The sequence below is a fragment of the Engystomops pustulosus genome, chromosome 3 (genome assembly GCF_040894005.1).
Source record: "Engystomops pustulosus chromosome 3, aEngPut4.maternal, whole genome shotgun sequence".
NCBI classification, from domain to species: domain Eukaryota; kingdom Metazoa; phylum Chordata; class Amphibia; order Anura; family Leptodactylidae; genus Engystomops; species Engystomops pustulosus.
The window spans coordinates 176288455-176432633 of NC_092413.1; positions in this window are offsets into that span (position 1 = coordinate 176288455).

Genomic DNA, 144179 nt, shown 5'->3' on the forward strand with positions numbered 1-144179 from the left:
ACAAGGCTATTTGCTGACTTGACATACTGGGTTGCTCAGTAAAGGAAAACATATGTATAGATTCTGTATGTCCTCCCCTTCACACAGCTAGTGGCAGGCTCAGATCCTGCTATAACAGCTACGGAACCCTTGGTACTGACTATGGCTGTAATAACATTTGACCGGCCACCTGGCCGGCTTTAAGTTTCTGGTTCCCATCCTCTGTTGTCATTTAATTGCATTTAATTGCACTTAAGGGGTTAATATCCCATGCAAAATGCATCAAACACCCTCTGTGTATGGAGTGGGCTCAGCATGTAACATAGAGGCACATCACATGTTGTTAAGGTGTTAACAGGAAATATATAACCAGTGTATTAAAGAGGAGCTAAAACAACTCTCTTAATCCAGATTATATTCAAAATGACATGGAGTTGTTTGAAATGTACAGTCATAGAAAATGTCTAGATTTTAATTGTTGGGTTAACAAAGGATTTAAATACTGTCAAAAGTTGTAATTATACATATTTGTGCTGATTGGAGTACTTGGTAAGCTGCTTTATAAAACGTGTCTGCTGAAAAGGTTAAGTGGATTCAGAATGGAGAATTAAGAAGCATGCAGAGAAGCAAGAGTAGAATCCAATTAACATATCAGACATACTTCAATGAAGTTGAATGTATGTGAAAAAGTAAAAAGAAACTAAATAATATGCATTTTGATGTGCAAATATTTAACCTACAATCTTCTCCTATTTTAGAGCTTTCGGTTTTCTATTTTATTTCTCATAGGGACTGGAAACATCAAACTTCTCCGTAACATAAACTGTACTGGGGACAATGGACTCAGGAATGACAGACAAGTCAATGAACCATAAAACTCCAGCCCCCCCAAACATCTTGCCTGCTTGCTTCAGAGTATGCTAGGCGATATGGGACAACCACAAAGACAGCCCTTCCCTGTGCCAAATTGTGGACATGAAACAAGACAACAAATAACACACATAGAAAGTTTATAGTCTGGGTCACAACAGAGATACCAACAAGGCACAAAATTGCAAGTACAAAGAATAGTCGGGGAACGAGAGACAGAAAATTGTAAACCAGAAGTACAGAAGTAGCAAATTGTAGCATGGAAAACAGAGCAGGAAAAGAAGAATTTAACCGGCAATGGTTATAGCTCAAACAGAATATTTATTTGAAAAGATGCAGAGCTCTGAAAGAGCTGGATCAGTAGCCCATCCACTAAAGCACTGTCCAGACTGCCAACTGAAACGAACAAGCTTGAAATTAAGTGTCTCCTTAACGTGACAGTACAAACTGAGAAAGACGTTGTGCGCCACTATTTTGAGGAGGATGAGTGCTTTCCATGGGGGTCATCATTGGGGAGCGCCGATCCTCCCCAAAATTCTTGTTTGCAGAATCTCTGGCAAGTAAATGGTGCACAAGCACAAGATCAATTTAAATCTCAGGGACCTTTCCAGAGGCATTTAAACAATTAATCTATCTGCAAATCTCACGCATGTGCGTTGCTACAGCTGGCTGAGAGTCAGCCATGTGTGTGCAAGATTTGCAGAGAGAACTGGTGACGTCACCAGCTCTCTGCAAGCTCTATGTGTGAAACCAGAATTTCTACAGAATGCAGGATGTAACAAGACCAGTTACATGCACAGGAGGATGAAATGAGCCATTCAGTAATAGGTGTCTATCAGCAGTCAATCTGATAATACATGTCCTCTAAGGTGCAAACAATTTTTTTTTATTTTTTTGTATTGAATTTCACTATTTTCTGATATGAAAGTCATGTTTTTAACTTTAACCTATAAATGTGAATGCTTTCACAGCCATATTTTAGCCTGGATGCTGTATTTTCCTAATTGTTTTCCTGGGTGTAATGATGGCTCCCACACCGTGCATCGGCACCAAGCAACAACCTGAGCAGAAAGTAAGCTGAAATCAAATTTGTTTTATATTTTATAACTGCTACAGAACTGTGTGATGACTTAAGGCTTAAGCTGCTTCACAAAAAAAGGCATCTAGGAAAAAATTCCCTTCTACACATATGATGCAACTGAATTCAAGGTAGGTGGACCAGCTTTCGAAGTACTCACAGGTACAAGGTTCTGTGTCTGTGTGCTCCTGATTGGTGCCCTCTTCATGTCAACTCCTAATGCAATGAAGCTTTATTTTTTTCTTGTTCCCATGACAACCCAAAAGTTAGAAAATCCAATGGTCACAAGCAGAAAAAAAATTTTGTTTGGTGTTACGTTTACAAAATATACCTGGTCTGATCTGTATGCAAATTCATCTTAACAACAATTTGTCAAGGACTTGTAAGAACCTGACCGGCAAACAGACATGACACAAGCTGTCAGAATAGTTGAAGGGGTTGTCCACGTTTTTTCCTATATACTTTCTGTATCAATTTCTAACAGTTTTCTAGATCTCTGCTTACTGTCATTCTATAGGAAGCTTCACTGTTCACTTCCTGTAGATAAACACTGGTCCATGGTCATGTGATGTCACACAGGTGTATGACTCATTAGAACTACACAGTTTTGATTACACTGTTTGATATAACATGAGTCATGCACCTGTGTGAGATCAAATGACCATGGACCGCCGTTTATCTACAGGAAGTAAAAAATAAAGCTTCCTGATGCATGACATCAAGCAGAGATCTTGGAAACCATAAAAAATTACACAGAAAGTGTATAGGAAAATGTATAACTTTTCATTACACAAACAATATCAATTATTCACTGGAATGTGACTAAAGCGGAAAACCCCTTTGAGTGGTGGCAAACAGACGGTGTGATGTCCCTGAGGACTTCGGCCCTGCCTAAAGCACATAAACCATCCTCATAAATCCAATCCTACATTAAGGAACCTGCTAACAGAACCTGAAAGGTGAAGAAAAAACTGTCCTGGGATGGTGGAGCACATGGGCATCGGGAAGTCAGAGACGGACCAGTGTTTACGCAAGAATATAGAAATACATCAAGGCAAAAAAAAACATGTTTAAGCCAGGGAAAGCGTGGTCACACCAGGAGAGAGAAGACACAGAGGGACAAACAACAGAAAATGTAAAGACAGACATAACCTACTCAAATCCGTCAGATGATGGTGAGGCACAGACTCAAATAGCAAGAGAATGGTCAATTAAATGTGGCAAGGGTCAGATGCACAAAATAGCAAAACAATAGAATTAACAATAGAGAGAGTGGGAGATTTATCATAAGCAGAACAGTTCAATCAGAACCAATCAGAGCTGAGCTTTCTCTTTCCCACAGCTGTTAAAATAAAAACAAATATTAAATTAAAGCTGAGCTCTGATTGGTTTCCATGGGCAACTAGAACGGTTTTACCTGAGAAACTTGATAATAAATCCTCCCCGTAGTGAAAGAGGACTGCATTAACCAGCCTCCTGCAAACAGAACTGGGCAGACTCAATGAAGAGTTTTTCCCTAAGCATCTAACTGGTTCACCCATTCATTACTCAAGTCACAGCTGATACTAGCACACAGATTGAGATGACACCACCCAGCATGCCAGAGGAACACACACCCAGCTCAACCAAAGGAACTGGCTTTGAAAGTAAGCTGTCAATCAATGCTCCTAGGCAAGCAGCCCTGGTGGTGGCTACAAGCACAGAAGCCTGAAGAACACTGCAGGAACAATTCAGCGAGTCCTGACACAACCCTAAATAATCTTTCTCATAATTGTCTGTATGTTATTCATTTGTTGTTCATTTTCCTTCTACTGTGGGGTGGGATCTTCAGAATTTTTGCATTGCTTCATAGGTAGAATTCTTGATTTAATTGGATATAATTTATTTCAAGTGATATTTATTTAATTTAGCGTCTTAGAAATGATAAGTAGAAAATTAGGGATCAATGATAAAGAGGTTTAGCTGAAATAAACAAATATAACTTATTTTTACCCAATTTTATTAACTACATTAATGAATTAGGAAGTGGATGTTAGGTGATAAAGTCTGGACAGGTACTTTACCAAAATAGTGTGTGCAGATGCCAGACAATGGCTCAAATGCAGTTTGCCTCAATCGTGTGCAATTTGAGCCAGATAATTTAATAGGGGTGCAATCGACGCTGCTATGGACACAGTTGCAACTTTTTCTCTTTCATTTTACAACAAGCGACATAATTATGTAATAAAAGTGGCGCTCACACACACAAACACGCCCCTTTAGGTGCACAGATTTCAAAGTATCAAACAAAGAGCTACCAAGATGGCGCAAACACTTAATAAATACATGTGCAAGTTCTGGACCCACTTTTTTAAGTGCTTACATAGACAAAAAAAAATTGGTGCAGACATAATGATATATCTGCGCCAATGATATATCTGCGCCAACTTTTCCATACATGCTGGACATGTTCCAAGAACAAGCGTATTCTAATAATTTATCTTCCTTTATTTATTATACTTCTTGAGCCATAAAAATCTTTAGCCAATGAAGCTTTAATAAGATATTGTGTAATTGCCAGGAACCCTGGTTTTACATGTTATACAAGCGTAATTTTAGATTTCTAATTAAAACTATAAATGAAATTAAGGCAGATTACATTAATGGCCGCACATTGCTTTTGGATTATTGGATTATTCTAATTGTGTTCCAATTTAAAGGATCTATGAGTAAAGCACTTTAAAATATACATAAGGAAGAGGGGTGATTGTATTTGTAATGATTCTATAAGTATGAAGTTGAACTATGCAATAATTTACATGTAGAAAAACTATAAGAACCTGGTTGGAAGGAAATATTTTCTATATGCAAAAATAATGTGGTACTTTCATAAAAAAACAAATTCTACTGAGCATTTTTCTCTTTTATACTAACCGGTTATACTCCCGAGCAAGTGATCTAATTTCTACCAAACATCTATTACTCTGATGCAGACAATGGGACCTGAAACATGGTGGAACATGGATCTTTAAATTCAATTTAACTTCAAAAGACCAGGTGGTGGAGGAGAATGCAATGTCATTTACTTCTTCTTTGTGAGGCACATACCATGTTTCTCATTTAAACTTGGAATGAATACTATGGCATTAGGAAGTGTTCTTTGTAGGGATTACGTTCAATGAAAAAGTCTGCAGTTAAAATCATTTCCACTCTTTTTAATTGTGCTGTTTGTTGTGGCCGAGCTGATGGATTTCTGCTAATTTCTGCAGTTCATCATTCTTGTTCAGCTCCGCTTTGTTTGGTATATTGGCCGTGCATACTTAGTTGAAAAAGCAAAAAATCTTAATAGGTTTTTAGTTATAGTGAATTACTATGGCGATGGATATACATTGTTATCCATAAAGAACTTGCAAACCTGCAGGCTACTTTCATGTAAAAGAAAAATTTTTAGAAGCTAATTGAGCGCATTCAACCTGCCAAAACAGATTTAGATCCAGTGTCCAAGTCCAGGTTCTGGAACAGATTCTGATTAACTAGAAATAAAAAGGAAAGCTTGAACAAGAGGAAAGGTAAGGAAGAACACTTCCAAGAAGTAATTTCTGCCATGCTTATAGACATTCATCTGCCTTGAGGCTTGTTTTGTTTATCGCCTCAGGGGATTGACTACTGGTCCCTGAGGGGGTGGAGTCACCGACACACGTTTTAAAGAATCAATTGAATGTGCTTCTTTAATTGTGTGTGGCATAGATTAATGTGTGTGGTATATTCACTGAAGATATTTATTTGAGTGGGGAGTTTATTAATTGCAGGTGTACATGGTGTTATGTTTTATATCTTCAATGCAGGTATATATTTATATGTGCAGTACATTCACTTTAGATACAGTATATATTTATTTTTGCAGTTTATTAACTTTTTTATTTTGGTTTAATTTGGAATTATATTATAGCAGTTGGCTGATATATTTCTTTTGTATGATTTTTACTGGTGAAGGGGGCGTTATTTCAATTTTCTCTCAAGGTGAGAATAGAAACTTATACATTAAAAGTAGAATAGCTGGAGGGGCGTGGCTTGGCTGCAGACGGAGATGGACGCACATTAGATCCTCTCCCACCAAAGCACCGCAAATCTCCCTCAAATCCAGTCCCAAACCTCTCCCAGATGGGAGCAAAGAGAAAGGGGGCACAAGAACCCCGGCAATACCTGCAAGCTGAGCCTCAGCTCATGGAATCAGCCGGTATCTCACAGACATGGCGGCGGCTGCTGCCCTCCGTCCTGCGGCTGCGGCCATTGATGTCACCCGGCGGCCGGAGCCGCAAGAGTCTCCCGAGCCAGGAGGAAAGATGAGCTCCCTCTCCGCGGCGGATCCGCCGTTGAAGCCCTCCGGTGCTGGAGAATCGGAGTTCGGAGGGGATGAACAGGCTCCGTTCACGCCGGACCACGTGGCCAAGATGTATATGTAATAGTGATGGAACACTTGGCTACTGCCATACGGAAAAATCCCAATATTCATGGGATCTCAATGGGCTCCAGACACTGTAAGGCTGCTTTATTTGCGGACAATCTGCTGTTATATGTTTCCCAGCCTAGGATTTCTTTCCCGTCACTTATCCAAGAATTTATCCTTCGGAGGTGGATCATATTAAGGACAACTTTCCCTTTCAGTGGCAGCAGGCCTCTCTCAGATACTTGGGGGTCACAATCCCGACTGATCTATCGAAGTTATACGCTCTCAATTATACACCCCTTACGGAGCTTACGTTGAAAGATTTGCAAACGTATGATCGTAAGCATCTCTCATGGTTTGGTTGAATCAACGTCTTGAAAATGGACGTGCTCCTTCATTTCTTGTACATATTTCAGGGTGGGCCGATCATGCCCCCCACAAGCTTTTTCCTCACCTTTCAATCTGCTATGCTGCGGTTCGTTTGGGGTTCCAAACGACCTAGGATAGCTTGGAATACCCTAATCAGACCAAAGTCAATGAGGGGGGCCTCCCTGATCTTACATTGTACCGTCAGGTGTCTATACTTTTTAGATTGCTTGACTGGACATACAATTCGGTTTCTAAACAGTGGGTACGCTGGAACAGACGTATGCCTCATCACTTCTCAAACTGTTGCCGTGGGTTCCGTCGGGGACCTTTCCTGCACCTGCACCCCAAGCAGTACTCCTCAGGGACGCCTTAAGCTTATGGAGATCCCTGATTGCTAAGAAGTCCCTATCCCGGGAACTCAGCCCACTCACCCCGATATTTTGCAACCCGGGCTTCCACCGGGAATGGCCAGGTTGTCTTTTCTGGGCTGGGGGGTCCTTGAAGACCCACGGCTATATGATATTCTACAGGGATCCCCTCTACCTCTATATGGAGATTTTAATCAACGCCAGGGTTGCACTGGTAGTTTGTGGTTTGAGTACTCGCAATTGAGATCTTTCATAGTCAGGGCGGGGGACGTAGCAGCATTTGCTGGTTCCCTTATAGCATTTGAAGGGTTATTCCGACTGGATTCTGCCCCACCACATACCATCTCTCAAATTTATTCTATCCTGACGGGTGACTCCAAGACATCAGGACTCCCATTTGTAAGAAGTTGGGAAAGAGAGTTAGGGGCCCCCCTGACGCAGGAAGACTGGGACAAATCCTTCCTCTTCACACATAAGATGTCTTCTGCCTGCTCGGCCTAGGAGAAGGGATATAAGATTGTGTCAAGATGGTACCGGGTGCCAACAGTGTTGCATCTAGCCTTCCCTTCGGTCTTGGATTCTTGCTGGCACTGTGGAACCAACAAGGGAGACATGCTGCACGTTAGGTGGAGTTGTGAGGCTCTTAAGCCCTTTTGGAACCAGGTGTCCAAATTTATCGCAGAATTTCGGCAAACAGGTGGCCGAAGATAGCCCAGATATGGCTCTCCTCTTAGTTCTTCCCGGCCAGATCAAGGCCCAAAAAAGAGATATTTTGAGCTTTTGCTTAATTGCGACCAGGGCGGTAATCCTGCGCCACTGGCGCTCCACCACATGCCCATCTATGGGCCAACGGAATGTCTCACCTCTTCCGCATGGAGGAACTAGCTATTATAACCCCGGAGGCTCATGAAAGGTTTCTGCGTTTGTGGTCCCCATATATGAGCTTTAGAGACTCCCAGGATTTCAAAGCTCTTTTCGAAACCCAGGTCACCTGATGGGCTCCCTAGGCTCTCTTTCAGTGGTACTTATAACCCTATTATAGAGGTTGAAAATATCTGATCATTTACTCACTTATCCCTTTTCCTGACCCGAGGGGTGACACCCTATAGGATCCTCCTCCCTATGTGTTTTTCCCTGAATGTTTCTGTCTAATTTTTTGTGTTTTTGTTTTGTGTTCTTGGTGTTTTGTTTACTGGCACTTAATCCTCAGCAGGCATATGGATTCAAACTATGCCCTAATATATACGTCAGGAGATAACGGGCCTCGAGGGGAAGAGGAAAGGATGTGAGACGTTGTATATCTCTCAGGGTTCTATCTCTGAGTCTTGCCTCCTCATCACCCTGGAGGTCACTATACTCTCACAGGGCTTTGCTGAAAAAGAAATGTATGATATGGATATATATTATTGCAAGTTATGTTGTATGCTTATTCTTATAGGCCTCGTTTGTTTGTGTTTTTTGACTTGTGACTTTCATAGTTCAATAAACTTGATTCAACCTAAAAGTAGAATAGCTATTAATGAAGAGCTCATTAATTTGCATTTAGTATCATCACTTAAATCACTTGTATGCTATCACAGATTATGTATTATTTTGAGGAGAGAGTTCATACCAAAGAAATTAGTTTAGAAGAGCTCTGTCATTTGTATTATTTTGTAACATCATGTAAAAGGACACGAGAAGCATTGGGACCCACTCCATCCAAAATGTCCTAGTTTTGGGCTATTTTGTTTGATTAAGGCCCTTTGCCCACAAATGCTGCACATGTCTGGGTGCAGGAGAGAGGAGGGGCAAGTGGTACTCACCCTTCCACTCTCCATAGAAAGCCCAGCAGCCGCCAGCCGAACATGTCTTATATTTTGCAAGGTGGCCGCCTGCACAGTAACAGTAAAGTGAGACATTCTGTGCTCACAGTGTTGTGGACGGGTGCCTCTATGGGGGTCATGATCTAGCCAGAAATTATGCCGCCTCATCAACGGTCCCTGTGCATAGGCCTAACTGTGATTCCCTTTAAATAAACCACAGCTCATTCATACTGCACACAGACTTTAACACTTTCTGGTTTTATTTGGAAGCAATCTGAAATTAAAAAAGGGATAAAAGTAGCAAACAATGGATAAATTCATTTTTTTCCCTAGTCAGATTTGATTCCTCTACCTTTGATATGATCTCTGTATACATCTTATCTGTGTTTTTTTATTAACCTAAATCCTTTGGGCAATGTAACTCAATGATAAAGTGTGGCTGTTAATCCATACTACAAACACACAGTAACTAAGAAACTAAGGACTGTATATCTTATTACAGAAAAACACCTCCCTCTCTATTTATCAGACTTGATGGCCCCCTCTTCATCAATTATTCACTTTCAATTTACTTGTAGAATACTCTCAGTGAGATGAAAATGAGATGGATTATCAGCTCATTGACAGGTTAGACAACTACGGCCCATAAAACCTATAGAAAAAATAGAGCACTTGCTTTTAGAGTGGTATAGAGATACAGATAAACCGCTGGTGCTTCTAGTAAAGCTTTTTCCCTCATCACAATGCTGCGAATAATGCTGCTGCTTCCTCCAGAGGTACAGTATACTATAGGGAACAGGATCAGAAATAGTCCTCTACCAGTAGTATCTAAAATGATAGGAACACTTTATATGTAAAGATGCCTCATTTTATTGGTAATTTCATTTGACAGCTAATACGACAGTGTCCTTCTTCAAGATTTAAAGGGGTATTCCAGGAATCAGCATAATTCATATATAAATGGGTCCTTAAAATATTAGCTAATATGTAAATAGTTGTTATTTTGCTCCCCTTAGCAGAAAAAGGCTGTGAACATACACTGACATACACTGTAATGATGAATTAAGATCTACTGGTCCTTTAATCAGTCCGTTGATTTTCTCTGTGCAGAGCAGACATAGGACAGAAGATGGCCACTGGTCACATGTCCTGCACCTGCATGGGCAGATCATGTGATCAGCACCGTGTTTGGCTGTAGTAGGTTGGTTGCAGAGCATCCAGTATGTCTGTTGTGGTGAGATTATCAGTGAGGTCATGTGCAGTGATGGCAGTTACACATCATTACTATGGTAACAGAGCAGGGCAGTCTGTTATATCACCACTGGGGGCAGAGTATAAGAGGTAGGAGGAGTTACTGAGAACTAAAGGATCATGGGACTTGTAGTTTATAGTGGCGGCCATCTTGGTGATAACAATACCTACATTAGAGAGGTTATAAAATTTTGTTAATCATAAAATCAAACTATTTAAGCTCCATTTTGTGACTAATCAAGTCGAGTTTTGTTATAACCATTTATTTACAGCATCATGTGATTTTGTATCAGACGTTCATATTCCCAAAATACCCCTTCAACTTAGCATTGTCCTTTTATAGATAAAGTTTAAATAGTTCAACTACAATTAAACATATATAAAGTTTATGTGACTTTCAATGATTATTTAAGCAATTGGTGGCCCAAGTGAATTTGTTGCTGAAACAGTTACTTCTAGAAAGTCATCTACCAAGAGCTTTTCCTTCAGCACATTAGCAAGTAAACATCTGTTAGACTTAATTATTTTCTCTACTTCCGGTGTCATTTTTACATCTGACAAGCTATAGTAATATATTTTGCCGAGAATTCAATATAACGTTGTATAATGAAGTCTGCTTCTAAACGGCTCATTTCCATCTGACTTGTGATAGGTTTAATGATCTGCACCACACATAGCAAGAGAACTGCAATTATAGTCACTCTACCAGTCATTCCGAAGTTGTTTCTAAACAAATCCCAGGGCACTACTTGTTTTTCAACTTAAAATGGTGTTTGTCGGCTTTGGTGCAGCGCAGCTCTAATGAATACTAATTTAATGGCTGTACTGTATATATTGATGAAGAAAGTGGCTAGTTAGCTCGGTCTGAAGATTATGACAATATTCCCAAGTGGTTTAACTATGGCTCTCAAATCAACGTTGGAAAAGAAATATTCCTTCTGTTTATGTATCTGCTGATAGAAATCCAGCAATATAATATTTGTAAATAATACAAATAAATAATATAAGACTTCCTTCTAGTTACCTGATGGCAGGGCTGTACACAAGAGTCTTCTTCATACATACAGCACCTTATTATTGAGATATTATCATCTGTATTATCTCATTATGCATGCAGTCCACATACACAAAAAATCTATTTCAAGATAACCTGTCATCAGGTTTCCACCATTAAACCTAGTTATATGTTCCCACTGTTTCATCATTTTTTATTATGAAACTCTATAACTTATATCTTCATCAAATCAATTTATAAACTAGCTAGAACCTCCAGGGGGCATTTATTATTGACTTTGAAACATCAAACTGGCAGAATTTTTCTCTCCCTTCCTGTGCTTCTTGCGCCTTATTTATGAAGTGTTGGCGCCACTATTTTGGTGGTATTCCGATACTCACCACATGTTCTGTTTTTGGGCACAAAATTTGGGTGGTGCTTGTAAATCTGACACTTTTCTAGCGATTCTATTTTTCATACTTGTTTTGTGTCGCAGGTTTTTGGAGCGCAATTAGAGCAGCTAAAAACTGGTCTATGGAGTTCTATTCCACCTTCATGAATGTGATGTCAGTTCTTAACCTTTTGGTTTGTGCATCTAATCATTAATCCCTTGTGTCACAAACTTACATCCCACTGAAAAATATAGAACGTTTCCACCACCACCCTGTGCTCAAATTGATAAATGCACCTCTCTAAGTTAGCAATGTATCCCATATTCCCTACTCCCTGGTGTTGTCTTATCAGCCGAGTCAAAACTTAGCTGACGTCTCCCTCAGTTCCCTCATTCTCCCCTCCCTCAGGAATGCTGGAGGGGGGAAAGAAAGCTCAGATACATGTTGGCCACAGAATGACTCGCTAAAGAGAAATTACTTAGGAAGAGGGAAAGGGAGCTGAGAAAGACATCGCAGGAGAGAAAACATACCGCTTTTGTGAGCGCAATTAGAGCAGCTAAAAACTGGTCTATGGAGTTCTATTCCACCTTCATGAATGTGATGTCAGTTCTTAACCTTTTGGTTTGTGCATCTAATCATTAATCCCTTGTGTCACAAACTTACATCCCACTGAAAAATATAGAACGTTTCCACCACCACCCTGTGCTCAAATTGATAAATGCACCTCTCTAAGTTAGCAATGTATCCCATATTCCCTACTCCCTGGTGTTGTCTTATCAGCCGAGTCAAAACTTAGCTGACGTCTCCCTCAGTTCCCTCATTCTCCCCTCCCTCAGGAATGCTAGAGGGGGGAAAGCAAGCTCAGATACATGTTGGCCACAGAATGACTCGCTAAAGAGAAATTACTTAGGAAGAGGGAAAGGGAGCTGAGAAAGACATCGCAGGAGAGAAAACATACCGCTTTTGTGAGTCTGCTGTCAAGGTGTTAGCTACCTTTTAAAAGCAATTTATTAAAGATATTAGCTATGGATTTTTTAAAAGGTTCTCTTTGAGGATGGACTCCACTTTGTGGTATGCACCAAAAAGGCTAGCACTCCCTCCCCATGCATATCAGTGAGGCAAGGCTGATCCTGCCTTCTTTGGTTGTTACAGAACAGTGCCCAATAGCTGTAGCTGTAGTGTTTTGAAAGTGCTTTGCCCCAGCCTCAAAGCCTATTATTAGGCTCTCATTATTTGTACTGTTGTATACTCACTAGAATCCTTTCGTCTGTTTTTCTACTTTTAACTTCTTTTCACTTGCTTTCTAATATATACCAAACCTTGACAAATGGGATGATTGCTAGGAGATAATAAATGAGTTAACAGGCAAATTAACTAGTATTCTAAATACTTTAAAAAGATATTGGGGCACATTTACTTAGAAAGTCAGAAACTGCATTAAAAGTGCTATTTCCGTGTATAATGCTGGGTGCAGCGATTCACTAAGACCATGCGCCAGAAATCATGAATCTGACACTTCCCCGCACTTGTCCGACAGAATTCATCATCTTTTTTGTGCTGTATGTTTAACATACGGCATTGCAAATTAAATATGTTGCTTGGTCCGCCCCCTAATTTGTGTTGCATGGAAGCCAGCGTAGCTGCGCCACAATAGGGTCACATGTGGCACAATCTCAGCAGAGACACTTCTTAAATACCTGTGCAAGCCGTTTTAGCTTAGAAGAAAAGTGCGGCAAAAGTGCGGCGCAAAGCCCTTAGTAAATGTGCCCCTTTGGGGCATATTACTGAATCCCAAGCTATTCTTCTATTATTATTTTTATATTCAAAGGGGTATTCAATGTTATTTGCAAATTGATCATTTATTGGCTGAAATAGTCAAATTGCTTTGGCTGAGAAGTCCATGTGTGATATGGAATGTTTGCTACTCAGTAAATAGGGCAGAATTTCAATACCAAGCACAGCAACAGCATAATGTTTGGTAAGGACATTGGCAGGAAGTGAAAAGAAGTCAAATTAAACTAAAATACTATTTAAAAGTAAATACATTAATATTTTTTAGTGATAAATAAATTATTGCTTTGTTCGATTACTCTTTTCCCAGTAATATCTTATGGGAAGTTTGATTTAGGCTATATTGTACAAAAGAGAGGTCAATAAATGAATTGACACTAAATTACTGTATAATATTATATCCCGGCAGTTATCAAGGAAATCCTACGATAGGCTAGTCCTGAGTTTTTATCAAAGACCTGATGTTAATGTCTCAATAGATAAAACTACTCACAGACTCAATGTATGTAATACAGTAAATGAAGCAAGTATAACTGCAGTATTTTCAACTTATTTAATGATATTATGATGGATATGTAAGTTTCCTTGTATCACTGAGAACCATATATGAGTTTTTGTGTCTAATCATTAAATAGACTTTATACAACAAGCCATAATATTAGCTTCATAGCAGAAAATAATTTCTTTTCTACTCATTTTCCTCTTGTGCTCATCTCATTAATCACTTTGTCATATAACCTTAGACCTAGTTGTAGTTTGTAAAGGTAAAGCTACATGAAACAGTAATGAGTCATGACTGGAAGTCATAGTTCACAAGCCATCAACATTAATTATTGAAATTTACTTTTTCTCCCTTTATTTAACCCCCTACTTATGTTTGGCGTATCTGTACGTCACACACTAGCTGAGGGTGTATGGAGAGAGCTCACGGGCTGAGCCCCCTCCATACAAAGTCAGCGTTTTCTGCAGATTTATTTTATGTTCCGTTGGAGTTGTGCCCCTATTTATTTACAGGTGCACGAAGCTCCGCCCCGACAACATCTGTGCGGCCTGTCATACCCACCTTATACAGTACAGAGCAGGTAAGTACAGCTTTATTTTTTAAAAAAGCTCTCCCCAGCTGGCTGATACATTTTGATAATAGTCAGACAACCCCTTTAATAATCACAGGATAATCGTGAGGTGAGTAAAATAATCGGAGCAGCACATTGGGAGGAGTGTGGAGTGACTTTACGATTATCTAAAAAAATTGGAAACATAAATTTTACACTCCGTTGTACTAGCAATAGTTTTATGTTTAAGCCACTATTTCTGAGTGGTGAGAAAACACCATTGTGATTGTTTTTTTAAGGCGAAAAATTAAGAAAATCCTATGATATATGTCCCCCAAAGAATCTGTGTCTTTTTCAACCCTATAATACACTACTATGATACAGACACTACTATGATACAGACACTACTATGACAACAGACACTACTATGATACAGACACTACTATGATACAGACACTACTATGACAACATACACTACTATGATACAGACACTACTATGATACAGACACTACTATGACAACAGACACTACTATGATACAGACACTACTATGACAACATACACTACTATGATACAGACACTACTATGATACAGACACTACTATGACAACAGACACTACTATGATACAGACACTACTATGATACAGACACTACTATGACAACAGACACTACTTTGATTTAGACACTACTATGATACAGACACTTCTATGACAACAGACACTACTATGATACAAACACTACTATGACAACATACACTACTATGATTTAGACACTACTATGATACAGACACTACTATGACAACAGACACTACTTTGATTTAGACACTACTATGATACAGACACTTCTATGACAACAGACACTACTATGATACAAACACTACTATGACAACATACACTACTATGATTTAGACACTACTATGATACAGACACTACTATGACAACAGACACTACTTTGATTTAGACACTACTATGATACAGACACTTCTATGACAACAGACACTACTATGATACAAACACTACTATGACAACATACACTACTATGATTTAGACACTACTATGATACAGACACTACTATGACAACATACACTATTATGATTTAGACACTACTATGATACAGACACTACTATGACAACAGACACTACTATGATACAGACACTACTATGACAACAGACACTACTATGATACAGACACTACTATGACAACAGTAAAACACAACAGTCTAAGTACAGGCGGTCCCCTACTTAAGAACACTCGACTTACATACGACCCATAGTTACAAACAAACCTCTGTATGTTGGTAATTTGTTGTACTTTAGTCCTAGGCTACAATAAACAGCCATAACAGTTATCAAATGTGTCTGTAATGAAGCTTTAGTGTTAATATTGATTCTTATGACAACCTAACATTTTTAAAATCCAATTGTCAAAGAGACCAAAAAAGTTCTGGCTGGGATTACAATGATAAAATATACAGTTCCGACTTACATACAAACTCAACTTAAGAACAAACCTACAGACCCTATCTTGTATGTAACCCGGGGACTGCCTGTAATGAAAATGTATACAATTTTGAAGCTCGGATAACTATAGCAGCTTCAAAGCTTTTTTTGTGTAGAACCATGGAACTGCATATATTTTCATTAAAGAATCGAAAAAAGGGGGACTGGCTCATATAACTCTAGTGCTCTGCAGAGGACAATAATAAAGCACAAAATTTCTATTTAGTTTTAGTAATGTGACTGTACTGCCTTGATACTACCAATTTTTCTCTGTTATTTAAACTTGAAAACAGGTGAAGTTGTACCTCAGTTATGCACATGATAAGGTTAAGGTCAATTATGTTAAGAAGATGGGCTGGACATACGCATAGCAGCCAGATCTAGGTATTCAATATCTGGTGCTTCCACTTTATTTTTCATTATTTTTTATCACAGTTGCGAAGTAGGTATATTCATCAAGTTTAGTTTATGTTGATAAAGTAGCATTCACCCTTGTGTTGAGACAGTACTATAGTTTATGGGTGATAAAAACAGATTGTCAGACCTGTTCTGTGCTTAGATCAGCCAGACCCGCTGTAATATGGCGCCAGCTGACAACACAATAGATATAACATCTGTATCCAGTGATGAATGACAGGCGGCAATCTCCTAAGTGCAGTATTAGGTTAACCCACAAAATGGTTGCAGGTTGTGGACAAGCAACAGATCATCAGTGTAGTGGTCAACAGTGTTGAAGAATGTGTGGAGCGCTCTTTTTCAGTTCAGTATTTTTAATAACCTAAACTGCATAAAATTCATTGTAGAGAGTTTTAGAATATCATTAAAAACAATTTAGAAAGACAAAACACAATATTTATAACAAGTCGCATTTGTACCATTTTATAGTGGTAATTATTGTAGAGGCTAACCATTCATTTTTAAAAATAGTTTTATCAGTGTTTGTTTTAGAATTTTTAAAAGACAATGAAACAGAAAAATATACTCCCTGTATTTGTAGTGTCTGTGATGTCTATCTGTTGTAATGCCTATTTGAATATTTTATGGAATGGACACCTTATTTTCCCTGTCGGGACAATAAATTATTATTATTATTTTTATTATTATTATTATTATTAATGTGAGAGCCATAAGATTAGTAACCACTTAGCATTTTGCAATGCGTAATGCAACCATAATCATTTAGGGACATGTTTTTGGAAGGGTGTGTAATTGAGACTTTTGGAAGGTCTTTTTTGCGCCTTATGTATGTTCATGTATTTTTTCTTGTGTACCATGTTTAGTTTTTTCTGTCCTGGCAGGTGCAACTATTTATTTTTATACTTTTTGTTGCAAATGTCTAAAATGAACCTGAACACAAGCTATGTGCGGGGGTTATGTACAGGAGTGAACACTACTGTAAATTATGGATTTGAGGTGTGCATTTTAAAGCACTCTAGTCACACCCGATGGAGATGACGACATATGAGGGTGCGGTCACACATGGCGTTTAGGATGTGTTTTGCAAAGCATTACAGAAACACATGCGTTTTCTTGTTTCCATGTGTTCGGTTGGTTTGAATGTGATTCTCTTCATTGTTAAAAGCAGCTGTGTGTACATTTTCACGGCTGCTTACACTTCCAACAAGGAAGAAAAACACTTTCTAAGCAGCTAAATGCATTGTAAAATGTAAAACGCATGCGTTTCTGCAATGAGTTTTAAAAAACACAATATAAACGGCACGTATGAACGCAGCTTTACAGGGAACCTGTCATCAGAAAATGACTTAATAATCTGCTACCAGTATGTTGGCAAGCAGTTGAATACCTTCCAGATCATGTTTGTTTCATGGCCCAGGATGGTGGCATCAGGCAGAAAATCAACTTTGATGTGAGATGAAAATTGGTTGTATAAAGTCAAGGAAGCAGAGATTTTAACAGCTGTCAAGCTGTTAAAGCAGTCAAGCTGTTCCTGCCTCAGAAAGCCCCCATTACTGTAATTGATAGTCCTGCACCCAGATCTTCTGAAGTCCGATGCGTAATGTCTATAACAGAGGAGGAGGTTCTGAGCTTGACCTTGACTTCAGTGTTAATCTCTCTGCCTCCTTGACTTTATACAACCAATTTACATTTCACCATCACCATTACATCTCTCGCAATCAGTATATAGATGGCCCCTGCACGTGCCCAATCAGTATATAGATCGCTCCTGCACATCTCCACTCAGTATAAAGCTAGAACTGCAAGTGCCCTCTAAGTATATAAACAGCCCCAGCATGTACCCACTCAGTATATAGATATCCCCAGGATGTGCCCACTCAGTATATAGATAGCCCCAGCACATGTCCCCTCAGTATAAAGATAGCCCCCCAGTTCAAAGTCAGCCCCTCTAGTCCACATTCAGCCCCCCAGTCAACAGTCAGCTCCTTCACAGTTCTCCACCCCAGTTCACATTAGACCCCCCCCTTTATTGAAATGCCTAACACAAATTCCCCCCTTTAATGAAATGTCCACCACAGTCGCCCCCCTTTAATGAAAAGTCCACCCAAGATCCCCCTTTAATGAAATATCCACTCCCAGATGCCCCATTTTAATGAAATGTCCACCCCAGATGCTCCCTTTCATGAAGAGTCCACCCCAGATGCCCCATATTAATGAAAAGTTCACCCCAGATGCCTCCCTTTTCATAACCCTCACCCCCCATCATTAATGTAATGTCCACAGCAGGGCCCTCTTAAAACAAAAAATCGAATTTCATCTTTGGTTTCTTCTCCCCGGCCCACGGCTCCGTCTTCTCCTCTTCTAGCCTGGGCACATCACTGTGACGCTGCAGTGTCTCAACAGTGTGACGTCATAGTGTTTTATACAGTATCGGTTACAGGTACATAGTCCCCTACAGTACTAATCTAGTTCTAGTGTTTTAGGAGGAAAACCCACATTTATTATAAACAGGTTGGTGTCTTACTAGCCACATTTATACTTCTGACCATGAGTGTTCAACCTGAATTCAAGGTTTTCAGCAGCAAAATCCGTAGGTACTGTACGTTATTCACTTACCGTAAATTAGTGTTCCAAGATTCAATTGATGCATGCCTATTATAGAGTCTGTAGTTTTACTTGTCCCATATTATTTAAGATTTCAGAAAGCAGTTGTACTAGTTAGGACAGTAGGATAGAACAGTTAGGATAGAACAACCATCTTCAGGTCTACGCCAAATGGTTTTATATAACACTTGTGATCGGTGCTAGCACCTCTTGTGCGTGTTACTGGTGAGTGTTCGAGTCCGGTATCCGGACCCGTACATATTTTTAAGATTCAGGTTCTGCCAAACTCACCTGAACTCGACTGAACTTGAATTTTAACAGGTCCGATCATGACTAATCTGTAGGGTTTTTGTTCACCTTCTGGTTCATGAACCTGAGTATCTGTTTAGCATTGTGCTGCTACACTTGTGCTACTTCTCAGCAATAAACATCTCAAAACAAAGCAAATAAGACCCATGGAATAGCGTTTACAATTATGATGTATCCTACTGAGCAAAATGTAAGCTACTCCTAACAAGGAAAGTCTATACATTGTAAAGCCAAGTAAAAGAACTGTTAATGTTTAGTTTACATTGGTTGTGTCTGTAAATAGGCTTTACCTAAACACACGCTCACTAATTACAACTGTGTGAATGAATCTGGAAAAAGATAGAACCATTAACTCATGAATTACCATTTTCCAGAGGACAGAATACAAAATCTGTCAATTTTTACCCATATTTTACAGCAGTCAGGATGGGTACTCAGCATCATATTAAGAATGGAAAACACCATCAGATTTATTGACTAAAAGGATAATTAGGTTAGAGCATGATGGCTCATCTGCAATGCAGTATTTTCTAGCATGCTGACTTTTTAAGCATAAAAACCAATGTTAAAGATTATCATTATATAATTACGTAGAGTTGAATGTACTTATAAATCCAACAATTTGTTTCCAACTGCTTCCCTCTAATGGAGTAATTTATGACTCTTTTCAATAAATAATACAAAAAAATTCCCAATTTCTTATTTCAGCTATCATATTTCAAAGTTTAGTTGGTTGTATATGATGAATTTCAGGGCAACATAATTAGCTGCTATTCAATTAAAAGAACATTTTAGTAGCTTAATTTACATGTATTGATGGTTTTGAAGCAGCACTGCAATCTATATGTGCCTTCAGAAGCATCGTACACTTTATACTGGGAAATGTGTGAGGAAGTGGGGCTAATTACATTGAAGGCGTTTGCACACAATAGGTATCAGAATTTTGAGAAAATTGCACTATATAATACAATAATTTAATATGGAGGGGCCAATATGGTGGTCATTGGGTGGAAGTTATCTTTACTGGTGTAGGGAGATAAAATATTGCAATTCTTGGCCGTGCAACAGGCATTGCAACTCTATAAATATAGTCTGGATTCTTTCTCTGCTTCAAAACTCATTCACAATGTATTCTTGTGGGCTTTGATTTTACGGATTTCACTGTACGCCCCAAATGACATGTCTATTTTATTCCTTTGGTTGGTATGATTACGGGGATACAAAATTTGTATAGGTTTTATAATGTTTTCATACATTTACAAAAATTAAAACCTCCGGTACAAAAAAAAATTGTGGGATTTTGCCATCTTCTGGCGCTAATAACTTTTTTATACTTTGGTATACAGAGCATTGGGAGGTGTTGTTTTTTGCAGCTTTTGATGATGTTTACAAAGTTATAATTTTTAGGACTGTACAACCTTTTGATCACTTTTTATAGAATTTTTAATATTTTTTAAAATGGCAGAAAAGTGTAATTTTCGACTTTGGCCACTATTTTCTGTTATGGGGCTAAACGCAGTAAAAACTGTTATTATATTTTGATATATCAGGCATTTTCAGACACATAGATACCTAATGTGTTTATGATTTTTACTTTTATTTATATTTATATCAGTTCTAGGGAAAGGGGGTGATTTGAATTTTTATGTTTTTTTATTAGAATTTTTTTTAAAACTTTTTTTTAATATTTCTTTTTTCATACTCCGTAGGGTAATTTAACACTAGGTTGTCTGATTGATACTACCATATACTGCCATGCTACAGCATGGCAATATATGGGGATTTTCCTCCTCATTCATCACAATGTGGTGATAGCACATTGTAATGAAAGGGTTAACACAAAGCAGCCTCGGGTCTTCTGTCATGGAGATGGATCGCCGTGACTTCATCAGCGAGCACAGAACCTTGGCAAGATGGTGGCGCCTAAACTCCGCCATCTTTTTGAAGCTGCCGGCAGCGACCAGCTTGAAAACACCCACGATTGGTGCTGGTGCAATATGCAGAAAAGACTTACTGGCTATGGACAGGGCTCAACTTAAGAAGAAACCTACATACCATACATACATATTTTGTACTTAATCCCGGGGACTGCCTGTACATGGTCTTCTACAGAGAACATACAGGGGTTAAAGACAGGGGTTAACTCAAAGGAAATCTACCCTTTGTTTTTCTGCATTATGAACCAAACATACCTTGAGAATTTTGTAGCTACACTGATGAAGAAACATGTCTTGTTTAATCTCTGAGCTGAGTGGTTTTGCTTAAAAAATAATTATAAAATTATGATAATGAGGCTCCATCACTCTCATGGCTGCCCTGGCACAGTCCTCACCCTAATAGTTCACTGTTCTTGCCTTGTCCTGCCCAGCAACTCCAGAACACAGGTGAATTTCTGTGTAAAACAATTTAAAACTATAGAAGACTATAGCAGAATTACACTACATGTGCAATCACCTTTACACATACAGATATATTGTACACACTGCCCAATTTATTTACCATATGAGCACATTTTACAATATTACCTATTTTCCAGGTGTCAGAATAAGTCTCTTTTTTCTCTGTAATTGTATGATATTAGCAGAGGAAGGGGAAAGAAAGAGAAATATTAGAGAAGGGGTCATTTTTCTCTGGAGACATGACTCCTCGACAACTAGTTTAAATATTAGTGGCAACATTCAGGGAAAACAGTGAAGTATCCTCCTGAACTTTTGGTAGAGGTCAGGGTGAGAATAAAGTTATGAGAGCAACCCTCTTTATGGGGGGGGGCTCACTGCAAATAAGCCCAACTGTACAGATTATCAGTCTGGGCCTGTAAATTGCATTAACAGTATAATAAAAACAAAATATTATAAGTTCTGCCAAAAAATTGTGCTGCAGTCTTGTCTCGAATTTCAAACCATATAATATATACTGCTTTGAAAAAAGTCAAGTCATAATTCATCTCATGAAGGACTATCATTAAAAGGTATTCCTTAAAGGTATTTACGATCACCAGACTCCATATAATCGATTTCAGATCAGCTGAGGCCTGACATCTGCCACTACCATCCACAACAAGAAACAACAGGGCTGGTTTGAGTATGCAAATTTGTGGTGCATTAAGTGACCCCCACTCTGATCTTATATTAATTACATATACTATGGACAGGTGATCAGTAAATAAGTCCTATACATTGCACTGTACATTGCATTAGATTTATTCATCATGAATTTAACCTTCACTGCTTTGAAAATAATGAAATCATATCTTTAATGATGTTATAGAGCATTATCTATATTTAAAGATTCCTCTCCTGTTCATGAACTTGCTGCCACCCTCCAGCTGTTCTACAATTTCTTCAGAACTTCTTTATGGCTTACTTACTTCAGTGGTGTAATAGACTAGATATTTTATCTGACACATTATATTCAGAATTTTATGGAAATGGTTAAGCTAGCATTTCTAAAATGGAAATATAATATAGAACATTTTCTGTGAGCTTCAATGAAAGAAATGCTCGACATATCAACGATCTGTACATTTTTCTTAATGTTTTAAAATATTTCATGTTCTTTTTTGATTTAGGAAATCTTTTTAGGAAATTTCACACATCTTTAGGCAGAGAAATGCTGACGCATGGAGCAAAATCTCAAACAGGGCTCCCTATTTATCACATATTCTGCTCACCTCATTTAAAGTAGAGGTTTCTCTTAAAGCAGCACCTACTGCATGAAAGTTAAAGACATTAGGCGGAATGAATGTACCCGTTTGGGTTAAGGTTTGATGAGTTCAGATGATCCCCAACATGTTCGGTCCTAGGGATATTGCCAGCATTTGTACTTTGCCGGCATTCAAATGGTGCCAATCACAGGTGTTACCAGCTGGGGTGAGCCAGAACTTCAAACCCAAGAGTACCTGAAATAAAGAAACATGAAAACTTACAATATGTCCAAAAGTAAGTTCTGGCATCAGTTACCTTACGTCTTTTCTTAGTATGTAAAAAGGAAAGTGGTACAGAAAGACTTGTGGTAGATCACCCACATGAAGGTTCTTGATATAGTGTGTAAATCAGTGGAGCTAAGAGAAACTCAATTGATAAGTTGAGGAGATCACTTTTTATATCAGTTGTTGCTCCTTTCCAAATTGATTTATACCAAGTGCAAACGTAAAGATTACACAAGACAAAAAAAATATTCCGGTATAACTCCCTCTTGCTCAGAGGCAAAGGCAATTCTGCTTTATTCAAGGAAGTACACAAAATCATCTAGAAACAAGAATAGGTGTTGCCAGTTTTGTTCTCTATCTCTCCTTAAATGGAAGATCCGAGATGTCCAAGGCTATAGGGTGGTCATATTCCAGTGTCAAACACAGATGCCATCTTTGGGAAAAGTCTTCAGACAGAGATGTCTTCTTTAGAGCAGAGTAATTTCATGGTAGTTGTAGTTATCTGATCACATGATAAAAGGTTAATTAATACATACAAGCAAATCTTGAGATTTCCCACTTCAGCCAATCGAAAGCAAAATTTTAATTTTGAGATTTATCCAAATTGATCATGTAACCTACCTCAATATTTAAAAACAAAAAACAAACAGTGATGAATAGAAAATTAATGAAGATTTTTATAAAACAGACAACCTACTGTACATTCAGCTTGCACACAACATAAAAGTGGCAATATATTACCAGTAGATTTCAATTTGAAATATCAGTTTTTGCAATATAATTAAATTTAACTTTCCATATTAATTTTACATTTCCCCAGGTTCCCTTCTCTCTCGTAAACACCTCTTTTATCATTCAGCACATTATTATCGTAGTACTCTTGCGATTTAATTATGAAGCAGCTAGATAAGATGGAATTTTCATACAGCACAGAAGGAATACAGTGAAAACTTAATTGTAATGTATTCTAGATAGGGTGGAAAATGTATCTTACATTTCAACACTTTTTTATAAATACAATAATGATATTAATAACAATGTAGAATAATGATTTTTCAAGGCTCCAAATCTGCTATTGCCACCTGTAACCCAGAGTGTTTGAGTATGACATCATAAATTTTAGTAAATTCCATAAATTGCATAGTAGTCCAAGAGTTACAGCGACCTTGGGTTTCAATTTTTCTAGCTTAGATGTTCAGTAGGTACTGTAACTTTTTTTGCAATAGCACAGGCTATGTCCACAAAAATTATGGACACATACACATGACCCAGGTGGCATAATCAGAGACACATAAAGATGAAGAGATGGTCTGACACAGTCTTGACTGCAAAGTCTGTTAAAGGTTAGTGTAACCTTACATATTTTTGGTTACCATATGGCTAGCCATAGTAGCAGCAATGAGAATGTTCTTTCCCTCGAAAAAGAAAGGTGGCTAAGAGTCCTTCAGAGTCTGTCAGCAGTCCAGACCACATGGTCTGAGTGAAGAGCGAGATAGAGTGTAGAGCACAACTTTAGTGCTGCCACAGGAACCAATCCCAGGAACTGAGTCAGAAGACTCTTACCCAGAGCTGCAGCTTCCACAGTTTGTACACAGGTCCATCTCCATTATCCCAGCCTGCATATACCATCAGGCTGGTGCAGTATTCTTCCGGACCACTCTCCACGACCACTCTAGTACCAGAATCCAGATCAGCTGTTTTTCTGTTTAGGCCCATTTCCAGATACCTGTTGTTTAAGAACCGTGAGTTGATTTGTACAACGTTGCCTCCCTCTGAACCCTGGATATGGCTGTCTACCACAACGAGCTTCCCCATCCATTACCAAGGGACTCATCCTACAGACACTCAGGGGTTGCTCCAGGGAGAAATAGGTACTTCAGCCTCTCCCTGCATATTTCATTCAATCACCATCTTCTGGAGACCTGCCAGGCTGTTGGACAGTCCTGCGATCCCCATATCAAGCACTGTGACATCAGCGTGCCCTAGGACGCAATTGCCAGCCACTCCGGTATTCTGGGCCCCGGCTGCTTTCAGGCCCCAAAAAAAACTGGGCCCGGGTGGGGGATGTTGCAAATGTGTGCCAAATTCCTGAACCTGGTGCCCTCTGCAAACCACACAGGCAAACTTCATATAGTGCATTTTGCACTGTTTATAGTAAATGTGGGCCTAAATCTATTCTAAACTGCACTATTTGCAAATGATATGATTTGGACAATGATATGTGTATGGACACATGTCATTTTATATAGTATTTATGATATTTGCCTTGTAATCAACAACTATGCAATTATGCCACCATGTCCTATACATGCTGTTCATCTATACAATACTTTTTATTGAGAAAGCTTCAGACATTACTTCTAAAATACAATGTTGTGGCATCTAAATAAATCAAAACTATTCTTAGTCATCTTAGATCTGTGTGGATGAAGCCTATAACACTACACCATAAACCAATATTAAAAATGGTGATATTTCCATAACTACAACAGAAGAAGGAAGAGGATATGAGAAAGACAAATGTCACCTCTAATACCAGAGACGAAAGACTTAATTACCTGACATTTATAGGGTTATTAAACATGTTCGGATGGAAGGTAGAATGAGAAATTTATTATGTAGTTGGGAGACAATGAATAAACCTGCGTTAAGAGGCAATTGACAAAGTCCAGTCATTGATTCCATTGACTTCATGTTACCAAGTGCAACTCAGATGAAACAACAAGCATGTGATATACAATAGGGGTCATTTACTAAGGGCCCGAATCGCGTTTTTCCGTCAGGTTACCCGAATATTACCGGTTTGCGCCGATTTTCCCTGAATTGCCCCGGGGTTTTGGCACACGTGATCGGATTGTGGTGCATCCGTGCCGGCATGCATGCGACGGAAATCGGGGGACGTGGCCATCAGAAAACCCGACGGATTTGGAAAAACCGCTGTATTTTTTTTTCTAAAGTGTCGCTTGACACGCACTTGGATCGTGAACTCCAGTGAACTCAGACGGACTTCAGCGCAGCAGTGACACCTGGTGGACATCGGGCGCACTACCTTAGTGAATTGCTGGAAGACCCGAATCCTCCACAGAGAACGCGCCGCTGGATCGCGACAGGACTGGGTGAGTAAATCTGCCCCAATGTGATTCAAATCTGATACACATTTGTGTTATTACAGATATTCTGATTTTCTGTATACTTCTGTCTATTATAAATCTGATCATTGTGGTCATGAAGTAAGTATTGCCTGATATGCAAAGACTGATCCAAACAAATCCTAAGTCTTATTGATATCATCATACAGCTCAGAAACTTTTGAAGTTCAAGCCATTAAAGGATTATTCTGGTTTTCATTAAGTGATTTATTAGAACTTGAAACAGACTTAACATGGTGTCAGCCATGAAACAGACTAAACGTGGTATCAGCCATGTGACCTTCACACATGTCATGTGATCCCTAGTATTCAATTAACTATCCTTATTAATTTTCTTTACAATATGACATCAAAATCTAAAGATGGACAGCCATGTTATACATCACCTAGGGCAGTGATGGCAAACCTTTTAGCGGCCGAGTGCTCAAACTGAGCCCAAAACCCCCTTATTTATTGTGAAGTGCCAACCAAAAATTAAAGCAGTAACTTATTGCTCCCTGTTCAACAACTTCATATTTGGCTCCTATGGAAAGCAACACAGTAGAAAGATGAAAAATTTTCATCATTTTAACTTCTTTCCAGTATCCTTCTGTACACAGAGAATCGTGGGGCCAGCAGGAGGTCCTCCAAAGATAATTCGGCCCTGTCCACTCATTCGGCCCTGTCCCACTTCCTATAGTCCCAAGTATCAAAATATGACTGAAAGCAGCGTATTTTAAGTTGCTTGGAACTGGAGGAAGATTCTTTGAGTCCTGTCTGGTGTGCTAGGGCGATGGCCCGGGTGCCCACAGAAAGGCCTCTGAGTACCGCCTCTGGCACCCGTACCATAGGTTCGCCACCAGTGACCTAGAGTCAGGAAGCCACGTTACAAATCACCTAAAGATAGACAGCCATGTTATACATCACCTAGAGACAGGAAGCCATGTTACAAATCACCTAAAGATAGACAGCCATGTTATACATCACATAGAGACAGGAAGCCATGTTACAAATCACCTAAAGATAGACAGCCTTGTTATACATCATCTAGAGACCGGAAGCCACATTGCAAATCACCTAAAGATGGACAGCCATGTTATACATCACCTAGTCACAGGAAGCCATGTTACAAATCACCTAAAGATAGACAGCCTCATTTTACATCACCTAGAGACAGGAAGCCATGTTACAAATCACATAAAGATAGACAGCCATGTTATACATCACCTAGAGACAGGAAGCCATGTTACAAATCACCTAAAGATGGACAGCCATGTTATACATCACCTAGACACAGGAAGCCATGTTACAAATCACCTAAAGATGGACAGCCATGTTATCCATCACCATGAGACAGGAAGCCATCTTACAAATCACCTAAAGATAGACAGCCTCATTTTACATCACCTAGACACAGGAAGCCATGTTACAAATCACATAAAGATAGACAGCCATGTTATACATCACCTAGAGACAGGAAGCCATCTTACAAATCAACTAAAGATGGACAGCCATGTTATAAATCCTAAAGAGACAGACAGCCTTCTTACTTATCACAACCATGTTTCATATTACACAGACACAGACAGCCATGTTACATACTACCAAGAAATAGGAAGCCATGTAAATACACACAGTGCAGCATTGTTATCAAAAAGATTTGTTTCCATCATTAGTTGTATTTAGTTGTACCATGGATGTGTCCTGTGTATCAAGCCTTTTGTCAATGCAAAGGCCTGGTATCAGCAGATATGGGTCTGCACTGATATAACAAATGTATGTAAAATGTATGATAGATACATGTAAACTGTTAAGACAAGCAAATTAATTTTGAAAAATTGAACTATTTGTAATTAAATTGGGATGTGCAAGTGTGTATTTCCAGAGGGAGAATAAATGTGTGGTACAGTGACATGCTGTTGGTGAGCCATATAAAGCAAAAGTGGCTAAAAAAATGAAAGTCTTACAAATAATCACAGTCTGTAAAGTGTCTCCTGAAACATAAGGACTTGTGAACATCACCATATTAAGACCCCTGGCAAGTTAAATCCCACAATCTGAGCCGCCATGAGCTCTGCGTTCGACATATCGGATGCTGAGCACTAAATTACAGCGCTCAATGTCCAATATATCAGACGCAGAGCATTAACAGGTTAAGGTTATCTTTATTATAATGAAAGGAGCTGAATTGCATCAGGAAAGAGCAGGTTTATTAAATATTTTGTGATGGCTGTAGAATGAGGTGGTAGAAAGTTTTTTTTTGTTTCCGTTTTTTACTCCCCACCTTCTAAACTCCCTAACTTTGTTATTTTGCAGTGTACAGAGCTGTATGGGGGCTTTTTTTCTGTGTAACATTTTGCAATTTCTATTGACATAATTTAATATCCTATGCCTTGTACTGGAAAGATGGAAAAAATCGAAATGCTGTGAAATTGACAAAAAAACACATTTGTACTATTTTTTTTAGTAGAATCTGTTTCCACAGATTTCACTGTATGTTCCAAATTATACCTTTTTTGTTCCTATTAGAAAATACAGTGTTTTAAGATCTGTAAGGAACGGCAAAAGATGTGCTGCTAATTGTACTTGTGTACTTAGTTTGCATCTTGTCCTGCACTAGTCTGAACACTGCCTTATTCCTCTCCTGACTGTCTTAATTTATTTCCACAACACCCATCTGTCTCCTGTTGCCATTGTTCTGGGCTGCAGATGGTTAATCCAATTGTGATGGACACATGCCTCCTCCAGTCCCTTGACTAGTAGTCTGACATCTAATAAGAGGTTTGTCTGTCCACTTCCTAGAGCTTGCTAAAACTCTTCATTGGATCTTGCTAGCATCGGACGATCCAATGTTCTCTTGATTCTGTACTGCATTGTGGTCTTGGTTTTGACCTGCATTTGTACAACTTTGTTTCTGTGCTAGTTTTGTCTTGTTGTTGTCTATCTTTTTTAACTTTGTCACCTAGCTCTTATGTAGAGAGAGCTGGGGATGTCGAGCTTTAGGGCTCTCTGTCCATGTCTTCACTACATTTCCATTGTAGTCCTTTCCCTTCCAGCAGCATTACAAGCATTTTGTTTCTCACTCAAAAAAGTCTAATTTCCAGAAGGTCTTTGGCTACAGCTGAAAATCCCATTACAGGAGGGCTGAAATAGAGGTTATTAGCTATTTAATGGTTCCATATTAAAGTGGCATTTAGTTCACCTTCGGATCATTCAGAGGGCTTTGCCATTTACAGAACACCTGTTGTTTTCATTTTCACTGCCATTTTTATATTAAAAAGTGTAATGTTTGTTTCCTCTCTAGTAATTGTGTCTTGTGCACCTGTTATGTCAAGCAAATTCAAGCTGTATGAAATGTTCATTTGTATTAATAAAATAATGTCCCTCTCTCTATTATTGCTCTTATAGCTCAGTCTGCTCCAGTTGACGTTGAAATTCTAGTTTATTTTAGTTGTTTCAAGAGAACAATAATTTTATCATGTTTGCCATTTCTGCATTACAGAGCTATGTCAAAAATATATTGAGTTTCTCCTCTGAATGTCAATATAAATATGGAAGGATTCCTTTTTTTAAAATATATGTGAAATATTTGTGTATGACATATCTTTTGAATGTGGGGGAATTATAGAAATATGGAAAGAGGGGGGAAGAGAGGGGAGAGAAAAAACCAAAAAAGAAAAAAAAAGGGAGAATAGAAAGTACTATAGTTGAAAGACCATATAAGTGTCTAAAGTTAAATAACGGAAGTTTATCACCATTTAACAGCAGCAAAGCATGTTGATTGTGTATGGAATTTATGTATATTATTTATTTGTCATAGTCAACTTATACTAAATATTGGAGTTTTATTGCAATTTGATTGTAATTGTTATCTTTAATAAAAAAAAATAAAAAAAAAATAAAAGGGTGCGCACACAAACCCCTAACTGCTAAAAAATAAATAAATATGGAAGGATCTATGGTGGGGTGTGAGATTTTCAGCTTTCTAGGCTTGTACAACTGGAGGGAATTTCCTGAGATTCCTAATTCTTCAAACTTAAATATCTGTGGTTGACAACAGCATCTCACCATAAAAGGACCAACTTGACTCACTATTTCTTTAGTAAATCCATATGCTTAGAAGTTTTTATGACTTTCATTGAATTTTGATGGCTCTATATAAATAAAAGACTATTATTATTATTATCTATTGACTGGCAGTCTACGAATGAATGAAAAAGAGCATGGACATGGACGTTTGAATAGACTTATTTAATGTGTCAATGTATTTATGGTGTTTGTGATAAACTTGTGTAGCAAATTTCCATAATATGTGACAGTGTGAATAAGCCTTATATGCCTTAGAATATACTGTATTTACTCAAGTATAAGCTGACCCGAATATCAGCCGAGACCCCTAATTTTACCTCCAAAAACTGGGAAAACCTATTGACTCGAGTATTAACCGAGGGCGGGAAATGCATTGGTCACAGTCTCCCAGTAGAATACAGCTAGACAGCCCCCAGTAGTATACAGCTAGCCAGCCTCATGTAGTATACAGCCAGCCCCAGCAGTATATAGCCAGCTAGCCCCCAGTAGTATACAGACTGCCAGCCCCAAGTAGTATACAGCTAGCCCGCATTAGTATACTGCCAGCCAGCCCCAAGTAGCATACAGCCAGCCAGCCCCAAGTAGTATACAGCCAGTCATCCCCAAGTAGTATACGACCAGGCATCCCCACGTAGTATACAGCCAGCCCCATGCCAAGCTCATACAAAAAAACAAACTTACATACTCACCCTCCAGTGGCTTGATGCTCGTTGTGGCTCTCAATCCTCGGCGCGGCACCTGGTGGTTCCTCTTCGGTCTTCCTTCTGCTATATTGGCTGGCAGAGACGTGTCTACATGATCTGCCGGCTGGCGCACACTATGACGTCATCAGCCGCATCATAGTGTGTGGCAGTCGGCAGATCGCATGGAAGCGTCTCTGCCTGCTAATACAGCTGAAGGAAGACCGAAGAGGAACTGCCAGAAGCCACACCAAGGATAGTGAGCTGCGCGAAGCATTGGGGAATCGGAGGGTGAGTATGTAATTTTTTTTTTTAAATTGACTCTTGTATAAGCCGAGGTGAGGTTTTTCAGCACCTTTTTTGCTGAAAAACTTGGTTTATACACGACTATATACGGTAAAGCATTCAAGGTGAATCAGGGATAAAATACTTGGTTTGTTTGTAATTGAAGGGGCAGATATCTACATCAGTGTATGAACAAACTTTTCTGACCTACAGTGTTATAAAAAGACTTAATCCACAATGCAAAACAGCACCAATCTGCTTTCATCAGTCTTTTGTATGCAATAATAAAAAAGCCCTCCATATGGATATTATATCATGGTCCAGGCATGCATGACGTAAGCAGGGTCAAATCTTCTTCAGAATAGTGTGTAACATAATAATGTAACATATTAGCAAGGTGTGTACTTATTAGTTTACGACACAATGCCTTGTGTCACATTAATTGAGGGTTTTAGACAATTTTAAACAACTCGTTCAGCAAAATGAGTAGGACCTATACATTTTGATGCACAAACATTTTTTCTAGCTCAATTAATCCAAAAAATATGGGGTGTACAGTTAAAGAATGTACACCTATACCACATGTATCACTCCGCATTAGACATTTTGATAAATCTGGTGCAGTATAAGACTAGCAGTAAATCGAGAAAATAGAAAAAGCAGGTTCAGCTCAACACTTCCTTGTGCCGATAATGTAGATAGCCCCGTATCGCTGTGCTGTGCGGGAACCAGTGGAAAAATCCCAAAATTTGAACAAAAAGTCCAGCATCCAGGCTACGTATAAAATATAAAATCCACTTTATTAATTAAAAAAAACCATTAAAATCACATAGGAACATCACTATAACATGTTCCTGACTCTTTTCGGACCATAGGGGTGGCCCCTATATTTTTATTTAAATGTAGTCTTAAAGGTAATTGTCTGCAAAAGTTTATTGTTAATATTAAAAACTAGCACTAACTATGAAGATTATTACTTTGAGTCTTGAATTTGGTTCACATGGTGACATGAAGTAGGATTATGAGTACACAAGCCTATGAGGACCAAAGGGTATGTCTCAGGACCTATATTTTAGCTATAACCCTATACTCACATGTATTACATTATCACTAAGTGGTATTTTTTTAAAGGAAATCTACCACCAGGATCAAGGATTGTAAACCAAGCACACTTACATGCTGTTGTGTATCCCCTGTGTACAGTTCAAGGCAGCTGTTGTCTGTAAGTACGGTCCATATATAAGGCACACTGGAGTATAAGGCACACCTTTAATTTCTAAGAAAATCAAAGGATTTTTTGTGCGCCTTATAGTCCAAAAAATACAGTACAGGTTTTTTTTGTTTACAGTTTTTTTTATATACGGCTGTATAAAAAATATGGTGACTTGGATCTGACCTTTATGTTTATCACATTGGGAGATATTCCCATTTTGTAAATGAAAAGAAGAGGGAAAGTACTAGTTTATGTATTTATAATTAACTTCAGTCTTTTTAATTTCCTACAAAAAGTGCTGCAATATACAAAGTAATACTTCAGCATAACCAAGCATATTGTATTCAGGAGAGCACAGCTTGGAGTGTTATTCTGTTTAGCATAAAAATGTTAAGGAAAAGGGCCACTTTACATAATAAAAATCATTCATGGTTTTCCAAAATGTTAATGCTCTTTTAATAGGCGTCGCAGATAACATTTACAGTTAAAATAAAGTTGGTGTGTTGCACTGTGCTCTGTATATCCATTTTGACATTTTACCTAATGGCCCCATTGGGAACAATATTATTTCTCTTAACCTCAATGTCCTACAGAATTGTATTTACAGTAATTTCCATAAAGATACAATACTATTCTCTCTAAGTCTAACAATGAAATCCGGCAGTGCCTTCTTATGTAATGCCTATTCAGCATATGCTAGGTACAAGGTTTAACTAAGATCAATGAGATTGTTATCCATGAAGCAATTAAGTCTGTTATAAAAGGAATAGCAATATAAAAGCAACAAATGTCATTTGATATGGGATTATTTTTACTAGTATATGCACAGAAACTAACTGTTTATAATATTATCTCCTGTAATACTATACGTGTTCTTATTAAAAAGTTGATGTAATATCACTGACCTTCTGATATGAGATTTCTTTCTGTGATATCATATTATAATATGTGATATCCTATGACCCACAGCAGGCAAAAGATTACTAGCAGACTGTAAGAAATTTTAGCTACTTTACATTTCCGATTTGCAAGAGAGAGTGAAACAAGGGGCTTGTACACCTGAATCCTGACGTACGAGCCATGAAATAGATGCAATAAGTGCCACACGGCCAGGAATTGTATCTATTGCCTCCAAGTGTGTGTTGAAGAGGGGAGTGGCAAGTGGATCAGTGGGTTGGCACAGGGCGATCATGTCCAATGCCTGTGCACTTGCTAAAGTCTGTGCCAGGTCAGACCAGTGGTGTCTGACTACTTATGATTCCCTCGATACCTTATATGATTGACCACTTTTGTAGCCGGGGTTAATTTTCTTTCTGTTGGGTGACGGTTCAGGTGTAGTGGGGTTAATATCACTCAATACTTCTGCAACTCTGTACAATACTCTTCCATGGATATTTGTACCTTGAATAACAGATAAACAATTTTGATTCTGCAAGCCTTATACATTTAAGAATAAATGGCACCCACGGATTGAAAGAATCAATCTGAGGACAACCATTCCACTGCACCTGGGAGAAGTTTCAAAGCCCAGAATAGGGTGTAAGTCCTAGGAGTAATAAAATACAACACCCACCATCTAGTCCCTCCCTAAGCCAAAGAGCAGACATGAAACAAGACAAACAAATAAACACAATAACAGTGGTACACATTCTGGGTCACAACTGATATAGCATACAAGGAACATAATCTTATACACAAAGGATAGTTACAGAACAAAAGCCAAAAATCATGATGCAATGCAATTGGACTCAACACTGCTAGCAACATAAATCACAGTTCACACTAGGAATGACAAGTAAAAATAGAGAAAATCAACGCATCCGAAGGAGCATTTTGCAGAGAGAGGAAGTTGATGGTATGGATCTTACACTATCTTTGACATGTTAGGATTATTAAGGGAATTTTATTTGTGGGCAAGCCCTATTAACAGGTGCCCTCTTCCTAGCATTGTATGGAAAATCGGCTCCAGCAATGTGTGTAAGTAAAATATAAAACTTCTCTTTATTTAGATTCATATGGTTCCTCTGAACGATAAAGTCTCATGACGATTAACCCCTTAAGGATGCAGGGTTTTTCGTCTCATTTCTCGCTCTCCAACTTCAAAAATCCATAACTTTTTCATTTTTCCGTGTACAGAGCTGTGTGAGGGCTGATTTTGTGCGTAACAAATTTTACTTTCCCGTGATGTTATTTATTTTAACATGCCGTGTACTGCGAAGCTGAAAAAAAATTCCTAATGTGGAAAAATTGAAAAAAAAACGCATGTGCGTCACGTTCTTGTGGGCTCAGTTTTTACGACTTTCACTCTTCGCTCCAAATAACATGCCTACTTTATTCTTTGGTTCGGTGCGATCGCGGTGATACCAAATTTATATAGGTTTTATTGTGTTTTAATACATTTTCACAAATTAAACGAATGTGTACAAAAAAGAAAAAAATTTTTTTGCCATCTTCTGACGCTAATAACTTTTTCATACTTTGGTGCACGGAGATGTGTGAGTGGTAATTTTTTGCGAAATGAGGCAACGTTTTCATTGCTACCATTTTGAGTTCTGTGCGACATTTTGATCATTTTTTATTTCATTTTTTATGTTATGTAAAAAGGTGTAAAAGTCGCATTTTGGACATTTGGGCGCCATTTCCCGCCTCGGAGGTCACCGCCGCCCGTAACCGTTTTTATATTTTGATAGAGCGGGCATTTTGGGACGCGGCGATACCTAATATGTTTGTGATTTTTACTGTTTATTATGTTTTATATTCATTCTAGGGAAAGGGGGGTGATTTGAACTTTAAATATTTTATTAATTTTTTTTATTTTTTAAACTTTTTTTTTCTTTTTTTTTTCACTATTTTTTAGACCATCTAGGGTAAATTAACCCTAGATGGTCAGATCGCTCCTACCATATACTGCAATATTACAGTATTGTAATATATGGCATTTTTGCAGGTCATACATTACAATGAGCCACTGGCCATGTAGCCTCGGGTCAAAAGAAGATCCGAGGCTACCATGGTAACCGATCGCCGCCCCCGATGACGTTCGGGGGCGCGGCGATCGAAAAAAAGATGGCGGCACCCGCAAGCCGCCGTGTTTTTAACGCCGCCGGCGACTTTGAGAGGGTTAATAGCCGCGATCGGTGCAAGCACCGACCGTGGTTGTTAGCGGTGGGGGTTTTGTGCAAAATGTAAAAACCCCCACCTCTGTAGGAAGAGGACTCAGCCCGTGAGCCCTCTTCACACTTCCCTTATACCTCTGCGCCGTAGAGCTACGGCGCAGAGCGTTAAGGGGTTAAACTAGGGTGAGCTGACCAATGTATATCTTTTATTACCTTCCTAGTACCTATCCATACACTATGGTTGAGTCAATTTACATGTCCGTTTTTTATTTTTGTATTAAAGGGGTTGTCCGAGACTGAAAAAAAAACCTTGGTGGCCGGGGGAAAGGGGGTCGTGTGCTTAAAAAAAAATAAACATTTACTAACCTCCCAACGCACTCCTGGTGTCCCATGCTACCATCTTTCCTCTGTCCAATCTGTGCCCCATGTAAACAAACAGATGTCATTGCGGGATGCGGGGTAAGTAAGTAAATGTTTATTTTTTTTAAAAAAGCCCCCATCCGGACAGCAAGGTTTTTTTTTGTCTTGGACAACCCATTTAAGGACAGCCCTCAGACTCTTTCAAGTCAATAGGGGAATTTTCTAATCCCTCTTTTCACAGATCTGTACAGTATCTTTTCCATTAAAAATTGAAGTGTATGTCATAGAGATAACAAAGAAGGTATAAATAGTATCACATTAACATATTTATAGTGGTTGCTTTGTAATACTTCCATTCTGTAATTATACATGTTTGTGTACAGAAATTCATTCCAGCCTTGCCCCGAAAACATATTTTCATATCCGCGCCTATTCACATTGTTACGATCAAATTACTAATTTATGGACTCGATTTTAATAGAAGCAGAACACCTGAAAGAAATTATTTCTGATCTGTAATTATTAACAATGTAATTACAGCTATACTAGAGAAAATAACACGTTACATATGCAGAAATATTGTATTTCACTGCGCAAATAAAAGACATAGGTGACTGGGTTGCATTTTGTCAGTAGAATACACAGCAATACATGTTCGGCGTGCTATGGAGGACATTGTTGTGATTTATTTGCAGAAAAATATTCATATGATGACTACAACACCTTCAGAGACGGTATTCTTATGTAAATGTGTGCTTTAAAATTCTGAATAGCATCTGCAGAGACCTAGAAGAAAAATGACAGAGTGTTAAAACTTTGCAGGATTTGTTCAGAAAGATAATTCTATTAAAATATGCAGGTGCAATGCCTTTCCACCAGTCCTACAACACTGCACTGTAATTCTTAATAGAAGGTGGAGGAGCTGCGTGAAAGCACAGAGGTGTAATAATGTTTGTGCGGTTCCTACTGTTAAACCCCTTCGGCACTTTTTGTTTTCAGCTTCCAGCGGAAAGTATGTGACCTGGGTGGAGGAGCCGCATTAATTCATGAAATAGTGAAGACGAGCCACAGGCTAAAGTGTGCAGCATATGCTAATAATAATCAGAGGCTGTGCGTAGCATTTGTCATGAATCTTATTGTATCGCTTGGAATTGAAGTAAGGAGGTTTGGCAGGCAGATATGAAGCTGAATTCATATATCTCAGATGCAGTTACTTGTGGTGAATGTGCTAAAAAATGACATCTCCAACTTGTTGGAATGTGATTTTGGCCTAGAGTTGTAGTTTTGCAAGAGATGTAAGGCCACTGATCCCCCCATAAATGCAGATTTGTGCTTTGGAGTATAAAATGGAACGATTGTGACTTACAGTGGATACTATGCAATCATCAGCTCACAAGAGTTTTGTGGGAGGATGCCGGAAATCTTTCCAGGGCTGAACATGCTCCCATTTACTTTACTTTATTTACTTTACTTCCTTCCCCTTCTAGGTTGAACTTGATGGACATGTGTCTTTTTTCAACCGTATAAACTATGATACTATGATTAACATGGTTACTTTCTTACAATAAAAGTGGCACACCTGACCATGGTTTGTCTCAGTATTGAAACTCAGCTCCAATCATTTTAATACAGCTGAGCTGCAATACCAGCCAAACCATGGTCAGATGTGAGGCTGTTTCTGGTAAAACACCCCCACATAGACCTTAGTTTTCTCCTTTCTGGAATTCTATAATTTGGCATGTGGGCACATGCATGCTATCCACATAAAGTTCTCCAGAAATATTGTGCTGTACCCACATATGAGGGATAGGAGTAGCAACAGTCCTGGGCTGCACATATGTATAAGATAGAAGTAGTAGTACTGTGTCCACATATGTTGAATAGCACAAACCCAAACGTTTAGAGGACTATCACATGGAGTTTGTAGCAATGAATGTATGTTGGGAGCAGGCGCACATGTATAAAGAGTGCAGAACTGCACCACCTGCCCCTGTTCTCAACTGTTCTTGCACCCTGTGGATACATATACAGATTAATTCTGGGAAGTTAATTCCCCCCCCCCCCCCAAAGTCTCGGGCTTGGATCTACGCATCTCTTCCGGTAGATATGCCTTGGCCCCATGCATCTCACAGGTGCAGTTGTATCTTGCATGTTTTCTAACTAGAAGTGTGCTATTTCTAACTAAAAGTTGAATGTTGTTCTCTTTCACATATTCCTGTGGTTCCCTAGAGCTCGGATGTGGATTGTAGATATATTTAGATATATTAGACAATTTGAAATTAAATTTCAGACATTTCCAGAAGCCACAGGTTATTAATTGCAACTTCCAGGTACATGTATAAAGGAGCATTCTTCTTTCTCAGTAAGGAGCTTTTGCCATCATATTTCATAATGGAACATAAATAGAATATGTAGGACATGTGAGGTGTTAAGAAAATTGCCTGCCTCTGTCAGTGATAATCATTGGTTAGAATGTCTCATTCTTGTTACATTTCAAAGGCATCGTATTTTTTAAAATGTATCCTATCTATTATTGCATGTCACTTGTGAATACTCAGCAGACGTTATATAATAATATAGGCTTTCTACAATTACTGATAAATAGATCCTGAAAAGTAGTAAAATCCAGTTAAAGGAAGCTACCAACTTGCTCTTAAGGCGGATTCACACTGGTGTGTCTGTTGTGTGTCTGTGGTTGCTTCTATTTTTCTTAAGTTTTTTGTCCAAATCTGTTTTTTACATCTGTTATGTTTCCGTTGCTCTGCTTTTATCAAATCTCCAAAAAAAATTTACATTGCTTAGAAGGCATCACATCTGATTCCTCAACAACATCAGTGAAAAAATAATAGAAAGAATGTCAGTGCTCTACTCTGTATCAAAGACAGTCAGCATTCAATCTCACCACCTCTTATGGGGTTAAAGACTTGAGGATCTCCTCGGCTGCACACCTCTCCCTGTGTTGTATTCCACCTTCTTATTACAACCTGAACCCCGTTACACTTCGTGCTCATGGTGCACCGCTGATCCTAATAAGGAGGCAACGGGTATATAGTGCCGATAAGCGAGGTAGAGGGGAAAAGTTTTTACACAGTCATGGTTAAAACACGTGTGTAACAAATCTTTAAAACGCCAAACATGCGGAATGTCTGCTAATATTCAATTACAGACATCTTTACAGATGGAATATATTGTGTTAATTTTATATACATGATGTCTTGAGTTACATTCATGACATGTGACCAGTGACATTCTAATAATAGCAAACTGTAGACCATGTATGTGATTACATGAAATTGCAGCAGCCTCCATGGATGAGGAGGAGTAGAAGTCCATGGAGGCAGCTTTGACTTCATGTGGTCAGATACATGCATGGGGTACAGTTTGCTAGATGAGCAGGACGTGTCTTCTTTATTGTCAGGTAATATAAGATAAAAGGTGATTTATGTGGATATAAGCGAAATCATTTTAAGCTAGAAGGGTCTCAGTTAGGTAATATGGCTCTATTGGAGCCATGGAAACCCCACGCCTGAATTACTAAGAAGAGAGGCCCGTTGGATTTACAGTCTGGGCTCCCTGGCCCCTCGGGGAATTAATGCAGATCTTCTCTTTTCAGGGTATTACAAACAGAGATAATGGTTTTATTTGATTCAATCTGTTGGCCTACTCAATACTAGTGAACAGGTAAGCTCTATATTCTTCATCCTATTTGCACGTTCAGTTCTTGTCCCTTGCACATTATTTATGGTTTTTGTCACAGTTGGTCACTTTTTATCTTCGGTCCCTTTTTTCTCCACTTCCCTTGGGACCACCCACGTCCCCTTATAGCTTTGGGACCCTTCTGGCCCCCTTACATTTTCCTTCTACACACCCCCACACCAGGTATATAAATTCATATTTTCTTATGCACGACTGTGGACATGCGCTTGTGTCCTTTACCGCACACACACGTGCCCTCCTTTTCACATCACTGTGGACACAAAGGGTTCCCAATCACAAATTCCTTTCACATTATTGACCAATGTTTTTTCATAGACTCTTTCAAGGAACTAGAGACCATTTGCCATGGTTGATGAATACTCTGTTATCCCGGGATAACGTTGTACCCTTCCTGGCTTCTGACGCACGTGAACATCCTAAAAAGATCCAACTGAAAGGTATATTGACTATCAATATACCTAAATACCTGAAGGCGCGATATGCTGATTTCTGGTGACTGGAATCCTTTGACTTATTGGCGATCTTTGATCATTAGTCTTTGGGGCATTATGTTTGCTCAACTGTTGTAATATTGCTGTATTGATTTACCTTTTAGCTTCCTCTGTTTAGCAGGATTGGGGATCACTGGTGATCTCCTCCCCTGCAGTGCTCAACAATTTTGTACCAGCCTTCTGGATCATGACCCAATATTTACTTGATCATGTCTTTAATACTGAAAATTTGCTTACCTGATTGGAATTGCCAGTCCTTTCCATATATGTATCCGCGTGAATAACTCTATATGTATTCTTACATGTGACCCGTGGAAACTATTTAATTTTTTGTCCCAGAATAGTATGGTCCTCGCCAAATCGGTATTTTGTGCTACTTATTTTTGGAGGAGTAATCATGGGACTGTCGAGATTGCTTTTTGCACACTGTATGTCCAATCACCAGAACACTTATATTGTTCTTCACTTATATACTTTGTACACCCATGTCATGAATATAATATCATGCCTTGGAGCACTTTGGACATTTTTTGCTAACACTGAATGTAATGGGTAGTTTTTATCTCAACACTTCTAGTTCTGAGTAATTTATTATATTTTTTGGTACTCTATTCACTTGTAGGTCTTATATATATATAATAAAAAATCTTTTTATTTAATCTACTGTGTATCCTACATCTCAAGTGCATAAGTTTGTGACACTTTTTTTTCTTCTATCTTTTTTTGTTTTCTGATTGACTCCGTACTTGGTAACGTATACCCAACATTAATAGTCACTTACCATTGTTGGGTTGAGCAGTATTGACTCTTGTACCTTCATAAATGTCGGTTTTCTATTGGACGCATGCGCATAACATGTCGCTCTACCTATTTTCGTCAGCCACGATCCATACAGATGAGGTACGCATGCGCATAATGATTTATTTTAACTCACCATAATACGATCGTTCTCTCTGCTTATGCGCATGCGCAAACTTTCCGTTCAATCTCGCGTTAGTTCCGCCGACACTGGCTGATCATGCCCTCTTGCTTCACACAGGTGTTAGCACTTCACCAGACTCCAGCGATTGGTGCAGAGGCTCATCTCTGGGACTTTTAAGGTAGGCTCCACGGGTCTATCAGGCACTTTCCCCGGAGGAAGTCGCAATCTAGCGACGGAACGCGTGGGGTTCCTCCAGCCACAGGTTTTTCACCGAGCATTTCCTCCACTTACCATGGTTTGAACTGTATATCATTCGTGCCTCTGGTTTCTGTTCTGTACTAATCACCGGGCTCCCATCCCTGTAATCATGTTACCCATTACAATTGATGCTCATGTTTAGTGCTACCTCAGAGTATGGGTTATACTTTGCATGTTCAAAATTGACACGGTTTGCGGGACGAAATCTTGGCATAGATACTAGAATTGTTTACATTACTTTGTGTGAGGAAATTGTATATATTTTTGTGCTTTGCACTCACCTGTGGCTGCATGTGGATCTTTGTTATTGGCTCTGATCCACTTGGTTTCTGTAAATATGTGTATTCTTACACCTTTTAAGTGGTTTTAAAAATAACATATATGTGGGACTTTGTTTGTATATTGTAATAAAGCTTTTTTGAATATTTTGCCTATACACACTTGCCTATTTTCTTGTTGGTTTAAAGCTCTATTGGAACCTGTCACTGGCTGTATATGTGCAAATGTGGGGAAAGGTTCCCTTTAACTTAAAAAATTAAAAGATGCTCAAAGGTCGCACCTAAGGGCGCCAGAGTTGTGATAAACCCCATGTGTCATTGGTGTTTGAGTTCTGATCACATACTGATGACAGTACAAAAGACACAGAAAGGAAAAGGGCATTCTCAAAAAATTTGCGACATGGACATTCTCTAATACATTGGCCTGCAGAAACCACAGCTGTGTGTGTGAACCAATAGCACTTGGACAAAATCTACATTTTGACTCCACTCCCTGCACAAGAGTTTAGTTTTTGTCCATGTGTAATACAAGAATAGTGCAATATCTTACATAATGTGCTGACTCATTGATGAGTTTCTGCATGGTAAAAACATATCTATGGAAACCTTGTAATAGGAATGTCTATATACCTAGTTTTAAAATATTTATCTTTTTTCTGTTTTTGAGAATAAGGATCAATAGCCTTTTTTATTACACTGCAGGTAGTAGTGTAGGTGTAGTTCTTTTTCTGCCATTTTACTTCATCGGCTTCTCTGTAGAGAAATGGCAAAATGCCTGCAGAAAATGTAGCAAAATAAAAAATGCATGTAAAATATGCCTTTTGAATGCTTGAGCAAACTCTAGGCAATGGATCAGGCATGTATTGGTTCTATACACAGGTCACTATCATACACTACTGGGAATGAGAAGTAATTGAAAATGGAGGGCAATAGAACAGTAGTTTTTGGTGCGGGTAATTGCCATATTGAAATAAAATCATGGTACAATGAGGGGGCATTTATAAATTTGGGTGCAATGTGTGTGTGGTAGTGTGCTATATTTTGCAGTATGATGTAAGTTTGTGACAAAACGGATTAATGATTTGGTGCACAAACCAAAAGGTTAAGAACTGTCTCCCCATTCATGAAGGGGAAATATAACTCCCTAGACCAGCTTTTAGCTGCTCTAATTGTACTCCAAAAAACTGCACCACAAAACGAATCAGAAAATAGAAGCGGGGGGCGTGGCCTGGCTGCCGTGTAAGATGGCCACGTGAGGAGAGCGCTCCGGCTCCACCATCCCGAGACAGCAGCAACCCGGGCGACTAGAGGGCACAATGCCCAGCAAAATGACCAGCTCCCTTCCCTCCTCCGCAGGGAGAAAGCGAGGAGCTAAAGAAACGGGAGGGAGGCAGATCGGACATTACTTCCCCCCGGACCCGCCGCGCAGCGCCACGAGAAAGAAAGATGCCACCGCGGACCGGACCTCAGCAGGCAGTAGCGCGCCACACGGTGCCCTGCCGCAACGCAAGCCATAACTCACCAGCCTCCTTTGATGTCCCAGAGCGCTGGAGTATTGATTCTGGCCCTCTCCGGGCACCAGCTCACCCATCTCCCCCTCAGACGGAGGAGGATTTCAGTATGCCTCCACTGCTCCTCCACTCAGAGGAGAACTCACTGGCCTCAGCATCTCCCCTGCAGGCAGCTGAAGACTCCTGCTCACCTACCAACAGCCCAGCAAAGCAACGGGTGAAGAAGCAGGACTCAGTACCTTATCACCAGGTGAATACTGCACCCACTCACCAGCCTGATTTTTTTACAACATTTCAAGCCACAGACAAAACTGTGTCTGAACATACACTTATGGCTATGCTAATGGCACTGCGATCCTCCCTGCACACTGACTTGTCTGCTCTCATTAAACCTATTCAGACCTCAATCACAGATTTAGGGGAAAGAGTGTCACATACTGAAGATAAGCTAGCATCCTTTGTTGAATCACATAATGAGCTGGTTGATGCTCACAATGCAGTAGAGGCTACAGTCTCATCTATTCAAGCAAAGCTTATTAATAATGAAGACAGAGACAGACGTACTGCTTCTCAGCTTAAAACGTACGTCCAGCAATTAACCAAATCTCTCATCCCTGATCTTGCAGACTACGAACTAAGCATTGACCGTGCTCACAGAGTGCCTAAGCCTGATAACCTACCAGATACAATACCTCGAGATACTCTGGCTAGATTTACATTCTACCATGTCAAAGATCAGTTGCTTGCACATTCCAGAAAACTCGACAAACTTCCAGCGCCCTATGAACCTATCAAGCTCTTCACAGACTTGTCAGCGGCTACCCTCCAGACAAGGAAGGGATTTGCCCCTATCACTTCTACACTGAGAGCAAACATCCCTTACAGGTGGGGCTTCCCCACTAAAATTCTAGTCAAGAGACAAAATGCAATTGTTGCAATTAACAGCATTGAAGATGGTATGGCAGCCATGGACTCCTGGGGAATTCCCAGACCTGACCCTCAGCAAATGGCATCTTCAAGCAACCCCAAGCGCCTAGATCCGGAATGGAGGAAGAAGGGACACACCTGAGAAAGAAAAGGTGGTGGAGCCGACCTCAATGTCCTTACGTTTCCACAAGGACAATTTTCCCCCAGTGTGGTACCTATCTAAAACAGGTACGAAACCTCTTGTTTACCCTTATGTTTTTATGCATAGTTATAGAGTTTGGTAATGTTTGCCCATGTCATTACTGTCTATTTCCCACTAAGGTTGTTCTAAGAAAGCTACTGCTTATTAAGGAGAGTAGGAATTTACCCTGTAACATGTTTTCTAATTATACATTATGGCAGTATCTGTACTCTCACTGAATGTAAAGGGGCTGAATAGTCCTTTCAAGAGATCACAACTATGGAATGAGGTGAAGAGACAAAAAGGAGATATTGTTTGCTTACAGGAGACTCATATCTGCTCGGCAAACCCTCCCAAAATCTACCATGCGTCCTTTCCGCATATAATCTCCTCCTCCTTCCATAAAAAAAAAAGAGGGGTCCTCATTGCTATAAAATCCTCTTTAGCGATAGATATACAAAGTTCCATTATTGATCCCCAAAGTCGTTATATAATCCTGGTATGTAAGATAAACAACATACAGTATACAATAGTTAACATCTATGCACCCAACAATAAGCAAGGACCTTTTCTCAAAAGACTCTTTAAAAAAGTAGCAACTGTTAAACAAGGCTTCTTAATAATGTGTGGAGACTATAACGCAATTAACCATCCTCAGATGGATACTACTTCTACTACCCATCTAGATCCTTTACTCTTAATCGCTTGCTGTGGGAAAATGATTTGCACGATATATGGCGCATTCAACACCCAACGGAAAGAGATTTTACATATTTCTCCCCTAGACATAAGACATATTCACGCATTGATTCCATAATAGTAGACAGGCGTATGATAGACCAAGTAGTCTCTTCGGAGATAGGAGTTATTCACTGGTCAGATCACGCACCGGTTAAAATCAAAATTATGGATAAATTCTCAGGCTATAATGATTTTATCTGGAGAGCCAACATGTCCACAGTAGCACAGACATTACACTCAGCCCGTATGGAGAATGCTCTTCGAGAATTTTTGAGATTTAATGATAATGGGGATGTTAAAATTTTTTCAATCTGGATTATGATGAAAGGATTTGCCCAGGGTGAATTTATAGCTATAGGCAGTGCAATTAAAAAGAAAAGAAATAAGGAAATAAATGATACCCTATTAAGGATACAACTACTAGAAGCCCAAAACAAGGCGGCCCTTTCACAATCTGTAATGCTAGAATTAAATAAATTACGTCTTCATTTAAGAAACCTCATGCTGCACACATACACCCACTCACTCCAGAAATTAAAACTAAGACACTATTCCCAAGATCAAAAAGCTGGTGCCATGCTGGCTAGAAGGCTAAAGCAAAGAGCACTTAAATCAAAAATACCAAGTATGCACCATCCACTGACAGGGGAAAAAATTATCGCCCCTAGAGATATTGCAAACGCCTTTATGGCATTTTACTCTGGATTATACAACCTCAGAGAAGATGAAAATATAAAAGTCCCCACACAGACTGAAATACAGACATTTTTAGATAAACTATCCCTACCCAAAATATCTCCAGAACAGTTGACCTCCTTAAACGCCCCAATTACTGAAGCTGAGATAGCTAAAACAATCAAATCTTTGCAAAGCAATAAATCCCCTGGCCCAGATGGACTCCCAGGAGCATTTTATAAAAAATTCTCCCAAGCATTAACGCCATATTTAAGTAGAGTGTTTAAGGAAGCAGCGACACAAGGAGCATTCCCGGACAGGATGCTGGAGGCAATAATAGTCACCATCCCAGAGCCAGGCAAACCCACAGATAACACAGCAAATTACCGCCCTATCTCCCTGCTGAATGAAGATGTTAAATTGTATGCAGACTTCTAGCCAATAGGCTTAAGAAAATCCTCCCCTTCCTAATTGCACCTGACCAGGCAGGATTTACCCCAAACCGTCAAGCCTCAGATAATACACGCAGATTAATTAACCTTATGCAGATATGCCAATTAAGGAAAACCCCAACTACGTTTTTAACAGTTGACGCAGAAAAGGCGTTCAATAGGGTGAACTGGGAGTATGTATTTATGACACTACATAAATTTGGAATAGAAGGCCATATGTTTATGGCTATTAAAGCATTATACTCCGCACCATCTGCTAGGGTTTTTGTAAATAGTACTCTTTCAGACAAATTTACCCTGTTGAATGGCACCCGGCAAGGATGCCCGCTCTCGCCCATCATTTTTGTGATCTCAATCGAACCATTTGCAGAAGCCATACGTTCACACGCAGACATAACAGGTATTACAGTAGGAGGTCAGGAACATAAGATCGCTTTATTTGCGGATGACATCATATTAATGTCCACCTCTCCAGAAAAATCCCTACCATGTATATTTCAACTAGCTCAAGTATTTGGCTCCCTGTCCTACTATAAGATTAACAACACCAAGTCACAGATCCTCCCAGTGAACATATCACCTACCATCCTCACTAAGTTAAAATCCCAATTTAATCTGGACTGGCAAACAAAACAAGTCACCTACCTAGGAATAGAACTAGCTTTTCCAACTACAGAACTATACAAGTCAAACTTCCTCCCACTAATAGCAAAAATAGATAAGGAACTAGCAGATTACTTCAAACACTTCCTCTCCTGGTGTGGTCGCATCGCATCATATAAAATGATGATACTCCCTAAATTCTTATACTTATTCCGAACCCTCCCTATCCCCATCCCAGAATCCTTTTTTAATATAACAAGAACACAACTTAGTAAATTTATCTGGCATAATAACAAGCCTAGGATAGCTCATAAGACTTTAACAAAACCAAAAAAGGTAGGAGGCCTTAGTGTTCCAGATCTCAAAGATTACTATTTAGCAGCAGTCTTAGACCAGCTATATTTCTGGTGGAATGAAGAAATAAACATGACCTGGAGAGGGCTTGAGAGTAGCTTCATCGGCCAACCCCTCTTGTTCTGCCTTTTAGACGGAATATGGCACAAAACCTCTAATCCATCTAAACTTGCTACAATAATAGCTTCAGATTCAGCCTGGCGAAAGCTGGTGGCCACGGAAACAAATAGAATCAAACTCCCTCTACACATAATACCTTTAGAATATCTGGAATACAGGATACCAGAACTGGACCTTTCCCACTGGCGAGCACATGGCCTAAAAACCCTTGCAGACATAACAGACGGAGATAAAATCTCCCCTTTTAGTGAGCTAAGCAAAAAGGCAGGTATGCCAGATAGAGAAATCTTCAACTTCATGAAGATCAGGAGCTTTTTACACTACAATGACCTGAAAGCTTTGAATATCCATAAACCAGCGCTTCAATACCTCCAGAACACCTCATTGAAAAAGAAAGGAATAACCCTTTTCTATGCACTACTCAATAACAGACAGGAACTCACTAAACTCCCCTACATGTCCCACTGGGAAAGAGATTTGGACATTTCTTTATCCATTACCCAATGGCAAAAATCAATGGTCCTCACCTACTCCTCCTTCTGCTGCGTGACACATCAAGAAGCTATAATTAAATCTCAAATGAGGTGGTACTTCACACCTTCACGATTACATAAGATATTCCCATCCACCCCCCCAGGTTGCTGGAGATTGTGCGGTCAGAAAGGAACCCTTATACACACATTATGGGCATGCCCTAAGATTCGTGCCTTATGGAAGGGGGCCCATTCCATAATAGCTAGACTAGGTGTCACAGAGAATCTCGACACTCCAGAGAAATCTCTCCTTCTTATTGACATAGATAAACTCCCCCCTACAGTTAAAACAGTAGTGGCACACATACTGATGTCAACTAAACTAATTCTGACTAGACACTGGAAGGAATCGACATGTCCCTCCTTAAGTGAGATCACCTCCGAAGTCAATACAAACTACGCTTTTGAGAAGGCACTTTCATATCAACACAACTCTTTAGCCACCTTTACGAAACAATGGGACATCTGGACAACCTCTAGCCACTTTCAAGAATGAACAACCTTACCCCTGTTATAATTGGGCACAGTTTTACACCCCTGGTTTTTGATGTATATGTTTATTATTGTTTTTATTTTGAGTTATTTTTGTATGAGAAGAATACAAAGCATACCTTGGAAATACAGGAAATCCCAAATGATCCATCACTGGCGATCTGTAACACTATGGACTGATAATAGTCATAATGCAAGAATTAACCTATTGTGCATTTAATGTCAGTGAAAAGGTGAAATTGCGCTTCCAGAATTATTTATATTACCATCACATGTACATGTTAAAAAAAAAAAATACTCTGTAACAAGTAAGACCATATGTAGGTCTATTGCATGTATGCTTCTCTTTTGTTCAATAAAATGTTTAAAAAAAAAAAAAAAAAAAAAAAGAAAATAGAAGTGAAAGAAAAGTGTCTGATTCACAAGCGGTGCAACAATTTTGCGCCCAAAAACAGAACAACTCAGAGTGCCAGAAAACCACCAAAATTTTGGAGCCCATACTTTATAAATAAGGTGCAAGAGGCGCACCAAGGGAAAAAAATTTTGCCAGTTTTCTGTTTGAAAGGTGATGATGAATGCCCCCATTGTGTTTAAAGTATTACTAGTCACATAGCTCCAGATTAATTCACATCTATCCAAGTCATGCACAGTCTTGTCTGTCAAGTACTGTTTTCTGAATGCATGAATAATTATGAATATAAGTTTTGGGATTTTTTTTTTTTTTTTGTTTTCAGTAAAAGATTCCTGAAAACAATTTGATATGCACTGATGTAATAGAAATATAGAAATGTTGCACTCAATGAGAAGCTAAAATGTCTAGATAAAGTAGCATTAAAAAATTAATCTCTCAATACTTGTAAAATAGGTCAATACCTGCGAGACCAGGAACGTGATGGATAGTGCAATATAATTCCACCGGCATCATTATAAAACAAGAAGTTGAGATAATCATGGCCTGAACACAAGAGACAAGTACGTGCGCCAGGAGAGATGGAAGCCTGGAAGCAGGATGGAAAATGCCGAGAGACTTTCTATTCTTTGCCTGGATTTTAGTATAAAGATTCTGTGATGGAAATTATTCTAACAATAAAAGTTAGATTTTATTATATTGGTTGATGAATGCAGGTTGTGGGACATAGAGGAAGGTAACTGTCATGGGAGACAGCAATAATTTAGAACAGTCAATGGAACTGGAAATATTTTAATGATATAAATTACAGTATTATTATTTTTGGTCACAGCAGAGACGTGTTTATACTGTAGAGTGTGTATATAGAATGTAAGGCCGAACATGACTTGCCCTAGGACTCCATTCCATATGAAGGATATTGCTTCCATATTGCATCAAAAAACATAGAAGTATATCATGGAATGCCAAAGATGCACTTTGGTTCTCGGAGGTAAAAGAGACAAGGAGCGCAAAGATTCAAATGTAGGATCAGGATATAAATGATTGTTATGCTCACCTGGGTTACAACTTGAGGACTGGCTTATCATAAACTTATAGGGAATGCAGTATGCATCATGGAGAGTAACGGCTGCATCATCCATGTAAGAGCAGCCCGTGGAAAAATGGAAAAACTAAGCAAGAAAGGTTCACATTCGGCAGTGCGTTTTCCCAAATCAAGTTACACTTTATTGGTAAAAAAACTTATATAAAAAAAAACTATGCATTTTGGCTCCGGACTGGAGCCTTCATCAGGTTAAAAAAAAATATAATATGTAACTTGCTGTACGTTGATCGTTGAAATGATCTTTTTATACAAAAAAAGTATACAGCCTCAATGACCTGTCAACCGAACACTCACCTAGATGGATGAAAGACAATTTTGATCATAAGATGCACTGCAACCTTTTGGTGAAGTACGATTCACTGAAGAAATACAATGCGTAGTTATGTAAACCGAATAAGAGATACTTATACTTGTAAAATATCAAAGCAAATTTTGACCGATAACGGTACATACATGACTCAAAAAAATGAATAAAAACATATGTATAAACGTCCAATCGTACCGAACAAGTATTGGTACAGCAAGATGACATAACATTTTTTTAATTTAAGGGCTATTATACGGTAAAGCTAAAGTCAAACAATACCTAAAAAGAGCTGGTAAATGAGAGAATATGGAGAACACATTACTTGCAAAGTAAAGAGAAGAAAGCATCATTTGTTTAGATGTATGGAAGCCAAGGCAGGACAAAAGAGCGTAGTCGCGTTTCTATATGGAGAATATCCCTAAGCTGAGATGCTGAGATTCTGGAATATATATGTTGAAGTTGTGAAAACAAGTAGCTGTGATAGTTGTAACAACAAGTATGTTTTCTGTACAATCAGAGAAACGTATATAAAATGAGATTTTATATTGGAAAAGAACCTAAATATTTACCCCATTATTGTGATAAGTTCATTGCTTCATTAGGTACATCTGGTGCAGGTATGTTGTATGTATAATCAGAAAGATGTATATAATATGAAATTCAATCAGGGAAGCACCTAAGTATTTATTTAATTGTTGTAGTTAACTTTCTATCTAACCAGTTGCTTCATTATGTCCATCTGGTACAGGAGTCCGTACTTTATATATCCAGTATTATTCTTTTCTGTTTAGGGTTGACTGGCGATCTGAGATTTTATCAGAGATCTGTTCTATTGGAATAAACTGTATTAAATCAAAATCTTTATTATGCATCATAAGTAGATGTCTAGAAAGACTTTGTTTGAGGAAGCCTATTTTGGTTTTATGTTGATGGCCATTAAGTGACTGTGTTGGTTCTTCCTATATATTGTTGGCCACAGTTACAATTGATCAAATTGATAACAAAGGAGGATCTGTTTCCCTTGTCCTCTTTGATGTGAATGAGGTACATTTGTCTTGTATCATGGATCAACATAAGCATTTCTTATGGTGGCATTTGTATGCTCCTTTTGGAAGGTACCCAATGTTGTATTTTTTTTAGAAGGTTGTCATCATAATTTGTTGTGCGCTAAAATATTCTTCAAGGTTCTTAATTGTCTGAAAGTGATTTTAGGACAAGTCGGAAGGTTTTAATTTAGATTGGGGTAATTTCTCAAAATTTTCCAATAATTTTGTAGTATTTTGCGGATAGCATGAATTCCCCTATCGAATGTGGCAATAAAGTTGCACTGAATTTCTGTAATTCTATAGGTCAAAATATGGTTTGATATTTTATATGTATTTCTTATTTGGTTTACATAACTTTGAACTGTATTCTTTCAGTGAATTGTACTTCACTGAGGTTGCAGTGCATCTTCGATCGACACCATCCCTCACCTATCTAGGTGAATGTTTGGTTGTCACCACATTGCCATACTTCCCTCGGTGAAAACGAGGCTGTATACTTTTTTTGTATAAAAATATCATTTCAACAATCAATGTACAGCAAGTTACAACTTATATTTTTTAACCTGATGAAGGCTTCAGTCTGGAGCTAAAACTTGTGGTTTTTTATATAAGTTTTTTACCAATATAGTGTGACTTGATTTGGGAAAACGCACTGCTGAATGTGGACCTTTCTTGCTTAGCTTCTCCATAAAAAACATATTTATCAGGTGTGTAACTAGGAGAGGATGGGACCGATAGTAGACTTCTACATGGGGCCCTATTCCATTAAAAAATATACACATATATATACACAAACATGTTGATACAATCACACATATTTATACACTCATATATACACACATTTATATACTTATATACACTTTTACACACAAACCTACAAGTATTCATTCATACACACACATTTATGCACTCATATCTACATTTACATACTCATGGATAGAGTATATCCTCATATAGTATATACATACACACCATACACACAGTGTATACACACCCATACATTTATACACACATACAGTATATAAACATCATATACACACAATCAATATATACATATCATACAAACATATACACACATAAATTGAGTATATACACTATATACTGCATGCCCTATTTCCCTGAAAATAAGACACCTCCAAAAATAAGACCAAGCACAATTCATTTTAAAGATTAGAAATATAAGGCCTCACCTGAAAATGAGACCAAGTAACAGGCATTGCTGCAGCCCCCTGCATGCCCATACATTAGCTTTAGTAGATCATTTAGAGAGGTTGTGACATGGGTAAAGTATTCATTGGATGAAATCACTGACAGTTACATTACAATTGTGCTACAAGCAACTTCCTGGGCAATAAGGGCTCATATATGGAACGTATATTCACTAAACATGAAAAATTGGGGCCAATGATTCTAAAAGAAATGGAGTCACAAGACATTCAGCATGAACTTTGTTTGGAGAGTTGTGATAAAGTTCCAGAAGATGATATGAATTAAAATACCTGGACTGGCAAAAGAACCATAGATGAATATAGAAATAGAGTATCAGTGGAAACTACAGTATATTAATAAATGTACATTTTTTGGTCAACTTTAAATCTGACATCCCCTGAAAATAGACCTATAGTGTTGTTAGAAGAAAAAAATTAATATAATATATTTATTTAATATATTTATATAAAAAAAACCTTGTTGTTGTGCTTTCTTCTCGGCTGGCATATATCTGAGCTGCCTGTTCAGGTGTGTACTGTGGAAGATGAGCAAGGTTATATAAATAATATGCTCTACAATGTGCCGCATGATGTATAGCTACATTCTTTAGTTTGGCAGGTCGAATGGCCAAGCTTTAATATAGTGAAAGAAGACAATGGATCACATTTACTTACCCGGTCCAAGGAGTTCACCGAAAGTGCATTGTCAGACGACAATGCACTCTGCCGTGATTCACTAAGATTTTGCGCCTGATATCCTGCATCTGTCGCTTCCCCGCTCAGGTCCAACGGAGTTCACCTTCTTCTTCGTGGTGCATATAAGTGCTTGGGCTTGCGAATAATTGGGATTGTGAATAAGTTAAGAGATTGCGAACTATACATGCGCGGCAGGGAGATAATAAATATAAAAAACTGAGACGATGGGGGCATCAGAGGAAGGAGATGACAGGGGAAGGAAGTTTAAGAGTAATCGAGAAAGGGAGAGAGAAAGAAGGGAGGGGTAGAGCAAAGGAAGACAAGGGGAAGGGGGCGCTTTTCGTTTTTTTCCCCCCCTTCTTTTCGCTTATTTATGTCTCTTTTTTGTCACGTTTAGATAAGTCCCCTTTTCATGTAATTGGATGTATAACGTTGTATGACTTGTATGATGTATTGTTTTGTTTTTTTAATTGTGTATATGGTGCACAAACCATTGTGAATATAAATAAAAATATTTTTTTTAAAAAGAGTGCTTGGGCTTGTGACACAAAATGAAAGTGAAATGCCGCGCTCAGTCCGAATGAGTCGGATCGTCTGACGGCCCGCCCCCGATTTCTGTCACATGAAAGCCAGTGCCACTGTGCCAAAACCGAATCATGTGCGACACAATCCCAGCACAGACACCTGTTAAATACCTGTCACAGCCGTGCAAAACCTGCAAACTTGGGAAAGTCTGACGCAAGTGTGCACGTGGACCCTTATTAAATAAGCCCCAATAGGTTACCCCAAAGTAAAAGTATAGACAGATTATGAGACAGCTGTTTCTAATTGATTCTGTGTTGTCAGTGTGCTTGGGCACCAGAAGCCTTATATAATGATCTACCTTAGGCCCAATGTGCCAATTATCAAGAGAACTGCATCTACTACCTTGCAAAACTGTACTTTTTTTTTACTTGGGACCATTAAATCGGAATTTTTTTTTTGGAAAGGCTAAGATTCTGTCCTGAAATCCTGCCATACCAGGGTTATCAGTTCTGAATAGAACAGCTTCACACAACTTTGACAGCTCTATTCACTCTCCTTCTGACATTTTACTAAAGGAAGGAGTGCCTGCTATGGGCTTTATAGTGATTATTCATTTGTGATATGACCTTTGTATTCAAGACTATTTTAAAAGTATTGGAAACATAAACAATAGTTATAAAGGTGGATATTGCCTGTAAAATCCAGTAATTATTTAATTCATAAGAAAACAGCATTTTTTCTTTAGAAAACAGTGACATTTTCCTAAATAGAAAGTCTCATTAACGCCTCACAGGTGGCTTTTGCTGTTGTTGTTACTAGGAAACGCATATATTTTTCTGCATTAAAAATTTCAGGTCAAGTCTGATAATCGGAGATCGTAATTACCGTTTTATTTTGTAAATAACAATTGTCACAAACTTTATCAAAGTTTATAGTAAATGTATTTTATGCAATAGAATGTCAAAGTAATACTTTATTACTGTAAAATACTATTAAAGGTAATGTTAAAGGAAATCTACCATCAAAACCAAGCATAATTAACCAGTGACATTTACTCCAGGCATCATCTTATATTTGTTATCAATGGCCTTCTCCTTTCTAAAATCAACTTTTAAAATGATGGTAATGAACCTGATAGGCTAGCCCCTCCGTGATAAGGCTTTACAGACTGTTAGGCCAATTTGACACTACCGTTTATTTACGTCCGTTACAAAAAGATAATGGATGGTAAACAAACGGTAATACAACTGGACATAACAGATGACAGTGTCCATTACAGTAAAAGACACTTTACTTTCACATTCAATACATTGATCTATAAATTCTATAGATGTCTATATTTATCTATCCATTCCTCATTCATAGATGTCATCTATAGATGTCTCGTTTCTACCCACCGATCGATCTCGCTTTTCTATCTATCTACCTATCAATCTAATGATCTCTCATTTCTCTCTGCCTACCTATCATTCTCTCTATGCCTCACATTTTTCTATAATCTATCCATCATCTATTTTTATATCTATACATACCTATATTAACAATTTCTGTCTATCTATATTTCTCTATTTCTACAAAAAATTGTAATACTGACACTTTCTATTTGTCCTCATTGACTTCAATGTAAAAGATAACTTAATGTCATCTGATATAGTCAGTTAGGCGTAATCTATAAAGAATAATTTTATTTTAAACAAAAAAAAGGACTTCGAGTTCCGTCATTTTTGCTATCCAAAAAAACGTTGACAATTGATAACATAAAAACTTACATTGATTTCAAAAAGATTCATAATGCAACATTTAACTTCAGTATTTTACTTTTTAAAGCAGAAGGTAAAGACGGAAAAGCTGACGGTAGTGTAAACTTAGCCTTACACTGTCTCACCCTCCCCCTGCTTCCAAAGTACTTATGCAGTGAGCACTTCCTGCTCACTTTTAGAAGGAAGGAGGTCATTATCTTAAAAGTTGATTTTAGAAGAAAGAAGGCCTGCAATGCCAAGAAAAAAGCCAGTGTGTCATCAGGCAAATGTAATACAATGATGAAAAATCTTTATTAATTTAAGGTTACATACAAGACAAACAAGGAAAACTCAAGGTTAAAATCACTAAAAATGTACCAAGTACATATGTGTGCTACAATGCTGGATATACAAGTTAGTATATACCAACCACACCCCCTCACACATGGGTTAAAGTACTACTAAGGTAATCTGTAAACATCCGACTATGTGTGCTAGTCAAGCCAAGATATACACAATAGAGGTAAAAAAACCATAACACAGGGATCAATGAGTCTGACTTAGAAAAGTAACGCTGCACACTATACCACAGAGTTCCGGTCAGGCAGTAAAAAGTCAATCTGTGTGATAGCGAAGTAGTAGTGGAGGGGGTGGAGGGCTCCCCACGCGTTCCGTCTCCTTTTAGGAGACTTCCTCAGGGGTGAAAGTGCCCCTTTGAGTGTCAAGCTCCCTTATATGCCTCTGTCTTACCTGCCTCCAGGTGCATTCAAGTTAGACCGGAACCATGCGCGATCTACAATCCGTACAGCGCATGCGCCAGAAGTATCATAGTGCGATCTCATGTATCGCGATAATGGGTAACTAAGTGGTGCTTGTGAGCGTCTGTGGTTACAGGCGCTCCGCTGACAGAGCGTTCTCGTGCATCGCGATAATAGATAACCAAGTGGTGCTTGTGAGCGTCTGTGGTTACAGACGCTCCGCCGATAGATGCAGCGATTCATAATATGGTGGCGCCGGTACTACAGTTTTCACATTTTCATAGAAATACAGGAGATGTACAGGTCAATAAAAAGAATCTATTTTGTCCCATCAAAAAAACCTAGAAATGATCGACAAAGTGGGAAACAGTGATCAAAAAAGTGACTCCGAATTTACAGAGTTTATACAAGAAATTAAAGTGGATAATGAAAAGAGAGAATAAAAAAAAAAAAAAAATATATATATATATATAAAATAAAATAATATATATATGTCGGCATCTTCATACCACCTCATACAGAGGTAAATATCAATATAGTCATAAGAGATTACCGCATATATGCTATAAGATGTTAAGCGGGAGCGCAAAGATATACACAGACTCCTAAAGACCACAGTATTAGAAAGTATAGAATCCAGGATATCATTTCGAAGTCTACAATAGTAACATTCTTTACGTTATTGTTAGTACAATTTTTATGATTTAATTAATCCGTGTATAGTGTCCATAGTTAGGACACAATATATGCCAGTTGGTGAACCAATATGGTACAGATCTGCAAGATGTGGTGCAAAAGTAATACAAAAGGGTTACGGCGCTTATTTGGAAAAGTATATCAACTAATGCAGTAATATATACCGACGTGGTCATTAGGGCGAGTCTCATGCATATCGTGAGACAAAGTTCTTTTTGGATCAATTGTAAGGGGCCCCTTACACATCACAGAAATAAAGTAGCTAAGATCCCAAATATCATAAAAAAAAAAAAAAAAAAAAGAAAAAAAGGTATATATACACCGCTATACGCGTTGTTGTTACGTTCCTATCATTTATTCGCTCAATATACAAAATCCCCAATTGAAACAGGGTGAGTGCCAACAAGTGAATAAATGTTGTACATGTCCCTAGAGGGGAAGAAAGAAAAAATATAGAAATAGAAATATATGTGGTTATAAGTAGCGAACCACATAGTGATTTTTAAGAAATATAACCATATGAGTCAATATTCTATCAAAGTGAAAAAAGCAGCAAAACGAGTATAGTTGGTCCGATTTCATGGAACGTGACCAAACATCGAACAGGATGACTATGTCACCTGAGGTAGATATAATAAATCCTAATAACGGCAGGGAAAGTGCTCGTGCATATAAAGCTATAAATAATCTAGTCTTTGACGGGCAACAAAATAAGCTGTATTTAATAAAAGTGCTAAGATCCAATACAAAATGCCTAAAATAAAGATGAGCACCTGGAGGGAGGCAGACAAGAGGCACAATAGGAGGGAGCCGACCTCCATGTAGTTAATTTAGTAAATATGTAAGTCGAGAAAACCATGTGTAGTCAATATCTCCACGTTTCATATCATGGTGATGGTTGGGGTAGTAACCTATAATCAGTCAGTTGGGTAAATGGTTCAATGAAAAAACAAATGAAAAAGAAAAAGAAAAAAGGAGAGCTCTGTGTCCATTAGTCCAAGTAGGGTCATGTCAAAAAGTCCAAAGGCTTCGTGTAGAAGAAAAAATGTAGAGACGATTTCTTCCAGAGGGATTGAGGTAGTTCGAGAGACAAAGAGGATTTATCCCGGGGAAGGGGACCAGCTTTCCACTAGTGAGTGTGAAGAATTCACCAAATCCTTATATGGCAAACGCAACAGATATTTTGGTGGGGCGCATATCAAGGTTGAATGGTTGAAAAGGTGAGCTTAAAAGAACACAAAACAAAGATTTTAGTACATAGGGAATAAAAAACTATATACGTGTATTAGGGGGACCAGAAGAGGTTCCAAAAAAGATGTGTATAGGGACTGTAAGAGTCCATAAAACTACAGGGGGCAGAAGCCCAGCGAAAGTGGAAAAAGTGATATAAGATCCCAAAGGAGGATGTGTTATATAAAAGGTGGGAAAATTTTTTGTTTTTTTTGTTTTTTTTTGTTTTTTTTTGTTTTTTTTGAGAGAAGAGTATAGAGAGTTAGTGTAAGAGTGTACCAGGTAAACTCTAGTATAAATAATATGGTGAAACGGATTTGTAACCAAGAACAAGTGTTAAATAAGTGCTTATATAGAAAACTCACCTATTCTATAGAAGATGTCTGATATCGAGGATCCACACTGATCTACAGTCGTCCGGTAGGATATGTTCCAAATAAGGTCATCTGCTCTTATAGAAACCTGTGAACAGAAGATCCTCATTGATGCCATCTGGGGCACGTGTATTGAGTAGATATATCCAGCGTGCCTCCCGCCTCAGTAATTCGGGAGTTATATCTCCACCCCGAATACTTGTGGACACCAAGTCCAGCCCCACAACTTTTAGGCCCCCAGTTCTGCCTGCATGGAAATTGCGGAAATGTGCCACTACTGTTGAAAGAGGCTTACCTTGGAAAAAATGTGATCCCGCGTTGGAGATACTGGAGATGTGCTGCTGTATCCGTTTTCGAAGTTCCTGCGTGGTTTGCCCCACGTAGATCATCTGGCATGGGCATAGAAGGGCGTAGATGACGTTCCTAGTTCTACAGTTCACGTAGTTTCGCAAGGTATAGATCTGTAAAGAGGTCGGATGTACAAATTGTCGAGTGGCCGGCATCATGGGGCAAACGGAACAATTACCACATGCAAAGGAACCTGTGAGTCTGGTACCTCGTCCCAAGGGGCGTGTTGGTCGAGTGAAATGGCTATTGGATAAATTGTCCTTCAAGTTTTTAGCCCGTCTTGCTATCAGCGTCGGCTTGTCTGAGATCAAAGATCGTATGCGGGGTTCTGCTCGGAGAATATTCCAATTTTTAGACAAGATTGTCCTAATATTAGACCACTGGTTGTTATAAGTGGTAACAACCCCTAGACGAAATTCAGTTGTATTCCTCTTTTTAGTCAGTAGATCTCCCCTATCAGCGTCTCGGGCTCGAAGGTCGGCCTTAGAAACGGTCTTCTTGGGATAGCCCCTATTCAAGAATCTTCCAGTGAGTTCTTGTGCATTCTTTTGGAAATCGCTTTGTGAAGTACAATTTCTTTTAACGCGTATAAATTGTCCCACTGGTATGCCGGTTTTAAGATGGTGTGGGTGAAAGCTGTCATAGTGGAGTAAGTTGTTAGTTGAGGTCTTTTTGCGAAACAAATCTGTAGTCAGTCCACCGTTGTTTTTTGTTATTTTTAAGTCCAAGAAATCGACTGTCACCTGCGAGAAATGGGCAGTTAGTATTATGTTCCAGGGGTTGGTATTCAATTCAGCGATAAATGCCTGGCAAAGATCTAGAGGTCCTTCCCATAACAACAAAATGTCGTCAATAAATCTTTGCCAGCTCCTAACATGTCTTTGGAATTTATCGGATGGGTACACGTGCTCGCCCTCCCACCACCCCAAAAAGAGGTTGGCATAGGAGGGCGCGCACCGTGCACCCATTGCCGTCCCAGACACCTGTTTGTAAAATTTACGATCAAAGATGAAGTAATTGTGTCTCAGTATAAATTCCAATAAATCAAGGACAAAGGAGTCGTGCCTTCGATCCCCTGTACTAGTCTTGTCCAAGAAAAAGGCCACTGCTGATATCCCATCACTATGTGCTATGTTGGTATATAGGGACTCAACATCTAATGTTACCAACCACGTACTCACCGACGTCCGCGTGTGTTGGGTTTTCTGGATGAGATCTGTGGAGTCCCGTATATACGAAGGTAGTGCCATCACCAGGGTCTGTAAAAAGAAATCGACGTAACTATATGCTCCCTCACAAAGGCCTCCTATTCCAGACACGATAGGTCGTCCCGGTGGGCGTGTCAGGGATTTGTGGACCTTCGGGAGCATGTAGAAAGTAGGTGTTGTGGGATGTAAGGGCATCAAAAAATCATATTCTTTTTTAGAGATAATGCCATATTGGAAGGCAGAGTCCAGGAGGCGTTTTAGTTTATTCTGAAAAACCGTAGTGGGATTCGAGGGTAGAATCTGGTAGTACTGAGTATTCATCAGTTGTCGATCAGCTTCCATCAGGTATAAATCAATGGGCCAGAGTACAATATTCCCTCCTTTGTCCGCCTCCTTGATTAAAAATTCTGAGTTGGCAAGTCTCTCTTCCCTGGTCAAGTTTTCTCCACTGTGGTGATTAGTCGAAAGAGAATTAATGTCCTGGAACATACTGCTATAAAATAGCTGTATAGCAGGGATTAATGTCAAATTAGGAGTGGCCTGGGATGGTAGACGTAGGGGACAAGTTCGCCTACCTGAGTTCGATGGTGCCTCATTTTCTCGCAGGAGATCTAGTAAGTCCTGAAGAGTCTGACGATCGGTTTCTGGTACTTCGTCCAATAGAGATGGTTGTTGGTAGAGCACCTTAAAAGCCAGCTGGCGGCAAAACAAGAAAACATCTTTAATTAAATCAAATTTGTTCAATTGATGCATGGGTGAAAAAGTTAATCCCTTACTTAGAACTTTTTGTTCAGCAGAAGAAAGTGTGTAGTTTGAGAGATTAATGATCTGTAAGTCATTGGTGTTGGGGGAGTTGTTTTCTGTGAACTTGGTTGTTAGTTCTTGTTCCTCCGTTTGTCCCGTTTGTACGAGGGGGATGGTCCCCCATAACGGCGGGTTCTTTTCCTTTGATTTATTGGATCTTTGTTTGCCCCTTCGGATCTTGTGTCTCCTTCGCTTGAATCTGTGACTAAAAAATCCTCACTGGAGGACTGTTCAATCAATTTGTCAGTGGTGGTCACCCTACCCGTGGTGAATCTACGATTCCCCTTGTGTGTCCATTTAAAGGCCCTGTCCCTCTCGAAGTCAAATTTGTCCCTACGCATCCTATCTTTTTTCCCTTGAAGGGTGTCCTTCTCTATCCTCTCTATCATCTCCTGCAATTGGGTTTGGAACGGCAGGACTAACGTTGTTTTATCAAATGTGTTCAGCCTGTTCTCTAATTCTTTAATTTTGTCCCTCGTACGTGCCAGTGCCGCTTTGTCATGAGTAATTAGCAAGTGTATTAATATACTGGAGCACTGTAGCAGGCCCTTTTCCCACATGGTCTTAAATTCCTTGTCAGGTTCCCAAGATGGGAAAATTTGTACCCTGAGGCCACGAGGGGCTATATTTAGTCGTAGATATTCCTCCAAGCTCCTGATGTTCCAATATAGTCTAGTTAGCGTCTTATGTTCCTCCGTAAGCGCTTTGGAAACTGATTTAAAGTCGCCATCTATAGGTGTCTCCGTATTCATGTCAAGGTCAAAGACTGACCCTCCCTGGCTGGACCACAGAGACTCGCGGTATTTCAAATCCATGGTAAATGATAATTATGTGCCAGTGGCACTACCAGGTGTGCAATAATAGGTCCAAAGAAACAGGCTCACATGGAAAGAGAGAGCCCCTATCAACAATAGACAACCACAAAAAATGACCTAGCACAACCTAATCAAATGTAACTTAAGCCGACACACTAATAAACAATACATGCAATGCCAAGAAAAAAGCCAGTGTGTCATCAGGCAAATGTAATACAATGATGAAAAATCTTTATTAATTTAAGGTTACATACAAGACAAACAAGGAAAACTCAAGGTTAAAATCACTAAAAATGTACCAAGTACATATGTGTGCTACAATGCTGGATATACAAGTTAGTATATACCAACCACACCCCCTCACACATGGGTTAAAGTACTACTAAGGTAATCTGTAAACATCCGACTATGTGTGCTAGTCAAGCCAAGATATACACAATAGAGGTAAAAAAACCATAACACAGGGATCAATGAGTCTGACTTAGAAAAGTAACGCTGCACACTATACCACAGAGTTCCGGTCAGGCAGTAAAAAGTCAATCTGTGTGATAGCGAAGTAGTAGTGGAGGGGGTGGAGGGCTCCCCACGCGTTCCGTCTCCTTTTAGGAGACTTCCTCAGGGGTGAAAGTGCCCCTTTGAGTGTCAAGCTCCCTTATATGCCTCTGTCTTACCTGCCTCCAGGTGCATTCAAGTTAGACCGGAACCATGCGCGATCTACAATCCGTACAGCGCATGCGCCAGAAGTATCATAGTGCGATCTCATGTATCGCGATAATGGGTAACTAAGTGGTGCTTGTGAGCGTCTGTGGTTACAGGCGCTCCGCTGACAGAGCGTTCTCGTGCATCGCGATAATAGATAACCAAGTGGTGCTTGTGAGCGTCTGTGGTTACAGACGCTCCGCCGATAGATGCAGCGATTCATAATATGGTGGCGCCGGTACTACAGTTTTCACATTTTCATAGAAATACAGGAGATGTACAGGTCAATAAAAAGAATCTATTTTGTCCCATCAAAAAAACCTAGAAATGATCGACAAAGTGGGAAACAGTGATCAAAAAAGTGACTCCGAATTTACAGAGTTTATACAAGAAATTAAAGTGGATAATGAAAAGAGAGAATAAAAAAAAAAAAAAAATATATATATATATATAAAATAAAATAATATATATATGTCGGCATCTTCATACCACCTCATACAGAGGTAAATATCAATATAGTCATAAGAGATTACCGCATATATGCTATAAGATGTTAAGCGGGAGCGCAAAGATATACACAGACTCCTAAAGACCACAGTATTAGAAAGTATAGAATCCAGGATATCATTTCGAAGTCTACAATAGTAACATTCTTTACGTTATTGTTAGTACAATTTTTATGATTTAATTAATCCGTGTATAGTGTCCATAGTTAGGACACAATATATGCCAGTTGGTGAACCAATATGGTACAGATCTGCAAGATGTGGTACAAAAGTAATACAAAAGGGTTACGGCGCTTATTTGGAAAAGTATATCAACTAATGCAGTAATATATACCGACGTGGTCATTAGGGCGAGTCTCATGCATATCGTGAGACAAAGTTCTTTTTGGATCAATTGTAAGGGGCCCCTTACACATCACAGAAATAAAGTAGCTAAGATCCCAAATATCATAAAAAAAAAAAAAAAAAAAAGAAAAAAAGGTATATATACACCGCTATACGCGTTGTTGTTACGTTCCTATCATTTATTCGCTCAATATACAAAATCCCCAATTGAAACAGGGTGAGTGCCAACAAGTGAATAAATGTTGTACATGTCCCTAGAGGGGAAGAAAGAAAAAATATAGAAATAGAAATATATGTGGTTATAAGTAGCGAACCACATAGTGATTTTTAAGAAATATAACCATATGAGTCAATATTCTATCAAAGTGAAAAAAGCAGCAAAACGAGTATAGTTGGTCCGATTTCATGGAACGTGACCAAACATCGAACAGGATGACTATGTCACCTGAGGTAGATATAATAAATCCTAATAACGGCAGGGAAAGTGCTCGTGCATATAAAGCTATAAATAATCTAGTCTTTGACGGGCAACAAAATAAGCTGTATTTAATAAAAGTGCTAAGATCCAATACAAAATGCCTAAAATAAAGATGAGCACCTGGAGGGAGGCAGACAAGAGGCACAATAGGAGGGAGCCGACCTCCATGTAGTTAATTTAGTAAATATGTAAGTCGAGAAAACCATGTGTAGTCAATATCTCCACGTTTCATATCATGGTGATGGTTGGGGTAGTAACCTATAATCAGTCAGTTGGGTAAATGGTTCAATGAAAAAACAAATGAAAAAGAAAAAGAAAAAAGGAGAGCTCTGTGTCCATTAGTCCAAGTAGGGTCATGTCAAAAAGTCCAAAGGCTTCGTGTAGAAGAAAAAATGTAGAGACGATTTCTTCCAGAGGGATTGAGGTAGTTCGAGAGACAAAGAGGATTTATCCCGGGGAAGGGGACCAGCTTTCCACTAGTGAGTGTGAAGAATTCACCAAATCCTTATATGGCAAACGCAACAGATATTTTGGTGGGGCGCATATCAAGGTTGAATGGTTGAAAAGGTGAGCTTAAAAGAACACAAAACAAAGATTTTAGTACATAGGGAATAAAAAACTATATACGTGTATTAGGGGGACCAGAAGAGGTTCCAAAAAAGATGTGTATAGGGACTGTAAGAGTCCATAAAACTACAGGGGGCAGAAGCCCAGCGAAAGTGGAAAAAGTGATATAAGATCCCAAAGGAGGATGTGTTATATAAAAGGTGGGAAAATTTTTTGTTTTTTTTGTTTTTTTTGTTTTTTTTTGTTTTTTTTGAGAGAAGAGTATAGAGAGTTAGTGTAAGAGTGTACCAGGTAAACTCTAGTATAAATAATATGGTGAAACGGATTTGTAACCAAGAACAAGTGTTAAATAAGTGCTTATATAGAAAACTCACCTATTCTATAGAAGATGTCTGATATCGAGGATCCACACTGATCTACAGTCGTCCGGTAGGATATGTTCCAAATAAGGTCATCTGCTCTTATAGAAACCTGTGAACAGAAGATCCTCATTGATGCCATCTGGGGCACGTGTATTGAGTAGATATATCCAGCGTGCCTCCCGCCTCAGTAATTCGGGAGTTATATCTCCACCCCGAATACTTGTGGACACCAAGTCCAGCCCCACAACTTTTAGGCCCCCAGTTCTGCCTGCATGGAAATTGCGGAAATGTGCCACTACTGTTGAAAGAGGCTTACCTTGGAAAAAATGTGATCCCGCGTTGGAGATACTGGAGATGTGCTGCTGTATCCGTTTTCGAAGTTCCTGCGTGGTTTGCCCCACGTAGATCATCTGGCATGGGCATAGAAGGGCGTAGATGACGTTCCTAGTTCTACAGTTCACGTAGTTTCGCAAGGTATAGATCTGTAAAGAGGTCGGATGTACAAATTGTCGAGTGGCCGGCATCATGGGGCAAACGGAACAATTACCACATGCAAAGGAACCTGTGAGTCTGGTACCTCGTCCCAAGGGGCGTGTTGGTCGAGTGAAATGGCTATTGGATAAATTGTCCTTCAAGTTTTTAGCCCGTCTTGCTATCAGCGTCGGCTTGTCTGAGATCAAAGATCGTATGCGGGGTTCTGCTCGGAGAATATTCCAATTTTTAGACAAGATTGTCCTAATATTAGACCACTGGTTGTTATAAGTGGTAACAACCCCTAGACGAAATTCAGTTGTATTCCTCTTTTTAGTCAGTAGATCTCCCCTATCAGCGTCTCGGGCTCGAAGGTCGGCCTTAGAAACGGTCTTCTTGGGATAGCCCCTATTCAAGAATCTTCCAGTGAGTTCTTGTGCATTCTTTTGGAAATCGCTTTGTGAAGTACAATTTCTTTTAACGCGTATAAATTGTCCCACTGGTATGCCGGTTTTAAGATGGTGTGGGTGAAAGCTGTCATAGTGGAGTAAGTTGTTAGTTGAGGTCTTTTTGCGAAACAAATCTGTAGTCAGTCCACCGTTGTTTTTTGTTATTTTTAAGTCCAAGAAATCGACTGTCACCTGCGAGAAATGGGCAGTTAGTATTATGTTCCAGGGGTTGGTATTCAATTCAGCGATAAATGCCTGGCAAAGATCTAGAGGTCCTTCCCATAACAACAAAATGTCGTCAATAAATCTTTGCCAGCTCCTAACATGTCTTTGGAATTTATCGGATGGGTACACGTGCTCGCCCTCCCACCACCCCAAAAAGAGGTTGGCATAGGAGGGCGCGCACCGTGCACCCATTGCCGTCCCAGACACCTGTTTGTAAAATTTACGATCAAAGATGAAGTAATTGTGTCTCAGTATAAATTCCAATAAATCAAGGACAAAGGAGTCGTGCCTTCGATCCCCTGTACTAGTCTTGTCCAAGAAAAAGGCCACTGCTGATATCCCATCACTATGTGCTATGTTGGTATATAGGGACTCAACATCTAATGTTACCAACCACGTACTCACCGACGTCCGCGTGTGTTGGGTTTTCTGGATGAGATCTGTGGAGTCCCGTATATACGAAGGTAGTGCCATCACCAGGGTCTGTAAAAAGAAATCGACGTAACTACATGCTCCCTCACAAAGGCCTCCTATTCCAGACACGATAGGTCGTCCCGGTGGGCGTGTCAGGGATTTGTGGACCTTCGGGAGCATGTAGAAAGTAGGTGTTGTGGGATGTAAGGGCATCAAAAAATCATATTCTTTTTTAGAGATAATGCCATATTGGAAGGCAGAGTCCAGGAGGCGTTTTAGTTTATTCTGAAAAACCGTAGTGGGATTCGAGGGTAGAATCTGGTAGTACTGAGTATTCATCAGTTGTCGATCAGCTTCCATCAGGTATAAATCAATGGGCCAGAGTACAATATTCCCTCCTTTGTCCGCCTCCTTGATTAAAAATTCTGAGTTGGCAAGTCTCTCTTCCCTGGTCAAGTTTTCTCCACTGTGGTGATTAGTCGAAAGAGAATTAATGTCCTGGAACATACTGCTATAAAATAGCTGTATAGCAGGGATTAATGTCAAATTAGGAGTGGCCTGGGATGGTAGACGTAGGGGACAAGTTCGCCTACCTGAGTTCGATGGTGCCTCATTTTCTCGCAGGAGATCTAGTAAGTCCTGAAGAGTCTGACGATCGGTTTCTGGTACTTCGTCCAATAGAGATGGTTGTTGGTAGAGCACCTTAAAAGCCAGCTGGCGGCAAAACAAGAAAACATCTTTAATTAAATCAAATTTGTTCAATTGATGCATGGGTGAAAAAGTTAATCCCTTACTTAGAACTTTTTGTTCAGCAGAAGAAAGTGTGTAGTTTGAGAGATTAATGATCTGTAAGTCATTGGTGTTGGGGGAGTTGTTTTCTGTGAACTTGGTTGTTAGTTCTTGTTCCTCCGTTTGTCCCGTTTGTACGAGGGGGATGGTCCCCCATAACGGCGGGTTCTTTTCCTTTGATTTATTGGATCTTTGTTTGCCCCTTCGGATCTTGTGTCTCCTTCGCTTGAATCTGTGACTAAAAAATCCTCACTGGAGGACTGTTCAATCAATTTGTCAGTGGTGGTCACCCTACCCGTGGTGAATCTACGATTCCCCTTGTGTGTCCATTTAAAGGCCCTGTCCCTCTCGAAGTCAAATTTGTCCCTACGCATCCTATCTTTTTTCCCTTGAAGGGTGTCCTTCTCTATCCTCTCTATCATCTCCTGCAATTGGGTTTGGAACGGCAGGACTAACGTTGTTTTATCAAATGTGTTCAGCCTGTTCTCTAATTCTTTAATTTTGTCCCTCGTACGTGCCAGTGCCGCTTTGTCATGAGTAATTAGCAAGTGTATTAATATACTGGAGCACTGTAGCAGGCCCTTTTCCCACATGGTCTTAAATTCCTTGTCAGGTTCCCAAGATGGGAAAATTTGTACCCTGAGGCCACGAGGGGCTATATTTAGTCGTAGATATTCCTCCAAGCTCCTGATGTTCCAATATAGTCTAGTTAGCGTCTTATGTTCCTCCGTAAGCGCTTTGGAAACTGATTTAAAGTCGCCATCTATAGGTGTCTCCGTATTCATGTCAAGGTCAAAGACTGACCCTCCCTGGCTGGACCACAGAGACTCGCGGTATTTCAAATCCATGGTAAATGATAATTATGTGCCAGTGGCACTACCAGGTGTGCAATAATAGGTCCAAAGAAACAGGCTCACATGGAAAGAGAGAGCCCCTATCAACAATAGACAACCACAAAAAATGACCTAGCACAACCTAATCAAATGTAACTTAAGCCGACACACTAATAAACAATACATGCAATGCCAAGAAAAAAGCCAGTGTGTCATCAGGCAAATGTAATACAATGATGAAAAATCTTTATTAATTTAAGGTTACATACAAGACAAACAAGGAAAACTCAAGGTTAAAATCACTAAAAATGTACCAAGTACATATGTGTGCTACAATGCTGGATATACAAGTTAGTATATACCAACCACACCCCCTCACACATGGGTTAAAGTACTACTAAGGTAATCTGTAAACATCCGACTATGTGTGCTAGTCAAGATGAGCATCCTGTTCGATGTTTGGTCACGTTCCATGAAATCGGACCAACTATACTCGTTTTGCTGCTTTTTTCACTTTGATAGAATATTGACTCATATGGTTATATTTCTTAAAAATCACTATGTGGTTCGCTACTTATAACCACATATATTTCTATTTCTATATTTTTTCTTTCTTCCCCTCTAGGGACATGTACAACATTTATTCACTTGTTGGCACTCACCCTGTTTCAATTGGGGATTTTGTATATTGAGCGAATAAATGATAGGAACGTAACAACAACGCGTATAGCGGTGTATATATACCTTTTTTTTTTTTTTTATGATATTTGGGATCTTAGCTACTTTATTTCTGTGATGTGTAAGGGGCCCCTTACAATTGATCCAAAAAGAACTTTGTCTCACGATATGCATGAGACTCGCCCTAATGACCGCGTCGGTATATATTACTGCATTAGTTGATATACTTTTCCAAATAAGCGCCGTAACCCTTTTGTATTACTTTTGTACCACATCTTGCAGATCTGTACCATATTGGTTCACCAACTGGCATATATTGTGTCCTAACTATGGACACTATACACGGATTAATTAAATCATAAAAATTGTACTAACAATAACGTAAAGAATGTTACTATTGTAGACTTCGAAATGATATCCTGGACTCTATACTTTCTAATACTGTGGTCTTTAGGAGTCTGTGTATATCTTTGCGCTCCCGCTTAACATCTTATAGCATATATGCGGTAATCTCTTATGACTATATTGATATTTACCTCTGTATGAGGTGGTATGAAGATGCCGACATATATATATTATTTTATTTTATTTATTTATTTATTTATTTATTTTTTATTCTCTCTTTTCATTATCCACTTTAATTTCTTGTATAAACTCTGTAAATTCGGAGTCACTTTTTTGATCACTGTTTCCCACTTTGTCGATCATTTCTAGGTTTTTTTGATGGGACAAAATAGATTCTTTTTATTGACCTGTACATCTCCTGTATTTCTATGAAAATGTAGTACTGTACTGTAGTACCGGCGCCACCATATTATGAATCGCTGCATCTATCGGCGGAGCGTCTGTAACCACAGACGCTCACAAGCACCACTTGGTTATCTATTATCGCGATGCACGAGAACGCTCTGTCAGCGGAGCGCCTGTAACCACAGACGCTCACAAGCACCACTTAGTTACCCATTATCGCGATACATGAGATCGCACTATGATACTTCTGGCGCATGCGCTGTACGGATTGTAGATCGCGCATGGTTCCGGTCTAACTTGAATGCACCTGGAGGCAGGTAAGACAGAGGCATATAAGGGAGCTTGACACTCAAAGGGGCACTTTCACCCCTGAGGAAGTCTCCTAAAAGGAGACGGAACGCGTGGGGAGCCCTCCACCCCCTCCACTACTACTTCGCTATCACACATATTGACTTTTTACTGCCTGACCGGAACTCTGTGGTATAGTGTGCAGCGTTACTTTTCTAAGTCAGACTCATTGATCCCTGTGTTATGGTTTTTTTACCTCTATTGTGTATATCTTGGCTTGACTAGCACACATAGTCGGATGTTTACAGATTACCTTAGTAGTACTTTAACCCATGTGTGAGGGGGTGTGGTTGGTATATACTAACTTGTATATCCAGCATTGTAGCACACATATGTACTTGGTACATTTTTAGTGATTTTAACCTTGAGTTTTCCTTGTTTGTCTTGTATGTAACCTTAAATTAATAAAGATTTTTCATCATTGTATTACATTTGCCTGATGACACACTGGCTTTTTTCTTGGCATTGCATGTATTGTTTATTAGTGTGTCGGCTTAAGTTACATTTGATTAGGTTGTGCTAGGTCATTTTTTGTGGTTGTCAGAAGAAAGAAGGCCATGGGTAACAAATATAAGAAGATTATCACAGTCATGGTGGATCTATGAGTAAGTGTCCCCGATTTATCATGATGGATTTTGATGCTAGATTTCTGTTAACTGTAACGTTTTTAACCTTATTTTCAATACAGCATCAAGTAATGATCTTATTTATGGTGTCCCTGGTTTCCCATCACTGGGGGCAAATCATCTCTCTAGCCCTCCTGTCATAATGAGAAGAAAAAGTAATTATTTTGTGATAAATTCTAAACTTTTACCACATTGGAATTCATGGTTTACATTTTGCTTTTCCCTTCCAGTGTCCAAAGGGAAATAAGCATTATGGTACCCACTAATCAAAGGATCTTAGACATCCATATATTATTTGCATTCCATATTTAGCTAGCTGTACATAGCTATAAATAATATAATCTAAGCTCTGCTAGAATACATAGAGTTTTGGAAGAACATGAAGTTAAGGCTAATCATGAGTCATTCACCAAGTTCCCACAGAATGATATGTGTGTTTCACAAGTCACAATTAAAATAGTTCTGAGTAAAATTTCAAATCGAACATAATGAAAGCCTTTCAGTCTAGCAAAATATCGTCAGCTTCAATTTAATGTCAATTATAAAAGCTGTTGCGCAAGCTTTTCTCATTGTAGAATTAAATGAGGCTGTGTTAATATGAAAATGAACTGAACATAGAGTATTGAGCAGATCTGTGTTTGACAGTTTGGATTTACACAGAGTGACTCATTATACTGCATCCGATATTAAAATTACTGAAACCAATAATAGGCTTTCATATATTCTGAGAAAGACATCCATGTGAAAGATATACATAATAGGAAATCACATCACAGAAAATGGAAATATGAAGTAATCGATGTGAATTAGTAAGACTGACCACACTCCTTTCCCGCTGGACAACCTTATAGTTAGGCTGGATTCACATTGTCGTTTCTGTTGTGTTTTGTCTCTCTTCTGTTTCGGTTTTGCTTTCGTTTTATCTCTGTGTCTGCAAAAAAAACTGAAGGTTTAACATTGGTTAGAAAACAAAACACCTGGTTTCCTAGCCTCAACAGTAAAAAAAAAAAACACAAGTTTTTGCGGACCAAAATACAGACGGTCCCCTACTTAAGGACACCCGACTTACAGACAACCCATAGTTACAGACAGACCCCTCTGATCTCTGGTGAAGCTCTCTGGATGCTTTACTATGGTCCCAGACTGCAATGATCAGCTGTGATGCGTCTGTTATGAAGCTTTATTGATAATTCTTGGTCCCATTACAGCAAAAAATGTTTAAACTCCAATTGTCACTGGGGCCAAATTTTTTTTTGCTTGGATCTACAATTATAAAATATACAGTTTTGACTTACATACAAATTCAACTTAAGAACAAACCTACAGACCCTATCTTGTACGTAACCCGGGGACTGCCTGTATTGATATTCTGCATAATAAGAGTGGATCAGGAAGTGGAATTAAAAAGGTTACATTTTTAGAGGAAAGGAGTCTAAATAGTCCTGCAGATCCCAATGAAAATTCTGTGTTACAAATGTGCAAATTAGTTTTCCAGAATTGGAAAAGGAAACTTGTGCTCCTAGTGGTTCATAAAAAAAAGCATCTCAGGATAATGGCCAATCCAGAAGGAATATATACTAAAAACAACTTCCCTATTTCATAAGTACTGTGTAGGAAACTGGTTTGGCTAGGTCTAAGCCGCAGACCAGTGTCACGAAGGGGAGTGAAATTCTTTGCTTATTCCTTACCTAGGGAGAATGGAATAGTCCAATAAAAGTAACTTATTTTAACACCCTTATTATATTGTGACGTACATATACAGATGTGTTCTTAGCACAACATCATCGGGAAGCAATGATCCATTCCCATGGCAGCCTGGAATCTGTATGAGATTCCAGGATCTGTCATTGGGTAGGATCTTTAACACTGTGGTGGCGGCACAAAAAAAACATAAAAGTTCAAATCACCCCCCTTTCCTTAGAACTGATATAAAAAAATAAAATAAAATCATAATCCTTTTGGGTTGAACAATTTAAATGCCATTGGTGACTTTTGAAGTGGCATTTAAAGACCTATGGCCGTGGTAGGTGCCAGCACCATTAACCAGCATTAACTCGAGGAGACAGAGACTTTTTTTTTTAAACCTAGAAGGGGACTAGAAGGGTTCATATTCTAATTTCCAAGATAACTTAAGCAACATCTCTATAGGCCATTTACATTTTTAGCAAAACCAAATGTTGTTTATGTTATTTATGTTTTAAGACATATTCTTTCAAAGACGGTGTACATATGCACATACATATTTTATACATATTATATATATATTTTAATCCTATTAATAAAAAGATTTTTATTCATTACACACTTTTTTCATTTAGATTAGGATTAGAGATGAGCGAACATGCTCGTCCGAGCTTGATGCTCGGTCGAGCATTAGGGTACTCGAAACTGCTCGTTGCTCGGACGAATACTTCGCCCGCTCGAGAAAATGGCAGCTCCCGCCGTTTTGCTTTTTGGCGGCCAGAAACAGAGCCAATCACAAGCCAGGAGACTCTGCACTCCACCCAGCATGACGTGGTACCCTTACACGTCGATAGCAGTGGTTGGCTGGCCAGATCAGGTGACCCTGGGATAGACTAGCCGCTGCCCGCGCTGCTCGGATCATTCTGTGTCTGGATGCCGCTAGGGAGAGAGCTGCTGCTGGTCAGGGAAAGCGTTAGGGTGTTCTATTAGCTTACTGTTAGGCAGGAGTGATTCTCAAAGAACCCAACAGCCCTTCTTAGGGCTACAATAACGTTCTACTTTTTTTATTTTAATTTGCATCTAGTACCATTTTGTGAGGAATTAGCAGGGGGACTTGCTACCGTTGTGTTTAGCTCTTAGTGGCACACATATCCATAGCAAAGACCGAAGTGGGAAAATTTAGTAGGGGTTGGATTTCAATTAGGCACTAACTCAGTGTCATCTCATCTGGCATAGTAGTGTGCTTTGATACTTGGCTAGAAAATAGCCATAGGAGAATACAAAGGGCTTACTTACGCATACAGTAGCGTTCTATATATTTGATTTCTGGTTGATCTGCTGGTGGCTGTACTTTCTGCAGTGCATGTACTAGCCAATTCTGAGCAATTTGTAGTGAGACTTGCGACCGCTGTGTTCTGCGCTTAGTGACGCACATATCCATAGCAAAGACCGAAGTGGGAAAATTTAGTAGGGGTTGGATTTCAATTAGGCACTAACTCAGTGTCATCTCATCTGGCATAGTAGTGTGCTTTGATACTTGGCTAGAAAATAGCCATAGGAGAATACAAAGAGCTTACTTACGCATACAGTAGCGTTCTATATATTTGATTTCTGGTTGATCTGCTGGTGGCTGTACTTTCTGCAGTGCATGTACTAGCCAATTCTGAGCAATTTGTAGTGAGACTTGCGACCGCTGTGTTCTGCGCTTAGTGACGCACATATCCATAGCAAAGACCGAAGTGGGAAAATTTAGTAGGGGTTGGATTTCAATTAGGCACTAACTCAGTGTCATCTCATCTGGCATAGTAGTGTGCTTTGATACTTGGCTAGAAAATAGCCATAGGAGAATACAAAGAGCTTACTTACGCATACAGTAGCGTTCTATATATTTGATTTCTGGTTGATCTGCTGGTGGCTGTACTTTCTGCAGTGCATGTACTAGCCAATTCTGAGCAATTTGTAGTGAGACTTGCGACCGCTGTGTTCTGCGCTTAGTGACGCACATATCCATAGCAAAGACCGAAGTGGGAAAATTTAGTAGGGGTTGGATTTCAATTAGGCACTAACTCAGTGTCATCTCATCTGGCATAGTAGTGTGCTTTGATACTTGGCTAGAAAATAGCCATAGGAGAATACAAAGAGCTTACTTACGCATACAGTAGCGTTCTATATATTTGATTTCTGGTTGATCTGCTGGTGGCTGTACTTTCTGCAGTGCATGTACTAGCCAATTCTGAGCAATTTGTAGTGAGACTTGCGACCGCTGTGTTCTGCGCTTAGTGACGCACATATCCATAGCAAAGACCGAAGTGGGAAAATTTAGTAGGGGTTGGATTTCAATTAGGCACTAACTCAGTGTCATCTCATCTGGCATAGTAGTGTGCTTTGATACTTGGCTAGAAAATAGCCATAGGAGAATACAAAGAGCTTACTTACACATACAGTAGCGTTCTATATATTTGATTTCTGGTTGATCTGCTGGTGGCTGTACTTTCTGCAGTGCATGTACTAGCCAATTCTGAGCAATTTGTAGTGAGACTTGCGACCGCTGTGTTCTGCGCTTAGTGACGCACATATCCATAGCAAAGACCGAAGTGGGAAAATTTAGTAGGGGTTGGATTTCAATTAGGCACTAACTCAGTGTCATCTCATCTGGCATAGTAGTGTGCTTTGATACTTGGCTAGAAAATAGCCATAGGAGAATACAAAGAGCTTACTTACGCATACAGTAGCGTTCTATATATTTGATTTCTGGTTGATCTGCTGGTGGCTGTACTTTCTGCAGTGCATGTACTAGCCAATTCTGAGCAATTTGTAGTGAGACTTGCGACCGCTGTGTTCTGCGCTTAGTGACGCACATATCCATAGCAAAGACCGAAGTGGGAAAATTTAGTAGGGGTTGGATTTCAATTAGGCACTAACTCAGTGTCATCTCATCTGGCATAGTAGTGTGCTTTGATACTTGGCTAGAAAATAGCCATAGGAGAATACAAAGAGCTTACTTACGCATACAGTAGCGTTCTATATATTTGATTTCTGGTTGATCTGCTGGTGGCTGTACTTTCTGCAGTGCATGTACTAGCCAATTCTGAGCAATTTGTAGTGAGACTTGCGACCGCTGTGTTCTGCGCTTAGTGACGCACATATCCATAGCAAAGACCGAAGTGGGAAAATTTAGTAGGGGTTGGATTTCAATTAGGCACTAACTCAGTGTCATCTCATCTGGCATAGTAGTGTGCTTTGATACTTGGCTAGAAAATAGCCATAGCAATAGGATAGCATTGTTTGGTTTTAAAAACTCAAAAAAAAACAAAAAACACAAAAAAAAAAAAAAAACACAAAAAAAAACAAAAAAAAGTAAAAAAAAAAATAAAGTTATAACTCTCATTTTAAAAATGTTTAACCCGAGGGCTAGGGGTAGAGGACGAGGGCGGGGACGTGGGCGTCCAACTACTGCAGGGGTCAGAGGCCGTGGTCCTGGGCGGGGTGAGACACCACCTGCTGATGAGGGAGCAGGGGAACGCCGCAGAGCTACACTCCCTAGGTTCATGTCTGAAGTTACTGGGACTCGTGGTAGAGCACTGTTGAGGCCAGAACAGTGCGAACAGGTGATGTCGTGGATTGCTGACAATGCTTCGAGCAATTTGTCCACCACCAGTCAGTCTTCCACGCAGTCCACCCATGTCACCGAAATCGCCACTCCTCCAGCTCCTGCACCTCAGCCTCCTCCCCCCCAGTCTGCCCCCTCCCAGGAAAATTTGGCATTTGAACCGGCATACTCTGAGGAACTGTTTTCTGGACCCTTCCCACAGTCACAAACCACTTGTCCGGTTGCTGCTGAGCAATTTTCCGATGCCCAGGTTTTCCAACAGTCACAGTCTGTGGGTGATGATGACCTTCTTGACGTAGTGGAAGTGTGTAAAGAGGTGTCCGACGATGAGGAGACACGGTTGTCAGACAGTGGGGAGGTTGTTGTCAGGGCAGGAAGTCCGAGGGGGGAGCAGACTGAGGGATCGGAGGATGATGAGGTGACAGACCCAAGCTGGGTTGAGAGGCCGGGTGAACACAGTGCTTCTGAGACGGAGGAGAGTCCTCGACCAGAACAGGTTGGAAGAGGCAGTGGTGGGGCCAGACGGAGAGGCAGGGCCAGAGCTGGTGCATCAGCGCCAAATGTGTCAACTAGTGAAGCTCCCGTGGCGAGGGCTCCTGCGGCGAGGGCTAGATCTTCAGAAGTCTGGAGGTTCTTTAAGGAAACACCGGATGACCGACGGACTGTGGTGTGCAACATTTGCCAAACCAGGCTCAGCAGGGGTTCCACCACTAATAGCTTAACTACCACCAGTATGCGCAGGCATATGAATGCTAAACACCCCACTCAGTGGCAACAAGCCCGTTCACCTCCGGCCGTGCACACCACTGCTCCTTCCCCTGTGTCAGCTGCTAGTCAGCCCCCTGCCCAGGACCCTGCCACAAAAACCCCATCGTCGCCTCCACGATCCTCCACAGCATCCACCAGCGTTCAGCTCTCCATACCCCAGACGCTGGAGCGGAAACGCAAATATAGTGCAACCCACCCGCACGCCCAAGCCCTTAATGTGCACATCTCCAGATTGCTTAGCCTGGAGATGCTGCCCTATAGGCTAGTAGAGACCGAGGCCTTTCGCAACCTCATGGCGGCGGCCGCCCCTCGGTATTCGGTCCCCAGCCGCCACTACTTTTCCCGATGTGCCGTCCCAGCCCTGCACCAGCACGTGTCAGACAACATCATCCGTGCCCTGACCAACGCCGTTTCTGACAAGGTCCACCTGACCACGGACACGTGGACGAGTGCTGCCGGGCAGGGCCACTATATATCGCTGACGGCACATTGGGTTAACTTGGTGGAGGCTGGGACCGAGTCTGACACTGGGGCTGCTCATATACTGCCGACGCCGAGGATTGCGGGGCCTACCTCGGTCCAGGTGTTTCAGGCCTACTATGCCTCCTCCTCCTCCCACCCCTCCTCCACCTCCTCCTCCGAACTACCATCCGTGGGCACGGCGCCATCAGTCGGTAGCTCTAGGCACAGCAGCAGTGCCGTCGCTAAGCGACAGCAGGCGGTGCTCAAACTGCTGAGCCTAGGCGACAAAAGGCACACCGCCCAAGAGCTATTACAGGGCATCACGGCGCAGACTGATCTGTGGCTGGCACCGCTGAACCTCAAGCCGGGAATGGTTGTGTGTGACAACGGCCGTAACCTGGTGGCGGCTCTGCAACTCGGCAGACTGACACATGTGCCATGCCTGGCCCATGTGTTAAATCTGATAGTTCAGCGTTTCCTCAAGACATACCCCAATCTGTCTGATTTGCTCACGAAGGTGCGCCGCATCTGTGCGCATTTCAGGAAGTCCAGCCCAGATGCTGCCACTCTCAGGGCAGCGCAGCGCCGCCTCCAACTGCCCGCTCACCGACTGTTGTGCGACGTGCCCACGAGGTGGAATTCAACACTGACCATGTTATCCAGAGTTTACCAGCAGCGCAGAGCGATTGTAGACTGCCAGATGTCAACTTCCACCAGAACTGGTAGTCAGGTCAGTCAGCTTCCTCAAGTCTACAATGAGGAGTGGACGTGGATGTCTGATATCTGTCAGGTGCTGAGTAACTTTGAGGAGTCAACACAGATGGTCAGTGGCGATGCCGCCATCATCAGCCTCACCATCCCGCTGCTTGGCCTGTTGAAAAACTCTCTGGTCAGCATGAAGTCGGAAGCTTTGCGCTCGTCACAAGAGACAGGGGAAGAATATTCCCTTGTTGATAGCCAAAGCACCCTCAGGTCTGTTTCTCAGCGCATATCGGAGGAGGTGGAGGTGGAGGAGGATGAGGAGGAAGAGGAGGAGAATGTTGGTGAGACACAAGAGGGGACCATTGTTGAGTCCTTTACTGTTCAGCGTGTATGGGCAGAAGAAGAGGAGTTGGAGGAGTTGGAGGAGGAGGAAATGGACAGTCAGGCCAGTGAGGGGAGTGAATTCTTACGCGTTGGTACTCTGGCGCATATGGCAGATTTCATGCTAGGCTGCCTATCCCGTGACCCTCGCGTTCAAAGAATTTATTCCAGCACCGATTACTGGGTGTTCACTCTCCTGGACCCACGGTACAAGCAAAATCTTTCCACTCTCATCCCTGCAGAGGAAAGGAGTGTGAGAATGCATGAATACCAGCAGGCCCTGGTGCACAAGCTGAAACAGTATTTCCCTTCTGACAGCGCTAGCGGCAGAGTGCGTAGTTCTGCGGGACAAGTAGCGAGGGAGAGTAGGCGAGCAGGCAGATTGTCCAGCACTGGCAAGGGTACGCTTTACAAGGCTTTTGCCAGCTTTATGTCACCCCAGCAAGACACTGTCACCTGTCCCCAGTCTCGGCAGAGTAGGGCTGATCTTTACAGAAAGATGGTGAGGGAGTACGTAGCTGACCATACCATCGTCCTAAATGATCACACAGCTCCCTACAACTACTGGGTTTCAAAGCTGGACATGTGGCACGAACTGGCGCTGTACGCCTTGGAGGTTCTTGCCTGCCCTGCCGCTAGCGTCTTGTCCGAGCGGGTTTTCAGTGCAGCTGGTGGCATCATCACTGATAAGCGTACACGCCTGTCGACTGACAGCGCTGACAGGCTGACGCTTATTAAAATGAATAAAGGCTGGATTTCTCAGAATTTCCAATCTCCACCAGGTGAAGGAAGCTCAACCTGAATAATTGATCCACTCCTCCTCCTCCTCATTTTCCTCCTTCTCCTCCTCTTTGTACAGTAAAGCAGAGGAAAATGGCTATTTTTTGACAGGGCCCACTGGCTCTTGCTATAGTACTTCATGCATTTAATTTTTCTGGAGGGCCACCTACCCGGTCCTCTGTTTGAAACAATTTTTGTGAGTGCCACATACAGGCACTCAATCTATTCAATTTTACTGCAGGGCCACCTACCTGCTCCTCTGGTTTGAAACATTTTTGGGACTGCCACATACAGGCACTCAATCTATTCCATTTTACTGGAGGGCCACCTACCTGCTCCTCTGGTTTGAAAAATTTTTGGGACTGCCACATACAGGCACTCAATCTATTCCATTTTACTGCAGGGCCACCTACCTGCTCCTCTGGTTTGAAACATTTTTGGGACTGCCACATACAGGCACTCAATCTATTCCATTTTACTGCAGGGCCACCTACCTGCTCCTCTGGTTTGAAACATTTTTGGGACTGCCACATACAGGCACTCAATCTATTCCATTTTACTGGAGGGCCACCTACCTGCTCCTCTGGTTTGAAAAATTTTTGGGACTGCCACATACAGGCACTCAATCTATTCCATTTTACTGCAGGGCCACCTACCTGCTCCTCTGGTTTGAAACATTTTTGGGACTGCCACATACAGGCACTCAATCTATTCCATTTTACTGGAGGGCCACCGACCTGCTCCTCTGGTTTGAAAAATGTTTGGGACTGCCACATACAGGCACTATCCAAATTAAATTGTCTCCATAGCAGCCTCCACACGTTGTCTCCATTGCTACCTCCAAAAGTCGTCCATATAGCTGCCTCCATACATCGTCCCTTTATCAAACGAGGTGTGTCAGGCAGAAATTTGGGTTGTTTTCATGGATTACACATCAAAGTTGTTAACTTTGTCGCCACCCTGCTGTGTTATCCACAAAATATACTGGCAAACTTTTACCATTTAGGGATATTATTTCAGCGCTTCTTGCGCATCTGTTTACATTCCCCTCACCCGGCATATCCTAAACTTATAAGAACGCTACTACACTTGATCTTATACAAAAGGTTCTTAGAAGTGCTGTTTGGGGAGTAGCCTAGAGACAGGGGCTTGAATTGGCGAAAGCTCGCCTGGCAGCGGAGCGCCAGCTCCATGCGCATCATGCGCTTCTTGCGCATCTGTTTACATTCCCCTCACCCGGCATATCCTAAACTTATAAGAACGCTACTACACTTGATCTTATACAAAAGGTTCTTAGAAGTGCTGTTTGGGGAGTAGCCTAGAGACAGGGGCTTGAATTGGCGAAAGCTCGCCTGGCAGCGGAGCGCCAGCTCCATGCGCATCATGCGCTTCTTGCGCATCTGTTTACATTCCCCTCACCCGGCATATCCTAAACTTATAAGAACGCTACTACACTTGATCTTATACAAAAGGTTCTTAGAAGTGCTGTTTGGGGAGTAGCCTAGAGACAGGGGCTTGAATTGGCGAAAGCTCGCCTGGCAGCGGAGCGCCAGCTCCATGCGCATCATGCGCTTCTTGCGCATCTGTTTACATTCCCCTCACCCGGCATATCCTAAACTTATAAGAACGCTACTACACTTGATCTTATACAAAAGGTTCTTAGAAGTGCTGTTTGGGGAGTAGCCTAGAGACAGGGGCTTGAATTGGCGAAAGCTCGCCTGGCAGCGGAGCGCCAGCTCCATGCGCATCATGCGCTTCTTGCGCATCTGTTTACATTCCCCTCACCCGCCATATCCTAAACTTATAAGAACGCTACTACACTTGATCTTATGCAAAAGGTTCTTAGAAGTGCTGTTTGGGGAGTAGCCTAGAGACAGGGGCTTGGATTGGCAAAAGCTCGCCTGGCTGCAGAGCGCCAGCTCCATCCCAAGATCCAACTAACATAGTTGCAGCACCTTTAATCTACTACTAGTTCACTGCCTCCATAATAATAATAATAATAATCTTTATTTATATAGCGTCATCATATTCTGTAGCGCTTTACAAATCATAGGAAACAAATACAAATGTAATGTAACAGAGCACAACATTTGTATGGAACAACAGGAGTGAGGTCCCTGCTCGCCAGAGCTTACGGTTTATGAAGATGATGGGGTAACACGAGGTAAAAGAATATTTAATGGTCAAGCCATTCTTCTTAGGGAATAGAAAAAAATATAATAAATGGAATTGCTGTCGCTTGAACCACTCAGCCGTCATCTTATATACCAGGTCCAGGGTGAATGGGACTGCAGAGAAGTCTGGTGCCTGTTGGTTGCTGGATAACAGATGGGAGGACGACACAGGACGGGTTAGTAGAAGAGTTAAAACTTCATGCAGTTAATGAGTGTTATAGGCTTGCCTAAAGAAATGGGTTTTAAGAGCACGTTTGAAACTTTGGAGGTTAGGTATTAGTCTGATAGTCCAGGGCAGAGCATTCCATAGAATTGGTGCAGCTCTAGAGAAGTCTTGGAGACGCGAGTGGGAGGTCCGCACTAGGGTAGAGGTTAATCTAAGATCACTGGCGGATCTAAGAGCACGGGTTGGGCGATAGACTGAGATAAGAGAGGAGAGGTAGGGGGGTGCAGCATTATACAGAGCTTTATGGATGAGGGTTATTATTATTTTAAACTGTATTCGAAAGGAGACTGGCAGCCAGTGCAGCGACTGGCATGAACTGTAAGCATACATGGTCCCCTTATCAAACGAGCTGTGTCAGGCAGAATTTTGGGTTGTTTTCATGGCTTCCATGTTAACTTTGTCGCCACCCTGCTGTGTAATCCACAAAATATACTGGCAAACTTTTATCATGTACCGATATTATTTGAGCGCTTCTTGCTCACCTCCTTTGGTTCCTCTCTGACACCCATTGGTTTGAAGCCTGAGTCCAATTAGGGTATGTCGCCATGCCACTCTCTAGCCTGCTGCCGCTGCCTCTGCCTCTGCATGCCGTCCCCTATAGTGTCAGGGTCAATTATTGGATGTTTTACATGCTATCTAGCTTCATTCTGTCACTCTGTCATGGCCATGCTGTTGCCCATAATTTCGGCATAATGGTGCGATTAAGCAGCCTCAGAGGCATCCATGCATGCTGCCCCTGCTGTTTCCTGTCCATTTCCGTGGTGTTTCCATCCTTTTCTGAGGTTCCCAGGTGTTTGGCCAAGCTTCCCTGTGCAGAGCCTTGGTCCCCTTGAAAAATGCTCGAGTCTCCCATTGACTTCAATGGGGTTCGTTATTCGAGACGAGCACTCGAGCATCGGGAAAAGTTCGTCTCGAATAACGAGTACCCGAGCATTTTAGTGTTCGCTCATCTCTAATTAGGATGTATATTTAGATAAATACAAACTTTTTATATTGTTGAGGGCATCAGATGAGTTTTTGCTCAGGGAGGTACACGATGGATACCAGCAATGTTTGCAGTTACCAAATCTTCTATAAAGAGGATCGTCATGGTGTGGCACACATACCTCTCATTCCTGACAAAGAAAGCCGTGACTTTCGAAACGCGTTGAGGAGAAGTGTTCCTTTGGACGACCCGTATATTGAGTGACGTCACTCCAACGGAACTGTCTAGCGGGTTGCAGCCACCGCCCGGGGCTGCTCCGCATTATTGCTGACTTATTCAAAGTGCACCACCTCATCTGTATACCAATCTCTTGGACCTTGAAACCTCTTTGGACCATTCAGGTGAATAATAGGAATTCGGACTGGATACAATTACCATCTGGAAGTTTTCATGCTCCATCACAGGTACCACATTAGCTAGCATTTATATTACTAGGATAGCAGGTGTATTTTATACATTGTAAAAACCAAAAATTTGAAGGAATTTGACAAAACTTTTCAAAATTGGACCTTGGGTGACTCAACCCTTGCTAACCCAGTTAAGAAAAATTGTACTAGAAATAAAAACGGCAATTTTATTAGTAACATTCATTAAACTAGAAAACATCCAATATAACAAATACCTATTATGGAAGTATTATCTAAAGCTCTAATTAAAGAATATTGGCGTTGGTTAAGCTGTAGTTTTCCTCTAGGTCCTAGCAATAAAAAGCCATTGGAAGTCCACAAAATAGCTGATAATAGCAAATAATAGTACATATTAAGGCTCAGCAAAATTGAAACAATAAATTCTTATTTCATAGAGTTTTATAGTTATTACTCTTCTATAGGGGCTGGGATAATGTGGGTTGTTAAATTATGTTTTTTAATCAGCATCAAAATGGAAATAATATTATTACAAATATATTCTTTAGAACAAAGCTTTAAGAGCTTACTACAGCAAATGCAGCAACATAAGTTTAATTCTGTCCTGAAATGTATGTTTTACCCACCTTTGTACTTAAGTAATTCTTAAACAAGTAGAAAAAGTAAAAAAGGATACATTTCTCTTCCAAATTTCAACAAAAATACTTTTTTGGATATTGCAGAATCTTTTACAGGCTGACAATAGAAGCCTAGGTTCACACCACTTTTATAAAATTCAGATGTTCTCTTCTACTATAAAAGAACAATGAAAAAGAAATACCAATACTAAAATGGAAATCATTGTATTTAGTAGCAGTTACCTGACTGCTTCACATTTTTTCTTTTACAGATAACATAATTATGAATGAAGCAGCTTTCCATGTATTCAAGTTAGTTGTAACTGATACTAAATTGAAATGAAGTGTTTCTGATGGGGGAAAGGGGAGATTTATCAGGACTTGAACATCCGCTTTCTGGCATATAAGCTCTGAAATTATCACAATGCCTTTTAGTCACACTGGGGCTCATTTACTAAGGGTATGTCGGACGCATTTTCGTCGGGTTTTCCAATCATTTCCGTTTTGCGCCGAATTGCCCCGGGATTTTGGCGCACGCAATCGTATTCTGGTGCATCAGGGCGGGCTTGCACACGACAGAAATTGGGGGGGTGGGCCGTCGGATAACCTGACGGATTTGGACAAACCAAGGAATTTAAAAAAGGAATTGTGTCGCAAGATCAAGCACTCACAAGCACCGGGAAGAAGCAGGTGAACTCCGGCGGACCTCAGTGCGGAATCAATGGATGCAGGAACTTAGTGAATCGCGGCAGATGCGAATCCTCGTCGGACAACGCACAGCTGGATCGCGACAGGACCGGGTAAGTAAATCTGCCCCAATGTCTTGTAAACTACCATTTGGAGGGATGTAAAGGGGGCTAGGCCAGGGGTGGCCAGAGTGTTGCATTCCTCCCTCTCACTACATCCAATGACCCAGTTGGATCGGTTTATGGTTAATAGTAGTTACAGCTAATATGGTGTATCTATCTATGTAGATATGTCTGGCTAAGCTCCCAGATACATCAAGAGGAAGAGACACCTGATGTAATTGGTGTTGCCGGAGGGGGAGTGAGTCATCCTACATCGGCACCCAAGGCACCTGCATATAATAAATCTCTACCAGTGTTTAGTTTCTGTTGAGCAATAAAAATGAATAATCTTGGCGTGAATCAGCTTTGTAAGAGGCTTGAAAACCAATGCTGACTGCTGGCAATAATGAGCAAATCCAGATGGAAAGGCTGGTTCCTTCTGGCATCGTTCCTTTGGTTAAAAAATGTGCCAGTATTGGGCCATTGGACTACAGTTCTGGAATATGAACTGTGTTCTGCTGCAAACGCTGTGGGACTGTGTGTGCAAGTTGTGTAACTATAAATAATTGAGCAACTTGTATTCCCATCCTCCTATGTAAACATGAACCATTTCCAGCACCCTGATGTAACTCTACGTCATAGGATGCGGGTAGTACCCGTATCTTGATGTAGAGTTACGTCATGGTGATCACTTGGGCTCAGAAGCTGAGCCTTTGTGATCACCACATGATTACGGCAGCACACAAATAGCCGGGATCCCGCAGTAGCAGCCAGGATTACGACTATCGCAATCCTGCCTGTTTAACCCAATAGACACCGCAGTCAATTTTTTTAACTACCAACAAGGGAGCATTAATAAAATCTGATTGTTAGCTATTGAACCCCCCATAAATGATATACATGAAAAGTGGATCTCATACACAAACAAATAATCCCCTATATGTCCAAATTGTAAAAAAATAAATTTTATAGCCTGTTTAATGTGACAATGCAGATCTGATCTGATTAGCTACTTCCGTTCTATGCCCGGCCGTGTGCTCATACAGCAGTTTACCAACACAAAATGTGGGGCATCCTCATACCTGGTATAAAATGGGTATCAAACTTTTTGAAGTTATTTGTCATTTAATACGTTGTGGCGGTTACATTTTTGGCCAACATTAATGTATTGTCTGAAAGAAATGACAGCTTTTAAATTACACCACCATTTTGTTTTAACCCCTGTGAAACATATAAAGTTGTTTGTTCACACATTGAAGGGTGTTGTTTCTAAAATGGCATAATTTATGTGTTTTTACTGCTGTTTAGGCCTCTCAAAGTCACTTAAAGCTAAGCAGGTGCCTCTAAATAAGGGTTTTTGGCGTTTTTCATAAAAATGAGAAAAATTGCACCCGAAATTCTGAACATCCTAACTACCTAGAAAAGAGAGAGGATGCATAAAAAGCCTAACCGATATAAAGCAGACATTCGGGAAATGTTAGTTATAAAGTTACTTGGGTGCTATGAGCATCTGCCCTAAAAGCAGAAAATTTAGAACTTTGAAAATGAATCATTTTAAGAAATTTTTGCCAAATTTCCATTTTTTCCATAACTAAACACAAAAGGTAGGATCAAAATTTTTCTATTTCTTTGAAGTACAATGTGTAACTAGAAAACAATCTCAAAATCCCCTAGATATGTTAAAGCGTTACAAAGGTATAATCTCCTATAATGACAGAGGGCAAATTTAAAAAAATCAGGCCTGGTCCTAAAGCCCTTAGATAGCTTATACCAGAAAGGGTTAAGCTCATTGCAAAATGTAAAACTTGTCTTGTAACCATCACATAAGTTTCTTTATATTGAATAAAGATTTTGTTCCAGTAAAACTGATGTGTGTGGCTGACTTAGTGCAGTTTTATCAATCACATCATACGATACAAGGTCCCAAAAACACAAAAGAAAATGGCTGCTGTAAAATGTGCAACATTTTGGTTGAATATGAAATTTTAGCTCATATGAACTTTAGTAAAATCAGTCTCGACTGTGGAATCTGGTTAGTCGTGAATGTATAATAATTCCATACAAACTGTGTACCTTAGTAGAGTCAGAATTTTTGATATGTTTCCTCCTCTGATGTTTTGCAAGATATATGTCCCCCCCCCAATTGAATGAGGGGGACACACTCATTGTCACACGGATGCACATGGAGTGCTTTATGTAAGTGTGAGAGAACAGAATCCATTTTGTCTATGTGTTCTCCATCCACGTGTCTTTACACTGCCTATATTGTCATCAAACTACATCTGTGCATGAAACTATCCCCGCGCACACAGTGCCTCAGAGGTTACCATATAAGTACACATCCTGTCCAAGGGAAGGGGGTGTGACACATGCCCAGTGAAGCTTCTTTGTTTCCAAAAACATATAAGAACTCTCTGGTATGTAAATAAAGTTGAAATTGTATTACCAGACATGCGTGTGTGACTTATTCTCCAAGCAGCTCGTATTATACAACAACTTGGACGCACATCACATCAGAGATAGAGATATTTCTCTAACATAAGTATAAAGTACACTTACATGCTGCCATGTGTCATCTGCAATATATAGCTGACCAGACTGAATTGAGTGTGAATATGTGTGTGTGTTGTGTGAATGGTTGGGTGACAGCGTGTTTCTCTGCCCAATGGAAGGGGTGTCTTTTATTTGGACAATTCTTACTCCGTTTCAAATTATCCTTTGTTGATCTTTTTGTGCTGTCCAGATTTTATGATTCTACCTTGTGCTTCTCGGAGGTGGATGTTTACCTTTTCTATGTTGTTATATTTTTTTAAAATAAAGTCTTTAAAAAATAGCTTAGAATTTTATTTAAAAAAAATGTCTTTTAAAAAAAAGCCATTCATGACTAAGTTGTCTGCTAATTATGAATGGCTCCATTTAGGGAGGAAGGGAATGGGAAAGCAGGCAAAAAGCTGAATGGGGGCATGAATAATTAGAAGAAAATGGCACCAGAATGGGCCTATGATGTAGCCAGGAGCCCCTGAGTCTCATTTACATAATTTTAAAACACCATTTTCTAAGTTAAACTAAGCTATTGGAAGCAAAAAGAAGAATTGATCCTGTTTCATGAGGCACACGGCAGCATGTAAGTGTGCTTGGCTTAGAAGCACTGCTCCCAAGCACAAAAATTAGAGAAAAAGATAAGAATAAGGACGCTGGTAGCTCGAATTCTTCTGGTATCCAAAAACATCATATCTGAGCCCCTACAATGTTTGAAATGAGTCACATAACCCAGCACAGGTGGAATTATGTCCAATGACCACATTTCTCAAAGGGATACACTGGGTTTTAAAAACTTAGGATAGTTGATCATTTTCAAGCTTCTGCTTCAGTTTTATAGAAAATGAGGTCACAAAATGCAATTTACCATTTTTCAATATCTTTTTTAGAAAGAGGTTTAAGGCTACGCTATAAGTCCTTAGTAAGATTTTACTGTATCTGGAGTAGCGGTGCCCAATATACTGTAGCAATCATTGCCTTTTTAAAAATGCATGTTGATTATACAACTAGTTCCACGAAATGTAGCCTTAAAGCAATAAAAACAGTTTTATTCTATCTTAGCAATTAAAATAGTCTTAATCCCCTGCTGTTTCAGACTGGTTGCATGAAATTGCTTTCATTAAGTATACATACCCCACAGCAAAAAAGGACAGTGAAGCCTCGGATTTTACTCTCTTCTTTAGCTCTATATGATATCCGATTCTATTGGTTCACATTACTTAGAAAGAAACATTATGAATAGAGATGAGCGAGCACTAAAATGCTCGAGTGCTCGTTATTCGAGACGAACTTTTCCAGATGCTCGAGTGCTCGTCTCGAATAACGAGCCCCATTGAAGTCAATGGGAGACTCAAGCATTTTTCAAAGGGACCATGGTTCGGGAATAAAATGTGTTAATTAATTGAAAAAGAATGTCTTCTGATAAGTTAGCAGATGTATGCAAACATCTGCAATCTATTCTTCACTGTTCCGCGCGTATATTATCTCCCGACAAGTTAACAGATGTGAAGAACAGTGAAGAATAGAATAAAAACAGTGACCACAGGATCATTTAAGTGAAAAACACAGTGAAGAATAGATTGCAGATGTTCTGCACATCTGCTTACTTGTCGGAGATACGCTGTCCCGGGATCCGCTGCTCTTCTTCCACTGAAGTCTCCCCGATGTCTCCGTGCCCCTCGATGTCTCCGTGCCCCTCGATGTCTCCGTGCCCCTCGATGTCTCCGTGCCCCTCGATGTCTCCCCGTGCCCCTCGATGTCTCCCCGTGCCCCTCGATGTCTCCGTGCCCCTCGATGTCTCCGTGCCCCTCGATGTCTCCGTGCCCCTCGATGTCTCCGTGCCCCTCGATGTCTCCGTGCCCCTCGATGTCTCCCCGTGCCCCTCGATGTCTCCCCGTGCCCCTCGATGTCTCCGTGCCCCTCGATGTCTCCGTGCCCCTCGATGTCTCCGTGCCCCTCGATGTCTCCCCGTGCCCCTCGATGTCTCCCCGTGCCCCTCGATGTCTCCGTGCCCCTCGATGTCTCCATGCCCCTCGATGTCTCCGTGTCCCTCGATGTCTCCGTGTCCCTCGATGTCTCCGTGTCCCTCGATGTCTCCGTGCCCCTCGATGTCTCCGTGCCCCTCGATGTCTCCGTGCCCCTCGATGTCTCCGTGCCCCTCGATGTCTCCCCGTGCCCCTCGATGTCTCCGTGCCCCTCGATGTCTCCGTGTCCCTCGATGTCTCCGTGCCCCTCGATGTCTCCGTGCCCCTCGATGTCTCCGTGCCCCTCGATGTCTCCGTGCCCCTCGATGTCTCCGTGCCCCTCGATGTCTCCCCGTGCCCCTCGATGTCTCCGTGCTGCCGCTGCCCCATGTCTCTGTGCTGCTCACCGTGTTCTTCACACATATATATTGTTCTTCACATACTATTTTGTTCGCACCGTTCCGCGCGTATCTTCCGACAAGTAAACAGATGTGCCGAACATCTGTAATCTATTCTTCACTGTGTTCTTCACTGTGTTTTTCACTTAAATGATCCTGTGTTCACTGTGTTCACTGTTTTTATTCTATTCTTCATTGTTCTTCACTGTGTTTTTTTAATTAAATGCTCGATCTCGAGCAGGGGAAATACTCGTCCGAGCAACGAGCCGTCTCGAGTACCTTAATACTCGAACGAGCATCAAGCTCGGACGAGTATACTCGCTCATCTCTAATTATGAATCATCCTTATCAGTTCAGATTTTTACACTATAGTAAGTCAAATATACAAAAAATCTGTTCAGACGATGAATACCGCTATGATCATGCATCTACAGCATGAATACTGTATATGTTACAATACATTATACATAAATAATGCTGCCCTGTTGTGAAAAAAACTAGCACCCCCATCAACCAGTAGACATAAAAAGTATCACTGTTTCCACATATAGGGGTTTATTTACTAAGGGTCCTTGGATTGTATTTCCGTCGTACTTCCCGACATTTATTGGATTTGCGCCGCTGTGACAGGGTTTTAGCAGGGGATTGTGTCGCACAAAAGCGGATTTTGGAGCGGCTTTCATGTGACAGAAATCGGGGGAGGGCCTTCGGACGATCCGACTGATTTGGACTGAGCGCGGGATTTAATATTCAAATTGTGTATCATCTAATGCACTTACATACACTGTGAAGAAGATGGTGAACTCTGTCAGACCTGAGCGGGGAATCGTCACATGCAGGATATCGGACGCACGATCTTAGTTCACTACGGCACAGTGCATTGTCGTCAGGCAATGCACTTTCGGGAACTCCGAGGGACCAGGTAAGTAAATGTACCACATAGTACTCAAATACTGGTAATATCCTTCCTTTCCTGAATTTTCTGTTTTACTGGTAAAATCTAGGCCAAAATAGTGGAGTGTCTGCCATTTCAGCTGTGCAGTGATACTATTTTTAGTGGTCTAACATTCATATGTTATTTTTGTTTATTTATCTGTTTTTTGAATATTTTAATTTATCCAAAATTTTCAATAATTTAAAAAAACAAAGCATGCTATTCCAGCTCCCACTTTGAGCTTTTACATGCATCAAGTGCCAGGATTTCACAGAAGGGGTATCACAGCCACAGTAGCAGCCAAAGCAGCTTCTAAGAGGCCTGCAGTGTCGGGAGACCATGGCATTCGACACTAAAGAATGCAGGATACGCACTGTTATATACATATTATGACGCACATTGTACAGCTTACAATGTATATAATAGTACACAACTATCAGAGTACACAGCAAGAATTGGCAGTTTAGATAAGAAATGTTATGATGGGGACTGTAGAACAAAAGGACTAGGGATCTCTCATTTCCAATTCCGTCGGTGTGTCTTCCCCCATGTGGTCAGCAGCTACTGGGACAGATCTGTGCAAGTGTATAAATGTATATATCAGTGCATAAATATGGACTCATAAATGTGTAATTGTGTGTATATGTGTAAGGCCCCATGTCCACAAATGCATGTTTGCCCAAGGTCATACCATGGAAAAACAACCAGATAGGTGAAGGTGAGGGGGTTGAGCACTCCATAGAAATACTAGTGTTTGTTGCCATAAAGCAGCAGTCTATAGAATATGTCATATAGTGTTTGTGCACGGTCACATATGCTTACAGCACCATGACCAGTTGCCATCTATGGGGCTGTGATTCGGTCGCAAATTGTGCCACGCATAGCTACCCCCATTACGTAATGTGCCCCACACAGCTACCCCCAGTAAGTAATGTGCCCACAGCCCCCCAGTGAGTAATGTGCCTGCATAGCCCCCCAGTGAGTAATGTGCCCACACAGTTCCCATGTTCTCCCCCTTCCCGTAATTGCTATGTTTCCTCCTCACCTCACTGGTGTGCAGCTCTGTGGATTACTTTCCCCTGCCTGTCATGTGATCATGACATCATCACAGGTCCTGCAGCGTCTGGGAGTAGTATTCTAATTTCTCCCTCAGGCTAGGACCTGCAGGGGAAAGTAATAAGTGCACACATTCTCATTACGATCTGTGTCCTGAGGACACGGATCAAGATGAGAGGGGAGGTTGCCCGGACAGTGGGGCAGATGTCCTGCTGACCCGGGGAGATTCGGGGCTCCGGCCAAAAGATCAGGGCATAAGCCCCGGATCTTTTGACCTAGCAATGCCCCTGCCAGACCTACTATAAAAGCCGCTGTAATTCCTTGATTTAGGTGATCCCTTGAACTAATCCTCCTTTTTCACATGTAAATAATTCTAGCAAACATCCAAAACTCTTTAAAATGTGCATTTATCTATGGCGGCTTCGGGGGAAGAGACTGGACAACTCCGGCCTGACTCATTATTGCAGCGTGGGAACAATAAAAACAATCAACAGCGATGTAATATTATTATTGTAATTCCTAAGAAGTTTTTCTATGGATATAAAAAGAGGAGACAGAACTGCTACTGATGTCACGAGATATACAGTGCTTTATATACTAAACTTCTGCTCGGCCTCTTTTATTGTATCCATCTGAAATGTACTATGGCAAGAAGCTCAGAACTAAACCTAAAGTAATTACATATCTGTTCTATTTACTTTCTTAAGAGAAACTCAATCTAATAGATGTTTCTCCATGACTGATTTATGTGCAGCATAACCCACCAGTAAATCAGTTTTCCATTGAGTAAACTATACTGTGAAGTAGGAATTCTTCAGAGATAAGAAATCTCTGTTAAAACATAGTAAATCCAGGGACTAAACTAAAATATTGCTCTTCTTAGCAGCTTTCACCTGAATTTATTTTGGCCTATTACAGTTCAGCATTTAGATACTGCCACTAATCCAGCCATCTATCTTTATCTCTAATAAACTTTATCTTTTTGTGTAAATCCGTCAGTAGTTTCTTACATAGCACAGATGGATTCGGTGTAAATCAGAGCACAGTTCACTTAAGAATACCCATAACAGCCCATCCATTCTGCTCTTCAATGGCAGTGTTTAACGTACTCTCATTTTACTGCTACCTTTTTCTGAGATAATGTCATCTATAAAAATATGTCAAATGTTAAGAAAATAAAATATGTTTAGCATCTGAATGTTCCAGAGACTATAATATATTGAGCAATCCTAGCTTTTAATATGATGTTATATAAATGACTGTACAATAATGAGAGTTATGGTAGACAGACCTACAGAGAGAGTGCTCTCTCTAGACTGAGGCTTATGTCTTTCACACATTCCCTTACAATAGGGAATAGATAAAAGACTGGTCACTTGTGCACAAACAGTTTTGACCACGGCTAGCTCACAGTTTCATGTATTTTGAATAGGCTCACGCTTGGGGCCAACAGCCCGAAACACACATTTTTCATCTCTTTTCTACTGGCACACTGGCTTGTTTGCAAACTTTTATGTAGTCTACTTTGACTTTTTGTAAAAAATAGAAAAAAGTAGTAAGTTGATCCATGAGATACTTACATATACACAGCTGCAGGGGATCACAAGGAGAGGTAGAGAAACTTCTTCTGAAACTCCAAGACCAGCTGTTTCAGTAGCAAAAACCATGTAGAAAAGGCAATTCAAAAACCATCTCTGAAACTCCTTCCATAAAATCTATTTCTTCTTTATTCATCCTTTAAAAATGTATGCAGGAAGAAAATACAACCAAAAGGGAGGCCTACAGAGACCTTCATACATTTTTAACGGATGAATAAAAAAAATATATTTTATGGAAGAAGTGTTGGACTTTGTTTTTGAATAGCTTTTTTCACAAACTCTGACATTTTTCCCACTGAAAACACATAAAATCTCAGCTCTGCTGGGAAGTCAATAGGAATAGCTTTTGGCTGATAGTTATTCTAAGCATATTGGTAGCCTTAGGCCAACACCACATCAGGTGTAGGTTTTTAAGGGTGGTTTTGCTACGATGATGAACACACGGGGATATATCCTTGAAGGAAACCTACCACTTTGAAATGGTCATTATGACCTACACCACATGCACATAAGGGTTGCTGAGCTGTTGCAGGTACATATTTTGGTTAATCAAATAACTAAATGGATGGATTAGAACTATGGATTCTGAACTTTGCTAATAACCCACTCGGCACTTGACTCTACGTCACAGCGCTTGTGCATTAGCATACTAGGGGAGGCATGCAGAGTGCCGTCCCCGCCTCACCCACCCTGCCTTCTTTGCTCCTGAGAGCCGGTGATGTCACGAACCCTCAGGAGCATTAGAGCATGCGCATCGCCGGCTCATATGGCGGCTGCACGTGCTATCGCGAGACTTTGTCAAGGAGACCACAGAAGTCTCGCCGCTGTTGTCACGAGACATCGGCAATAGATGGCGCAACCACCATGTGAGCCAGCGATGTGCATGCTCTAATGCTCCTGAGGGCTCGGTGACGTCACTGGCTCTCAAGAGCAAAGAAGGGAGGGTGGGGGGAGGCGGAGACGGCACTCGGCATGCCTCCCCTAGTATGCTAATGCACAAGCGCTGTGACGTAGAGTCAAGCGCTGAGTGGGTTATTAGCAAAGTTCAGAATCTGCTGTGTAATGCTATGAGCACCCAGCGATTGATGCCTCAAGGGCAGTAGAGGGAGTCCTCTCCTTCTCAATTCTCTTAGACACCATGGTTTTTATAAAGATGGGATGTCAAATGGTCTAAAGCCCAGGATCTGAGCTTTACAACTGTGGCTGCAGAAGGACCCTGATTACTTCTTCTTAAGTGCATTAGGATGTAATGCAACAGACAATGTGAAAAATCAGAATATGGTGGTTGTTATAGGGGTTAAATTCATCACAGAAGGATAAAAAAAAAAACAAATGCAAAAACATAAAATCAAATTAAATACTACATCTACAAGAACTATACAACTACAGATCCCAGAATACAAACCAAAGAAGCAGAAGATCTGATTGCCCCCTGAAAAATATTCAACAACTCTACCCAAAGCAATCAGACAGATCCAGGTTTAGATTCAAGGCTTTACAGAAACCTTGCAAAATAATTAAACAGCAGAAGGATCTCTGCTGTTTGTAACATCCATGAGTGAAACCTGCAGAAATAATGGATCTGCTGAAAATGTGTCCATGGGATTTTTCCTCTGACCTTCTGATAAAGCTGTGCCAACAAAAATAAATATGGACTTTTGATAGAGGTGGTCTGTTTTTATAATCCTTGCAAATTCAGTGAGAACAAACTGTTCAATATAATGTACTGTAGAACTATTTCAGATAAAAGCAACTTGAAGATAACTAGAGCAAAGTGTCCTATAAAGTATGGGATGTGTGTCTCATATCTGCTGTAAATCCACTGGACTTCGCAAGTTATAGAACTTTTTCTCTCGGACTGCTATTCTCTGGATGGGTTAAGAAACCAAGAGAAAAATCTTCACATCTTTTACACAATGGGGCTTATTTACTAAGGGTCCCGGGGACCCGATATGGGCTGCTGGGGCAGGCATTTAGAAGGGGATTTTGCCACACACGATCGGATTTTGGTGCAGTGGCGCTGGCTTTCATGTAACACAAATTGTGGGGCGGGCCATTGGACAATCCGACTGATTCAGACAAACCGCAGGATTTAACTTTAAAATTGTGTCGCATACAATGCACTTACATACACCGGGAGGAAGATGGCAGACCTGAGCAGGGAAGCAACAGATGCAGGAAACTGGGCACACAATCTTATTGAATCACAGTACAGTGCATTGTTGTCGGACAATGCACTTTCGGGAAATCCCCAAGACCGGGTAAGTAAATGGGCCTCATTGTGTTGTTTTACATTTGCTTTGATTATTCAAAAGTAAGGAGCTACCAACTGAAACAAAGATTAAGAAATTTAGTATTCTCATCTGGACCACCTTTTTCCATGCTTGTCTTTCCTTGTGTATCGGGTATAGAAATAAGAAGTGCAGAAAGTACAAGATTTGCATTCAATAACAAATATGATACAAGTTTCCAATGTAGATTTTAATGTAAGAACATAAATAATTCTGTCTTTGTTTTACAGTTGCAAGAAGAAGGTACTTAACCCCTGAAAAGGTTCTAGTGACCAGGCATTTTTAGCAAATTTTCATAACCGGCAGTTTAAGGGCTATCTTAATATATTTATGTGGTGTTTTTTTCGTGACATATTTTATGAAAAAATGTTAAAAAAAAACGTAATAAAAGTTGAAACTTTTTTTTCATTATTTTCATTTTTATTTGGGGTTAGCAGTGGAAATTTTTTTTTTGTAATTTAAAGTAAATATTTTTTAGATTTCAAATTAACTGAAAATTAACATAATTAATGAATTCACTATTTTGTTTTGGTTCTTTTGATATGTAATATGTATAGTCTCAGACAAGTCCCCCCCCTGTAGTGTAGCGGGATTTTTTTTTAATTACCGTATATACTCGAGTAAAAGCCAACGCGAGTATATGCCAAGACCCCTAATTTTACCACAAAAAGCTAGGAAAACCTATTGACTCCAGTATAAGTCAAGGTTGGTAAATGCATTGGGCACAGCCACCCAGTACATAGCCTGCCAGCACCCTCTAGTATACAGCCAGCCCCCAGTAGTATATAGCAAGCCAGCCCCCAGTAGTATACAGCCAGCCAGCCCCCAGTATTGTACAGCCAGCCCCAAGTAGTATATAGCCAGCCAGCCCTCAGTAGTATACAGCTAGCCACACCCTGTAGTATACAGCCAGCCAGCCCATGTAGTATACAGCCAGCCAGCCCCATGTAGTATACAGCCAGCCAGCTCCATGTAGTATACAGCCAGTCAAGCACATAAAAAAACAAACTTACATACTCACCTTCCGGTGGGCCCCATGCCTGGTGCAGCTCCCGGATGCTCCCGTCACCACGGCACCGGAGGGTGAGTGTGTAAGTTTTTTTTTTTTTTTATTTACTTGTGTATAAGCCGAGGTGAGGTTTTTCAGCACATTTTTTGTGCTTAAAAACTTGGCTTATACACAAGTATATACAGTATATGGGGAAATATGAATGTATTTTTATGAATATTTGTTAATATTTTTGGTCTATATGTGTTTTTACTTTTTATGTGACCCATTATGTCCAACTAATTAGACCCAGCAGTTCTGATTATCTCTTTAGTCCAGACGGTCACATGACTGCTGGCTCTGCTCCTCTCTGCATCGCGCTACTTCAGCACGATTCTGTGAGGAGGGGAGAAGCGGTGATAAACTGCATCTCCTCTCTCCCTAGGACCTGGTCTTGCTCCCACGGCTAGCTCGGGAGTAGTAGAAAACTGCAGCAATGTCGTCCGCTGACGTCTAAAGTCAATGGGCGGTCCTAGAGGAGTCAAAACCTTCTATAGCGATGACTAATACAATGTGATATGATTGTTATTGGGAAGAGATTATAGGCATGCATGCTTCCTACCCTTAATCCTTGACTTTAAGTGCTCTTTACAGAGCAAAAAGTGTTGATTTATCATAAAAGTGTGTAGGGAAACATTTTTTAAAGGTTACTGTAGGTTATTTTGAAAGATGTAAAATGGTATAGTAATACCAAAATGTATCGGAAACAGAAAGATTTTCTCTATATTTTAGTTATTATTTCAATTGCTTTTGTTGTCTTTATTAATAATATATCATAAACTCTCTCCTTCCTTATTTAGGACATTAGGAACAAGGAAACCAATACAATACCTGTTGGATGTTTTTATCAACCACATCCTGATCTATACACAAATAAAACATGTCTACTGCTGTCTTGTGATGTTCCAACGTTTTGCGGGATTAACAAGTATCCATCTAGTTTATCACCGGACTAACATGTGTATTCTATTTGTTTTAATTAGCAATGTGTAGATAACTAGATTGAGTAATTCCTTGCAATTTTTCAACAACTGCTAATTGACAGAAAAAGAATGGTGTAATTTACAGTCTTCTTGGTTCCAACCCAAGAAATTGATTTGCACTTAATCTGACCTCCTGTTTCATTTCAATTAAACTGGGAGACGCCAAATTGATATGTATAAGTATGTGGATAGGTAATAAATGCATCCAAAGAAAGAATAGTATATGGTAAAGCACAATCTATAGTAAAATACTTGGTTTATCTTGATTTGTACCCCAGTTTATTACATCTTTTGTTATGATACCATACTAATATATAGAACAATCATTCTTAACCACAGCAGTAGTGGATTGTCTGTCTTCTGACATTGAACTATATGAATGTGAGTAGCCTAGACACTCTATACAGTGAAATAGACTGAACTTACCACCATACAATTGGTTAGGGAGATAGTTCCCTATTCTACTGCCCTGGTCTTCTATCTGCTGGGCTATGGATATATTTGTGCTGACAGCAGCTGGTATGCTAACCGCCATTCTCCTTAGGATTGTCTCTCCTGTGATATCATCAGTGACAATCCTAGTAAAATGGAGGTGGAGATCATCCACCGCCATCTGAATACCACCAGTGGGACCACCTTTGGCATTGAAACAGTTAACACTGCTGGCACCAAACACTTGTGTTGCCAGTGGAAGGGAGGTAAGCCTAAACCCTGACTTCTTGCTCAACAATGCAAGTTTCGTTATGCTCATCCCCACTGATGACCTAACGATAAGGAGTCAGCATCAAATTGATGAAATTCCAAAACTTTGCAACTCTCCCTATATAAGTCCTTGTCGCCAAGATCTCTGTGGCTGAGCTCTAAAGCTGCAGTAGGGGGATGGGAGAATGTTTAACAAAGTCAACTATCACTGCAGCCCCCACCAGTCAGGGCTTTATGGCAGAGTGTGTCGATGGAACCCTCTCCTCAGAACAAAACATATGAAAGCTGCATACAGTTTTCACAAAACTACATGAAGGACGCCGAGACTATGAGAAAAATGATTCTCTGGTCTGATGAGACGAAACTTGAACTTTTCACTCTAAAAAGGTATCTGTGGAGAAAACCAGGCACTGCTTATTACCTGCCAAATACAATTCCAACAGTGAAACATGGTGGTGACAGCATCATGCTATGGGGGGTCTTTCTAAGCTGTAGGGAGAGGACGACTGGTTGCAATTGGAGGAAAGATGAATTAGCCAAGTAGAGAGAGATCCTGGATGAAGACCTCTTCCAGAGTGCTCTGGACCTCAAACTGGGCCAAAGGTTCACCTTCCAACAAGACAGTGACCCTAAGTACACAGCTAAAATAACTAAAATAACAAAGCAGTGGCTTCATAACAACTCAACAACCCTAAACCCAAGTTAGCATCTCTGGAGAGACACGAAAATGGCTCTCCATCAGCACTCACCATCCAACCTTCTGCAAGGAAGAATCCCCAAATCCAGGTGTAAAAATCTTACCGCATCATTCCCAAGAAGACTCATGGTTGTACTAGCTCCAATGGTGCTTCTACAGAATACTAAGCAAATGGTCTGAATACTAATGCCCATGTGATATTTCAGTTTTTCTCGCATAATAAATTAGCAAAAATATCTACATTTCTGTTTTTTTGCTGTCAAGATGGGGAGCAGAGTGTACATTAATGAGTAAAAAAAGAGAACTTTTTTGATGTTACCAATTGGCTGCAATGGAACAAAGAGTGAAAAATGTAAAGGAGTTTAAAGGGGTCTGAATATTTTCCATACCCACTGTATATTGGAGGAATTTATAATGACTGGGCTTGTTGTGCACCTCACATGATTTTTCTCTGGGGATGCGCAATGTGTTGGATATAGTAAGAGGGTCCAGCCTCTTAGTATATCCAGTGCATGATCATGCACCTTGATGAATTCTAAGCTAGGTTCTACCTGTTGTAGAATTAGGCTATAACTTGCACCAGGTAGCTTGTGCAGGCTATAGTAAATGCCTCACCCTATGGCCCTCCCTATAATGGCCACCTGGCATGAAGGTGGCAAAGTGGAAAAAAAGTTGTAACTCATGGCCGTTTTATGTCTTGTATGCCAGAAAACTGTTCTACCAGGCATGATGAATACCCCCAATTATTTACTTTCTTTTTATTACATATTCTTTTGATACATTATACTATTCCTATACTATACTATTCCTTGAACTCAGTTTTAAGGGAATATTCAATGAGAAATCTAATTAGCCATTTGGGCTTTTTTCTACTCATCCTCAGAAAGCAGCTTTTTTAACTTCTGTTTTATTATATTTCTATTAAATATTCATGGTAAATATTTAGTTCAGAGATTGAAAAAGCAAACAATTTTATTGTAATAGTGTTATACCCCACAGAATAAAGCCTTTTATTGTTAGATATCCTTCCACCAAACAGGAATATAAACAGGCTTTCTTCTTCTACTTTAAGAATCTCATTAATAGAATCATTAAAGGAGAGCAAAATAATTTTTATTAGATTTGACGGATGTCATCTTCCTCTAGTGAGCAGAACAGAACATGCTTTCGCTAAGCTGCTTCTCTGATATGTTGCTTGCAGCTAGGACTCATTGTGCTTCAGACTAATCAACCTAATAAATATAGACAATGAAACAAAGACAGAAAGAAATAAGTAAATTTTAATCTTGTTATTCTACCCTAAACTGTAATTTAGAGACTATAAAGTAAACAAAGGCAGTACATTCGGAGCTCAAGAAACTTCGATATCAGCTTTTTCAATAAAGAGATGCAGAATTGTATACTGTGTAATCCTATCTTCATGGAAAATGAAAAATAAAAACATCTCTGCATTTGGTTTATCATATTAGTTTATTGAAATTTACATTTTGGCATCTAACCCAAGATATGATTCTTTATTAAAGGAGTTTTCCCACTAATTTAAGTTAGGTCCTATTCACAGGATAGAGCCTAACTTTCCGATGGATGGGGGTCTCAGTGATGAGACCCTGCAGATCAAGAAAACGAGGGGTCCCAGGGGGTCCCAGGTACCTCAGTCGGACCACTCGTCGCTCCATAAGAGTAATGGAGCAGATGGCCGTGCATGACCGATCTGCTCTACTGTAAACATCTCAATGAAGCAGACAGAAATTGCTGAGTGCCGCTATTCTCAGTTCTTACTCTTTTGCAATATAATTTTATTCTATCCAAAGGTAATCATTATATAGTTTCACTACTGTTACTCTAAGAGTATTGTTTTAACACAAAAATTCACAATTTGATGCTGATAATTAGTGTCGTATAATGATTATCGATACCAATTTATGTATAGATATCATATCTAGCCAAATAAGACCAAGTGAATCATTTATAATGTTTTAGCAGTACCGTATATACTCGAGTATAAGCCGACCCGAGTATAAGCTAAGACCCCTAATTTTACCACCAAAAACTGGGAAAACCTATTGACTCGAGTATAAGCCGAGGGTGGGAAATGCATTGGTCACAGACCACCCCACGTATATAGCCAGCCAGCCCCCTATAATATACAGCTTGCCCCCAGTAGTATACAGCCTGCCCCCAGTAGTATACAGTCTGGCCCAGCCTGCCCCCAGTAGTATACAGCATGCCCCAGTCTGCCCCCAGTAGTATACAGCCTGCCCCAGCCTGCCCCCAGTAGTATACAGCCAGCCCCCAGTAGTATACAGCCTGCCCCAGTAGTATACAGCATGCCCCCAGTAGTATACAGCCTGTCCCCAGTAGTGTACAGCCACCCCAGCCTGCCCCCAGTAGTATACAGCCTGCCCCCAGTAGTATACAGCCACCCCAGCCTGCCCCCAGTAGTATACAGCGTGCCACCAGTAGTATGCAGCGTGCCCCCAGTAGTATACAGTCAGGCCAGAATTAAAAAAAAAAAAAAACTTATATACTCACCCTCCGGTGGCCCCGATGCGCAGCGCTGCTCCCCCGATGTCATCGCGGCTCCTCTTCTGGCTTCCCGGCTCCTCTTCTTGCTTCAGCACCCATCTTCTGTCTTCTATAACATTGTGCTGGGCGCCGCCATTGTTCTCTCCCGGGCGGCGCGTCATACTAGTATGACGCGGGAGAAGAATTCCCGCGGGGAGAAGAACATGGAGAAGAACATGGCGGCGCCCAACACGATGTTAAAGAAGACAGAAGACGGGCGCTGAAGCAAGAAGAGGAGCCGGGAACCCAGAAGAGGAGCCGCGATGACATCGGGGGAGCAGCGCTGCGCATCGGGGCCACCGGAGGGTAAGTATATAAGTTTATTATTTTTTTAGCCCATTTTTAATTATTTTTTACTCGTATTGACTCATGTATAAGCCGAGGGGACGTTTTTCAGCACATTTTTTATGCTGAAAAACTCGGCTTATACACGAGTATATACGGTATATGTTTTTTGGTAATCCTGAGCTTCTCTAAGAGTACATCCGGAATCCTCCTCATGTATCCCTAAATATCTCTTAAAACACAGGCTTACTATTACATTTCAACACAAAAAGATAGAATTTTCTAACTGAATTCTAATGGTTCTTCTCTTATCTTATAGTCCTTCAACTGTTCTAAAATGTAGAAATTTTTGAGGAGATGCAAGATGCACATAGCCTTGCTGTCAGGACCCTTGTGTATCAACTTTCCACTGGATATATATGAGATAATAGTTTCCTCTTAGAAACTCAAGCAACTTAGCCAATAACACGAAGAACTCAGTCATTAAAAATATATTTGTGAGTTCATATGGTATAGATATAGTTTTTGTGTTCACTTAACCTTTAATCTATTTATTTATTGTGTTTCAGCAAAAACATTAATAAATAATTTTAGATGGTAAACATTGTATACAGTTTATTAGAGGAACCTGAAGGCTTACTGTAGTTTACAAGGGATAATAGAGGCCACCAGAACCCTTGCATTTAAAAGAACAACTACAAAAACGATGTAATTAATACATTTAATTTATGATTTAATGGCTTATTTTACTTAGATTTTATTGATATATTAAAAGGGTTTTCATGATCAGTCTACATTAAACATAGGGGAGAAAGGAGGTCAAATATTATCAAAAACACACAAAAAAGCAAGTACTCAACCATTTTTCTTCGAGATTTGCCTTTACAGCTTTCACTGTGTGGACACATCCCCCTTATTCATGGGGTCAGTTTGGTCATGGTGGAACTCATTTTATGTAGTTTTGTTTTGCCTTAATACCTTTAAATATATATCTATATATCTTTGTATTGCTGCATTCTGACACCAGTAACTTTTTCATCAATAAACGCGGCTGTGTAAGGTGTCATATTTTGCAGGAGGAATTGATTTTTCCTTTATACCATTTTGAGAACTGTACCGGAGACAGCCGGGTAGGAGCCACACGGACCCACATTGACAAATGCACTGCACACGTGCGCTAATTTCAAACTTGATTGTAGTGACGTGACCACAACGATGAGTGTGCAGAAGACAGCTTGACTCCGCCCAGGAGACACAAGGAAACCTTGGAAAAACAGTTAGAGTCATCTATAAGGCACTGTTTGGTGTTAATTGTTCGTTTCTGTGGTGACAGATTCCCTTCAAATATTGGGTGCCTGATAATATCAATATCTTAAGTTGTTAAAATACTGAATAAAATAAGTTGGAAAGTTATTATTTTGGACGTGTTAAAGATATTACACTGGACTCAGACGCCATCTTACGTTTTGTCGGACATTTTAAAGATTCAGTATTCATTTCATATAACTTTGTGTAGTGATTACTGAAGTTTGGGTGTGGGTCTCATTCCTTAGAAAAGCACACAAAGACTTAGTGCTCGCTAGCACCACCTAGTGGAAGGTATCCAGGTGGACATCTGGACATTTGGTTTATGTGAAGTTTCAGTATTTGCATGTAGCCAATAGTATTAGACTCCTTTGTGTGCTTACATCCAATAGTGTTACATTTCCTGGGTGAGAACACCCAATTATAGTTGCTGCTTTCCTAATTACACGCCTTATGTAAAGTGCCTTATGGTTTTCTATAAATGTCGGTACCTCAATAAACTCATCAGTCTTGTTGCTAACTTCCTGCAAGGACAGGTCTTGTCTTTTCATTCAAGTTAGTCAATTCCAGCGCTGGACACAGACTCATTTAATTTGAAAGTCACCTTACAATGATTAGGGGTTTGAGCCTGTTAGGGTAGTCCTCAATGGGGACAATTCAGTATATTGGAGAGGAGCCAAATTCAGGATGATGACGAGCTCGCCGAGAATTTCAGACAAGAACACACCCTGGTTCTCTGAATAAAACTCTGCTTTATTGGTGCATGACATCGTCTTATATACCCAAAAGAAGGGCGTTTACATGTTAAGCTGTCTTACAATTATTGGATAGTTTCATTGAACCATTATAACAATTGGTCAGTTTTCATTTAACTATATTTAATAATTATCATATGTTCTAGTTTGCAGGGCATATCAGGGTGAATAAAGTCCATTATTGATTTTTCCATTAAGTGCCAGGTGCGAGCTGGCACAAGCTACCTTAATGGTCATTATTCACTGATACTAGTCAGAAGTCCTGTAATTAAGAGTATTAATAACCGGCCAAGGTTCTTTCTGGTCACCTGCATTGACTGTACCTTGTGAGGCTTTATTTTTATAAGTGAATTTAAGACAAAGAGGTTCTTTATAAGGGCCTCAAGATATGTATGGATGAGAGTATATTGGGTTTATCCCTATCAATCCCTCCTTTTGAGAACAAATATGAGCCTCTCCTCACCCTACGTACTTCAATGGTAAAAGACCATTGTCAGACTTCAGATTATGTTTCTTCACTGAATTCCCCAGAGTGAGAGAACCTCATATTTTATTCTCACAACATTCTCTCTCCTTCATCATCATCATCATCATCTCCCTAGTGGATACACGGTCTTAGTGATGGATGTTTCAATCAGTCATTATGTAAGTCCTTATTACAGTAAGTTAGCAATACAGTAACAACAGGTGACTTGTGTTGCTATCACGACGGCTGACGAGATGAAGAGACTAGACCATACTGCTCCATTTTCTCAGCCAAAACTCCAACTGGTGGGTAAAAATATCATCAATGCTGGAGTTTCCTGCGAGTTCTTTGGATCACGGTGCTAATGTTCCAATATTGGACTATACTATGGAAATAAAAAAACAATGATAAAATCCAAATTCTTAACCCCTCCTTTTTATACTAAGGACATATCTATATCTATTTAATCTTTAAGTCAAAATATCAATAGTCAATATGTTGACCAATCGAGAACTAATTCCAGCTCTGCAGTTATTAAGTTTCCTGCTTTAAACTTATCAGAGATATCTCTTGGAATTCGAATATCATCTATATACATTCTTGGATCTAGGGAGCAGTCTTCTCTTTACACCAATGAGCTACATTTAGCTTACTCCTCGGCCCAGTTTACTTAGCAATCTAAGTTTGAGCTTCATGTTTCACCTTACCAGTTTCTTGGAAACAAGGGTTGTTCTCCTACTCATGGGGTTACCCAGTATGTTATGACTGGTGGGCGCAACTTAAAAAAACAATACATAGATAATAAATGGGCTCATACGAAGCCCTTCACATAGCTAAAATACACAGTATGTTGTGAGTCTTTTTGGGTCATCAGAAAGTTTAAATGATGTATTCGTTAGAACTGGCAGTGGCAAATGCTATACAATTGGATTTACTTATAATTATCTTGTCATTATTTATCCTCTAGTATTTTTGTTCTGTGACGCATCTCTGTGATCTCACCTTCCCATATTGGGATAGCTTTTAGCATGGAAATACTTTGTTGGGCCCCCTTTGTGGTATATATATATTTCAAGCAATAGAGACCTTTGTCTTTTGGAGAAGACTAATAGGCCCTATTCCCTTTAGTCAATTCTTTACTTCACTCTATTGTGTTGGTTATTTAAATTAGGTATAGATTGTCTATCCTTTGCATATCTTGCTGAATTTTAATTACCTCTGTTATACCAAATCTACAGAAATTTCACTAATTTTAATTCTTCTGTAGAAGTTTCCTTCACGCATCAGGAGAGCTTCCGGCCACCCTAAGAACAGATCAACATACACAAGAGCATACTACCAACCTTGGTTAGTTGCATGAGGTCAATTAGCAGTCATTGGAACAGATAGAGGTGTCTAGGTGTGTGATTTTTCCTATATTATCATAGTTATGCACATGTGAGATATGCTTTTGTAAACCTGGCTGTGGTAGTAATAACCCCAGGTGTGGAGCGTTGTATGTCCACTAGAGAGCACATAGCTTCTTTAAACAGGTGAGTTGGACCTTGAGCAGCTTCAGCCATCATAGGGTACATAAATCTTGGTAGGCATATTCTCTCCCCAGCTTCCACAGATCAGACTCTTCCCGAGTGCCAGCCTTCGACCAGATCTTCCTCTCTTCCCTGGTGGTTTGCCAGGTCAGAGACTGTAAAATACTGAAGTCAAATGCATGGTTAGGCTCAGTGCTTACCTTGATCTGTGAGGTTTCTGGGACCTCTGCTGCTCTTGTCCTCCTGGTTGTCACCTTTTCCGCTTTATTCACCCTGTGGTTGCCTTGTGCCTCATTAGTGGCCAGTTTTGTATGTGCCTTTTACCTTTACTATGTCTACTTCTTGTGTAATATACAATGTTCCATCAGTTATTTGATTACTTTCTCATGTTCTACTAGTCTACCTATGGAGGTGCGGAAGTCCCTGTCTTTCTCCCTACAATATTGTATGTATTTACCTGAGACATTACTGTATGCGCTCCAATGAGGGCCTTCAGCTCCTCCTCCTGTGCAGACATGTGAGGAAGGAGTGGTTCTGCTTTTACTACATCATGTTGTGTGACCACTTCATACCCACTGTGGAACCGTCCGTCCTCTCCGATGCTGGCTTTATCCGTCTACAAAAACTTGAAATCTGATTATTATCCTTAAGTTTCCTGTGCTATGATTTAAAGAAAATAAGAGGAATGATAAAAATAATTTTTCATGCCTGACTCAAGAATGCAGTGGTATAAAGTTTAGTAACAGCATAGTGTATGGTTACAGGTCTTATTTGCTCATATATCATCTTATTCAGTAAGCTCTTCTTTAATTATTAAACTTGAAACAATATCACAAATACAATAAAAAGAAGTTTCTTAAATATAAATACCAGAATGATGCAGCACAAATTTATACATATGATATCTTATACCCTCTGACTACTTGCAAAATGAGACTGAAATGGTACCCAACAGCTATAGTGGTGATTGCAAGACATCGGATGACTTTCCGAAAACCCCTTTGTTTACTCATTAGATGACTGTATCATAAAAAGAAGGTATTTCATAAAATAAAAATGTTTAAAATGGTAAAACAACGGTAAAACATAATGCCAAAAAGTATTGTTAAACAAAGATACCTTGTTGAGCAAGGTTTCCTACATTATACTTTCTATCTATCTTCCCCCCCCTGTTGACATTGCATCAATCACATTAATGGGAACTAAGGTATCTGGATTCAATGTCAAGCACTTAAAATTTTGTTGCCATGAGTGCTTTAATTTGCAATGTAAGTTTCTGAACAGGAAGAGAAAGTTTGCTGCATTATATTCAAAAAGTTATGCAAATTATGCAAAATGGAAATGGTGAAGTAGTTACTACATAATGGGGTATAATTTCAGAAGCAGTCTCTGAACTTAAATTCTTATAATATTTTTGCCGTAATTCAATACAATATAATAAAACGCCTACATGTAATAGGATTTAGTTGAGTCAGCTACCTGATGCTGCAGCTAAAAGGAGTGGAAATAAACGAAGGCTTCTAGGCTTCTGTGGAAAGTTGGAAAAGCTATGTGTCTAATCATTTATACAATTGTTGCATGAGGGTGCAGACATAGCAGATTCACGGCTTCTAATACAATACTCTACTCAAAGTAGTACATAGCTAAACTCCCATGTGTTACTTAGTGACTCGATTACCTTAATGTGTCAGAAAGAACATTTTCCTGAAATGAAATTTAGAAAACCAACCATTAAAATTTTCGGACTCCTAGTGGTGACATCAACCAAATATATCGTTGTTTCCTAAAAGTAAATGCAGCCAAAATTTTGGACCCAGGGGAAACCCATCTGTAGAATTATCGTGATATTTTAGTCATGGGGAATGATAGGGTACTGGGCATAGATTATTGCTGCATTCTTCAATCCCTTCAGCTCCTTGTGTATACAAGGTGCCAACAGAAGAGTGAGATGGGTTCACATGTGTCTGGTAGGTAACTGTTTCAGATGCATTAGGTTCTACTAACAAGTGAATTGTTCTACCATCTGGAAAATGGAGTGTAACCATTTTCTGAGACCCTGAAAGAATGGGGACACTGGGTGGTAATTGTACTGGTGCTCCTATGGGAGCGGTTTGAACATTTATAACTTCTCCTAAAAGGTCCCATAGTTTCCCACAAGTGGGACACTTGAATCTCTGTTGGGAACATTTCCTTGGGAAATATTTTACTTGACCTAGCTCAGCTGTTTCTGCTGCCTGTACAACCTGGTCCCAAATTTGTTCTTCAGTACTATTTGGATCTTCGTCATCCAGAAGTGTCTCTATTATCCCTTCCTGCCACCAATCCATCAGTTCTGCTAAGAAGTGTTTTTTTAGCTTCTTTTGATTCCCATACAGTATTAACCAACTGTTGAGCACGTGTACTCATTTTTAATTTTTTATTTCTTTATTTTTCTTATTTTTTTTTTTTTTTTTTATAACTTTGCTTATTACTTCCTAAAGTTGCTTATAAGGTCTTTTCTTGTCAAAATAAATGTTATCCCTTATTCCACCTGCTATATCCCGGAAATATTAGTCAGAAGTACCCGTTGGTGTGAAATACATTTGCTGTCTTTAGGTCTATCTTTTTCTCTGGCTGCCTCTAAAACGCCCTTTTCCGTATTATGGCTATGAAGCCCACAACTACCTAGGTTGCCTTTACTCTATTGTCCTGCAACTTGCGGTACCCACTTATTTATAACTGAGCTCAACGAGCATATTTCAGTGCGTTGGTGTGCAGGCCCTTTAATATGATTTGTGACTTGGCCAAGTGACTACACTGGAGTCACGTCACTAAATCCACTAGGCTCCTTGGGTAAGCACGGAAGAAACTCAAAGTAAATTTAGCGTATACATATCTCTTATACATCAGCCAGAGTGTAAGATTAACTAAACTTTTACAGCTTACTATGATGAAAGTTGTTTCTAGTGCGGGTTTAAACAATTCTTCCTACTTCAGCTAACAGTCTCCGAGAAGTGACAATAATCTGCAACTTAAACCAGCCAGCAGGGGCGTCTTGTTCACACGCAAACCGGACAAGCCAGTATTACGGGAAGAGGTTAGTCTTTCTGGCCAGGAGTTGCCTTCGAGGTGGACTCATATCAGTCATACACCATTCATACAACAACATAAACAAACAACATATAATAGCGGCACAAACATAAACCTTCTCCAATATACTCTTATAATTATCTCAGGGATATTCTACTTTTCTTTGTCAATAAATATTGAGCAGTAAGAAGAAAGACTTATCTATAACGTACCGTAAATCCGGCGGCAGACTTTGAGATAGAGGAGACACAGAGAAGTTTGTGTAAGAATAAGGTTCTTACCATCCCCGGGGTTGTCTGTGTGTCCGCTGCCAAAGAGCCTGTTGTGTTGCCGGGTCTGCAGTACTGAAGTCAATCTGTTTCCAACTGCCCCGCGATTGGAAGCGCCATTTACTGTTAGGGTAGTCCTCAATGGGGACAATTCAGTATATTGGAGAGGAGCCAAATTCAGGATGATGACGAGCTCGCCGAGAATTTCAGACAAGAACACACCCTGGTTCTCTGAATAAAACTCTGCTTTATTGGTGCATGACATCGTCTTATATACCCAAAAGAAGGGCGTTTACATGTTAAGCTGTCTTACAATTATTGGATAGTTTCATTGAACCATTATAACAATTGGTCAGTTTTCATTTAACTATATTTAATAATTATCATATGTTCTAGTTTGCAGGGCATATCAGGGTGAATAAAGTCCATTATTGATTTTTCCATTAAGTGCCAGGTGCGAGCTGGCACAAGCTACCTTGATGGTCATTATTCACTGATACTAGTCAGAAGTCCTGTAATTAAGAGTATTAATAACCGGCCAAGGTTCTTTCTGGTCACCTGCTTTGACTGTACCTTGTGAGGCTTTATTTTTATAAGTGAATTTAAGACAAAGAGGTTCTTTATAAGGGCCTCAAGATATGTATGGATGAGAGTATATTGGGTTTATCCCTATCAAGCCCCAGATATAAATCTATAAGAGACGCATACAAGTAATAAGTCAATTAGAAACAAAAAAAAAGGCAGAAAGTGCACCAAAAACAGCCAGAATGCAATGAATCCCCCCATTGTATAATGGCTTAACCCTATTCAGGTGACTACCTTACCGATAAATGTCACTTTAAGACACTGTTCAGGTGAGATTCTGTTGGACACCCATCTATCAAATACAGACAGTCCCTGAGTCACATAAAAATAGGTCCTATAGGTTTATTCCTCAGTTTAATTTGTATGTAAGTCAGACTAGGTTTATTTTGTATGTGCAGCTCCAGGCAAAGTATTTTTTTTTTCATGTCACAATAGGAATTTTCAAATTTTGGGTTATTATGAGAACAATGATTAACCTTAACGATTCATTGCGGACACCTTTGATGACTCTTGGAGTTGATCATTGCAGTCTGGGTCTAAAGTTCAGTAAATTACCAGAACCCAGAGGGCAGACAAGTCTATCAGTTACTGGGTAAGTTGGTTGGTCTTGAGTCAGGGGCTGCCTGTATTGTTTTCAATATTTTTATACTGTAAAATACCTTTGAACAAATTTGTGCTTCTGTAGCACCTGTATGTTATTCAGAAGAGATGCCTCTTTTTTATGGTAAAGGCTGACTATGGAGAGGAAGGACAGTTGTTCTATTAGAATATAGTAGGCAGAAGTTCTCCTTACTGTTTAATAATACATAATATAACACTGCTGGGCACCGGAGGTGCTAATTGGTATTTATGAGATAATGCTGTCATGACCTTTTTATCATACCTGTTTGTGATGAAAAAAAAATGTATCTGCGGAAATCTTGGAGAAAATGTGATTTCACTTGAATATGTAACTTGTCGTTTAAGCAGAACCATCTTTACATTAAGTGTGATTAATAGAACTGAATGAAACCAGTACTCTAACTGTAAATTCTCTCCATTAATCATGGCACTAATAGGCACATAGCAATGCATTAATGTATTGCATTAGTGTAGCACATTATTAGGCACTCAGCTCACTCTTTATCTGCAGGAAAGTGGTATTTTGCTCCATTAGATGGCATTGAGCAGCAGTGTATTAGATATCTTATTGTTGAGAATAAAGGTATATTTACCTTGTGTAGATCATATGTAACATACTTGGCATTCAAGAATTACAGAGAAACATAGGAAATAATGTTCAGAAACGCATTAAAAATAATGTATAGTAACAATATTAATAATAATCTGTGTGGCAAAACACACAGATTATGCAGTGCTACATAGAGCTTGCCAAATCAGTCCCAGTCCCCAATGGGACTCACAATTTAATCAACCTACCAGTATGTTTTTGAGTGTGGGAGGAAACCAGAAGACCTGGAGGAAACCCATGTAAACTCAGAGAGAACATACAAACTCTTTGCAGATGTTGACCCTTGTACTTGAACCCAGGTCCCTAGCCCTTAAAGGCTGTAATGCTAACTAGGTGCACTAGGCCACCATGCTGCCCATTATGTATTTATATTATGTACAATTATTCAGAGTAATATTTTTGGCAAAACAACAAAACACATACTGTAGTTTGTGGCAATCGGATCTGATAAAGTTTGTTATTCAAATATTGTTGGGTAACTTTAATATTCTGATTGTCCTGTAAGTGACTGCATTTCAGGTCCTATACAGCCCTTTAACACACTCTGTTCTGACGAAAGGAGTCAGAGTCCCAAAGTGGCCTATTATTCCAGAGTGTTTTATTCTTTTAATAAAAAAAGATGCTGAATCAGAGAATTTTTTAAAGTTTGAATTGATTTGTTCATTTGGAGCTTAGTTCTCCAAAAGACATTTATCTACTTTGCTGTTAGCAAGATGTTAGGCAGAATGAAGCCGCATGTCCAAGGAGTAAGCAACAAATTAATATGAATACGATCCATATTCAGATTTTACAAGACACATCCCTTCTATTGCCCATTGATACATTCTTATAATACCCGTTTCCTATCTTATAATTATAGTAAAGATTCTGATGACCAGCACAAAATTACATTTGAGGAATACACTGTATATCAATAGATTTATCAGCACAAAAAAAAATTGAGGAATACATTGGATATCAATAGATTTACATGGACTGAAGAGTTACTTTAGCACACATGAAATTTTTTGGGACTTGCTGGAATGAAAGGAAATTAGTTTGGAAAATACCAGCTTTTCTGTAGTATAGCTAAGTCTGTATTTCAAAAGCATTCACTTCACCTGTACCCTGGTTTGAGGAACCACTGATATCACTTCATCATAAACAAAAAAGTTGGACAAGTCAAAAGAAGCAAATGTTGTCATATTTAAAATGTAGAAAATGTGCCATATTTCGTGACGTTCGCCTCATGCCGACCAACTATGTGAAGAAAAAGGCAGATCCCTTCCATCTCCATAGTAAAATGAATACCCGCAACACAACAGTATGGATTTTGCATACCTCCCAGCGCCTCACTGCCTAGCAACCCCTGTATGGTGCAGTGCATGCACGGATTGATGCGGGATCAGGCGTCCGGCTTTGCATCATCTGCGCATGTCCACAAGAAGATGCTAACCATGCAGGCACTGGAATTTCCTGAAATGGTCAACGAGAAGAGGAGCCAATGGTCGGAACCAGAATTGGACATCATAAGGGAAGACTGAAGGAGGGCAGAAGGCTGAGTATGACGGGCGGATTTTTAAAAATTTTTTAATCTGAATGATGACGGAGCGTTTTTCTGAGGGTGAGGGGAAACAGCTCCTCAATTAACACACCCAGCCGACACTGGACACTTCAGAAGAGGAGACAAGTAAACTTTGATATGTTTCTAAACTGCATAAAAAAGCAAGGATTATTATTATAAAAATGGTTTTGGATAGGCTTACTATTACTGATGTGGACATGAGTTCAGGTTCCCATCAATTCTATCAAATGATCAGATCCTGCACAAAGAGCACAGTATATATACAGTGCAACCTCTTTGCACATGAAAGGGGTGGTCGATATATAGGGGACAGCTTCCAAAGAGCATAAAGGCAATAAAATTATAAATTAGACATTGAATAAAAGCAAACAGTCATTTAGGGAGGGGACCTCTCAGAGAGGTGATCATCTGGAGAGGTTTTACTGTGTGTATGCATATATACTGTATATGTATCAAATAAATAGGTAGAAGGAGCAGCACTGTGGATAACCGTATTAAATCCAATGTGGGTGCAGGCTTCAAGGAACTGACTCAGGATCCCATATGCATACAAACTCCAAGGAAGGAAGCAGAGCTCCAAGATAAATAGTGAATCTTTATTCCACCAGTGGTAAGAGCTACGTTTCGGCTGACTCTATGCAGCCATTCTCAAGCTGTATATGTATTGTGATGGTGCCATGAGTTCATGTTTTTATTTCTATGTAGACGTTTTATATTGTAGTTGTACATGTTTTAATATATTTTTCTTTGTGGTGTAGCAGATTACTGTATGATCATTTCTTACTATGATGCAGGGATCCAGTGCCCTGTGCTGTCAGCTCTGTGTCTTCACTTCCTCGCTCTGCACTAGATCTCTGTACAAGCAGTAACACTGATTCTATGTCCTGATTGGCTGGGCTGATTGTGTCCTCAGTGCTGTGCGCCCAGTGCCCTTAGCTGATGTCACAACCTGGAAGTCCTGCCAACTTAAAGTAAATCTGATATTAAGCTATATCTCAGGCTAGGAAGAAGCCAGAAGCATGATATAGGTATTGTTGGAATTGCTGTCAAATGCTCTATGAGAAATCCCTAACTTTTTATACTTTGCATAAAATTATATTTCAAGTAAATATAAGAAATCTTAATCCACACCACAACCCTTTCCATATAAATGAACTTCACCCTGAGCTGTCTACTAAATTCCACCCTCAAGATTGAGGTGGCAAATTACATAGAAGTTCTCTGCAAAGGAATACGGGATAAGTGAGCTGCAGCAGCAAGATCTCCACCCACCAGGAGCTTATATAAAACTGCAGTTAGTAGATAAAGCCTGAAGAGAGGTCAACTCTCTTAATTAATTTAATAGGATCACTTTGCAACATAGTTTTTTTAGCAATGTTCTGATTGTCACTGTCACGAGGATACGTTTTATAACACTAGAATATTTGGTTCTCCTGTTTTGTTTACTATTATGGTATGGTTTCCATTATCACTGTAGGGAGTACAATATCGCAGTAAAGCTTAAAGAGGACCTGTCACCCACAATTTTGGCACTAGGGCTTGAACAAACGCCGCAGTGTTACACACTATCTAACACTGCTGCGAGGTACAATGTAATCATCAGCGATGCCTCTTCCCCAGACCGCTCCGCTCGATCCATATGGTGATGGTGACTGCCGCACATCATGCGGCAGTCACCACCCCTAACCACGCCCCAACCCCTCCCCCTCACAAATACATCAGACCACTTTGCGAGTGGTTTGACGATTACACTGTACCCCGCCGCAGTGTTAGATAGCGTTACCGGAGGTTTCCAGTAATGCTATCCTTCTAATGGAAGGCAGTAAGCAGCTCCTAGTGCAGAAATTTTGGGTGACAGGTCCTATTTAAAAGGGTATTCTCATCTGGGCACTCACATTGTGTTTCGTTAATCTGCCATGTATAAACATCTCTTCAATTAGATATTATTTTAAAAAATGTTCCTGTGTGAAGATAATTTCTCATAAATGTAGTCGTATGGTCCCTTAGAAACAAGACTGTGTCCCTGGATATGGCCACCTCTGCTGGAGGGATTGCACAAAGAAACAAAAAGTTTCTGAATATTGAATGTCTGAGGAGTTCCTGCATGTCCCATATTCTTGCTGTGGTAATGAACACTGATGGCAGGAGGTCAGGCGGGACTCAATAGCGCATGCCTGGCCACCGCTGCCATATTGTGAGGTGGTTGTAACCAATGAAGCTATCTGGTTTCTAAGGGACAACATGGCTATATATATGAGAAATTATCTTCACACAAGAACATTTTTTTTAATAACATCCAATTGAAAAAATGTTTACATATTACAAATGAATTAAATTAAATGTGAATGCCCAAATGGGAATACCCCTTTAATTGAATTGGTAATGTAACATTCTCATGTAAAGTGTATGACAGGATCAAAGGTTGTTCCCAAGAAAATTGTCAAGAGTATATGAAGCCTTCATCCAGTTTCTTTATGTGAAAAGTGAGTATTGGAGCCATTTCCAGCCAGATAAGCAAAAGAAAAACAAAAGTAAAACAGACCCTACATCAACTTTTACCATTACTCCATGGTCCAGGTCTGTTGGTACTATGTATTTCAAGTGCAAATCTTTACAACACCCAATCAACAACCTTTATATTGAGCTTACCTTACCTCTTAAAGCTTACCTAAAGAATTATAGGTCTAAAATACCGTATATTCCGGCTTATTAGACGACCTGGTGTATAAGACGACCCCCCTACTTTCCTATTAAAATATAGAGTTTAAGATATATTCGCCGTATAAGACTACCCCTTTTCCAACGCATACAAAACACCGTTAAAAATTAAAATTATGCCCCCCTCCCAGAAGCCTTAATTAATGTCCTGCCCCCCCCCTCAGTAGCCATAATTAATGTCCTGCCCCCCAGTAGCTATAATTTCTGTCCTGCCCCCCCCCCAATAGCTATAATTACTGTCCTGCACCCCCAGCAGCCATAAATAATGTCCCCCACCACCAAACAGGGCCCTATATATTTAAGCTAAATAAAAAACATAATTCTTACCTTATCCCGCTCCTCTTCGAGCTGCCTCTCATCAGGGGATCCGGCGCAGGCGACGGTTGATGACGCGTCTGCAGGTCAGGTGCCGGGTCATAGACCTCAGCAGACCCGGCGCAGGCAGACGCGTCACATAGCCTGCGTCAGCGAAAGTGATGGGTGTCGACGGCGGGTAAGCAGTGTGAGGTGGGTGGGACGGAAGCGGATCAGGGGCCCGTTCTAATTTTGAATTATGACAGCTCCGGGCCCTCCCTGATCCAGCGCACGGACCAGATGTAGAACAGTCCATGCGCTGTAACAGGCAGGCCCGCGGCTGTCACAATTCAAAACATCTGCCCGCTGTGCTGCGGCGAGTTATCAGCACAGTGCAGGGGTCAGGTGCGGGCCTCTGACTGACCGGCAGCGGAGCTTCGGTGGATCATGGGAAAGGTGAGGAACATTACCGGCGTATAAGACGACCCCAGACCAGACAGTAGATTTTTCAGTCTTCAAAAGTCGTCTTATACGCCGGAATATACGGTATATCTCTGAGATACCTGTAAAAGTGTTAAAAACTGTTAGAAAGTGTTTGCAATGTGTATCAGAGCCATAGTACAATTGTTAAGTATAACTTTCTAAAACAGCTTTTAATGCATACATTAAAAATCTAAGTAACAAAAATCGTCTGGCAGACTGGCAACCAGCACAAACAAATTGCTACCATGAAAATCTGCTACCTCAGAATCCACAATACTTTATTGTGAATATCTGTCCCAGGTTGTGAGCAGGTATCCGGAGGACCATAGAGGACAAATATGCAGGATTTACACTAGCACAGAGGAAAATGCATTTTCCACCCTAGGCTTATACCCAGTTTTTTGTGGTAAAACTAGGGGCCTTGAGTATACTCAAGTTTATACATTATTTGTTTTTCTCTAGAGTCAAATGTAATGTTTTCTCCACAAGAAGGATTCAAAAATTTTTTCCAATTTTTCTATTGACCTTTTTTCTCTATTAATGAAGAGATTGCAATAACACAAAAAGGAGAACCTATGTATGTGTAAGTATATGTGCAGAAGAAGAGTGAAGAAATCAGGCGATACCTTTTTGAGGCTAACTGAGTATATTTGATGGTGAGCTTTCGAGAATACTAGTTTTCTTCGTCAGACATGATGTTATGCATGAAACAGAAAATAAGTTGCAAGTTGTGCAGTACATTACAATTGTGCAATGTTCTAGAATTTATTTAGAATATGTGTTTAAGTTGTACAGGATGTCACAGGTACTCCTGCGACCCATCTCCCGGGTCGCAGGCACACCCGTGCCCCTCTCCACTACTCCAGTCCCCCGGTGAGTCACTCACCTCGCAGCAATCCAGCTCAGACTGGCATGGGTGTCCCCTCCTCCTAGGGCGTGCGCGAACCGGCTTCAGTAAATTTAAAGGGCCAGCGTGCCGCTACCTGCCGCTGGCCATTTTCTGAAAATTATTTAAGCCTGCCTCTTCCTACACTCCCTGATGGATCTTTGTGCCTATGCCATTGAGAAAGCTCCCCTGTGATAATCCTGTGTGTTCCTGCGATCCTGTGTTACTACATTCCTGTGTATTCCAGTCCATTCCTGTGTTCCCGTTCCCATCTGCCTGGATCTCCTGTTGCTGACCCCGGATTGGACTTGACCTTGCATCTCTGCCGCCTGCCCTGACCCCGTGCCCGAACCTGACCATGAGACTGTCATCTGCTAAAATACCTCGACCTCGGCTTCCACTGCGGGCTAGACGCACCCGTGTAACCACCTGGTGGTACCTCGCCACAGAAAGACCATCCCGCTTTGCGGCGGGGCTCTGGTGAAGACCAGGTGCCACTTAGATTCCGGTCACAGGTGTCGGCTAGTACCACCTCCCACGGTGGTCCAGAGGATCCACTGATCCTTAATCCTGACACAGGATAGGGGATTATTATATGACTGCTGAGAAGCCCAACAATTGTAAGAATTGAGGTCCACAAGCACGGTGAATGGAATGGGGTTGCTTCTCTTTCGATCCAGCAGTTCCAGAAGTGAATAAAACGGCAATCGCACATTTAGGGGAGATCCTCGGTCCCCCAACTATCTGATGCCTGTTTTCTATAGAAAAATCCTTTACTACTTAAAGCTAAATAATCTTTGAATAACTTGCTATGGCATCCTTATGGACAGCTACTGAATAATCGGCAAGGGAGAGCAGCAACAGGGAAATGGAGGTATTACATATGCAAGTCTCTCCGAAAGATATTATTTAGCCATTCTTTTCTGGATGATAGAGGCCTTAAATAAATTGTTTATGCCTATTTACAGAGAGCAGAACATTTAATCAGGATTTTCAAGGCAATTTTCAAATAATAGAGCCTATATGAAGTGTTTAAGCAAATAGCATAGTTTAGTTATGTTATAAGGGTTGTGTAATGTGCAAACTATTTTATAGTCTGTGTTGAGGGTTACATAACCACGTATCACAGATTAGGGACACTTCAATGATGCATGTATCAGATATTCTCTCTATACAGTTGATTTACCAACATAATGTTGTCAGCTGTAGAAGCAGCTGCAGACCCCCAGTGGAAGGAATCCCTTAAGAAATAGCAAATTGGGAAGTGGGAAACTCTGAGAATTTGAAGATGACTTAATCTGTAGAGATATAAAATTAGCGATATTAACTTTTAATCCAAGCATGAGCTAACATGCCATCTGATCCAGCTTGTTCCCTAGACTATAATAAAACAAACATGAGAGACCATAGTAAATAAAAAGATTTTTAATTAATGCGTATTGAATAAACTACATTTTGTACTTGACATATGGCTCTGTACATGCATTTTAATTAAGAACTGCACAAAGCTTGCTGAATAATCATGCCGTTGTTCTGTTGCTCTGTAACATCAATACATGTTTTGTTTATTTCCAATCCCTCTGGGATATACTTCAGCTAGAATTGTTGGGAACATTAAGATCTAGACAGTCCTTTTTTATGAAGATCATTATGTATAGTATAGTTCTTGTCTCCCTAAGTACAGCTTCCATATATTAAAGATGAAAAATAAGACCAAGTCAACAAGAAGACAGCTAAGAACTGAGATACTGCTTCACTTCTTTGCATCTGGCTTTCTATAAATATTATATGAGGGTCTTTTTTACAGTTATCTTAGCCTGAGTAGCTTTTGAAGTGATTGGTGGTCTGGAACTTACCCCATGGGCAATATTTAAATTCTAGACGTGTCAACTTAGATCCCTTTAGGGGACTTTAGTTAACTTTAGTCAATGTGATAATTTAGATGCATACATTTCTATCTCCTGCACGTATACATATACTTAGGATGAATAGATCAGAAATGTTAGAGGATATAGATTTACATACACATAAATATGTACCTGTTGTGAATATTATGCAAATATACCAGCAATGAATGCACTACACCAGAGCTCAGATACATATAGCAGAGGTAGACATCACTTACTGAATAAATACTTTGCAGCTGCTGCCTTCTCCCTAGATCCTCACATTGACTTCACAGAAGGAATTGCCAACCAGGTGTCTTCAGTTCTAAGCCACACATCTTCACACTGTGCCCCTAAAAATATTACAGTTACTTATAGTTGGAAAGCAACAATGCTATATAAAAAATTTTCTTATAACTGTTACCTACATATATTGCGACAATACATTATTATCCCTGCAATATATAATATAATATAATGCATTTTATATAGTACCCCCTACCCCCTTAATAAATATATAGTTTCCAATAAGAAATATTTACATAGAGTAGCCAGCAATTCACTTAGAGCACCCACACATTTTTGTACAACATCAATTTAGGCCTCTTGGCGTATCTGGAGGGTGGCACTGCTGCTGGCCAAAACTATGCTAGGTTGTTTTTCACAGATTTTTTTCAAATAAAGCAGGAATGGGGAGGAAACGCCCCTTGCTCACCCTCCCTGCCAACCTCCAAGCCCCTCTATGCCTCCGACTCCCTCTCCGTGGAGGTGGCATAGTCACTGTAAGAATCGCATAATCCTGCACTGTGCAAGATTTGTGATTCTTTCACGGCTACCAGAAATCCGGCGTAAAACAGTGATAAATCTCCCCCACATTTTCTGCTAAATACTCAGTCCTGCTAAAACAGCTAAAAATCCTACACAGGCTTTCCTTTCCTGTAACCAGGATAAAAAGAATAATATTTGTCCCTTGGCTTCTCCCAAGAATGATCACCAACAGCTGACCACATGCTTCTAGCATCACTGAAGATACTTTACACTCTTCATGCTGCCAGTAACAGTCACGTCAGAACAAGGCAGGAGAGTTAAAGAAAGCAGCGAAAAGCTCCTAAGGAAACCGGTCAGATCCTCCTGACTTACAACTAAAAAACGCAGAAACTTTGTATTTCTAAAAAGTGCATCTTATAGTCTGAAAAATAAGGTACTTCTTCTCATGCCTGGCAAAATGAAGTGAAATTCACAAAATACCTGGCAGTTAGATTCAGGTACCTCTAGAATAGTCTAAAGTAAAATAATATGTCCCAGCCTCATATTTTGACCACCATAACATATGTAAGGGCATATTTAAGTGGTTAAAGATATCACATTCATTTGTAAGAAAGTAGGGTAAGGACACATATATGATATACATCTTGTGACACAAAATCGCTAAATTGTGTTGTTTTGATAAGCTGGACACACATACCTTGACATGTTCCACCAAAAGGATAGAAAGGATGTTCTGTAAAAAGGCTATTCTGTAAAAATAATACGAAGGAAAGATTGCTATACGTACACATAAACAATAAATACAATGAACAGTAAAGTGACAACTATGTTCAATTGTGAAAACTAAAACTCTTTTGGAGAAATTACAGGCTTGGAGACAATAGCAGAAAATATATTTATAGATCACAATGACATAAAAGATCAAAAGAAAGAGCTCTATAGAGTAAAAATGTGACAGAAAAGGGTCAGACACAGGAATAAAAAAGAACTGAAAGAAAAAAAGTTAAAGTACTTGTTTGCAAAACTTTATCTATATTAAAGGTCGAGTTCAGTGGCTTGCACTCCTTAAAGGGGTATTGCTCTGGATACTAGTTAGGTGCTAGTTAGATTGATGGTGATCAGATTGCTTGGATCCATATAGATCACTAGAACAGGTGTTACAGCTTCAATGCTCAAATTCAGCAGTGGTGTAGCACATACTGCCACATCATTCAAAGTTTTTAAGGTTCCCAAAAAAGGTCACATGCTAAACTCAGCTATTTTTGACAATGCTTGAGAAATGAGCGGAGGTGCACATGTTTGGTCAGACCGACATTAATATGGCCCCCTTTCAGCCCCTTTACAAGACAATGCAGTTGTGTATTTTTTCGTTTATATTTAAACTTTTATTAAATACAAATTTTTTTTCTCAACGCTGTTTTTATTTTTGGATTGTATATATATATATATACCTTTCCTTTGAGCAGGGAACATTTGCTGTCGCTCCAGTCCTGGAGCCATGTAAACAAACATGGCCGCCGGAGCAGTGCAGGACTCAGCTTCCGGCCAGCCGTGGCCGTCCACGCCTACCTATCCCTATTCAAAGCATTGTGTATGGGGGCTGGAAGGTTGTCGGAGCGACAGCAGCGCGGGACACCGGAGGGCACCGGAATGTAAGTAGATCTTTATTTTTTTACGCAGCCCTCTCCGGCCACCTTTAGTTTTTTTTCATTACTCTCGGACAACCCCTTTAAAATAACTACTTAAAATTGAATTCTAAAATGTTCAGATCAAGCAAATATGGATTAAAAAAAGTTTTATCAAGTATAGATATGCTGCTCTAAATGTAGCTATTACAATTTTATTACTAATATATTAATAAAATTTAAAAACAATTGTCTCAGTTAGAAAGCACCAACTCTTAAAGCAACAAGGTGAGTGAAAAGAACCAAAGTTTCTGCATGGTTTATGGGGTTACGCAGAGTTTTGTGCACAAAGAACAACATTAGGCTTCATATGAAAAAAGAATGCCAATTGAGCCAATATGACACTTTGTACTGAAGCAAATACCTTAAAGGGCACCTACCACCCCGATTCTACCTATAAAGGTAGAAGGGGTGGTAGGTGGATGAATGGGACGTGAGGATAGCCCTTTTTTGGGCTAATCCTCACGTCCCGAGTGTCTTTTACAAAACTTTATTGCATGTATACTAAAAAGGTTCCTTAAAGGGAACTTACCACCCCGATTCTACCTATTTTTTTATGCGGCTACTGGGGCGTGGAGTAGCCGGACATGAGGCTACTAGTAGCGGCTACTCCACGCTCCAGTAGCCACGTTACTCCGTCTACCAGGTAATCTTCGGCGCGCAGCTCCTGGTAGCTGCATGCCCTCGTCCGATTCCCTCGGCATCTGCAGCCTTCTGCGCATGCGCAGTAGCTCCGGCCCCGGAGCCGCGGCCGCACAGCTGAAGGCCTGCGTTCTGCACATGCGCAGAACGCATGGGACCCGGACTAGGGCGCGCGGCTACAAGGAGCTGCGCACCGAAGATTACCTGGTAGGCGGAGTAACGTGGCTACTGGGGCGTGGAGTAGCCACGACTAGTAGCCTCATATCCGGCTACTCCACCCCCCAGTAGCCGCATAAAAAAATAGGTAGAATCGGGGTGGTAGGAACCTTTTTAGTTTAGATGATGTAGCTGGTACTGGAACTTGGTCTGGCTTTTGTGCATCCTTTTTCTGACAAGGACAAGCAGTCTTATTAATGTAAGACAAGTTAAAGGAAATCTATCAGTATAATTATCTTTAAGAAACTAGCATCATAGCCTGTTCTATATAAAAATACATTTTATAAATATGTAAATAAGTCAGAAGTGTTTCAGTGGTGTGTAACCATAGCGCCTCCCAGTTTCCCTTCATTGACTATTACACACCCAAAACAATGCACTTCTGGCCCTTCCCGAAAGCCGGTGACATTAGCCTTTTGTTTTCAAAGCCGCACATGTGCAATAACAGGCGGCATTGGATTGAGAAGCAGGTAGCTGCGCAATGTGGTGTACATGAGAAGAGGTTGTTGTCACCCGCAGGGGGAAGGTCTGGAATATGAAGAAAGTGTTGCAGAAGTGCTGCAAATATTATCCAGGGTATTCAAAGGGCTTTGGTAACGCCCTCAGAAGCACTTCTGGGCCATATGAATAACTATAAAACATATTTTTTATCGAATACTCACTAAAAAGAAAAAGAAAAACATTATTGCAATATTGATTTAAACCTAACAGGCTGTTGTTCTGGTTTACCTAGGTAAATGTTAATGATAGATTTCCTTTAAGTTCTTCCACTAGCATTTTTTGGCTTAAATCAATTGTTTATTTGTTAAAAGATTTGTTCATTTTGTACCATAGACTTCTGGTTTCAGCATCTAGAATGCTATTGATCAGAATACATCATCTTTACTTTCCAGTGAATCCTGTCAGTCTTAAACCACAATGACTAATAAACAATTGTCCTGTACGTCTACACTTTATTGACTGGCACTTTTGTAAAGTGGAGTTTTGGAATTTGTTACCAGCACTATGGGATTTTTTTCAATTATACAAGCTACTAAAAGGCTAAGAAGTTCATAAAGAAAAGCCTTTCATCCCCAATAAAGTACATAGTGATCGAAATCCTACTGAGAATTGACTCCACTTTTTTGTATGAGAAAATAAAAAGGCACACAATCAATATAAAGATAAGTTCACTGTGTCAAGGCAGGCATTAGAAGAACCCTAGAAGAAATGAAGAGATGAACCTAAACAGTTCATATAATCAAACAATTTGTTCTATATTAATTCCCAAAAATTCAAAAAGATCATTTAACAAAAGGGATCCTGATTGACCAAAAGTAAAGAGAAGTCTATCTATCTATCTACCTATCTATCTATCTATCTATCTATCCATCTATTCATCTATCTATCTATCTATCTATCTATCTAAAAAGTAGAAGATGGATCCTGCGGCACTAGGGAGGTACTTGGCACGAGTGAGTCCTCTGCATACTGGGGACAATCCACATAATGTGCGCTAAAAATAATGGTATTTTAATACTTACCTCTTGCCATATTGGGGTTGGTCTAACAAGAGGGCTGCCCTTATCCAAGATGCCCGCCATCAACTCCATAGCTTCAATACACATGCACTAACCAAGCAGACTACCTCACTTCCGGTTTTCTGGAGGTCAAAATATACACTTCCGGTTTGATGCTGAACACGGTGTGATACAACAGGTGACCAAGCATAAACAATTTTCTTTTCATGAATGAGTAGGAGGAGACGTGCTTACTTTTGCACTATGTCACTTTATGATGATGACACATTTCATAATAATGCATTGGCACTACTGGTCACTTTATAACATGTATATGAATAATATTATTACTTGTTTGCCACTTTTCTGTATGATGTACTGTATTACTGTTACTTACCATTGACCAATGAGGGGGTCTGTTGGTCCTTAAATAGTTGGCTGTTTGTTATTCACGCTATGCTTGATAAAGGTGTAACAGTACACCAAAATGTCGCTTTTTATGGAATAAAGCTTCACCCTTTTCACCACTACAAGGAGTGCTGCCTCTTCAATGAACCTATCTATCTATCTATCTATCTATCTAAAAGTTACACGTTCGGCAGCATTATGGCAATAGCAAAAAACATTGTGGGTGCAAATGCCAGTCTGGTCTTGACACACCAGCCAATTAAACTCCAAACTTGGTGTAAAAAAAACAAGCAGGTGCACTTGGGTAAATAAAGCACCCACTCGTTGTTTTTTTTACACCAAGTTTGGAGTGCAGTCTCATTTTTTTTTTGGAGTATCTATGAAAAAAATCCACAGCAGAACTGCTTGAAAACAAATAAAATTGGGTGTCAGCTGACAAAACTAGGCCAGGGCTTACCGTATATACACAAAAAATGTGCTAAAACCCCCACCTTGGCTTATAGGCGAGTCTATAAAAAAATAAACTTACATACTGCTCCCGATTCTTTGTGCAGCTCCCCAAGGCTCCTTTTCTTTCTTATCTCTTCTGTATTAGTTGTCAGAGGCGCGGCTATGCCCTCTGCTGGCCGCCACACACTTTGATGCACACTTTGATACATCAGGAGCAACTGAAGGTGAGTAGGTGAGTATGTAAGTATATTTTTTATGTGCTGGGCAAACGGGTGCCTGGCTGGCTATATACTAAACTGGGCTGGCTATATACTACACTGAGCTGGCTGGCTATATACTAAAGGGGGCTGGCTATATACTACACAGGGCTGTATATATACTAAAGGGTTCTAACATTGTTTAAATGTCCTCTTGGTTAGACATCTCTAAGTATGACTGTTATATGTCTTTGAGTAGTTCCTACTTCTAGAAAATAAAAAGAAAACATAAATAATTTTCAATGGATAAAAGAAAAAAATACAGAGATGAAGGTTCTCACCACCTCCTGATGTAGGTTCATACATTTTTCATGTATCTTTGATGTTTTGTTTTCTATTTGAAGGAAACTTGTTTTAGTAAATCCCATTTTTGTTGTAAACATTACTTTATTAAGCAATTGGGGAGCATAGTAAGAACATTGGAGCGTGGCACCACAGGCTTGCATGAAGGCAAGTAAGCGTTGTCAATGATGGTATAAATAGGCTCGCATGCCAGAAAATGTTCTCGATATATCAATGTACAAATTATCGTAAAACGATGAATGAACAGAAATATAAAGTTAAATACAGAACACAAATGAAGCTGATAATCATCTCTTTGTTCCACCTACGGCGGTTCAGTACAGGCAGTCCCCGGGTTACATACAAGATAGGGACTGTAGGTTTGTTCTTAAGTTGAATTTGTATGTAAGTCGAAACTGTATATTTTATCATTGTAGTTCCCGACAATTTTTTTTTTTGCCCCAGTGACAATTGGAGTTTCAAATTTTTTTGCTGTAATAGGACCAAGAATTATCAATAAAGCTTCATTGCAGACAATTTTAAGCTGATTATTGCAATCTGGGACTATTTTAAAGCATCCAGAGAGCTTCACCAGAGGTCACAGTGGGCAGAGGGGTCCGTCTGTAACTATGGGTTGTCTGTAAGTCGGGTGTCCTTAAGTAGGGGACCGCCTGTAAATCCTCTGAATAGACTAAAGGAGGCGCATTTCAGTGTATGAAATGGTGGGGCATTAGTATTAAAATAAAACTGTCAACCCAAATATGAACATGATATTTAATCTCATAGAAGTTCCATATATTGTAGAGCAAGAGAGGATTTCTATGTAGTTTTCTGTGAAAAATAATGTGCATAGTTTATAAATTATTAATTTATATTTTTGCTCTTTCTATGCTTAGTAGTTTGGCGTGGATCCCTACTCAGTGATTGACATATTTTGCTGTAACAGGGAATACCTGAGAAAGCATGATACGTGTACAATTATACGGAGGCTTATCAGAAGCAGAAAGGAGTCTACACTCAACGAAAGAACAGTGTGCATGAAAGAATTGAGTGTTGAAATGGCTCTGTTTCCACTAGAGGTCTTATATATGATCATCAACCATCCTGTTGAAATTAGTGGGTTTATTTTATGAATGTTATAGATGTATGAGCCCCACTGGTCGACAGATTTGAACCATTGTGGAAGCATACTATTGTGAAAATGTATTATACGCCAGAGCTCGTGCATTCAACCTGTTTTAGTTTTGCGTAAAAAAGGTTCTTAAAGTACGCAGGCACAGGGCCGGAATGCCCCATGCCCACCCACTCCGCCGGCAGCCCGCCCCTCTATGCTTCCTCCACACCCATAAATGATATCAGCGCATCTACACCAAAAACTGACATAGAAGCGTTGATAAATCCTTTATGTGTATTGGAAACATTTTTCATAGATATGTAGTATAGATGAACATATCTACTCATTGGCTTTTTTCAGGCACTAAATCAAATCTGAATCTTTTCTGATTCACTTCAGTATAATGCTGCCTTTATTCGTCCCAGCGATATAGGAGGTGATGAAAATAAATGTATAAAAGAGATAGGAACTTTACATGAAAAATCTTTGTTTTAGAGCACTAGAGGTGTAATATACTAATTTCCAATACAATTGTAGTAGTCTATAAGAACCCAACTGGTGTTCTCCAAGTGGGTGCCTACTGCTTGTATTCTCAACAGTGTCAGAAATAAAAAATTAGTTGGAAATATTTCCACAACATATTTTTAAATAAATTTGTATTATTCAATCTATGCAACTTGCTAGTACCACAAATTTAGTAAAATGCTCCGTTCATGTCTTATTCTTTTTATGTACTTCTATTTTTGAGCATTGTGAGCACACAGACCATAACACACCCGAAGAAGTTATACCAGTTTTAGATCTTTCAAAACTTTTATTGTATAAATCTCTTTAACTCTGGTATATCATGGGTTGTATTACCTCATGTAATTACTATGTGTGATTGCATTTATAATACATACATTTATAAGAAAAACAATCATATTCTCAGTGTAAGTGCTTATATTTCTCCCATGCTGGAAAACTTGTAGCGCTACTTTTGTTTGTTCATTAAAAAGTGACATCAAAATCAGATTGTTTCTGTAATAACGCTGATGGTTTGCACATTTCTTCTTATTACGATACAAGTCCATGAGAATAAAATCCATTTAGCCAATGGTTACGGCAGAATTATTCATAAATCCTCCCAATTGTCTGCTCACAGATGGCCTTTCACTGTTTAGATACTTCCATTCACAGTGTCCCTTCTATGATTGTTTTTTATATTCAATTATTTTTCTATGGCCTGCCATTTATGCCTGGGCTAATTTGGAGTTTGACAGCTTGATTATTCTCCATGTTATATGTCATTATTTAGTTTCACTGACTGCATATTAATTGAGAATTGAAAGCTTGATTGCTGCAATTCTTCATGGTGCTTTATGGTTAAGGAAGGAAAAGGTCAGCATAAAAACTTTATAAAGTTTCAACAAGGCAGACCTTAAATTATTGTTAGACTTGCAAAAGAAACTTAGAAACTATAACATTGTATTTGTAACAATATTTTAAATAATGCAAAAAAATGTGATTTGATCACATTTGGGTAGATTTACAAAAAGTGTCTTAAAAAATAAATACATTTGAAATGGTGAAGTTGAAGATTGATTTGACTAACTGTATAACACCTATACATTGTATTAGTCTAAGCACACAATCCACCAAAGGTTTGGGGAACTGGCATACGTTTCATCCAGACTTTGTTTCCCAAAAAGCCAAACTTACTCAAAAGCCTGAATCTTGTAAGAAGACTCTGATACAACTATGCACAATCCCCACAAGGTTAGACAGGTCCCTTCAGAACTGATTGGACATTGCCAGCAAAAACCACACATAGGTATAAGAAAAATAATTGATTATTTCACAGAAATGTCATGTTCAAAATGATTTAACTTTTTTTCCACAGTTTTTTTCCCATCTTGTGATGTGATCACATTATCCTTTATAAAAACACAGTACTACTGTAATGCAGTGTATTTTACATTGTCAGTATAACTGTCAGACTGCCCATTAGAAACTCCCTATCTATTCTAATAAGTGAATAATGACGAACATAGGGGTGTTTATTAAACCCCCAGCATTCCTTCCCTACAAACGGCACCAAGCAATCAACTGCAGTATGATGGCAGAGGAAAATAGGTACAAAGTAATTAATTTAGATGTAATGACTATTCTGTCGGTTGTGCACTCCCATTGAGGTGCTCCTACTTGGTTCACTGCACGCTGCTTGTGTTATATTTGTAGTGGATAGAGGGCTGGGTCAGAGAGCATCACAACTCTATGATAACCAGGCACTGTTTATGCATATTGAAATGGGATTTTGGATTTAAAAAGAAAACTAGGTAAACAGGCACATTGAAGCTAAGTGGTTAATTCTTTCCTGCTTATCAGAGTCTTTTTCTTGAGAGCTCTTGCTAGTTTATCATTCAGGTTTTTCTGCTATGAATCATTATACAAATTGCCACTCTAGATGATAAATAAGTTATAAGACACCATAATAGAAAACTTTGGGTGACTTTTGGTCAAATACTACATATAAACTTAAGAACACTATCATGAAAACACAAGGAAAGGGAAGAAGCAAATCAAAGAGGACATTTCTGAAAGTCAATAGTGTATTCCTCAGCTTCAAAATGGCCTCATACAATTTCATTACAACGGTATCTCCAAATCCTGTTTCCTAAGTACCATACTGAATCTGCATTCTTCAAATAATGAAAGTTATAGTTCTTGTGGTTTTAATAGCAACCAGACAACAAGTTTTGAATGGAAAGAAAGATTTCAGCGTAGGCTTCTTTGTCATCTTATAAAAATAAAGCACAGGTAACGATCAACACGTTTCGGCTAAATGCATTAGTCTTGATAAAGACTAGGGCTTGTAGCCGAAAAGCTGGAATCTTTCTTTCATTTCACCATTTGCCTCTACCTTGGGCTTCCCGGGCGTGGCTGATCATTCCGACCATGGACAATAATAGCCACTGGGTACCCAATTTATTTATATATATGTAAAATGCGAAAAAAAGGCAGCACTCCAAAATATATGTGAAAATACAGGTACTTGTTTATTCCAACATGTGCCAAACAGCTACATTTGGCTCCTATGTCCTGGAGCCTTCCAGAGAGAGAGAGAGAAAGAGAGACTTTATACACTAATTGTGTTAAGAAAAACATTATTTGTGAAATTAGTCAACTGGAAAAAAAACTACAAATAATCTGAAAATGTACTAAATGTGGCAGAATTTCAAGCTGCACACTTGGTAATGCATATTAATGGAAATGGAATATAAAGCAATGTGATTTTAGATGTTCTTCAAGTACAGGACTTCTGTCAAGCTAATAACATAAAAGATTTTACAAGGTCATTCTGTGATAAATGGTACGGAACAGCCAAAAGAAAAAGAAGACAGTACTTCTAATCTATCAGATCTGTCACATAATGACAAATTCCACTGTTAAAATAAAACATTGTGAAGAAGGTAACGAAAGTCACCCTATACTGCAGATCCTCCGTCGCTTAATAGACCACTTCTGTCTCTCAGTGTTGTGCTATCAGATAATTCACCTGAACAGTTTTTTTTCCAGATGGAAATTAATATTAGAGCATCGAGTAGTTCTTAAAATAACATGTCAGCGATTGTATTCTGAATTGTATTAAGTACTTGTGAATTCTGAACAATGTAAAATAGTTAAATGGGAAATGATAAACCAATTATGAATATGTAATGCAATAATGGAAGCGTGCAATTATGTTTCATCACACATATTTTCACTTTTTTAAATTTTTGAGCGAAACATTAAAACTGTCTTGTTTAGACTAATTCTTAACCTTGGCAAGTGATATTTTTACAAGTAGCAGTTTCTGTAAGAATGTGTTACATATAGTAGACACAATGGACCTGGCGGTGCGCAGAGGCCCTGAAATAATCGCAAATGCTAGGTTATTGCTAGCTTTTGCGAATATTTGCCCCGATCCGCCATCTTCACGCCAGTGGGGCGTGAAGGAGGGGCACGGCCGAGCGGAGGGCGCGGCCGGACGGGAGTGGGCCGGCGTGGGGCGTTACTGTCCCTGCGCCTGCGTACTCGCTGCTGCAGGCGACTTTTCTTACGTGAAAAGTCGCCGGCTGCTTTTTTTTCCCTGCCTGGCGTAGGTTAAACGCTGCGCTGCTGGCAGCCTGATACATCAAGAGGCAGAAGTCTCTTGATGTAACGGGCTGCGAATTTGCAGCGGTGGGGCTATCATACGCTGGTGCACGAGGGCCAGCATATGATAAATATCCCCTTAATATTTTAATTTAGATTTTTTTAAAGGAAAAGAAACACTTACGTACTTGTGGTTTAAGCTGAGCTAAATTACAAACCGGTGTCTTCATGCTGACAAAAAATAGTTCTTTTCATTAGCTCCAAAACCTTTGCATCATTGAGAAAACGCTGTATAAAATTATACTTATAAGCCTCTGGTGCACTATGGAGTGTAAGATAAGGCACAAATGGCTCAGATAATTACCATATATACTCGAGTATAAGCCTAGTTTTTAAGCACAAAAAAAATGTGCTGAAACCCAAACTCGGCTTATACTCGAGTAATAAAAATATAGGTTTTACCAGGATTTTTTTGTAAAATTAGGGACCTCGGCTTATACTTGGGCCGGCTTATACTCGAGTATATATGGTATGTACTCTTACATTGTGCTTTGCTTCCCTTGCCCCTCTCTCTATTTTCCCTGACCGAGAGTCGGTGATGGCAGCAAGCTCTTGAAAAGTTTTAGGAAAACCTGCCTAGAGTCAAGTCAAGTCAGCATCTCTCAGATAGGGGAATGGGGTGAGGGAAACAAAGCACAATGGGGAAGATTTACTAACCCAGCCCCTTCGTGATCCAGCGGCGCGTTCTGTGCAGTGGATTCGGGTCTTCCGGCGATTCACTAAGGCAGTTCCTCCGACGTCCACCAGATGTTGCTGCTGCACTGAAGTTTACCGTGGTCCGCCAGAGTGCACCATCCTATACTTGGTGAAGGTAAGTGCGTGTCCCGCAACACTTTTTTTTTTAAATGCTGTGGTTTTTCCGAATCTGTCGGGTTATCGTTCGCCACGCCCCCGATTTCCATTGCGTGCATGCCGGCGCCAATGCGCCACAATCCGATCGCGTGCGCCAAAAACCCGGGGCAATACAGGGAAAATCAGCGCAAATCGGTAATATTCGGGTAATACACCGGGAAACCGCAAATCGGGCCCTTAGTAACTGACCCCCACTATTGACAAACATAATAATGAGCCAAGAGTGCCAATCACCTTAACTTACACATCCCAGAGTGGCAGAGGTTAATTAACATAATTTTATAAAGCATTTTTTTCTCAGCAATGCAAAAATTTTGGGGTTAATGAAAATAACTGTTTTTATCAGAATGAAGATGCCACTTTATCTGCTCATTGTAATAGTCTGTGAAACTACAGCACTAAGGTGCTCTGAAACACCCATCAGAGCCCTTCAGGGTCATTAGCATTATTATAAAAGTTGTTTTCAGAAGGAAGGAGGCCGTGGATAAAAAATATAAGAAGATTACCACAGTCTCAGTGCCTGGATCTATGATTATATGTCACTAGTTTTTCATGCTTGATTTTGATGCTAGATTTCCTTTGAGGATGTAGAAAGAGGCCACATGATGGGCTACAAGATAAAGGTGATTTCTCTACAATGGAAGGGTGAAAAATCTATTTCAGTCAATGAAATTTATAACTTGCCTGTTAAATTTTTATTCTTTTCCTTTATTTAATGGGAGAAATTAACAGAAATATTAATGGTCTGGTGATCTAGTCTTTATCCATAAATATATCCACTATTATAAAATGTGATAAATAGCAAACAAACCTATACTTAACCTGGTCGTTTCTGGGCTTTTAATCCTGGGCACCATATTGAGTCATCACCCCCTATTCCCTCCCCAAGTTTTGTCATATATAGGCAGACCGCTACTTAAGAACACCCAACTTACAGACGACCCCTAGTGACAAACGGACCTGTGGGTATTAGTAATTTACTATACTTCAGCCCTGGGCTAAAATAAACAGCTATAACAGTTATTAAAGGGGTCAGCAAATTAAGCTTTATTATTAATCCTGATTCTTATGACAATCCAACATTTTTAAAATCCAATTGTCACAGAGACAAAAAATTTTGGCTGGGGTTACAATTACAAAATATACAGTTCCAACTTACATACAAATTCAACTTAAGAACAAACCTAAAGTACCTAAAATTAGGAAACCCCTTGGTGTCACATAATGCTTTTTCAGGCGCAGGCTATGGCGCAGTTCTATGCCACCCTGGACCAGTACAGTGCAACCACCCGGAAGGTTTATCATGAGGCTGGAGCTGGCAGATGCAGGGGGGCAGGGAGCGCTTAGTGGCAGCATATGATACATGTGCCCCTACGTGTGTATTTGGGGATCAAGAGAGAGAGGTTTCCCCATAGCTAAGAGCTGATCCCTAGCGTGATCAGCAGGGGTAAAGCTTATGACTTATCACAGATTAACTAGTCTTTTATTTGTTTCTAGTTTGGACTGTTGCTTCTCCCCAACTTCTTACACATTTTAAAGTTTCCACCGTTTTGATGTCTACATTCTGCTATTGAAGGTGAAACATTCTTCCTTTGCTTTGCATATCCCATCTCTCTGTTACTGCAGAGACTTCTTATACATAAGTCTCTAAGTTTTATTTAGATATTGTCTTGTATTTCGCCATTACTTCTGCATGAGCTGGAACTTGCTAATCGTTTCATCTTTAGTGCTGTCACTGCAAATGCCAATTGCTCTCCTTATCTTAGCACAATAGGTATGATAATGGATTTTACCTCCTTATTTCTACTACAAATCAGACCTTCCAGGCCAGTGAAAAATATTTACAGATAATGTGACCGGCAATATATTGTAGCTAGAACAGAGTGTTGATGTGCTGTACTGTAAGAAAATTGTCCCCTTGCCAACTCTAAATCAGTTTCTGAATAGGTATTGCGGCTCCATGGTCTGCAATTTACCTTGAGGGCCGTGTCAGCCGTGATGTCTCTAGCTGCAATTGTACAATGATGAATATCAAAGTTCAACTGACAAACTCTGCTATGATTTGCTGTTTGGGGATTTCATATTCTCAAGCATGGATTGTATTACTTGCCCGCACCTTTTTTTTAAGTAATTTAACACAATTGGCTCTACAAACACTGCTCTAGATGATTTATAGATTAACACTAATGGCTAGATGAGCTGTACTATGGATTTCATAGACATAAGAAATGTGAACATTTGCCATTTTTTTCCATCAACCCATAGATGGCCACTGTGAGAGAGACTTGCTTGATTTTTTTTTTCTTTCTACGTTGGTAATTTCACAGTAAAATAGAAGCGCTGACCTCGAAATAATTACTTTGAAAACCAACCAGCACTTTAGTGACAGAAAATAATTTGTGCTTAAGATTTGTTTAGTGCCTTATGCAAAGTGAAATAGGGAATTGGCTCTAGAACTGTGCACATAGTTTTAAAAGAAATTGAAATTGGGACACTTGTAATTAAGATACAATGACATATAACAGATGCACTGTTCCAATAAAATAGTCTGGGAACAGATATTTGAAAAGGGAATTAGCTGCATAAAAAAAATGAGGGCAATCTTAACGGGGTTTAACCTTATTTTGTAACAATGTTAAATTATAGTGAACTATGAATGTAAAAGTCTATAAAAGATATCTAATTGCATACATATTATGCATAATAAATTATACATATGCATGTGTGTAGCTTTACTGTGGTACAGAAACAGCAGTTGCATAGGCCTAGATGCCTGATGAAGGATAAAAGAAACAAAAAAAACCTTGAAATACTCGCCAATACTTACCTCCGCTCCTCTTCATCTTGATCCCGGTGTTATCCGTTGCTAGTCTTGACAAGCCAGGATCATCTAGAAAAGAAACTTAGAATTAGTAGCGCAAAGCGTGGGGACGCTGATGTCTGGCACTTTGGGCTGCTAATTATGCATGCCCCCATAACTCCCATGCTGGGAGAGGGAGGTAACATTATGCAAGCGGCTTAAATTCTCACGTGACAACACCAACCTCTCCGATGCTCCCCAAAAAGACTAGAAATGCACACCTCCGCTCCTCTTGATGTCAATCCCTGCGATGTCCCCCGCTACAGTTGACACACGGGATCACCTAGAAAAGAAACTTATAATTAGCAACCATTAGCAAAGGGACGGGCTTCTAATTATGTATGCCCCCACACCACCCTCTTCCATACTGGGAGCTTCATCAGGCATCCAGGCCTATGCAACTTCTGCCTCTGTACCATAGTAATGCTACACACATATACTCATTAAGCATATTAAGAGGGCAAAGAGAGAAATAAGATGCAAAGTAAGTGTAGATGGAATCAATTTCTTGCATTCTTGGTATATGCAAAGTTTTTTGAAAACTTAGAGAGAGGGACGTACAACCCATGAAGCGATCTAAGAATCCTGCCTCAGACGGCGCCCATGGTGGAGGATGGGGGGTGGGGCGGCAGCATCATACAAGAGTTGGACACTGTATAAGGCTGTTAAGCCAGGACATGCCACCATGAATAACTATGGCTGTGGCATTTCCTGGCTCTGTGTCTGTCTACAGAAGGAGGGGTTGACAGGCTGTAAGGAATCAGTTTGGATCTGCTGAAGAGTGCCTCGCAACTGTGCTGTGCAAACAGCATTGCAGTCAGATCATAGGCTTGCTGCTACACAGTATTACAGCTCCCACAAGCAGCATAACACCCACAGTCGGAGTGGGCTCCAATGGCGAGTGTTTAACTCATTAAATGCTGCGGTCAGTGCGACTACAGAATTTAACCTGCATTTCCCCCACGATTGTCCCCCCCCCCAGGCCATCTTCAGGGGGAGCCGATCATTGCTATGGCAGCACAGGGGTCATGTGTGAATGCACCATCATGGGACATATATGGTCTGGTCACTATGCCACGCATAAGTAACCAGGGATTTGCCAATAACCAATATATTTACACATCCCCCTTGCTAAAATGACCCCATACATTCACTGTAGACATCTCCATGCCATTTCCCTCTCTGTCTCTTGATTAGATTTATCCTCCTCACTCAAAGTAAAAAAAAAAAAATTAATTTACTCCTTTTCCCTATAACTGATATAAAAATAAACAAATAAAATCATAGACATTTTAGGTATCTAAAATCTAAAACATAATGGGGGGGGGGTTAACAATGGGGCAGATCGTACATCCTAGTTCCTGCATGTGTCGCTGCTGAGCCGAGGTCCGCCAGAGTTCACCTGCTTCTTCCTGGTGCATGTGAGTGCTTGATCTTGCGAAACATTTGCTTTTTTAAAATCTGCAGTTTGTCCGAATCCGTCGGGTTGTCCGACGGCCACGACCTCCGGTTTCTGTCGCATGTAAGCCAGCGCCACAATCCGATCACGTGCGCCGAAAACCCAGGGCAATTCAGGGCAAAATGGAAATATTTGGGAAACCTGAAGAAAGTGCGACGTTCGGACCCTTAGTAAATGAGCCCCAGTGTGTCTCAGGTTCTGCCAGTTTCTAGCTGGAAAACACAAGTCTTTTGCTGCGCCAGATTTATCACTGTCATGATGAATTTTGGTGCAGGATAAGCCTGTCAGTTCCTACTTTAGACCTTCTTTTAGTTGGTCTAAACTGTGCGGCAGAATTTTGGGCACACGGACGTTTTCCTGCAAGACACACGGATTTACCAAAGGCCACGCCCCTTATTCGGACAAGTCGGAAAGCTGCCAAAAAATGGTTTAAAAGCCTTGATAACTGTGGTGCAAGGCATTTTAGACAGTGTTTAGGTGCAAAACCACCCCAATTGTGGCACAAGTGCGTTAATACATCCCCCCAATAAAGCTTACATCAATTTGGTATCCGTGTGATCATACCAATCCAAGGAATAGATTGAAGGTGTCATTTGGAGCGTACAATAAAAGCAGTAAAAACTTTGTCCAAAAGAAATATTTTTTTAACAATTTCATCACATTATAATTATTTGGCCACGTGGACAGGGGCTTCTTTCTATAGATCGCCTCAGGCTGCAGGAAGGCTAGGTGCACCCCTGCTTAGAGATCATTTAAAAATTTGGCTTTATCTGTATGCTGAATGTTATCTCCATTACATAACTGAAGATATTAGATAAATGGTTGAGAAACCTTCCACATTGAACAGAGTTATGTACAAAATACAAATAGTACGTCCTTAAGGTGGAAAACTGAAAATGACTAAAGAGAAGGAAGTTGAGTCAGGTGGGGGTTAGTTTTTAAATGTCTTCTTTTACAGGGCAGTAATGTGCAATAATTGTCATTTCTGGCATTGTTGACGATATATGTATTAAAAAGAAAATTGCATTTTATGAACTCGAGGGAAAGTATTCAATACTTCTCACTTTTGACCTCTAACGTTTCATTCAAAACTTCAATTGCAGATTTGGTCACATTTTTCAGCAAACCATTGGTAGTCTATTAAACCATATGAACCCACCACATGAGGTCTTTTTTGGACTATAAGGCACACCGGATTATAAGGCGCACCATCAATAAATGCCTGCTAAAATGTCTAGGTTCATATATAAGGCGCACCTGATTATAAGGAGGAATGACCAGCAGGTGGCAGAGCTGTGCACAGTTCAAGGCGTGTTGTCTGTAAGTACAGTTTATATAAGGCACAGTGGACTATTAGGCGCACCTTTGATTTCTGAGAAAATCAAAGGATTTTTTGTGCACCTTATAGTGCGAAAAATATGGTATTTGGTTACGATTATAAGAGATTATTTTATCATTGTATATTGACCCTTGGATGTCAAATAATATGCTCATAGTAGATCAATTTTTTCCAATATTTCAATTATGAAAATTTGCTGAGAGATTCATTATCTGATGTTATGTTACCAGGTTTCATGCTATTCTGTATAGCGCAGTTAGGTTTGAGTCTAATGGAAATAATGAATCTGTTGTATTTAAGCCAATACTTTGGTTATTTGCTCCCGCAAGACTTAATTAGAAAGAAGGAAAAACTCTGTTCCTTTCCTACAAGCTCTCCCCAGCGCTGCGCCTGCCGACATATTTTCTTTTATCTCTATCATCTTACCTATGTTCTCCCATCAAAAAATGACACACTCCTCCCCTGCTAATAGACTATACGTCTATGTTAGCCGAGTGACTAGATAATACAGCATTATTACAATATATTATGTTACAATCTTAGAATCTTAGTCCCTGAGTTGGAAAGCTCTCACAGAAAATGTTAGTTTCCAAATGTGCTTCCAACTGGCAGAAAAATGTACATTCTGTTGCCATGTCAATTAACTAAGTCTGTGCACTCGGATGTTGTGCTACACTTTTGACACTTTTTGGTGTCGTAGGAAAGCATTTATAGCTGAGGATTTTTCCATTGCTCAGTGATAAAATGTGACAAAATACTGTATAGCAATTTCATTCTACACAGAACAAAAGAAGAAATATTTATAGCACATGGATCACTGAAAGGTTATTACAAAAGGATTGGTACATTTGCGATGAAGATAAAAGAAAAATATTTATTTTATTTAAAAAAAGTCTATTTACTCCATATTCCATTTTGCTTCTTTTTGGAATAAAATAAAATAGGAGAAAATGTTCACAAAATACTGAGGAGACACTGAATAGATACCAAAGTAAAGCTTCTTGTTTGTGGTTGTTCTCCCAGACTGATTTCTCTTCATGGAAAACACTGAACTATTTGTAGCCACTTAGCCCTAATAGTTTCAACATCTATCAAAGGGAACCTGTCATCAGGAGCCCTTTTTCTGACTCCCCCATATCCTTGTAGATGAAAGTTTACCTTTCTGTATGCAGAGCTGTGTCCCTAGTCCCATGGGAGTGGCCAGAGTGGAGTGGTTTCCCCTACCACCCTGCTCCATCATGTATCAGTTTCATATTTGAGTTTTAGTCAGACACTCCTTTCCATAAAATGGCCGCAGATGGACAGGGATGTCTGACTGATGAGGTAAAAGACAGGAGGCTTCACTTTACATATAAAGAAAGCAGAGCAGAACTAATAATAGATGTATATTGGTAAATTTTCCTAATATCCCGCCCCCCACACTTACACACACATTACAAAAACCTTTGAAGGACTGCAAATAATACATTTATGTCCTGAAGAGGTTACGGCCGTTAACTGCTGTGGTCAAAGACAATCCTCTTACATAAACAGCAGTGGCCATAACATCATTACATTTTGCTGATTGGTTTCTATGACAGCTGAGAGCCTCAGGGAGGATCCTATGTCTGCCAATTAACACTCTTTATCACAACATGCCAGCGGCAGGATCTAATATTCCCAAGTGTATACACTCACCGGCCACTTTATTAGGTACACCATGCTAGTAACGGGTTGGACCCCCTTTTGCCTTCAGAACTGCCTCAATTCTTCGGGTACATAGATTCAACAAGGTGCTGGAAGCATTCCTCAGAGATTTTGGTCCATATTGACATGATGGCATCACACAGTTGCCGCAGATTTGTCGGCTGCACATCCATGATGCGAATCTCACGTTCCACCACATCCTAAATATACTCTATTGGATTGAGATCTGGTGACTGTGGAGGCCATTTGAGTACAGTGACCTCATTGTCATGTTCAAGAAACCAGTCTGAGATGATTCCAGCTTTATGACATGGCGCATTATCCTGCTGAAAGTAGCCATCAGATGTTGGGTACATTGTGGTCATAAAGGGATGGACATGGTCAGCAACAATACTCAGGTAGGCTGTGGCATTGCAACGATGCTCAATTGGCACCAAGGGGCCCAAAGAGTGCCAAGAAAATATTACCCACACCATGACACCACCACCACCAGCCTGAACCGTTGATACAAGGCAGGATGGATCCATGCTTTCATGTTGTTGACGCCAAATTCTGACCCTACCATCCGAATGTCGCAGCAGAAATCGAGATTCATCAGACCAGGCAACGTTTTTCCAATCTTCTACTGTCCAATTTCGATGAGCTTGTGCAAATTGTAGCCTCAGTTTCCTGTTCTTAGCTGAAAGGAGTGGCACCCGGTGTGGTCTTCTGCTGCTGTAGCCCATCTGCCTCAAAGTTCGACGTACTATGCGTTCAGAGATGCTCTTCTGCCTACCTTGGCTGTAACGGGTGGCGATTTGAGTCACTGTTGCCTTTCTATCAGCTCAAACCAGTCTGCCCATTCTCCTCTGACCTCTGGCATCAACAAGGCATTTCCGCCCACAGAACAGCCGCTCACTGGATGTTTTTTCTTTTTCGGACCAATCTCTGTAAACCCTAGAAATGGTTGTGCATGAAAATCCCAGTAGATCAGCAGTTTCTGAAATACTGAGACCAGCCCTTCTGGCACCAACAACCATGCCACGTTCAAAGGCACTCAAATCACCTTTCTTCCCCATACTGATGCTCGGTTTGAACTGCAGGAGATTGTCTTGACCATGTCTACATGCCTAAATGCACTGAGTTGCCGCCATGTGATTGGCTGATTAGAAATTAAGTGTTAACGAGCAGTTGGACAGGTGTACCTAATAAAGTGGCCGGTGAGTGTATATCACAATGTATTGCAATAAACTTGTATTTCAGTATATTACATGAGCCATCAGACCCCTAGTGTTCCAACACCCTAAGGGACCTAAAAGATTAGGCATCACCGCATCTTAAAAATCCTGATCCATCAAAATTTAAAACCTGTTACGCCCAGTGCTGAACCCTGTAACAGAAAATAAGATCCAAGTTACCACTTTTTCGCTAACGTCAGCTTGTCATGTAAAGAATTAGACCTTACACAGCTTCATACACCAAAGTGTAAAAAAAATATGATACAAACGTTTTATCTTGTAAAACTTATATAAATGTATTATTAAGGTGATCATACCTAACCAAAGAATAAAGAGGAAGTATCCCTTACAGTGCTCAGTGAATACCATAAAAACAGTGTCCACTAGAAAATGGCACAAATAGATTTTTCCTACAATTTCATCACATTTGGAATTTTTCTCCAGCTTCCCAGTACACAGCTCTGAATATGAAATACAGTCACTAGGAAGGACAATATATTACACAGAAAGCAGGCCCTCCTACATCTCTGTACATGGAAAAGTTCTGGAAGTGAAAAATGGAAACACACAAAATGAAATTTACATTTTTCATTTTCAGTAATTAACTTATCTGATTTTATTGTTATGGTGGTTGTCCTCCAGCATGATCTGCCCGTCCATTTATTTTACTTGACAGGGCTATTCTTGTTCTTTGGTGTCTCAGGACTTCACCGACAAAGAAAGTCCCTACATTCTAGAGAAAGGCAGGAACCCCAATAACTACAAATGAGTGTCTGTTGTCTGGCACAAAAAAATTGTGTGCTCTCCAATTCCAATAATACTTCATAAACACTGCATCTGGCTGGTGAAAGAAAAAGGGGATCCCACATCATTTCAAAATAAAAAAAAATAATTAAAATAAAATGAGCTGCACTTTTCTATTTTCTAAAGTTAACAATATACCATAAAACAACAGCAGCCTGGAATATCTGTAGTTGGTTTTGGGCTTTGCCAACTCAAAACCCTTCCCTCCCACGCTGATGTCAGCTCACCACAGCAAGAAATTCTCACAGTGAGCTCTGTCCATCTAGCGCAAGAGAAATATGTTTTGTTTTAAACTGCATACAAACCACCAACATCCAGAAGGGAGCCATGTTAAGAGACAAAGGCATCTTTGAAATTAAGGTATAATGGGCTTTTGGAACCTGCCTTTCGTGAAAAATTAGGCCACTAATATGTTCCCTATAATAAAAAAACTAAATTATACTCACCTCCCCTGGATCCAGTAGTGTTCTTCTGTAGTAACCTGTTGGCTGTTGCTATAGTTTATTGACCTACTATCAAAGTCATTGGACTCTAGCAACTCCTATGATCTCTGCTGAAGGAAGGGCACACATATATAGCTATAAATGAGTTCCTGCACTGTAAGGGTGTGCCGATGACTGCGAGTATCCATTAATTCGATCAATTAATTGGAATTTCTGTCTCTACTTGCTGTCATTCTATAGAAAGGTTCATTGTCAAAAACCTGACAATGGTCACACATGTGTGACCATGGTCAGATTTTTTTGGACTGGAAGTAACAATGAAGCTTTCTATAGAATGACAGCAAGCAGATAACATTAACATTAATTTGACGAAATGGGAATCCCCCTTTAACCAATTCTACCTATTGAATCTGTTATATGTGTATGTTAAATCATATGTAGAAAGCAAAACTACCGTGGAGGCTAAGATTTCTTGTAGCATTGTGTGCAGTAATAATATGTAGATGCCATTATTATGCAGATAGATTCGACAAGCTACATAGCATACAAATGGAAGGTATTTACTGATATAAAGGATAAATTATGAAGTGCAATGCCTCAGCATCACTATGAATATGTATGACCTATTCGGGTGCACACTTGACTCACCAATAAACTATTTGTATTTTAGTAATCAAAAAATAAAGTGTAAGTATCACAAAGAATTCACATTTCCATTTATAACAGTTTTTGAACAAGCAAATTAATGAGAAACATGTCATCTGGGTGTATGTTTAACACCTTTGTTGGTTCTTTTGTAGAAAAATAAATCAGAAGTTATTTTAGATATTACTGGGATTTTAAAAATCCCCCAAAACAGCTTTTATTTCTTCTTCTATAGTATATATAAGGGGAGTAAAAAGTAGTCATGCAGTTCCATGGTGAAACGAGAAATGTTCAGCTAAAAAAATATAAATCCCTATCCAAACATATACAGGTGGTCCCAGAGCCACCCCACTGTGACCTCTGATGAAGATCTCTAGATGCTTTACTTTAGTCCCAGGATGCAATGATCAGCTGTGTCTGTTGTGAGACTTTATTGACAATCCTTGTTCCCATGAAAATGTGAAAATCCAATTGTCACCGGGCAAAGAGGAATTTGTCTGGAGCGACAATTATAAAGTATACCCCGTTGTGACCCCAGTTCTTTCCCCTTTTCTGTTCTGTTCCCTGTGGCTATGACGTTGATCCTGTGCTTCCTTGACTTTCTGCCTGTTTCTGACCATGGTTCTGCCTCATGACTCTGTACCTCACCTTTGCCGCCACTGCGGACAAAGTCATGCCTGTGGAGCGACCTGGTGGTACCACGGTGCGGCAAGTCCAACCTGCTTTGCAGTGGGCTCTGGTGAACACCGTTCCCAGGTGTCGGCTTACATCATCATCTGAGGTGGTACAGCAGGTCCACTACCCCTGGTCCCTGACAGACACTTTAAGTTTCTAATTGCAGAGAGTTCCAGCTGAAATACTTAGCCCCTGAAACAAAACAAAAAAAAGCCTTGCAATGTACAAATCATATATTAACAGTGAGGCATACTACACTACGTGCCTCACTAGTGTGCGGAGTGCATCGGATTTATGAATACTGGTGCGCAATCTTCATTAATCTGGTGCACCCTGCACGCCCCCATAGCACATAAACTGAATACAGCTCTTTTTTTCTGGTGCACTACAGAGCGTGATAAACTGCAAATACAGCAGCAGACACCGTGCAGTCACAACATAATACTGGCAGAAACGCTACATAAATACATGTGCAACAGTTTACACATTCATGTTTGTGCAAACTGCGCCTGAAATCAGGCACATTTTGAATAATAAGTCTGAGCCAACGTGTCATTAAATTGGAACTGCAAAATGGTTTTGTGAATCATTTCAGTAGCTAAGTAGCTTCAGCTAAGGCAAATTAAGATCACGGCACTGCAGTAACTGAGAGTTCAATACATGGGCACATACCTCTTCTACTGGTAGCAGAAAAGAATGTTTGCACAAAATTATTGGTGTCGATTTTGTGGTTATCCGCATTCACCCATCTTTCTTTATTTTTGTAAATGAAAGGTATAATGTAGGCCAAACTTAGGATAAGACATAGAATGATGTGTTAAACCTCCTGTAAATACTCTGTTTCCTGAAGGCAATAATAGGCCTTCTGCACCACAGGTAGTCTCCATTCACGGGCAAAGTAATAAACATAATAATATTAGGTGTTCATTGTGTTTGCAAATTCTAATGTTCATGCAACGTAGGAAAAGCAAAGGATTTGCTGATCGCATTGAGCTTAGTAAACATCTTCTCTTCACATTTTTGAACACACGAAGTCTCTATCACGAATGAGAATAGAGGATTTAAACACTCTGAACAGTGATCAAAGGTATTCTCAATCCTCTCCGCCAAAATATAACTTAGAAATGATCAGCTTTAATGTATATTCATGGCAACTAGCCCCCTCCTGTCATTTGTGGACATGCTGTGTTCTAAGGCTTCTTCTGATCTTTTCATAAAGTAAAGGCATTAGTAATATATTCCCCCTATATACTAATACAACCGCAAAGCAATATAAGTAGCAGATTTTCTAATAGCAGCAATAATCCTAATTATATTATTTGTAATCATATGGTCTTTTATCATAGTTTTTATAAGTTTTCTGATTTACTTTGTAAACATACCTGTTATACAAAAGTACTTGTGTAAACAGAACCTAAAAATAAGAAGGATTTTTATTTTTTTAGTATGAATTTTTTTTTTTCCTATATTATGCACCAGAAGACATGCTTGCAACAAATGTTAATAATATTATTAGATTGATTTTATCCACCATTGCATCAATTTTGATGTCTATTTCCGGTTTTTGTAAAGATGTCAAGGTACTGAGTAAATAATTATCATGTTTGAGTGTAACCTAATTATCATAAAAATGCATTATTAATCCCAGGATTTTTTAGGATATTCTGAGAGACTGCAGACTTAATGTCAGCTATGATAACCAATGTCAAAAACAAACCAGTGTGGTGTGTATGAAAGATCCTCAAAAAAATTCTAATTGGTTCAAATAGTAAGTACAAAGTTTATTGAAGACACCATTAAAAACATTTAAAACAGCATGACAAGATTCATGCATACAGAGGGAATGGTTATGATGCAACCAAAGAAAGCCCTCCACATTACCCCCTGGGTATAACAATGCAGAAAAAGCAAATCACAGACGTACAAGTACAAATATAAGAATGGCTGAGGGAAAGCAGGTAGGTATACTCGTCAAAATCTAGATTAGAGGCACCAATAGCCGGTCAATGCATAAGCCATATCATGCTGACATCAAAGCCAAATATTACCCAATTGGGACTGCATTCAGGGGGTATGTGGCTGCGAGCCCCACGCGTATCGCCACAATGTGTGGCTTCCTCAGGGGTGATTAAACACTGGGGTGTCGGGGGTATTTATATAAAACCCTAGTTAAGTTGTCCGCCAATTGCGGCTGTTCTTACCTGGCTTCCGCCTGCAGTTGCGGCGACCGCGAACCTCCCGTGTCGTCACCCAAACCACGCGCATGCGCAGTCACCCCGTTCCTCCTCCTCCAATACGGGGGACTGCGCACGCGCGGGCCGAGCGACGATCGCGAGAGTAGTGCCGCGATCGCCACACCACAGGTAGGAGTATGGATACGTATCATAGTATGCATGGAAAGGGGAACAGTCATGTGGTATAATAAAGTTGATGGGGATACATATAGTTATAACATATATATATATATATAAAGATATACAACAAGATCAGTACTCAAATTGATGACAATATTATAATAATTCATATATAATCGGAATCATGTGCAAATTAAAGTGACCTGTGCAAAGAAGAATATATTAGTAAATTTATATCTGTGGCTCCAGTTGTTTTCTTCCTTTCTTTTGTCTTTTACTTCTCAGGACCATTCTCTGGAGTTGGCAGTGGATAAGGATGCGTGTAGGCAAGGTGTACATTGTGCATGAGCTTCATGGTGTCGAAGGGGACCACCTATAGTGGATAAGGGAGGGGGGAGGAGAGAAGGAAGAAAAACAAAATAAATTCATAGGACCTTCATAAAAAAGAAAAAAACCACACAGTGACTTGGGTGTGCTTATCCGTGTAAGTGTGTGTATGTCTGCCCTATATAGACCTTGGGGCAAGAACATGTAATTGCATATACCAGGCTCATACGCATGTGGAAATTGCAATATATGCCAATATATGTTACCATCCAACGACTTTAAAGATCCTATAGACGGTAAGAGACATCATCTCAAACAT